Source organism: Anomaloglossus baeobatrachus, chromosome 4 (assembly GCF_048569485.1).
Source record: "Anomaloglossus baeobatrachus isolate aAnoBae1 chromosome 4, aAnoBae1.hap1, whole genome shotgun sequence".
Taxonomy (NCBI): Eukaryota; Metazoa; Chordata; class Amphibia; order Anura; family Aromobatidae; genus Anomaloglossus; species Anomaloglossus baeobatrachus.
This window is the reverse complement of record NC_134356.1, coordinates 676,904,623-677,048,801: the sequence shown is the minus strand read 5'-3', so window position 1 is coordinate 677,048,801 and position 144,179 is coordinate 676,904,623. Positions and strand designations below refer to the sequence as shown.

At 47.0% G+C, this 144,179-nt stretch overlaps 5 protein-coding genes and 5 non-coding genes across 11 annotated transcripts; 6 read left to right on the top strand and 4 right to left on the bottom strand.

Annotated features, from left to right (window-relative positions):
* Window positions 1–6,072: 6,072 nt before the first annotated feature.
* On the bottom strand, window positions 6,073–30,707 carry VAMP2 (vesicle associated membrane protein 2). Its single transcript, XM_075346692.1, has 5 exons — window positions 30,560–30,707; window positions 8,871–8,985; window positions 8,633–8,791; window positions 7,850–7,901; window positions 6,073–7,496 (listed from the first exon to the last, which is right to left on the bottom strand). Coding segments are annotated over exons 1-5 (345 nt in total). The 5' UTR covers window positions 30,562–30,707; the 3' UTR covers window positions 6,073–7,479.
* Window positions 30,708–47,372: 16,665 nt separating this feature from the next.
* AURKB (aurora kinase B) lies at window positions 47,373–58,387 on the bottom strand. 2 transcript variants are annotated; one of them, XM_075343200.1, is made up of 9 exons: window positions 58,266–58,387; window positions 57,335–57,371; window positions 57,172–57,241; window positions 57,007–57,061; window positions 53,700–53,897; window positions 53,435–53,573; window positions 48,401–48,549; window positions 48,143–48,317; window positions 47,373–48,072 (listed from the first exon to the last, which is right to left on the bottom strand). In XM_075343200.1, exons 1-9 carry the CDS (start codon window positions 58,325–58,327, stop codon window positions 47,896–47,898), a joined length of 1,062 nt encoding a protein of 353 aa, XP_075199315.1. In that variant the 5' UTR covers window positions 58,328–58,387; the 3' UTR covers window positions 47,373–47,895. The 2 variants fall into 2 exon arrangements, with proteins under 2 accessions (XP_075199315.1, XP_075199316.1); XM_075343201.1 differs by lacking the exon at window positions 58,266–58,387 and adding an exon at window positions 57,628–57,710.
* LOC142304872 (U8 small nucleolar RNA) lies at window positions 58,249–58,383 on the bottom strand. The gene has a single exon (XR_012753516.1). It is a non-coding gene; the product is annotated as a U8 small nucleolar RNA (small nucleolar RNA).
* Window positions 58,388–58,796: 409 nt separating the features above from the next.
* On the top strand, window positions 58,797–58,878 carry TRNAS-GCU (transfer RNA serine (anticodon GCU)). Its single transcript has one exon. It is a non-coding gene; the product is annotated as a tRNA-Ser (tRNA).
* Window positions 58,879–74,644: 15,766 nt separating this feature from the next.
* Window positions 74,645–74,716, top strand: TRNAP-CGG (transfer RNA proline (anticodon CGG)). Its single transcript has one exon. It is a non-coding gene; the product is annotated as a tRNA-Pro (tRNA).
* A 186-nt stretch (window positions 74,717–74,902) lies between these two features.
* On the top strand, window positions 74,903–74,974 carry TRNAW-CCA (transfer RNA tryptophan (anticodon CCA)). Its single transcript has one exon. It is a non-coding gene; the product is annotated as a tRNA-Trp (tRNA).
* A 6,213-nt stretch (window positions 74,975–81,187) lies between these two features.
* On the top strand, window positions 81,188–81,259 carry TRNAW-CCA (transfer RNA tryptophan (anticodon CCA)). The gene has a single exon. It is a non-coding gene; the product is annotated as a tRNA-Trp (tRNA).
* A 458-nt stretch (window positions 81,260–81,717) lies between these two features.
* On the top strand, window positions 81,718–87,555 carry SNAPC2 (small nuclear RNA activating complex polypeptide 2). Its single transcript, XM_075346689.1, has 6 exons — window positions 81,718–81,886; window positions 82,324–82,504; window positions 83,013–83,132; window positions 85,181–85,249; window positions 85,573–85,840; window positions 86,797–87,555. The coding sequence occupies exons 2-6, from the start codon at window positions 82,334–82,336 to the stop codon at window positions 87,036–87,038; spliced, it is 870 nt and encodes a 289-aa protein (XP_075202804.1). The 5' UTR covers window positions 81,718–81,886; window positions 82,324–82,333; the 3' UTR covers window positions 87,039–87,555.
* A 6,455-nt stretch (window positions 87,556–94,010) lies between these two features.
* LOC142304378 (uncharacterized) lies at window positions 94,011–116,304 on the top strand. Its single transcript, XM_075346688.1, has 7 exons — window positions 94,011–94,064; window positions 97,890–98,170; window positions 100,927–101,143; window positions 102,096–102,234; window positions 103,319–103,443; window positions 105,087–105,139; window positions 107,600–116,304. Exons 3-7 carry the CDS (start codon window positions 100,941–100,943, stop codon window positions 108,409–108,411), a joined length of 1,332 nt encoding a protein of 443 aa, XP_075202803.1. The 5' UTR covers window positions 94,011–94,064; window positions 97,890–98,170; window positions 100,927–100,940; the 3' UTR covers window positions 108,412–116,304.
* Window positions 116,305–116,643: 339 nt separating this feature from the next.
* On the bottom strand, window positions 116,644–121,228 carry LOC142302803 (homeobox protein siamois-like). Its single transcript, XM_075343914.1, has 3 exons — window positions 120,907–121,228; window positions 118,525–118,745; window positions 116,644–116,808 (listed from the first exon to the last, which is right to left on the bottom strand). Exons 1-3 carry the CDS (start codon window positions 121,226–121,228, stop codon window positions 116,644–116,646), a joined length of 708 nt encoding a protein of 235 aa, XP_075200029.1.
* Window positions 121,229–144,179: the final 22,951 nt, after the last annotated feature.

Here is a 144,179-nt window from a genome sequence, read left to right as displayed (position 1 = left end):
TGGGGGGTGCGCAGCATGGGGGATGGAGCACGATGGGGGGTGCACACCTCCCCCCACTGCACAACACCACACACACACTGGGAACCACAAACACCGCCCTACACAGACACCCAACACACAAACAGCGCGGCACACACAAATATACGCACATGCCGCAGAACACACATTGCACAAAACATACCTCCCCCAAAACACACACACAAACCGCGCAACACACACACACACACACAGCGCTCCACAAACAACGCAACACACAAACAACACCGCTCTCACCCCCCGCCACACCCAGACAACACCCAGAACATATACAGCGCCCTACACAAACACTTGGTAACTACACGCAGCAACATATATATAACAAAAATCATACATTAACTACACAATAAATTCTAGAATACCCGATGCGTAGAATCCGGCCACCTTCTAGTATATATATAATTGCCTTATTCTGTTTGTCTGTCTTGCTCCAAAACTGTGTCACAGTGACAGTGTCGTTAGCGTGACAACTGTCGGATTGGCCGCTGGGCTCGGCCTGGCCCCGCCTCCCCCACGGATTGCCGCTCGCCTCGGCCTGGCCCCGCCCCCCGCATGGATTAGCCGCCCGCTCCAGCGTACACCGGCTCCCGGTACACATGTGCAGGGAGCCGGCATACGCTAACACCTCGCTCGCTTGGTCCCGCCACCGGCACACGTTGGCACGCTCGGCCCCTGCGGAGATAACTTTGCGATGCTGGGATCGTGACGGAGCCGGTGTACGCTGGTAACCATGATACACATCGGGTAACTATAGGAAGCGCTCACCTTAGTTACCCGATGTGTATCATGGTTACCAGCATACACCGGCTCGCAGTACACATGTGCAGGGAGCCGGCATACGCTGACACCTCCCTCGCTCGCCCCCGCTACACGTTGGCACACTCGGCCCCGCCCCCGGCGGCCCCAGCATGGGGGATGGAGCATGATGGGGGGTGCGCAGCATGGAGGATGGATCACGATGGGGAGTGCGCAGCATGGGGGATGGAGCACGATGAGGGGTGCGCAGCATGGGGGATGGAGCACAATGAGGGGTGCGCAGCATGTGGGATGGAGCACAATGAGGGGTGCGCAGCATGGGGGATGGAGCACGATGGGGGTGCACACCTCCACCCAAAACACACACACACACACCACACACACACTGGGAACCACAAACACCACCCTACACAGACACCCACATGCTGCACACACACAACAGCCAACACACAAACACCGCGGCATACACAAATATACGCACATACCACGCAACACACACACTGCACAAAACATACCTCCCCCCAAAACACACACACACCCCACACCCACACAAACCGCGCAACACACACACACACGCACTCCACACCCACACAAACCGCGCACCACACACACACACAGAACGCTGCAGACAAACAGCGCTCCACAAACAACGCAACACACACACACAACACCGCTCTCACCCACCCCCACACCCAGACAACACCCAGAACATTTACAGCGCCCTACACAAACACTCAGCAACTACACACAACAACATCTATATATCTATATTAATATATATATATATATATATATAACACAAATCATACATCAGCTACACAATAAATTCTAATAAATTCTAGAATACCCGATGCGTTAAAATCGGGCCACCTTCATATATATATTAATATATATTAATATAATATATAGACCAAAGGTTTGGACACACCTTCTCATTCAAAGAGTTTTCTTTATTTTCATGTCTCTGAAAATTGTAGATTCACATTGAAGGAATCAAAACTATGAATTATCACATGTGGAATGAAAAACTTAAAGTGTGAAACTGAAAATATATCTTATATTCTAGGTTCTTAACAGTAGCCACCTTTTGCTTTGATTACAGCTTTGCACACTCTTGGCATTCTCTTGATGAGCCTCCAGAGGTAGTCACCAGAAATGGTCTTCACTTCACAGGTGTGCCCTGTCAGGTTTAATAAGTGGGATTTCTTGCCTTATAAATGGGGTTGGGACCATCAGTTGTGTTGTGCAGACGTCTGGTGGATACACAGCTGATAGTCCTGTTGAATAGACTGTTAGAATTTGTATTATGGCAAGAAAAAAAAGCAGCTAAGTAAAGAAGAACGAGTGGCCATCATTACTTTAAGAAATGAAGGTCAGTCAGTCCGAAAAATTGGGAAAACTTTGAAAGTGTCCCCAAGTGCAGTGGCAAAAACCAAACGCTACAAAGAAACAGGCTCACATGAGGCCCGCCCCAGGAAAGGAACACCAAGAGTCACCTCTGCTGCGGAGGATAAGTGTATCCGAGTCACCAGCCTCAGAAATCGCAGGTTAACAGCAGCTCAGATTAGAGACCAGGTCAATGCCACACAGAGTTTTAGCAGCAGACACATCTCTAGAACAACTGTTAAGAGGAGACTTTGTGCAGCAGCCTTCATGGTAAAATAGCTGCTAGGAAACCACTGCTAAGGACAGGCAACAAGCAGAAGAGACTTGTTTGGGATAAAGAACACAAGGAATGGACATTAGACCAGTGGAAATCTGTGCTTTGGTCTGATGAGTCCAAATGTGAGATCTTTGGATCCAACCACCATGTCTTTGTAGAAAAGGTGAACGGATGGGACTCTACATGCCTGGTTCCCACCGTGAAGCATGGAGGAGGAGGTGTGATGGTGTGGGGGTGCATTGCTGGTGACACTGTTGGGGATTTATTCAAAATTGAAGGCATACAGAACCAGCATGGCTACCACAGCATCTTGCAGCGGCATGCTATTCCATCCGGTTTGCGTTTAGTTGGACCATCATTTAATTTTCAACAGGACAATGACCCCAAACACACCTCCAGGCTGTGTAAGGGCTATTTGACTAAGAAGGAGAGTGATGGTGTGCTACACCAGATGACCTGGCCTCCACAGTCACCAGACCTGAACCCAATCGAGATGGTTTGGGGTGAGCTGGACCGCAGAGTGAAGGCAAAAGGGCCAACAAGTGCTAAGCATCTCTGGGAACTCCTTCAAGACTGTTGGAAGACCATTTCCGGTGACTACCTCTTGAAGCTCATCAAGAGAATGCCAAGAGTGTGCAAAGCAGTAATCAAAGCAAAAGGTGGCTACTTTGAAGAACCTAGAATATAAAGACATATTTTCAGTTGTTTTACACTTGTTTTGTTAAGTATTTCATTCCACACGTGTTAATTCATAGTAGTTTTGATGCCTTCAATGTGAATGTGAAACAATTTTCAGTCATGAAAATAAAGAAATTTTTTTTTGAATGAGAAGGTGTGTCCAAACCTTTGGTATGTGTATATATATATATATATATATATATATATATATATATATATATATATATATATATACATACATACATATATATATATATATACACACACATACATATATATACACACACACATACATATACACACACACACATATACACTATATAATATATATATATATATATATATATATATATATATATATATATACACACATACATACACATATATACATACATACACATATATACATACAGACACACACACACGTATTAGATATAGTGTGTGAATACAAATTGATTAAAAAAATGAAAAATTACATAACAAAAATTGGCAAAAAAAACTACTAAATAAATAAAATTAAAAAATTAATAAATGAAAAGAAAAATACAGTAAAAAAGGAAATACGGTAAGTGAACTACAAAAGATACCAGGGGGGGGTCAAAAACTGTTTATGTAAATGAAATGTATAGACTATACAATAACACAAAAGAACAAACTGCATTAGTGAAGCCTGTGAGACAATGCGGAGATGTGGGGGTGTCTGAGTCACCGTCAGCTGCGGGAGGTGACGATCCTCTACGTTGCGTGTAGGTCGCCCCGATGATGACATAAAACTGTTCGCAGCTCATTTTTCTCTGTTGCTTCCCGCACAGTCTGAGAAAAGCCTCCTGTGGCTGCAGCCGTATCAGTGACACGTAGAGGGATTCTCCGGCGCCCCTCACTGCAGCATCGGAGCAGTCTGCATCTTGTGGACGCGTCCTCATCAGTGACAGCTCAGGAGCGCGGCACCTACCAGCCGAGCACCACATCTGCCAATACCGCTCCCCTCCGGATGTGGGAGTACGACGCTCAGGATAGCCCTTTTAAAAGGCAGTCAGCAGATTTTTGCTATGTAATCTGGCAGCAGCAGGATTTAGGGGCAGAGACCCTGAATCCAACAATGTGACACTTAGTTGTGATAGAATCGCAGGGGTTTTTTTTGCTGCAGATCTAGCAGAGCTCGGCATGCTAAGCTGTGTATAACCCCACTCCCCCCACAAATTGGCAGCTCTCTGTGTACACTGTATATTGACAGAAAGCTGCTAATCAGTGCTGGGGGCAGCTCTCTGTGTACACAGTATATTGACAGAAAGCTGCTAATCAGTGCAGGGGAGGGCTTGGACTAGGCATCATGATACACCTAGTCCTGTGGTGATAATGTAATAATTGTATTAAAACCGCACAACACGGCCCAGTAAGTGACACATCTCTGGAATCCCTACCTCACGCTGCTCTCAGGTTACATAGCAAAAACCTGCCGACAGATTCCCTTTAAAATTGTTTTCCAGGTTGAAACGCAATCCCTCAGTAATTCACTCACATTCCGTTCCGAGTTCTCAGCTTCGGTCAGGTAACTCGAATGAACCAAAAACAACAACCTCATGTCTACCGTCACATGTGATGCTAGATCGGGGCTGTGCGCATGCGCGTGATCAGTTGAGTTTGTGCATGCGCAGAGGAAGTAAGAGCTACGCTGCAGACCAGACAGCGCATGCTTTATACTTTATTCCGGGCTCTCTGACCGGGGGCGTTATCGTGTTCGGTGTTGTCAATGCGGATGGAGAGAAAACATGAAGAGATGAGGCTCTAATCGCGACTCCGTCTCCACACTGCGCTGGACATAGCTCATTACTAAAATCCTACATCAGGTCTCCCTCCTCTAGTCCCTGCGGTAACACAGCCTTTTTGCCCCCCCAGGTCTTCGTTGTTTCTTCTCATTTTCAGTGAGGGAGGAATCCAAAAAAAAAACAAGTCTGTGCAGAGTGGACAGGAAAGCTCCTGTACAGCAGATACAGTTTCTCAAACTCTTCCTTTTACATAAAAACAGTTGTCTCCTAAAAAGAGTGTATTAGATTTCCGAAGAAATGTTGTTTTGGAGGTTGAGAGCCCTGCCAATCTCAAGAATGGAATTGAGTGGTGCTGAGCATGCGCCATCCCCAATCCGTAGGCGAGCACTCGCCATCCCCAATCCGTAGACCAGCACTCGCCATCCCCAATCCGTAGACCAGCACTCGCCATCCCCAATCCGTAGACCAGCACTCGCCATCCCCAATCCGTAGACCAGCACTCGCCATCCCCAATCCGTAGACCAGCACTCGCCATCCCCAATCCGTAGACCAGCACTCGCCATCCCCAATCCGTAGACCAGCACTCGCCATCCCCAATCCGTAGACCGGCACTCGCCATCCCCAATCCGTAGACCGGCACTCGCCATCCCCAATCCGTAGGCGAGCACTCGCCATCCCCAATCCGTAGGCGAGCACTCGCCATCACTAATCCGTAGACGAGCACTCGCCATCACTAATCCGTAGACCGGCACTCGCCATCCCCAATCCGTAGGCGAGCACTCGCCATCCCCAATCCGTAGGCGAGCACGCGCCATCCCCAATCCGTAGGCGAGCACGCGCCATCCCCAATCCGTAGGCGAGCACGCGCCATCCCCAATCCGTAGGCGAGCACGCGCCATCCCCAATCCGTAGGCGAGCACGCGCCATCCCCAATCCGTAGGCGAGCACGCGCCATCCCCAATCCGTAGGCGAGCACTCACCATCACCATTCTGTAGACCGGCACGCACCATCACCATTCCGTAGATCAGCACGCTCACTACTTCTCCATAAACACAGGGAACTTTGAGTTTTCGGGGGGAATCCCAACGGTCAGACCCTTGTGACCATCCCTATAATGATGACCCCCGTATCTACACACCCCACCCACCTTCAAATAATCAGTCAAGACTCCATTTGTTTTTGGTTAAACAACATTTATTTTAATATTTATGTTGTGGGTGTAGGAGGAGGGGAGGGGAAATTCAGAAGGTGGAGGGTAACAAGGAGAGAGGGGGAGATTTACCCTATTGCCCCTGGACACACTCGCCCCCTCCCTCCTAATGATACACAGGGCAACCAGGCACATGGGGAGGGTTGATGGGATAGGAGTTTGAGGGGCAGTCTCAGGTGGGTATGTGCCTCATTGCCCGGCTGGTTGCAGCTACATAATGGCCGTTCCCATGCAGGGTTTGGATGTCACGGGTGTAAGAAGGTGGGTCCTCGGGGTAAAGGGCGTCCTCTCTTGTTACGGTCATGGGGGGAGGGGGGGGGGGGGGAGTTGGGATTTGACACAGTTACCTTCATGGCATATCTGGCTTACGAGGGGCAGTCCAATTCAGGGATTATACCCCATCGGGTGGAGGGGTATCATGAAGCATCCCCTGCCGCCTCGCAGTGCCACTGTGGTAAGGGGTAAGGCTAGGAAGCTAACCTGCCCTCGCTATAATCTCCTGACCCTCTCCATCTCTCCACCGGCCGATTCTGCCCCCTGCAAGACAGAAAACAAGGGCACGGGAGGGGGAGCGTCGCCCCAATTCTTACACCGTATCCCTCCAGATCGGTGGAAGCAAAAAGGGGGTCTCCCCCTAAGTGCCGACAAGCCGCACGGTGGAGCCTTCTAAGAAATCCAAGGGCCAGGGGTCCAACACTTCAGGCTTTATCTATTGGCATACCGGGTGGGGGGGGGGGGGGAATCTGAGGATTCATATAATATATATATTTTTATTTTATTTTCTCATTTTATTTAATTACACACATACTGTACACACACACACGTAATTCTCCTCCATGAAATCCTCAAAACAAAACAAAAAGGGGGAAAAAAATAAATTAAAAAAAATAAATAATTAACCTTGAGAGGGCAGAGGTTGGGGGGGGGGGGGGGTATACAATGAGACCAGTTTAGGGGGGTAATTGCCCCTCCCTCCCCCCTCGGGGCCGGGCGGGGGTCAGTGTATAAACATCACAGACACACAGCGTCACGGGAAAACGAGGGAACAGAAAAACCTGCACACGGACAAATTAAATATATATATATATATGTATATGTGTGTGTATATATAAGTTAGGGGGGGAGGGGGATCTCCAGTCATCGGGTATTTACATGGGAGAGAGAGCGCGAGAAGGGACGGCTTCTACACAACATGTCCCCGCTTCCCTGTGTTCGGAGGTCAGGGGGGCGGGAGAGGCGGGAAAAAAAAAGTAGGGAATTATGTCGAGTTTTGTCTGGTCCCAGCTGGGGGGGGGTAGAGATGATGATAGATCCGGCGAAGGAGGGGAGAAAAATTAGACAGAGAGACGGGGGGAGAGATACGCGGTCCTTAGGTGCTGAAGTAAACTGGAAGCAAAAAAGAAAAAGAAAAAAGGGGGAGGGGTTGACAAAAAAAAGCAAAGAAAAAGGGGGAAGGGGTTGACAAAAAAGAAACAAAGAAAGGGGATAGGGGTGACAAATATGGCAGAGGAGAGACAGTAGGCAAGGCGGGTGGTGTTATAAGAAAAAGGCATGGAGTGGAGAAAGGTGGGACGAGGGTCCCAGGCGATGAAATGGAAAGGGGGAGGTAATGGGAAGAAGAGAGAGGAAAAAAAAAAAAAAAAAGAGAAAAAGAGGTTAGTACAGTCAGCCATGTATATATCTATATATATACAGCACAGAAGCGGGTATACACACGCCACAACACACCGGACACTCACCAATAATTATGATGAGGATGATAGCGCATATCACTCCCATAATGATCATCATCTGAGGGGAGAAGAACAAAAATGGTGAACGTTAGTAATAGCCAAAAACGACGAACCGTCAATGTGGAGACAAAATGGCAGTACAGTGGGTCATCCGGCACTCAACACCTACGGCTGGCCTAAACTCAATTCAGCACCATCTCAACCTCCATCAAAGGATTTGGCCCAATCTCAATCAGGCAGATCTGGGCAATCTCATGTTTGAGCGAATTGTCTCAATTTTCATCTGGTAGACCAGCTCAATCTGAAACTGGTGGATCATCCCAATCTGAACCCGATGGATTGGGGCAATCTCATTCCGGTGGAGGGGCACAATGTTAATTTGACAGAATCACCCAATTCTGGTAACGAGACATTAGATTTGTCTAATCTATCTAGTAGATCAACCCCATCTCAATCCAGCGGATTGGCCCATTCTCAAAACAGTGTGTAGGTAAAATCTACATCTGGTGGATCGCCCCCCCCCCCCCCCAAAAAAAAAAAACAAAACAATCCAAGTGTCATATCTTTAAAGCGTTTCGGACTAACAGCAAGGACCGATGGAAAATCCAGGTACCATGGTCTTCAGTTGTGGTGAAGGTGGCAGAAGTGGGCATCTAATGTCTAAGAGTTGAACCGAAATTAATCTCTCCACACATTCCCTTGAGCCCATCCTAATCTCTGCCGTAGATTTTGAGGCTATAGTGGTGGTGGCCATAGTTATGAAGGATTAGGGTAGACCTTTATACACACCTTGAGGTTCTTCCACCAGTACTTGCGCTTGAGTTTGGCCGCGCTGGTTTCAAACTGCGAGGCTCCGGCCTGCAGAGCGTCCGCGCGGTCATCCAACTCGGACAGCTTCTGATCTCGTTCCAAAACCTTGTCTACATTTACACGCATAATATCCACCACCTGTAAGGGGGAGAAAACGGACATTGAGCGCACGCTGTCTGTCTTATGGATGGCTGTATTAGATCTTGTACCTACTCACCTCATCGACCTGTGCCTGGGTTTGTTGGAGCCTCCTGTTGCTGGTAAGGTTGGGGGGAGCTGGGGGTGCTCCACCTTCACCGGGGGCAGCGGGGGGACCAGCAGCTGGGGCAGACCTATAAGAGAGAAACGTATGACTACCCCAGAGTACCATGTCCGGTGGGCCTAGCCCTTGAAAATGGCTGCCTCAGAAGATACAGAGTCAACTTTGGAGCCAATCATTAGTCATCAGTGGGGTGAGGTGGGCACCATTGGTGGCACGGAGGTTTGCCGCAGGATCAAAAATAGCCACAGGATTGAGCCTAAAAGGTATAAATAAAGCAGATCCAAATATACGTAATCTGGATTATCTCCCAACATTTACACACAGGGTTATATCTGTCCCGTAAATCCACCAGATGGAATTACTGTATATGGAGGGAACAGCAATGCCTGTCAGGGGCACATCGGAGGAGGACGACTGCCCCAACCTCAGTCCAATGGCGGCCAACAAGGATTTACATACAGGGTCTACACTGATAACATCCGAGTCTGTGTTACCGTAATTATAAAACGGGGATACAGAAGGAAACTACAAAAGAAGGAGGAGGAACCATAAACAACATGAAGAAAAGATGATGATGACAAACGAAAGGGAGGAAAGAAAAAAAAGGGGAGGAAAGAAAAAAAAAAGGGGAGGAAAGAAAAAAAAAAGGGGAGGAAAGAAAAAAAAAAGGGGAGGAAAGAAAAAAAAAAGGGGAGGAAAGAAAAAAAAAAGGGGAGGAAAGAAAAAAAAAGGGGAGGAAAGAAAAAAAAAGGGGAGGAAAGAAAAAAAAAGGGGAGGAAAGAAAAAAAAAGGGGAGGAAAGAAAAAAAAAGGGGAGGAAAGAAAAAAAAAGGGGAGGAAAGAAAAAAAAAGGGGAGGAAAGAAAAAAAAAGGGGAGGAAAGAAAAAAAAAGGGGAGGAAAGAAAAAAAGGGGAGGAATGAAAAGGAAGGAAAAGAAGAAATGAAAGGAATCAAGATGGAAATTACATCAATGATAAAGATGAAAACAATGGGGGAAAAAAAACAGCAAATGAGGAAAAAAAAAAATCAAGCTGAAAAAGAATAAAGAGAGACCACACAAAGGGGGAAAAAAGGATAAAATCAAAAAAGGAATTAAGAATAAAAATAAAATATATATGTTAGAGAAAAGAAAGACAAAAGAAAAAAAAAAAAAAAACTACAAAAAGATGAAGAAAGGAGAAGAGACTATAAAGATGGAAACAACATTAATGATGGAAGAAAAAAAAAAAAAAAAAAAGACAAAAGCCAACTTTCCTTGTTACAATGTGCGTCTCATAGTCCAAAAAAATCCAGTTATCATATAATGAATGCAGCTATGAACAGACGTATGATCTCTCCCTCCGGAGCCGCCTCACCCCTGTGATGTGAGAGGAGAACATCTAGAAATGGCACATTAAAATGTCTCCTCATGAATAAGAACAGAAATATCTGATTTCTATGTCCCTATGACAACACTTCCTGCACACACAGTGTATTACATCATCTGTACAGAAGCATCATTTATGATGAATATGAGAGAAGCGGTCAAACCAGAGCCATGTGATACTTACCGTGCCCATGATAACACTGACTGCGCTCCACAGCACAGAAGCAAGGGATGTTTAATGCTCCTCGCTCCGATGCTGCGGCTGTTTAGTGTTGTCATAGGGATTACAGTACACTTCTCTTTTTTTACGGCTTTTGAGGTGTAGACGCAGCTGGTTTATGGAGGAAACAATTCTTCATGGGAAAAAAGTATGCAAATTAGCTCCCAGAAGGAAGAAACTTATGTCATAATCGACCACTCAGACTCCTGACCTGTTTTTTTTTCCTTCTGGAGGAGAACTAATTTGCAGACTACTACAAATGACAGATTCTGATGCACACAAACCGGAAGTGTTGTCATGGGGACATGAGATAATAATCAATAGGGTAGTGAATAAAAATGGCTGGACTCCCAATTTACTCTCACATTGCTGCATGGTAAAATCAATTTGCCATTTAGGATCCCAGTAAAGCTGAGTGCCGACCTCCACTGGGACCATGATAAACCTTCTTGCGACAATAGATGACAATGACGCATAATTAGGATCATCTCGGCCACAATGAAGGCCGTCACGTCCTTGACTCCACGTATATTATGCGGAGTACATAAATGTCGGCGTGCGTCACTAAAGGGGGGGTGGGGGGGGGGAGCAAAAATATCCTTCATAGTGTAGGATCTGATTCATCTGACTGCAGAGCGGCAAGTGAAGCCATGACGTGAGGAGAAAAGGCAGGACAGCTCCCATACTGGGCTATCACAGCTGCCACCCAACTTTCCTAAACTCCTGAATGGCCTAGAAATACACTTGGCCATCACCCAGCTTTCCTAGAAGCTGACACTACTACTAGAAGGCTTCAGCCTCCGCTAGGCCCTGGCTGCTGTGTGCATTGATCTATTCTGCAGTCTGGAGCTCCCTCTGGTGGCGCAGTCCGTTATTGCGCCGCACAGATCTGAATCAGGAGGACGCGGCGGCAGAAAAAGGAAAATGTAATTTCTAATGAGTCAGGGAAAAAAAAAAAAAAAAAAAATGAACGGATTTGCTGCGTAATGAATAATTTGACTAAAAATTGTCCAGCGGCGGCAATAACGTAAGAGAGGCAGTGTTATAAATAGCAAGTGACGACTACCTGCCTCATTACACGGCCGGCACGGCGACTATCACCTCAGGATATCGGGCACAGTATAATAGCACAATACATTTCAGCTCTTACGTAATATACGGGACGGCGCAAAAGCCAAACGTCAAAAATGTCTCATTTATTTGGATTCTCAAACACTATGTGGTGTTACAAATCCTCAAAAATCTGATTACTAAGGCCACGGTGCGACACCCTCCTCTCCAGGCACCAGTCCGGCTTTAGAAATCTGATTACTAAGGCCACGGTGCGACACCCTCCTCTCCAGGCACCAGTCCGGCTTTAGAAATCTGATTACTAAGGCCACGGTGCGACACCCTCCTCTCCAGGCACCAGTCCGGCTTTAGAAATCTGATTACTAAGGCCACGGTGCGACACCCTCCTCTCCAGGCACCAGTCCGGCTTTAGAAATCTGATTACTAAGGCCACGGTGCGACACGCTCCTCTCCAGGCACCAGTCTGGCTTTAGAAATCTGATTACTAAGGCCACGGTGCGGCACGCTCCTCTCCAGGCACCAGTCCGGCTTTAGAAATCTGATTACTAAGGCCACGGTGCGACACCCTCCTCTCCAGGCACCAGTCCGGCTTTAGAAATCTGATTACTAAGGCCACGGTGCGACACCCTCCTCTCCAGGCACCAGTCCGGCTTTAGAAATCTGATTACTAAGGCCACGGTGCGACACCCTCCTCTCCAGGCACCAGTCCGGCTTTAGAAATCTGATTACTAAGGCCACGGTGCGACACGCTCCTCTCCAGGCACCAGTCTGGCTTTAGAAATCTGATTACTAAGGCCACGGTGCGACACCCTCCTCTCCAGGCACCAGTCCGGCTTTAGAAATCTGATTACTAAGGCCACGGTGCGACACCCTCCTCTCCAGGCAGTGTAGCAGCAGTCCGGCTTTAGAAATCTGATTACTAAGGACACGGTGAGACACGCTCCTCTTCTGGCAGTGTGGCACCAGTCTAGCTTTCAGGCATAAAAAATTTGGTCAGTTTGGGTAGGTTCTACCTACTAATATCTACGTCCCATTTAAGCAATGACGGTTGCTATGGATACTCTGCCTAACAATGGCATTGACAGATAACACATTCCTCGTGACCGGTCAGCCATGAGTTACCCAAGACAGCAGAAAATCGTTGCATTTACACTTAAGGATCGAAGGAGATGTAAACCCAACTTTTCACGATCCCTTTTGCCTTATTAATTAGATTTTTGTAACAGTACTTTTAAGTGGAGAAACCCTTCAAGATGTAGCCATGGAGGAAGCCCGCCTTGACTGGTTATTATTCGGCTCTATGATATCTCTCTAACAAATGAGCCTCTTAAAAGGGGACCTATTGTTTGCCACAAAAAAAGAAAAAAAAAATTATAATATAATATAATATAATATAATATAATATAATATAATATAATATAATATAATATATATATATATATATATATATTTTTTTTTTTTTACCTGGTATAAATGCCACTATTCCCCTGAACCCAGCTACATTTTATTTTTGTACTGTGCCTTTCTGTGACAGACAGTCCTGTGGTGTCTGGCTATAGAAGGCCTTAGTGTTTGGCTGCGCAGACTGCTCCCTGACGTTTTATCATTCCTGCTTAGTGTATATAGTATCTTATGTCTCTCCTCTGCTTGGGGTTTATCCCTTTTTCCCTTTAGGCCCCTGCAGAGTTCCTCACCCTTTCAGCTGTTTCCATCAGCACTTCCCTGTGTGTCCTTAAATAACCTCATTCCCTTCTGGTCTGTGCTGGTGATAGCGCTAACTGCATAGATCCCAAGTGCAAGCAGGCGACTTGCAATCAACTGGAGTAACTTTGTTGTGTGTTGCAGTCCCTCTCCCTGTATCTTCTTGGAAATAAGTTGTTTGTTATCCCCGTGTGTCCTTCAGCTGTTGGTGGGGTTGACGAAGAGCTCATCCCATCCGCTCCCTACCTAGGGCCTATTTCAGGGTCAGCTTAGGGCCGGGTATCCAGCTCGGTGCAAAGATGCAGAACCTATCTAGGGTGGTGAGGGAACCCAGGGCCCAGCGGTAGGCTTGGCCAGAGGTCACCATCTCCCCCTTCCCTAGACACAGGATCTACCTTCCCTTTCACTATGTACTTCCCTGTACCTAGGGTCACATGAAGAGAAGTATCTGCAGCAGATAGGAGGGCTGGTGCCTAGAGAACAAGCACTAATGTAGAGAAGTATCTACAGCACATAGGAGGGCTGGTGCCTAGAGAACAAGCACTAATGTAGAGAAGTATCTGCAGCACATAGGAGGGCTGGTGCCTAGAGAACAAGCACTAATGTAGAGAAGTATCTGCAGCAGATAGGAGGGCTGGTGCCTAGAGAACAAGCACTAATGTAGAGAAGTATCTGCAGCAGATAGGAGGGCAGGTGCCTAGAGAACAAGCAATAATGAAGAGAAGTATTTGCAGCATACAGAAGGGCTGGTGCCTAGAGAACAAGCACTAATGTAGAGAAGTATTTGCAGCAGATAGGAGGGCAGGTGCCTAGAGAACAAGCACTAATGTAGAGAAGTATCTGCAGCACATAGGAGGGCAGGTGCCTAGAGAACAAGCACTAATGAAGAGAAGTATTTTTTAGCATACAGAAGGGCTGGTGCCTAGAGAACAAGCACTAATGTAGAGAAGTATCTGCAGCAGATAGGAGGGCAGGTGCCTAGAGAACAAGCACTAATGTAGAGCAGTATCTGCAGCAGATAGGAGGGCAGGTGCCTAGAGAACAAGCACTAATGTAGAGCAGTATCTGCAGCAGATAGGAGGGCAGGTGCCTAGAGAACAAGCACTAATGTAGAGAAGTATCTGCAGCAGATAGGAGGGCTGGTGCCTAGAGAACAAGCACTAATGTAGAGCAGTATCTGCAGCAGATAGGAGGGCAGGTGCCTAGAGAACAAGCACTAATGTAGAGAAGTATCTGCAGCAGATAGGAGGGCAGGTGCCTAGAGAACAAGCACTAATGTAGAGAAGTATCTGCAGCAGATAGGAGGGCAGGTGCCTAGAGAACAAGCACTAATGTAGAGACGTATCTGCAGCAGATAGGAGGGCAGGTGCCTAGAGAACAAGCACTAATGTAGAGAAGTATCTGCAGCAGATAGGAGGGCTGGTGCCTAGAGAACAAGCACGAATCCTGAATGTTAGCTCTATCATTTGGAAAATTAGGTGACAACCTTATGGCGACCATTACACTTTTCATGGCGGCATAACTAGCTATTTCTGCTGTTTATGACACTGGGAAAGATGTGTGACAACCTCGCTGGGGTCTACATAGACAAAAAGCTGTAGTTTGTTTTCAGGAGATCAATTAAACATCTATTGCGCTGCTTTAGCCCATTATAGCTTCCAAAGAAAACATGGCTGCCAGCCAAGCAGGCTTCGGCCTTCATTGTACAATATGGACCACAGCCCTTTACATATGATCACAGCCCTCATTGAGGCGAGGACCCTATGAGGACATCCGGGCCTCTGCGGCCTTTACACATCCTCGGATTTCATGTCTTCAACTCACCAGACAGCGCGCACACTGGGGGCGGCCATTTTGTGAGCCATCAGCATCTTTGTATTGATTTGCTGATAATGACGGCAGATGTGGAACTGCGACTTATTAATGATCTTGAAGGGTCGGACGTGGCGTATTGACTGCTTGTATTCTCATTAATATTGGTCCAGCCCACACAAAATGGCCGCCAGTAGCCTCTCGTTGCTATGGTGATGGTGAACATGTCTGTTATCACTCAGCTTTCCACACAAAGAAAAACTGAATTAAGAAACATTTCTCGTTTTTTGTAAAATCTGGATGACAGCAAATATGGCCACCGGTATAGCCCAGCCCGAAGTCAGATATGGAGCTGTAATATACTGTATATATGTACATAGATGTAATAAGGACATGGCTGCTGGATCCCGTCTAACAGAGGATTACAGGACACGAACTTAGTGTTTCGCTGCAGTGTGTATTATACACACACAGCTCTGCTACATGTACATTACTCACACACACACAGCTCTGCTACATGTACATTACTCACACACACACAGCTCTGCTACATGTACATTACTCACACACACACACAGCTCTGCTACATGTACATTACTCACACACACACACAGCTCTGCTACATGTGCATTACTCACACACACAGCTCTGCTACATGTGCATTACTCACACACACAGCTCTGCTACATGTGCATTACTCACACACACAGCTCTGCTACATGTGCATTACTCACACACACAGCTCTGCTACATGTGCATTACTCACACACACAGCTCTGCTACATGTGCATTACTCACACACACAGCTCTGCTACATGTGCATTACTCACACACACAGCTCTGCTACATGTGCATTACTCACACACACAGCTCTGCTACATGTGCATTACTCACACACACAGCTCTGCTACATGTGCATTACTCACACACACAGCTCTGCTACATGTGCATTACTCACACACACAGCTCTGCTACATGTGCATTACTCACACACACAGCTCTGCTACATGTGCATTACTCACACACACAGCTCTGCTACATGTGCATTACTCACACACACAGCTCTGCTACATGTGCATTACTCACACACACAGCTCTGCTACATGTGCATTACTCACACACACAGCTCTGCTACATGTGCATTACTCACACACACAGCTCTGCTACATGTACATTACTCACACACACAGCTCTGCTACATGTACATTACTCACACAGCTCTGCTACATGTACATTACTCATACACACACAGCTCTGCTACATGTGCATTACTCACACACACAGCTCTGCTACATGTGCATTACTCACACACACAGCTCTGCTACATGTGCATTACTCACACACACAGCTCTGCTACATGTACATTGCTCACACACACAGCTCTGCTACATGTACATTACTCACACACAGCTCTGCTACATGTGCATTACTCACACACACAGCTCTGCTACATGTGCATTACTCACACACACAGCTCTGCTACATGTGCATTACTCACACACAGCTCTGCTACATGTACATTACTCACACACACAGCTCTGCTACATGTACATTACTCACACACACAGCTCTGCTACATGTACATTACTCACACACACAGCTCTGCTACATGTACATTACTCACACACACAGCTCTGCTACATGTACATTACTGACACACACAGCTCTGCTACATGTACATTACTGACACACACAGCTCTGCTACATGTACATTACTCACACGCACAGCTCTGCTACATGTGCATTACTCACACACACAGCTATGCTACATGTGCATTACTCACACACACAGCTCTGCTACATGTGCATTACTCACACACACAGCTCTGCTACATGTGCATTACTCACACACACAGCTCTGCTACATGTACATTACTCACACACACAGCTCTGCTACATGTACATTACTCACACACACAGCTCTGCTACATGTACATTACTCACACAGCTCTGCTACATGTACATTACTCACACAGCTCTGCTACATGTACATTACTCACACAGCTCTGCTACATGTACATTACTCACACAGCTCTGCTACATGTACATTACTCATACACACACAGCTCTGCTACATGTGCATTACTCACACACACAGCACTGCTACATGTGCATTACTCATACACACACAGCTCTGCTACATGTAAATTACTCATACACACACAGCTCTGCTACATGTACATTTACACTTGAGCCTAGGACACACGGTGAGTAAAACTGGACGAGTGGAATGCAATAAAAGATGGCATTCCCCTTGACCAATGTTACTTATCAGGCAGTTCCCATCTGAGATTTTTTTCTCAGGTGGAATCTCAAAGAGAACGCCATTGCCGCATTCACTCGCACCGATACAAGTCTATGGGTGTGAGTGAAACACTGCACTGCACTTGGGTGACATCCAAGTGCAGTGCAAAATACGCACAGGCTGACAATGCAGGAGATTTAGAGATCACTCTCTCCCTCTCCTCCGCAGCTGTGATCTGATCGCAGGATTGGATCACAGTATAATGACCCTCGTCACGCTCGCAGCAGAGCAGGAGCCGAGGGTCATTAGCAGAGTCGCTCGGGTGGCCCCAGCCTTATACACATACACTAGACATGACCACATCTTGCAGTTCTTGGGGGCTGAATGGCGGCTGCAGGATCTGAGCTGCTGAAGGATCTTCTACTCTAGATCAGTCACATGACCTGAAAGGTCCTTGAGGTATTGGGGTGTAAGGTCCCTCAGCTCCTGCAGCCTCCGTGCAGCTCCCGGCATCTTCCTCTCCTCCTCTGCCTCGATCACATATGTCAGTGAGCGGCAGAAGAAGAGGGCAGAACCTTTAAAGAACATGTCCTCCCTCTCTCCCATGATGCCACATACAGGGCGGGGGGGGGGGGGGGGGGGGGGAGGGAGGTGTGTAGCTCGTCACTCATCATCAACCTGAAAGCCCCCAATTCTCCCCGCATATCTATAACTGTGTGCCGTACTGTCCCTGTACGCCCCTACACAGCCCCCAATCCCCTCCGTCCAGCTGTATAATGGTGTCAGGCGGTGTCAATGGTGTGAAGAGGAGCCCTTTCTACAACTGTGACCGCGCTGACACTGATTCACTATTCATACCGATATGCAGCATTGTGGGAAAATGCCGCACAGTAAGAACCTTTCAGATATTAGAAGGGTTTATATTTTATCAATTAACAAAATGTAAAATAAATGAACAAAAAATAAAATATAAATCCCCTCAGTATTCGGTGGCCGCCCGTCGCCCCTGTCCTCAGTATTCAGTGACCGCCCATCACATTCATCACTTCTTGTCAATTGTGTGCAGTTTTTGAAGGCACTCGACAGTAGATTTTTCCAAACATCTTTGAGAACCGGCCCCAGATCTTCTTTGGGTATCACTAGTGCAGATCCTTCTGTCTCTTGATCCCATACAGATGGGATCATATGAGACCAGGCCTCTGCGGGGAGCCAGACCAGGCCTCTGCGGGGAGCCAGACCAGGCCTCTGCGGGGAGCCAGACCAGGCCTCTGCGGGGAGCCAGACCAGGCCTCTGCGGGGAGCCAGACCAGGCCTCTGCGGGGAGCCAGACCAGGCCTCTGCGGGGAGCCAGACCAGGCCTCTGCGGGGAGCCAGACCAGGCCTCTGCGGGGAGCCAGACCAGGCCTCTGCGGGGAGCCAGACCAGGCCTCTGCGGGGAGCCAGACCAGGCCTCTGCGGGGAGCCAGACCAGGCCTCTGCGGGGAGCCAGACCAGGCCTCTGCGGGGAGCCAGACCAGGCCTCTGCGGGGAGCCAGACCAGGCCTCTGCGGGGAGCCAGACCAGGCCTCTGCGGGGAGCCAGACCAGGCCTCTGCGGGGAGCCAGACCAGGCCTCTGCGGGGAGCCAGACCAGGCCTCTGCGGGGAGCCAGACCATCACCAGCAGGACTCCTTGATGAAAAAGTATGTCTGTGTTTCTCAGCATAGAGAACACCAAGAAATGGACAACTTTGAGAACGGTAGACAGAATGGTTGGCTAACAAAACAGTGCACAAGATGGAAGGCACATCATGCTTACTTGCTGCCGAAATCAGAAAATGTCCAGCAATGCCAGCAACTCAGAATGGACAGTGACCAGTGGAACCAGCTGCACCCATCTACTGTTCGAAGAAGTGTGGTCAGAAATGGTGGAGCTGAGGGCAAAAACCAGACCTTCGTACATGGAAGCAATAACAAGAGGCTCAACTATGAATGAAAACATAGGAATTGGGTGTAGAAAAATAACAGGACCAGCTAGACCATCTACTGTTTGGAGAAGTCTGGCCAGAAATGGTCTTCATGGAAGAACTGAGGGCATAAACCAGACCTACATGGAAGCAATGCCAAGAGACTCAACTATGAATGAAAACATAAGAATTGGGTGTAGAAATATCACAGGACCAGCTAGACCATCTACTGTTCGAGGAAATCTAGTCTTCATGGTAGTGAGACTTCAAGAAATGGTCTTCATGGTAGTGAGGGCAAAAAAAACAGACCTTCTACAAGGAAGCAAGGCCAAGAGACTCAACTATGACTGAAAACATAGGAATTGGGTGTAGAAAGAAGATAGGAGCTCTGGACTAATGAGTCAAAATGTGAAGGCAGCTTGTTCTTCGAAGAGTGGCCAAATATTGAGGGTCTACAGGAACACTGAAACCCGGTGAAGACTCCTGCAAGTTTGAGGCTGCACTTCAGCAAATGGAGTTAAAGATTTGGCCAGAATTAATGGTGTCCTCAATGCTGAGAAATGCAGGCAGATACTTATCTATCACGTTATACCATCAGAGAAGGGTCTGATTGGCTCCAAACTTATTCTGCAGACGGAAAGTAACACCAAAAATACAAACAATGTCGTCACTGTCATTAATAGCTAAGAGGAGTACTGGCGCCCCCCCCCCCCGTCTCAGAGCCCTGAACCGGCCCCAAGAGAGCCCTGAACCGGCCTCCCCCCCCCCCCCCCGCCTCAGAGCCCTGAACCGGCCCCAAGAGAGCCCCTGAACCGGCACCAAGAGAGCCCCTGAACCGGCCCCAAGAGAGCCCCTGAACCGGCCCCAAGAGAGCCCCTGAACCGGCCCCAAGAGAGCCCCTGAACCGGCCCCAAGAGAGCCCCTGAACCGGCCCCAAGAGAGCCCCTGAACCGGCCCCAAGAGAGCCCCTGAACCGGCCCCAAGAGAGCCCTGAACCGGCCCCCCCATCCGCCTCAGAGCCCTGAACCGGCCTCCCCCCCCCCATCCGCCTCAGAGCCCTGAACCGGCCCCCCCATCACATCCCGTCTGTCTGGAATCCCATGAAGACACAAAAAGATCGATGGTCAGATCGGTGGCACCAGACTCATACACAGAAGATCAGGGGTCAGTTCTCCAAGATGTTTGGAACAACCTTCAAAACCTGTGTGCAAGTGACCAAGAAAAACTGATGAAGGCGACCAAATAATGATTAATAATATAATTTACTTTTTTCTTTTATTCATTTTGTTAATTGATAAAAATAAAATTATTAATACTTCTATATTGGGAAGCTGTCCTAGTTTGCAGCATTTTTCCACAACTGTGATGTGCGTGTAACACTACTCACTGATCCTCAGTACTATATCCATCTCTCTCTCTCCATTCAAGTTGATACACATATATATATATATATATATATATATATATATATTATATAATTATTATTATATACATACACACATATATACACACACGTGCAGTGAGCTGGGATCAGTGTTTACGACACATCTATAGAGTGGTCTCCATATAAATAGGGGGCTGCAGGCGTAACACAGGACTCTTGTGCCGAATTAAGGACACAAATATGTCATTATCTATTTTTTTTATTACCTTTTTGTGTTTATTTTTATGCAATTATTTCCTAACACTAAACCTAACCCATCCCTAACGCCATCACTGTCCCAAACCCCCTGTCCTAACCTTAACCCTGCTCCAATCCCTAACACTAAGCTTAGTCCAAGGCATAGACCTCTTACCTTAGCCCTGACCCTACTCTTAAAGGGAATCTGTCACCTGCTTTTTGCTTCCCCATCTGAAAGCAGCATAATGTAGAGACAGAGACCCTGATTCCAGCGATGTGTCACTTATTGAACTGTTTGCTGTCATTTTGATAAAATCAATGTTTTCTCTGCAGCAGATCTAGAAGTTATACAGAGCTCATGAATATGCTGGACTACCTGCAGCCCGCCAAGTAGTCCTGTAATGATAATCTACTTCTGATTAAACAGTGACTTTATCAAAACTACACTAAACAGCCCAGTAAGTGACACATCACTGGAATCAGGATCTCTGTCTCTAGATCATGCTGCTCTCAGATTAGGTGGCAAAAACCTGGTGACAGATTCCCTTTAACTTTAATCCAAATGATAATCTTAAAGGGTGCTTTACACACTGCGACATTGAGCGCGATAGCACCTGCCCCCGTCGTTCGCACAACATTTGGTGATTGCTGCCGTAGCGAACATTATGGCTACGGCAGCGTAACACACACATACCTTTTCAGCGACGCCGCTGTGACCGCCGAACAATCCCTCCCTCAAGGGGGAGGTGCGTTCGGCGTCACAGTGACGTCACTAAGCGGCTGCCCAATAGCAGAGGAGGGGCGGAGATGAGCGTCCGGAACATGCCGCCCACCTCCTTTTTTCCGCATTGTCGGTGGACGCAGGTAAGGAGATGTTCGTCGATCCTGCGGTGTCACACACAGCGATGTGTGCTGCCACAGGAACGACGAACAACCAGCGGCATGCACCCCCACCGATATTATGAAAAGGAGCGACGGGTCAACGATCAACAATTTTCTGACGTTTTTGCGATCGTTGATCGTCGCTCCTTGGTGTCACACGCTGCAATGTCGCTAACGGTGCCGGATGTGCGTCACTAACGACGTGACTCCGACGATATATCGTTAGCTATGTTCCAGCGTGTAAAGCACCCTTAACCCTTACCTTAGCCCTGACCTTACTCTTAACCCTAACCATAGTCCTAATTCTAACCTCAGGCCAAGTCATAATCCTAACTCTTACCTTAGCTCTGACCTTACTCCCAACCTTAGGCCAAGTCATAATACTAACTCTTACCTTTACCATTAGGGGAGGTGCCTGGGCAACACCTTTACTTAGTCAGTGTCCTGCCTGTCTCATTAGTTGTCAGGTCGCTTTATTTCTGTGTCCATCACCCTCTACCTGCCTTCCCATACCTATCTGTCCCTGCCATGGCCACCATACCTGTCCGTACCCACCTGCCTGTCTGCCTCAGCTATCCCGCCTGTACCTGTGTCTACCCTGAGTCCGTCTCCTGCCCTGGAGGTCAGCTGCCACAGTCCCGGTAACTACCCTGGGCGTAGTACCTGGTGTCCGCCTCATGGTGGCCGCTTAGTTAAGCCCCCTCCCACTAAGGGGTAAGCCCAGGTCCCCCCTGTGGTCCAGTGGATCCACTAATCCCGTTCGCTGCCCCTACACCATCCAGTGGACATTAAATGCACTTTTTATAGATGAGTGACAACGGGCTGTAGTTGGGAGCATTGGACAGAAGCGTGCAAAGGTTTTAGGCAGGTGTGCAAAAAATGCTGCAAAGTAAGGACATTCCCAAAAATAGAAGTGACAATAGTTCATTTTTATCAATTAAGAAAATGTAAAGCGAAAGAAGAAACGAGAATTGTAAATCCCATCAGAATTTGGTGACCAACAATTATTTATCAAGGAACTCGGGAAGGTGGGGGGGGGGGTTGTTCCAAACTTCTTGAAGCCCTCGCCCCCGATCTTCTGAGTATGAGGCATGTGCGGATCCTCCTGTGTCTTGATTCCAGTTGGGATGATGAGAGATCCAGGCTCTGCGCGGGGGACGGCGCCGGCTCTGCGCGGGGGACGGCGCCGGCTCTGCGCGGGGGACGGCGCCGGCTCTGCGCGGGGGACGGCGCCGGCTCTGCGCGGGGGACGGCGCCGGCTCTGCGCGGGGGACGGCGCCGGCTCTGCGCGGGGGACGGCGCCGGCTCTGCGCGGGGGACGGCGCCGGCTCTGCGCGGGGGACGGCTCCTTCTTATTGATACGTCTCATCTGCTGCATTAAGTTTCCTGGGCTTACCACTGCATCAACGGTCCTCAACGTTCGCCATTTCTTGGTGTCCTCAATGCTGATAAATCCATGAAGATGCTTATCCGTCATGTAAAACCATCTTAGAGGCGTCTGTAGACCGACAATGCCAAACATCCAGCCAATGTGATTAAGAGTGAGGATTCCCGGAGGCGATGACCCGGCCCCTGCAGAGCCCGAATCTCACATCACAGAAGGATCCCCACAAGTGACATCCACAGATCTGGGGCCGGTTCTCCCAAGAAGTTTGGGACATCCTTCTGCTGAGTTCCTTCAAAAACTGTAAACAAGTGACAAGTACCTCGAAGAAGTGATGGCGGTCATCAAATACTGATGTGATTTACATTTCTCTTAATTGATTCTCTTTGCATTTTGTTCATTGATTAACAAACTATTAACACTTATAAAAAAAAAAATCCTTACTTCAAAGCATTTTTACACTACTGCCTGAAATATTTACACAGTATTGTATATAGATGTAACAGGGTAGCATAACAGAGGACCAAGGCTCCTAAACTGGCCCTCAGGCTAGGGTGGCCCTAGTTGTCGTTGATCCCAGAGATACATCTGATGGTGAGGATGTCTGGGCCGCCTTCCTACCCCTGCTCCTGACCAGCCCTGATTTAGTACCCCCCTCTCCCTACCTTGTGAGGGCGGGGGCCGGGACAGGAGCATGTAAACACCAACAGTGATAGACAAATAGGGAAAACCAAAACTCTATCACACAGCACACTCACACAAGAGTAATCAGACAAGTGATAAGGAGAAAAACTAAACAAAAGAAAAAAAAAAAAGAAGGGACGGTAATCCAAGCAACACGCCGTAAATCGCCAGACTGGAAAACAACAGCACACGGACTGGTGTACCAGAAAGCTATAGTCGGCGTAGGAAGACAAATTCCTCCATCTTAAAAAGGCATAACTGTGATAGATCTCCCGCAACATGCGATCAAAAAAAGATAACCAGCAGGCTAGCAGAAATGTAGCAGCGCAGAGACCGTGTAGCCGCCGAGCCCTGTTAAAGTGGATTGTAAGTGTATTGCGCTGTAGTAACTATGTATATGGTAATGTAAAGTGTAATCTGTTATGCGTTATTAATGTGTGGTAACCTGTATAAGGCAGATAAGCTTTAGGGTAGAACAGAAAATGTAATAGAAATAGCAGAGTGGAGAATGTTAAGTAGGATGTAGTGTAAGGTAAAATATAGGAATGTTATGTAGATAGATTGTTAGTAATAGATATAGCAGTATCAGATACTTTCTGGGTACAGAGGGAGCTGAGGAGGGGGGAGACGGCCAGGGGGTTGGTTATAGAGACAGGTATGTAGAGCAGAAGCGTCGGAGAACCCGATGGTATCCTCCAAGGGTCCGGAGCCTACGGCTCACCTCGAGACGGCCTTAGAGGAGTCCCAGGACTAAACAGATGTGCCCAAGAGAGAGTTCCTCGGGACAGGAGCCAAGTGACTAGAAGCCATCTGAGACAGTGAGAGGACTAAGCAAAGGCGTGGAGAGAAGATCAGGGGGAAGCAGAGGCATAGGCTGGACAGCTGGAGGACTAGGCCCCAGTCAGCGGGACAGGCCAGACGGAGTACCTCAGGAAACAGCAGCTAAGAGTGGCCATGTCTCTCAGGATGGTGGAAAAATGAATAAACTGTTTACATGTATTGTGCCAAGAGTTCACCAGTGTCCTGTGTCTATCTACTACATCCAAGATGGCGACCGGCTGCGGGATAATGAACGCTGCCCTGAAGAGTACATTAAGTGTCCAACACCCTGCCTGAAGCAGTCTGCAAGCACCGACAAAGCAGTGCGCAGACTTCATGGCCCGGCATCCGCACTTTCCTTCAGTTGGGTGCACTGTGTATAGATGGGGACATTAGGGCGTAGTCGGGTGCACTGTGTATAGATGGGGACATTAGGGCGTAGTCGGGTGCACTGTGTATAGATGGGCGACATTAGGCCATAGTCGGGCGCACTGTATATAGATGGGGACATTAGGCCGTAGTCGGGCGCACTGTATATAGATGGGGACATTAGGCCGTAGTCGGGCGCACTGTATATAGATGGGGACATTAGGCCATAGTCGGGTGCACTGTATATAGATGGGGACATTAGGCCGTAGTCGGGCGCACTGTATATAGATGGGGACATTAGGCCGTAGTCGGGCGCACTGTATATAGATGGGGACATTAGGCCGTAGTCGGGCGCACTGTATATAGATGGGGACATTAGGCCGTAGTCGGGTGCACTGTATATAGATGGGGACATTAGGCCGTAGTCGGGTGCACTGTATATAGATGGGGACATTAGGCCGTAGTCGGGTGCACTGTATATAGATGGGGACATTAGGCCGTAGTCGGGTGCACTGTGTATAGATGGGTGACATTAGGCCGTAGTCAGGCGCACTGTATATAGATGGGCGACATTAGGCCGTAGTCGGGCGCACTGTATATAGATGGGGACATTAGGCCGTAGTCGGGCGCACTGTATATAGATGGGGACATTAGGCCGTAGTCGGGCGCACTGTATATAGATGGGGACATTAGGCCGTAGTCGGGCGCACTGTATATAGATGGGGACATTAGGCCGTAGTCGGGCGCACTGTATATAGATGGGGACATTAGGCCATAGTCGGGCGCACTGTATATAGATGGGGACATTAGGCCGTAGTCGGGCGCACTGTATATAGATGGGGACATTAGGCCGTAGTCGGGCGCACTGTATATAGATGGGGACATTAGGCCGTAGTCGGGTGCACTGTATATAGATGGGGACATTAGGCCATAGTTGGGTGCACTGTATATAGATGGGGACATTAGGCCATAGTTGGGTGCACTGTATATAGATGGGGACATTAGGCTGTAGTCGGGCGCACTGTATATAGATGGGGACATTAGGCCGTAGTCGGGTGCACTGTATATAGATGGAGACATTAGTTTTTCAACACTTACCACCTCCTTCACCCACCTCTGCCCCCTCCGATCTCCCTCATCTCCGCAGGAGACTTTGCCGAACATTTCAAAATCAAGACCGACCAAATCAGAAGCACAACCCTCCATATAACAGACCACTGCCCGTCCTCAATCTTCCTCCCACCATCGGTGAAGGAGAGCTTACTCATCTTCTCTCCGAACCACACCTCCCCACTGGTGAACTTGACCCCATCCCACATCCTCCAAACCTCACCACCTCGCTCTTCCCGCCTGTAGCCCATCAGTTGAACTCATAATTAACTTATGGGACCTTCTATTCTTCACACATGCATGATGGGGCCATTATGCGGACATCCCACCTATCCTGAAGAAGTTATCCCTCAACCCGACCTTTACATCCAGCTATCGCCACATATCACTTCTCCAGTTCACCTCGAAACTGCTCGAGCAACACGTTCATGCCATTATGAGGACATGTATACCAGGATGGGGCCATTATGGGAACATGTATATCAGGATGGGGACATCTATATCCCGCGACCCGACCTTTACATCCAGCTATTGCCCCATATCACTGCTCTGGTTCACCTCCAGACTCCTCGAGCAGCAAGTCCATGTTGAACGTTCCTCCCACCCCTCATCTAAGTCACTCTGGCTTCAGTCCCCACCACTCAACCAAAACTGCCCTGACCAAAATTATTAATGACTGACTTACTGCCAAAGACAAGTTAATTCTCCACACTCCTCTTTCTAGACCTGTCCTCAGTCTTCGACAAAGTCGACCACTCCCTCATACTACAGATTTTTTTCTTTCCTCAAAATCAAAGACTTTGTCCTCTTCTGGATCTCCTCATACCTTTCTAATAGCACATTACCCACACAACCGCCGCCTCCTCCCACCCTCTCTCTGTTGGTGTCCCTCAAGGCTCCGTCCTGGGACCCTTACTCTTCTCCATCTATACCTTTGGCCTGGGACATCTCAAAGTCCCATTGCTTCCAGTACCACCTGTTCGTTGATGAACTCAGGTCTACCTCTCTGGTCCAGATGTCACCACTTTGCTGTCCAGAATCCCGGAGTATCTATCGGCCATATCCTCCTTCTCCTCTCGCTTTCTAAAGCTCAATGTGGACAAAACCAAACTCATCATCGTTCCTCCATTTCACCTAACACCCCTACCCAATCTATCACAATAAATTGCATCGGACCACCTCCTGCCACCTCCAACTCAAAATTTTTTTCTTTCCAAAACCTTGAATCTACTAAAATACAGATATATGCCCTCGTCATCTCCCACCTTGACTACTGCAATATCCTCCTCTGTGACTTTCCTGCTGTTGCAGCTCTCCGGTCTGTCCTTTAAGTCTGCTGCCCGATTACTCTTCTCACTACTCCACCACTTCTCCCCTCCAATATCCCTTCAATGGTTCCCAATTCCCCAGACTATTCAATTCAAAATGATAACACTGACCTACAAAGCCGTCCATAATCTGTCTCCTCCATATATCTCTGAACTAATCTTCCGATATTTTCTCACATGAAATCTACGGTCCTCCCAAGACCTCCTGCTCTTCTTCATATTCGTACGTTCCTTAACTAATCTCCTCCAAGACTTCTCTCGAGTATCCGCTGTCGTACGGTGCACCAACCTGTCCAATTATCCATCACATTCAGAACTTTCACATAGAACCTGAAAACCCATCTCTTCAAGCTACAGCCTGCCGTGACACTGCGGCCACCTCACCACCACCAGGAGCTGTCGCCTCACCATCACCATAGTTGGGTGACATTAGGCTGTAGTTGGGTGCAGTGTATACAGATGGTGATATTAGGCTGTAGTTGGGTGCAGTGTATACAGATGGTGATATTAGGCTGTAGTTGGGTGCAGTGTATACAGATGGTGATATTAGGCTGTAGTTGGGCGCACTGCAGAGACGTAACAATCGCGGTCACAGCGATCGCAACCACCGGCCCCTGGGTACAGGGGCCCACCAGCCCCAGTGCCTTTTTCAGCTGGATGTGAGCGGCCGCCGATTAAGGCTATGACGATTCACTGCCCCCTACGCCCATAATCCAAGCCATGGGGAGCAGAGAATATGCCAACACCCGGCAGCTGACTGTGCCGTAAAGTGGGCACGCCGTGCATGACAGTGACCTTGCGGCATACCATCATTGGAGAAGGACACCGGGGGAGCCAGGAGAAGGCGAGTATAATCGGTTATTTTGTTTACTGTGTGCGGCGACCGGAGGTATAATATGTACCAGGCTGGGGCCCGCTATGGGGATATATACACCACGATGGATCCATGATGGGGATATATACACCACGATGGATCCATGATGGGGATATATACACCACGATGGATCCATGATGGGGATATATACACCACGATGGATCCATGATGGGGATATATACACCACGATGGATCCATGATGGGGATATATACACCACGATGGATCCATGATGGGGATATATACACCACGATGGATCCATGATGGGGATATATACACCACGATGGATCCATGATGGGGATATATACACCACGATGGATCCATGATGGGGATATATACACCATGATGGGGATATATACACCACGATGGAGATATATACACCACGATGGATCCATGATGGGGATATATATACACCACGATGGATCCATGATGGTGATATATACACCACGATGGAGATATATACACCACGATGGATCCATGATGGGGATATATATACACCACGATGGATCCATGATGGTGATATATACACCACGATGGATCCATGATGGGGATATATATACCACGATGGATCCATGATGGGGATATATATACCACGATGGATCCATGATGGGGATATATATACCACGATGGATCCATGATGGGGATATATATACCACGATGGATCCATGATGGGGATATATATACCACGATGGATCCATAATGGCGATATATTCCAGGATATAGCTATGATGAGGTCATACACCCAGATGGGAGACATATTTACCAGGAAGTGGCCCAGGATGGGGGAAATTAGTACAGAACGGGGGTCAGTACCACACAATGAAGTGGGGAAGGGGGGGGGGGGTGGACGACGCATATATCTTTATAGGATTTAGAACACTACAACGGCCCATACATCTGACCAACATGTGGGGGGCCCAGGGTCAAACTCTGCACTGGGGCCCATCAGACAACAGTTACGCCTCAGGTGCACGCTGGATAGTCGGGTGCACTGTATATAGATGGTAATGTTAGTGCCAACCCGGTGTCTTTGCCTGTGTTGCACTGTCGGTCACATGTCCGTGTGTCACACAGGGTGCAGTGCACGTCCAGCGTTGTACATTGCAGTTACATCGCAGTGCGCGTCCAGTGCTGTACATCGCAGTGCAATAGCAGTGTGTGGCAGTGGCTGCTGTGGGCCTGCAGTGTCGTGCAGTGTTGCATATTATAGTGTGTGTCCAGTGTTGTAGATTGCATTGTGTGGCAGTGGCTGCTGTGGGCCTGCAGTGTCATGCAGTGTTGCATATTATAGTGTGTGTCCAGTGCTGTAGATTGCAGTGTGTGGCAGTGGCTGCTGTGGGCCTGCAGTGTCATGCAGTGTTGCATATTATAGTGTGTGTCCAGTGCTGTAGATTGCAGTGTGTGGCAGTGGCTGCTGTGGGCCTGCAGTGTCATGCAGTGTTGCCTATTCTAGTGTGTGGCAGTGCTGTAAATCGCAGTGTGGCAGTGTGTGCTGTGGGCCTGCAGTGTCGTGCAGTGTTGCATATTATAGTGTGTGGCAGTGCTGTAGATTGCAGTGTGTGGCAGTGTGCTGTGGGCCTGCAGTGTCGTGCAGTGTTGCATATTATAGTGTGTGGCAGTGCTGTAGATTGCAGTGTGTGGCAGTGTGCTGTGGGCCTGCAGTGTCATGCAGTGTTGCATATTATAGTGAGTGGCAGTGCTGTAGATTGCAGTGTGTGGCAGTGTGCTGTGGGCCTGCAGTGTCGTGCAGTGTTGCCTATTCTAGTGTGTGGCAGTGCTGTAGATTGCAGTGTGTGGCAGTGGCTGCTGTGGGCCTGCAGTGTCATGCAGTGTTGCCTATTCTAGTGTGTGGCAGTGAGCGCTGTGGGCCTGCAGTGTCGTGCAGTGATTGGGTGTCACGCGGCCCCCTGGCTGCTCTGGGTGTGGGTGACGGCAGCAGATTGCAGTGGGGTCGCACATCTTTGTGGCTGCAGTGTGCTGTGGCGTGTCCCGCCTGCATTGGCCGGCGCTGGGGGGATATATACAGTATTGCATATATACACGGCTGTGGATGCAGTGTGCGCTCTGCAGTGGGTGACACTCGGCAGATTGCGGTGGGTGCAGGGCACGGGTCTGGCTCCGCCAGTGTGTGGATGGATGCGGCAGCGCACACTGTGCGGGTGCGTGCGCCCCTGTATGCCGGGTGCGGGGCTCGGGGGGATGGGGAAGGACACTCACATCTTGCAGGTCGCTTGCTCTGGTGCTGCTGCAGTTCCTTCTTCACCAGCTTCTGACAAAAGATGGCTCTCAATGACGTCAGCAACATCCGGGGCTTTACAGAGGGGGAGGGGGCGGGGAGGGGATGACGGAGGGGGATGGGCGGAGGGCTGGCAGCCATAGATTATTCATACATACAGTGTATATGCCACATTATATCACTGCAGCCCGAACACCATTATACCCCGGGAGTGTGTATAATCCCCGGCACAAGGGGGACGATGTCAACACTGACCAGCCCCAATAATGCAGCCTGGAGTGTCAGCTCTGGGGCACAGCTATCCCATCTTCCCATCACTTGAAGGGTTAACTTTCCGCCATGATGGAACCGCGCCAAATACTAATAATATATAAAATATATCATTTATCACATTATACAGTGTATAGCAGCACTATATATTATCAGACACTGTATAGCGGTATTATCATATTACACAGTGTATAGCAGCACTATATATTATCAATCACTGTATAGCGGTATTATTTATCATATTACACAGTGTAGAGCAGCACTATATATTATCAATCACTGTATAGCGGTATTATTTATCACATACAGTGTATAGCAGCACTATATATTATCAATCACTGTATAGCGGTATTATTTATCACATTATACGGTGTATAGTATAGCAGCACTATATATTATCAATCACTGTATAGCAGTATTATTTATCACATTATACAGTGTATAGCAGCACTATATATTATCAATCACTGTATAGCGGTATTATTTATCACATTATATTATTATCATTATTATTATTTATTATTATAGCACCATTTATTCCATGGCGCTTTACAAGTGAAAGAGGGTATACGTACAACAATCATTAACAGTACAAAACAGACTGGTATAGGAGGAGAGAGGACCCTGCCCGCGAGGGCTCACAGTCTACAGGGAATGGGTGAGGGTACAATAGGTGAGGACAGAGCTGGTTGCGCAGTGGTCTACTGGACATTATATGGTGTATAGCAGCACCATATATTATCAAACACTGTATAGCGGTATTATTTATCACATTATACACTGTATAGCAGCACTATATATTATCAGACACTGTATAGCGGTATTATTTATCACATTATACAATGTATAGCAGCACTATATATTATCAAACACTGTATAGCGGTATTATTTATCACATTATACACTGTATAGCAGCACTATATATTATCAGACACTGTATAGTGGTATTATTTATCACATTATACAGTGTATAGCAGCACTATATATTATCAATCACTGTATAGCGGTATTATTTATCACATTATACAGTGTATAGCAGCACTATATATTATCAATCACTGTATAGCGGTATTATTTATCACATTATACAGTGTATAGCAGCACTATATATTATCACACACTGTATAGCGGTATTATTTATCACATTACACAGTGTATAGCAGCACTATAAATTATCAGACACTGTATAGCGGTATTATTTATCACATTACACAGTGTATAGCAGCACTATATATTATCAGACACTGTATAGCAGTATTAGTTATCACATTATACGGTGTATAGCAGCACTATATATTATCAGACACTGTATAGCAGTATTAGTTATCACATTATACGGTGTATAGTAGCACTATATATTATCAGACACTGTATAACGGTATTATTTATCACATTATACAGTGTATAGCAGCACTATATATTATCAGACACTGTATAGCAGTATTAGTTATCACATTATACGGTGTATAGCAGCACTATATATTATCAGACACTGTATAGCAGTATTAGTTATCACATTATACGGTGTATAGTAGCACTATATATTATCAGACACTGTATAACGGTATTATTTATCACATTATACGGTGTATAGCAGCACTATATATTATCAGACACTGTATAGCAGTATTAGTTATCACATTATACGGTGTATAGCAGCACTATATATTATCAGACACTGTATAGCAGTATTAGTTATCACATTATACGGTGTATAGCAGCACTATATATTATCAGACACTGTATAGCAGTATTAGTTATCACATTATACGGTGTATAGCAGCACTATATATTATCAGACACTGTATAGCAGTATTAGTTATCACATTATACGGTGTATAGTAGCACTATATATTATCAGACACTGTATAGCGGTATTATTTATCACATTATACAGTGTATAGCAGCACTATATATTATCAGACACTGTATAGCAGTATTATTTATATTATTCGACATTTTATAAAAGTAGTTATTTTATGATTAGAGTTTATATTGCAGTATTCTTTATTATATTATTGGACATTGTATAACAGTATTAGTTATGTTATACAGTGTACAGCAGTACTATAGCTTAACATACAGTACTGTATAGCAGTATTATTTACATTATTAGAGATTTTATACCAGTATTTATTTTATCATTAGACTTTACATAGCAGTATTATTTATTATATATTAGACATTATGTAACAGTATCAGTTACCATATTATACATTGTATAGTAGTACTATACATATTATCAAACACAGTGTATTATTTATGTCACATCAACATTGTATAGCAGTATTATTTATACTATTAAATATTCTATACCAATGTTATCTTTATTACCAGACACACACACACACACATTATATATATATATATATATATATATATATATATATATATATATATAGCAAAGTCCATAAACAGCTGACAACACAGCAAAGGAGAAGGATACAATTTTTTTTCCAAGGCATTGGATAAAAAATGGAGAAGTGTAAAGACATCAAGAAGTGGCTGAAATTTGACACAACCATGACATTACTTAGAATTGGACGTCCCTCAAAAATTGATGAAAAGACAAAGAAATTTGGTAGTTTGGCTACATTTGGTCGACAGCAACATTAAAGGAGCTGCAGGATTTTCTGGTAAGTGCTGGTGGTGTCCTGCATGTGAAAACAATCTGCCATATTCTTCATATGTTTGAGCTGTGGGGTCGGGTGGCAAAACAGAAGCCTTTTCTTATAAAGAAAAAAAACATACACGACCAGTTAGGTTTTGCCAAAACCTACATCGTCTAAGAAAAGCATGTGGGTAAAGGTGTTATTGTGACCAAGGGTGAACTTTTTCGCCACAATTCCAAAAGGTATGTTTGACATAAAACCAACACTGCAAATTACCAAAAGATCACCATTCCCACAGTGAGGCATGGTGGAGGCAGCATTATGCTTTGGCTATGGTTTTTGGCAGCTGGAACTGGGTCATTAGTCAATGGGTAGGGAATTATGAAAAGTTCCAAATATCAGTCAATTTTGGAAAAAGAAAAACTTGAGGAATTTCACCTTTCAGCATGACAGCAACCCTAAGTGACCTCCAAATCAACATAAGAAAGGTTTCACCTGAAAAAGTTCACATTTTTGTAATGTCCCAGCCAGAGCCCAGACCTGCATCAAATATAAAACCTGTGGGTGAACCGAAGAGGGCGCTGTACACACTAGATGCACCCACAGTCTGACAAATGTGGTACTATTACTTGCAATTACAGAGGTCAGATGTTTCCGGTAGATCTTGACCAGGTTTGCACACACTGCAGCAAGGATTTTGGCGACTCCTCCATACAGATCTTCCCCAGATCTTTCAGGTCACTCCTCCATACAGATCTTCTCCAGATCTTTCAGGTCACTCCTCCATACAGATCTTCTCCAGATCTTTTAGGTCACTCCTTCATACAGATCTCCAGATCTTTTAGGTCACTCCTTCATACAGATCGTCTCCAGATCTTTCAGGTCACTTCTCCAAACAGATTTTGTCCAGATATTTAAGGTCACTCCTCCATACAGATCTTCTCCAGATCTCTGAGGTCACTCCTCCATACAGATCTTCTCCAGATCTTTTAGGTCACTCCTTCGTATAGATCTTCTCCAGATCTTTCATATCACTCCTCCATACAGATCTTTTCCAGTTAATTCAGGTGACTCCTCTATACAGACCTTCTCCAGATCTTGCAGATCACTCCTCCATACAGATCTTCTCTAGATCATTCAGGTCCCTTCTCTATACAGATCTTCTCCTGGATATTTAGGTCACTTCTTCATCCAGATCTTCTCCAGATCTTTCAGGTCACTCCTCCATACAGATCTTCTCCAGATCTTTCAGGTCACTTCCTCCATACAGATCTTCTCTAGATCATTCAGGTCCCTTCTCTATACAGATCTTCTCCTGGATATTTAGGTCACTTCTTCATCCAGATCTTCTCCAGATGTTTCAGGTCACTCCTCCATACAGATCTTCTCCAGATCTTTCAGGTCACTCCTCCATAAGATCTTTTCCAAATCTTTCAGGTCACTCCTCTATACAAATCTTCTCCAGATCTTTCAGGTCACTCCTCCATACAGAACGTCTCCAGATCTTTCAGGTCACTTCTCTATACAGATCTTCTCCAGATCTTTCAGATCACTCCTCCATACAGAACGTCTCCAGATCTTTCAGGTCACTTCTCTATACAGATCTTCTCCAGATCTTTCAGGTCACTCCTCCATACAGATCTTCTCCAGATCGCTCAGGTTTCGGGGCTGTCACTGGGCAACATTGAGTTTCAGCTTCTTCAAAATTTACTATTGGGTTCAGGCCTGGAGACTGGCTAGGCCACTCCAGGACCTTGAAATGCTTCGTAAGGAGCCGCTCCTTAGTTGCCCTGGCTGTGTTTCGGGTCATTGTTATGCTGGAAGCCCCAACCATGACCCATCTACAATAATCTTACTGAGGGAAGAAGGTTGTTGGCCAAGATCTTGCGATATATGACCCCATCCAATCTCCTTTCAATACTCTGCAGTCATACTGTCCCCTTTACAGAAAAGCCCCCCAAAGTATGATGTTTCCAGCCCCATGCTTCACGGTTGGGAGGTGTTTTTGGGGTTGTACTCATCCTTCTTCATCCTCCTTCATCCTCCAAACACGGCGATGAGTTAATGCCAGAAGTTTTATTTTGGTCTCATCTGAATACATGACCCTCCTCCATACTTTGTCTGGATTATCCAGATGGTCATTGGCGAACTTGAAACGGGCCTGGACGTGTGCTGGCATGAGCAGGCGGGCGGACCTTACGTGCTCTGCAGGATTTTGATCCATGACGGCGTAGTGTGCTACTAACAGTAATCTTTGAGACTGTGGTCCCATCTCTCTTCAGGTCTTTGACCAGGTCCTCCCGTGTAGTTGTGCGCTGATTGCTGACCTTTCTCAGAATCATCTATATTGCCCTGTGGCTTCAGGCGCCACAGGGTATTGCACCTCACTTAAGGTGTACTACTCATGTCGGATACGGAGGAGGTCGTCACTGGTAACAACCACAACCACAACCAAAACGTAACACGGGGTTGTCACTGGGACCGGGCTGGGGTAGGTGCTGGGGTGGTCATCACGAGGTATGGGACCTCATGCCCACCAGTCAGGAACCCGGGAGGCAAGGCACCCACAGGGGAAGTGAGGAGTCATCCAACACACAATAGTCAGTCAACACTGGACAGTGTCCATGTGTGGTCACACTGAGGAGGAGCAGGAGACAACGAACAGTTTGGAGCCCGTGGTCTGGAGCCGGAGGCTCGACCCTGGCTCTTAGGAAAAGAAGGGGGATTCCAGGGTTCTCAGGGAGTGCAGCAGGCACCCGTGACCCGTTCCACGGCCCAGGTTCTGGGGTGGAGGGAGACCGTCGAAAGAAAACCAACTGAAGGGACCGCTGGTCACGACCTCTGAAGTATCCAGTATCGGCTGGAGCCCATCGCAGACGGGATCGGCACGTCCAGCGGCAGTTTGTGACCTGTGAGTAAAGGGGACCTTGAACTACACCGCTTGTATCGTCGTGTTACTGCCAGCGCCCTTACCATCGCGCCCCCAGCGCTAACAGCGTCTGAGAGACTACAACTACTACCACTGTCATCCTCCCTGGGGCATAGCTCTGCCCGTGGAGAGCTGTACCAACTTTGCTGCCCCAGATGAGAGAAGCGATACCGCAGCGGTGGCTAACCTTGGTGGCACACCATGGGTGGCGTCACAAACTACTTTCCCCATCATCCCCATCCCCAGCCTTTTCTTGACACCCAGATTCACGGAACCGGGCAAGGCCACTGCGGCGACCCAGCAGCAGAAGCACTGCAGCCCAGTGACGAGTAGCACTTGACCCCGTGGGCGCGTCACATCCTTACCCCACGAGGCAAGATCTTGGATGGAGCCTCAGACTGTGTAAGATTGACAGTCATCTTGTCTTTCTTCTGTTTTCTAATATTGTGCCAACAGTTGTTGCCTTCTCACCAAGCTGCTTGCCAATTGTTCTGTAACCCATCCTAGTTTTGTGCGTGCCTACAATTTTGTCTTTGGTGTCCTTAGAAAGCTCTTTAGTCTTGGCCAGGGTGGAGAGGTCGGGGTGTGATTGATTGAGTGCGTGCAGGAGTTATGTATAAATATGTGTCAAAGGCCCCTACACATCAGGGTGTATCACAATCTCACCATCACAGACGGAATTCTTTCCTGTAAGAGCAGTGGGACTGTGGAGTGCTCCTACACAGGATGTAGTGCTCTGAGTAACATTATGAGAAGGCCTAAAAAATAACCAGGTGTCCATCCTTTGTAGTTTGCTGGATTCATTGCAAAGGATTTATTCCCCTGCGAAAGAGACGGCTTACACAAAGCAGGTGGACTGAAAGTATCGGAGATGTGAGCGAAAGGCTGTAATGGGGGACGAAAGCAGTGACGGGTCAGCTGATAAAGAACATGTGGAGGGTGGCAGACAGGGGTGAAAGGAGGAGGGTGCAGCATGAGAGAAGCCTTTGGGGGATGTGAGTAAAGGGTGCTTTACACGCTGCGACAGCGCTAGCGATCTCATTAGCGATGTGACACGCCAGATCTGATGCGATCTGCCAAGATCGCACATGTGACCGGCGCTATAAAAACGTGTCACATCGCTAATGAGATCGCTAGCGATGTTGCAGCGTGTAAAGCACCCTTAAAGGCCACTTTACACGCTGCGATATCGTTACCGATATCGCTAGCGAGCGTACCCGCGCCCATTGTGCGACATGGGCAAAGGGGTGCGTCTTATAATGCGAATGGAGCTTACCAGGAGGTGGAGAATGGGCGCTGTGCTTGCGGCTGCGGCAGGGGCTGTGTTGACAGTGGTGGGGGGCTGTGTGAAGCAGGGTGGTGCAGCAGGTGTCCCAGATGCGCTGTCAAATAATGGCACATGCATAGATTGAGCTCTCGGCTCAAAACCTCATCTGCGCAAGCACCGCATATGGCCAATTGATCTTTCAGCAGCGGACTTAAGGAAAATTGCGCCCAGAGGTGGAGGGTACGCAGATGAGTTCTCGGCTTGTCATTGAGTCGAGAGCTCAATCTGCGCATGCGCCAACTCCTGGCGCCATTACATTGAAGCCCACATTCGCCGCACCACCCTGCTCCACACAGTCCCCACCACAGTGCCTGCAGCATTGCCCGCCTCCACCACCACCTTTGCCTCCTGTATCCCCCCCCCCCTCCTTTTTTTTCTCTCTAAATTTGGGGTGAGTCTTATAAAACGAAAAATACGGTAATTAAGGATGGGAAAGCGGCACAATGCTCAGAATAAGTGCGCACTCTGATGCTCGAGTGCGCACATTGAGCGGGTCAGACACTCAGATGAGCTCGAGTATAAGGGAAGTCAATGACTGACCAGTTCAGGTCTCAGCCCACATGCGGCCATTTTTTTTTTTTTGGGACACTACATGACTGCGAGTGTGTGTCACTGGGGAGCTGCTTACATCATTCAGTGAAGAAGGCCTATGCTTTGTGTTTGCTGTTTCATGAGGGACACATCCATGCACCCACGATACTTTGACCAGCAGCATGAGTACCCCGATATTCAACTGGAGTACGGAGCATGCTCACCCATCATTATTAGTAATCATCGTACTGCTCACCCATCACTAGTAATCACACTAATGTCTGTTCTCATCGCTCTGCAGTGGGATCTGGCCCGGGTGTCATTACTTCTCACACAGGAGTAGTCCAGAACAGGCAGGTTACTACTGTGTGAGATGTACTGACACCCCTGATCTCACTGGAGTAAGGTCAAAGGTCTTGAGCATGGCGGACATAAATGTGATCACTGACACACTCCGTAATCAGAAGAGCTGATAGAAGGGCTTATAATGTGACACAGCTAAACTCCGCGGCACTAATCACGCAGGAGGTCAGACCAGGGGGATCAGCTGTATCCTTACATCTCACACATGGACAACTCTGCTCTAAGCTACGATAGGTGTGTGTTCTTTCCGTTGAGTGTTGTCGCCCGCTTAAAATTGGTCAGCGTCATACAGGGAGAAGAAATACACGCCCCCAGTGAAACCTGTCTGTTAAAGGGAACCTGTCAGCAGAAATTTCCCCTAAAACCTAACAGATTCCCCCTCTGCAGCTCCTGGGCTGCATTCTAGAAAGGTCCCTGTTATTATTGTGCCCCCTTTCTGACCAAAAAGAAGGGAATTTTGTTTACTTACCGTAAATTCCTTTTCTTCTAGCTCCAATTGGGAGACCCAGACAATTGGGTGTATAGCTACTGCCTCCGGAGGCCACACAAAGCACTACACTCAAAAGTGTAAACCCCTCCCCTCTGCTATACACCCTCCCGTGCATCACGGGCTCCTCAGTTTTGGTGCAAAAGCAGGAAGGAGGAAACTTATAAATTGGTCTAAGGTAAATTCAATCCAAAGGATGTTCGGAGAACTGAAACCATGACCAAGAACAATTCAATCTGAACAACATGTGTACACAAAGAAATAACAGCCCGAAGGGAACAGGGGCGGTGCTGGGTCTCCCAATTGGAGCTAGAAGAAAAGGAATTTACGGTAAGTAAACAAAATTCCCTTCTTCTTTGTCGCTCCATTGGGAGACCCAGACAATTGGGACGTCCAAAAGCAGTCCCTGGGTGGGTAAAAGAATACCTCGGTAAAGGAGCCGTAAAACGGCTCCTTCCTACAGGTGGGCAACCGCCGCCTGAAGGACTCGCCTACCTAAGCTGGCATCTGCCGAGCGTAGGTATGCACTAGATAGTGCTCCGTGAAAGCGTGCAGACTCAACCAGGTAGTCGCCTGACACACCTGCTGAGCCGTAGCCTGGTGCAGCAACGCCCAGGACGCACCCACGGCTCTGGGAGAATGGGCCTTCAGCCTTGAAGGAACCGGAAGCCCAGCAGAACGGTAGGCTTCAAGAATAGGTTCCTTGATCCACCGAGCCAAGTTGACTTGGGAGCTTGCGACCCTTTACGCTGGCTAGCGACAAGGACAAAGAGCGCATCCGAGCGGCGCAGGGGCGCCGTACGAGAAATGTAGAGTCTGAGTGCTCTCACCAGACCTAACAAGTGCAAATCCTTTTCACGTTGGTGAAGCGGATGAGAACCAAAAGAAGGTAAGAAGATATCCTGATTGAGATGGACAGAGGATACCACCTTCGGGAGAAATTCCAGAACCGAACGCAGAACCAGCTTGTCCTGGTGAAACACCAGGAAGGGGGACTTTGCATGACAGCGCTGCTATGTCAGACATTCTGCGGAGTGATGTGACTGCCACTAGGAAGACCACCTTCTGCGAAAGGCGTGAGAGAGAATATCCCTCATTGGCTCGAAGGGTGGTTTCTGAAGAGCCGGTATCACCCTGTTCCGATCCCAGGGTTCTAGCCGACGCTTGTAAGGAGGGACTATGTGGCAAACCCCCTGCAGGAACGTGCGTACCTGAGGGAGTTTGGCTAGACGCTTTTGAAAAAAACACAGAAAGCGCCGAAACTTGTCCCTTAAGGGAACCGAGAGACAACCCCTTTTCCATTCCGGATTGAAGGAAGGACAGAAAGTGGGCAAGGCGAATGGCCAGAGAGTAAAACTCTGATCAGAGCACCAGGATAAGAAGATCTTCCACGTCCTGTGGTCGATCTTGGCGGACGTTGTTTCCTGGCCTGTCTCATAGTGGCAATGACCTCTTGAGATAACCCTGAAGACGCTAGGATCCAGGACTCAATGGCTACGCAGTCAGGTTGAGGGCCGCAGAATTCAGATTGGAAAAAACGGCCCTTGAGACAGCAAGTCTGGCCGGTCTGGTAGTGTCCACGGTTGGCCTACCGTGAGATGCCACAGATCCGGGTACCACGACCTCCTCGGCCAGTCTAGAGCGACGAGGATGGAGCGGTGGCAGTCGGATCTGATCCTGCGTAACACTCTGGGCAGCAGTGCCAGAGGAGGAATACGTGAGGCAGTGGAAACTGCGACCAATCCTGAACTAATGCGTCTGCCGCCAGAGCTCTGTGATCTTGAGAACGTGCCATGAATGCCGGGACCTTGTTGTTGTGCCGGGACGCCAATAGGTCGACGTCCGGCTTCCCCCAGCGGCAACAAATCTCTTGAAACACGTCCGGTCGAAGAGACCATTCCCCTGCGTCCATGCCCTGGCGACTGAGAAAGTCTGCTTCCCAGTTTTCTACGCCCGGGATGTGAACTGCGGAGATGGTGAAGGCTGTGGCTTCCCCCCACAGCAGAAACCGCCGGACTTGCTGGAAGGCTTGCCGACTGCTTGTGCCGCGTTGGTGGTTGATGTATGACACCGCCGTGGCGTTGTCCGACTGAATTCGGATCTGCCTGCCTTCCAGCCATGGCTGGAACGCTTTTAGGGCTAGAACACTGCCCTTATCTCCAGAACATTGATCTGGATGGAGGACTCTGTTGAGTCCATGTACCCTGAGCCCTGTGGCGGAGGAAGACTCCCTGACAGACTCCCGTCCGCAGTGACCACAGCCCAGGATGTGGGCAGGAAGGATTTTTCCTTCGACAAGAGTGGGAAGAAGCCACCACTGAAGGGAGGCCATGGCTGCCCGAGAAGGAGCAACGTTCTTGTCGAGGGACGTCGATTTGCTGTCCCATTTGCGGAGAAAGTCCCATTAAAGTGGGCGCAGATGAATCTGCGCAAACGGAGCTGCCTCTATTGCTGCCACCAACTTCTCTAGGAAGTGCATGAGGCGCCTCAAAGGGTGTGACTGGGCTCGAAGGAACGATTGCACCCCTGTCTGTAGTGAACGCTGTTTGTCCAGCGGAAGCTTCACTATCGCTGAGAGAGTATGAAACTCCATGCCGAGATATGTCAGTGATTGGGCCGGTGTCAATTTTGACTTTAGGAAAAATTGATGAACCACCCGAATCTCTGGAGAGTCTCTAGAGCAATGTTCAGGCTGTGTTGGGGTGCCACCCGAGAGGGGGCCTTGACCAGCAGATTGCCTGAGAGAGTAGGACCGTTACCACCATTGTCATGACCTTGGTGAAGGCCCGTAGGGCTGTCACCAGGCCGAAAGTTAGTGCCACGAACTGAAGGTGTTCGTTCCCAATGGCGAAGCGCAGGAAGCGCTGATATTCTGGTACAATCGGCACGTGGAGATAAGCATCCCTGATGTCGATTGATGCTAGGAAGCCTCCTTGGGCCATCAAAGGCGATGGCAAGCGGAGAGAATCCATCCGGAACCGTCAGGTTCTCTGTCCGTTGAGCAGTGTGAAGTCCAGAACGGGGCGGAGTGATCCGTCCTATCTGGTACCACGAACAAGCTGGAGTAAAAAGCCGCGACTACGTTCTTGAAGGGGAACGAGGATCGCAACTCCTCCTGCCTTCGGAGTGTTCACCGCCTGGAAACGTGCATCGGCTCGCTCGGGGGACGGAGATGCTGTGAAGCAACGAGTCGGAGGATGAGAACTGAGCTCTATCCTGTGACCGTAAGACAGAATGTCTCCTACATCAGTCTTGGACATGTGGGGACCACTCCCCTGACCTGGACCGCCATGCAGAAAAGGTTCTCTGTGCACGGCGGAGGGTGAAAATACCACCGCCTGAGACGTCAAAGACGCTAATTGCGGAGCACAGGATGACCGCATTGATCTGAGACAGAGCAGCTGAGATAGCCTGGAGTGCCCACCCCTGCAAAGGCCGGGGCAACGGACGCGCCTATGGCTTCATAGATGGATCCCATTAGGAGTTCTGTCTGTCCGTGGCATTCTTGAGCGTGGACCCGCCAGCCACTGCTACTACTGATCTAGCCGCCAGTCCAGAGACTGGAGGGCACCTTATGACACTGAGCCGAAACCTTAACAACGTCAGAGGGGAAGGGACAACGTGTGTTATAAGGCGTTCAGTAAAACGGTTGTCCGGGAAGGTGTGCTTCTGGACAGAATCTGTGAAGCCTTGAGAGCCACGTCCGGACAGAGTCCTGGGTTGCGAGCTCCGCCCCATCCTCTAGAGGGTCCTCAAGCTGACCCTTGAAGAAGTCGGGGAAGATTCCAAGCAAGGCTGCTTAGCCGGACTGGGACTGCGGTTCGTGCTGGAGTTTACCACGTAATAACTAGAGGCCACCCCAGGAACACGCTTCGTCGCAGACCGATAGAGGCCTGGGGCGATCCCGCAGTGCCCGGGCCTGTGTAAGGGGCCGGTCTGGACTGCAAACTCCTAGTCTCTTAGCCGACCATTTGTCCATAGCCTGAGACATGGATAGTGAAAATGACCCAGAGAGTTTCTCAGCAAAGCTGTAACTCTGTCCCTGCCGCCTGGACAGGGAACGCCGGCGAAGTTTTCATCATGCAAACTCTGTCGCTGTCATCTGTGCAGTGCCCGTAATATAGCCGCACAAGAGGTTAAAATAAGCCAGTGCCTTGGCACCCTTACTCTTTAAGAGCAGACAACAGCCTGTCGTCCGCAGAGTAATCAGTGAGGGTATACAGCCAAAAACAAATAATGCTGCCGAACAGTGAAATCATATACCATATAAATAAACACATATATATATATATATATATATATATATATATATATATATATATATATATAATATATATATATATAATATATATATATATATATATATATATATATATATATATATATATATATATATATATATATATATATATATATATATATATATATATATATATATATATATACACACACACTGCGGCACCAAGGGGGGACAACACCTGAAAAACTGGTGCCCCCCAGTGCTCAGTGAGGGGGAAGGAGGATACCAACGTATGCTCCAGCCCTCCCTGCCGACGTCCAGTCGGCCGTCCCGTCGTTACCCCTGACTGGCAGGCTCCAGAACGGGAGTATATGGCACTAGGCCGTAAGAGCCAGGAACTAAATTTAAAAACGCGGCCGGCAGACATGGCGCGGTCGGCGCGGTAGTCCCAGTCTCACAAACCAGTCAGCAACCGCTGCGGCATTTGTAACACAGATGCTGCATGCACTGTCCCTCAGGGGACACAGCGTACGTTATGATGCAGGGCTCTGTCTGCGGGAATCCGGTGGTCTATAGTGATCAGTGAGGGGGGGCGGAGGACAGCGAGGTGTGCTCCAGCCCTCACTGTCGGCAACATACCGACCATCCCGCCCTTCTCCCTGACTGGCAGGCTCAGGGGCGGGAGTTTAACACACTAGGCCGCAAAAGCCGGGAACTAAAGTAAAAACCGCGGCCGGCAAACAGGCACGTTCAGCGCGGTAGTCCCGGACAAAAAATGCACACCGCAGTCGCAGCTGCGTCTGAGGCCAAGGTGCTTCATGCACCGTCCCAACGGGGACACAGAGTACCTGTAGATGCAGGGCCATGTCCCTGACGATACTCCGTCTCCTGTCCGGCAGGGGCTGCGGATGTGGCTTGTAGCCACCAGATTCTCTGCCCCGGGTCTCCCTCAGCTGCAGCCAGAAGTTGCTGAAAAACATGGCTGACGGCGTTCTCTGAGGAGGAGGGAGGCGTGGGCGTAGTCACAAAAAAGTGCGGGAATCTGGTGCCCCAGCGTGGGTAGTGAGGGGGGCGGAGAACAGCTCAATGTACTACAGCCCTCACTGTCGGCGTCATACCGACCGTCCCGCCCTTTTCCCTGACTGGCAGGTCTGGGGGCGGGAGAATCCCATACTAGGCCGCAAAAGCCGGGGACTAAAGTTAAAATCGCGGCCGGCAGTGCACGGTCGGCGCGGTAGTCCCGGACCCATACGCACGCCACAGTCGCTGCAGCGTCTGGGCCCAAGGTGCTTTATGCGCCGTCCCAACGGGGACACAGAGGACCTGGAATATGCGGTACTAGGCCGCAGAAGCCGGGGACTAGAGTTATAAGCGCGGCCGGCAACAAGCGCGGTCAGCGCGGTAGTCCCGGCGCACTAACACGCCCAGTAGTGCTGCAGCGTGTATGACACAAGCGCTCCATGCGCCGTCCCCGAGGGGACACAGAGTACCTCACAGTAGCAGGGCCATGTCCCTGACGATATCCAGCTCCTGTCCAGCAGATTCCCCAGGGGCTGCGGAGGGAGCACGGTCCCAGTGTCTGGAGACCGATTATGGATCCCACTTCACCCAGAGCCCTGCAGGGATGGGGAAGGGAAACAGCATGTGGGCTCCTGCCTATGTACCCGCAATGGGTACCTCAACCTTAACAGCACCGCCGACCAGAGTGGGGTGAGAAGGGAGCATGCTGGGAGCCCTATATGGGCCCACTTTTCTTCCATCCGAAATAGTCAGCAGCTGCTGCTGACTAAGTTGTGGAGCTATGCGTGCATGTGTGCCTCCTTCGCACAAAGCATAAAAACTGAGGAGCCCGTGATGCACGGGAGGGTGTATAGCAGAGGGGAGGGGTTTACACTTTTGAGTGTAGTGCTTTGTGTGGCCTCCGGAGGCAGTAGCTATACACCCAATTGTCTGGGTCTCCCAATGGAGCGACAAAGAAAATGAGTTTATAAAGAGGTACCTTTTTGGCTTCGGATTCTATAAATGTGACACGGGGGCGGGCAGCCTGGCGTCCGTTATTCTGCCCCCTGGTCCTGTATGCCGCCCCCATCGCTGATTTCCATACTTTTGGACGCCGCCCACTGCTCCAGCCATCCCCGCACATGCCCAGTGCCAGTCTCACGGGATTGAGCAGTGTGACCGCTGGTGACGTGTGCGCAGACAAGTGATTATGGGCGGGACTGTGACTGTTATCAGCAAGTACCCGCCCATAATCTCGTGAGCGCGCAAACCTCTCCAGCGGTCACACTGTGCTCAGTGTAGATGATAGACTGTATGGGCTGCTTCCAGGGATGACGTCCCTTTGTCACGTGATAGTATTTTGAACACTCCCCTATCACGTGACAAAGGGACGTCATCCCTGGAAGCAGCCCATACAGTCTAGCATCTACCCTGAGCACAGTGTGACCGCTGGAGAGGTTTGTGCGCTCACGAGATTATGGGCGGGTACTTGCTAACAGTCACAGTCCCGCCCATAATCACTTGTCTGCGCACACGTCACCAGCGGTCACACTGCTCAGTCCCGTGAGACTGGCACTGGGCATGCGCGGGGATGGCTGGAGCAGTGGGCGGCATCCAAAAGTATGGAAATCAGCGATGGGGGCGGCATACAGGACCAGGGGGCAGAATAACGGCCATCAGGCTGCCCGCCCCCGTGTCACATTTATAGAATCCGAAGCCAAAAAGGTACCTCTTTATAAACTCATTTTTTTTGGTCAGAAAGGGGGCACAATAATAACAGGGACCTTTCTAGAATGCAGCCCAGGAGCTGCAGAGGGGGAATCTGTTAGGTTTTAGGGGAAATTTCTGCTGACAGGTTCCCTTTAACAAGTTGGGTGCCAAATAGAGTATTCGACTTTGCAGCCCCTTCTTCCTCGTCTGTCTAGTTCTCCACGAAAAATTTGGTTAAAAAAAAAAAAAAAAGTCCAAGAGTCTGAGGGCAAGATATGGGAATAGGCCACTAAAGAACATACGTTAGGATGGAAAGGAGGAGATCTACCGTATAGAATGGTGCAGCATGAGAGAAGCTTTGGAGGATGTGTCTTTGGTGAGGGGAAAACATGATGACGTCACGGATGGTTAGGGTTGTAAACAAGGAGAGATGAACGAACGTGTAGCCTATCCAAAACCAAGAGAGATCACAAGCCCGACCAGTCCCCCGCCTCAGCAATGATTGATGGCGTCACACTGACGTGTCACCGACTCCTCCGCTTGTTGAAGGTCAAGCAACACCGTTCACTATAGAACCCTGTACACATTAGATGAGCGCTAGCCAATCTGAAGATGTTGTAGGTCACATAGGAGTATGTGGAGCCTCGACCGGTAGAAGACATTAAAGCGCTCAGCCACCAGCAGAGGTCACACGCTGGACACCAGGACCAGAGCATCATGTAGGATCATAACGTTCAGGGTGCAGCCACCTCTACCGGTGCCGGCTGTATGACCACAGCCGGCACCATCAGCAGACACTAATCCCTAATGAAGCCGGAACGCTCTCTAACCCGACACTTAATACCCCTTTTAGGTTCGGAACTTATTCCCCACCCACGTGATGAGGGATAACTTCACGACTGTCAAGACCCCCACCAATCTCAGATGTGTGCACTGCTGCTCCATTCATTCTTGTGGGAGGACGGAAGAGGGCGTAGTTCACCCATGGGTAGGGGCTCACGTCTAAACTTGAGAATACCCTTTTAAAGATCTATAGCCATGTACTATTAGGTTTGTTAAGACCCCCCCTTCTATAACAATTGGGAGACCCCCGGCTGCTGAGATCGGAGATGCTGCTTGGTGCATCTACTGCTGCCTGGTCTCATCTTTTGTCTCCTATTATCCTACCTGTACAGATCACTTTACAGCAGCTGTAAAGAGTAGTTAAGCGCAAGGAATCCCACCTTTTCGCAGATTGCCCGTGTGCAATCACAACAGGACACTGGATTTTAGTTGGGGGGGGGGGGGGGGGGGGAACTTGGGTTCTTCACTAATAAAATACAATAGTTTTAAAAAATACAACTTTATTTACAGGGAAAAAAAAAAAAGACAAAACAATATAAAATGATGCAGAGAATGGACACTAAGAACCCCCCGGTATATAACACAGACTGTATAAATAGACCCCCAATAAGAACCAGACCTTTATATATTACATCATATTTACACCACACTCCGGCAGCACTACAACACTCAGCAAGCCCTCACACCCACAGACCGTCCGGACGGGTGCTCGCTGTCCAGCACCGGAAAACAAAGATGGAGGACGGCACCCGACACATAGGAGCTGGAGAGGAAAAAGGGTGAGGAAGCGCCCCAATAAGTCACAAACCCAGAATACATGGTAATGTCCTCTACTCCGACAACTGCGTAAGTGCTGAAGTCCACACACATTTTGCCACATGAGCGCTGAAGCCAATCAGTGGAACAGAACGGCGGTGTGGTATGCCTCCGGTGGATGTAGCAAGACATAGGAGGCCGGAGTGTAACAGTTGGGTCTCGCTCACCGGATGCTCGGAGGAGGGGTGCGTTACTTCGTCTGACCGGAGTTGTAGGCGGGAGGCAGAATACGCCGGGAGTTGGCCTTCACCCACGGGTGCTCCATGATGCCCTTGAGCGAGAGGCGCTGCGCAGGAACGTACCGCAGGAGTTTACTGATGAGATCCTTGGATCCATCAGACAGGAAGGATGGAAACTGGAGGTCGACCTAAAAAACAAGAGAATTGTGACCTCCACCTTCCTTCGTGAGCACAGGACAAGAGGACAGCTCCACATACCTTCACTATCCTGCGATGGGTCTCCGAGTGAGAGGGGCTCTCAAAAGGGGGCACACCCACGAGGAACTCGTAACACAGCACTCCCGCGCACCACAGGTCCACCTTCTCATCGTGGGTCCTCCCCTCGATCATTTCCGGGGGCAGGTAGTCCAGAGTCCCGCACATTGTCCGACGCCTGGTGACCACAGAATACATGCCATTACTACTGGTCCCCCAATGAGCGGCCCACCCATCACCAGTGCCCATCAGATAACATACTTGAGTGAGGGGGCGTGGACAGACCACCCGAAGTCTGCGATCTTCAGCTCCCCCTTGAATCCCATGAGCAGGTTCTCAGGCTTGATGTCCCGGTGAATAACCTTCCTCTCGTGGCAGTAATGGAGGGCGTCTGCCAGCTCCTCGATAAACTGCAGAGAACATGAGGAGAGCCATGCTGACCTTAATGATATACAATGGAGCGATATTAAGGGGTTTTTTAGGACTTAAAGGGGTTGTCCATTTCCAGGACAACCCCCTTCTGGTTTTCCATCGTAATTAAAATGGGATACAACCCCTTTAAAATCAATTTCAAATTAGTGGGGCCTGCCCCTGTGACTACATGGAATCTGTCAGTGCCTAGCATGGGTTAAGTTTCTTAAAATTCAGCCAGACCTGATCGCCTGTTTATGAACAGGCGATAAGCCCCTCATTGTTTCTACAAGACTCTTAGGAGTCTAGTGTTAGGCTGTGTCCACGGGAGAATGTAGCTGCGGATTTTTCTGCATCAAAATCCGCAGCTTTACCGCAAGCACCTTTTCAAAGGTGCGGATTTGCCGCGGATTTTTTTCTTTTTCCCAATTTTAAAGCCAAAATCCGGATGAAAATCCGCAACAATAATTGACATGTTGCAGATTTTTCCGGATCAAAATCCGCTGCGGAAAAATCCGCAGCGTGGGCACAGCATTTCCAAAATGCCATAGAAATGGCTGGGAAGTGCCTGAGCTGCAGATTTTCGGGAAATCCGTGGCTTTTCCGCGAAAAATCCGTTGCAAAATCCGCGCATTTTCCGCAGCGTGGGCACATAGCCTTAAAGTTCTTGTTGACTCATGTAATTGCCTTGTCCAGTGAAGGTCAGACACCCAGACCAATCAATTATGTGCACCTCCCATTGTATTACTATGTGTATTACTATATGTGATGTAACTTCGCTGTCTCTCCCTCGTCTCTGCCAGAGATCATTACTACTAGGGATATTTTGTATTTGGCTTGAATTCTAGCCAATAAGAGCCCAGTCTTAGCCACCAATCGTGAAGACCCCAATGGTCTGAATGGAGAGCTCAGGGGTATAAGAAGGAGGTCTGTTCATTGCCCGGGTAGACTCTTGCTACATGATACAAATCTAGGACCTGCGGATCTGATTGGCAAGCCATAGCTGAACCTGGATTATAACACTACATGGACTTCAGCATCGAATGCAAGGATTCGGCTGAGATATCAGAGACTACCTAAGGCTATGTGCACACGTTGCCTTTTTTTCAGCGCGGAAAAAAAAACACCGCACCCTCTGGCAAAGGGGAGAATTGTAAACCATGCTTTTTTGAGAAAAACGCATCGAAAACGCATGCGTTTTTCATGCAGTTTTCATGCGTTTTTCATGCGTTTTTTTAGGTGCGTTTTTTAAGACTTGTCAGTGTTAATAAAGTTGGTTGAACGCAGACCTTTGGGAAAAAAAACCCTGTGATGTCATTTCCTTCTCCACATTCTGTTTGGATAAATGGGAGGGCTTGGAATGGAAGGAGCACCATTTGAATTTTGGAAAAGTTGAAATAAACTTCGCGCACCAAGCCCCTTGGGTACCTATACGTCAGAAAACCCCCACAATTGACCCCATTTTGGAATCTGCACCCCTCAAGGATTTTATTCAGGAGTATATTAAGCATTTTGAATCCACAGCTACTTCCCCCCAAAATGTTGCTGTAGCAACAATATTCTCACTTTTAGGCCCGTTTCACACGTCAGTGAAAAACAGTGACGTTTTTCACTGGCTTGTAAAACACGCACATGTCCCTCCGTGTGCCGTGAATCACGGCACACGTGGGTTGTCTAAGTGCAATCCGGGCTCCGTTCTCCGTGGCCCGTGATTGCACTCAGTAATCATCTCACCTGCTCCCGCTCCCCATGGTGCTGATCGCTCCCACGGTGCAGCATCCGGCCGGCGCTGACCCCCGCAGCAGCTGCTTCCGGGTCGGCTGTGTCGCACATCATGAATATGCGCGACAATAATGAGCCGGCTCAGAAGCAGCAGGGAGGACGGGCTGCAGAGGACATCGCTGGACGCCGGGTGAGTTAAAATGGTTTTTATTTTAAATGCACGTTTTTTTCTGGCACGTGTTTCACGGATCACACCACTGCGTGGTCCGTGGAACATTAGTGATGCCAGAAAAAAATGGACATGTCTCCGTGCAGCAATCACGCACACGCTGCATGGAGACACGTGCAGTGACAAATCACTGACGTGTGAGCAGACCCATTCATTATAATGTGTCTGCGTATGTCAGCGATTCTGGTACGTTTAAAAAAAAAAAAAAAAAAAAAAAAAAAAGCACAAACGTCCCAGAATCACTGACGTGTGAAACAGGCCTAAGGCTATGTGGCCATGATCCAGCGACACGGCGTCTAGTACACAGTGCCAGCCTTCCTGCAGCTGCCCATGCCCACGATTTGGGTTCAGGCTGCTGTGGAGCTCTATGCTACCTGCAGAGAACACTCTCGTCTCCGCAGCATAAATTGACATGCTGAGGCTCGGGAAGCCACGCTACCGGTCAGTTTATGCTGTGGAGAAAAGAAGCACAGTGGGCATGGGATCTCCCAAAATCCTTCCACTGTGCTTCTACTGCACAACGCAGCGTAATGGACGCAGGGAAAACACTCAGCGCCCAAACCACTGCAAAACCTGATTGTGGGCACACAGCGTAAAAAGAGTCAATGGATGAAGGGATCTCAAATATATATAACGTCCCACCCCCGCCTGCATATTCTAAGCTGGCACCTTTAGTACCTTTCATGTGGCACTAAAGGGTGCCTAGCTTAGTATTTATAAAAAAAAAAAAAAAAAAAAAAAAAAAAAAAATGAAAAAAATGGCGTGGGGTCCCCCCTATTTTTGATAGCCAGTCAGGGTAAAGCAGACAGCTGTAGCCTGCAAACCACAGCTGGCAGCTTCATCTTGTCTGGTGATCAATTTGGAGGGCTCCCCAGGCGTTTTTTTTTTATTTATAAATAAAGTGTTAAAAAAAAATAAAAACAACGTGGGGTCCCCCCAAATTAGATCACCAGCCAAGGTGAAGCTGACAGCTGGGGTCTGGTATTCTCAGGGTGGGAAGAGCCATGGTTATTGGACTCTTCCCAGCCTAAAAATAGCAGGCCGCAGCCGCCCCAGAAGTGGCGCATCCATTAGATGCGCCAATCCTGGAATTCGCCCCAACTCATCCCGCGCCCTGGTGCGTTGGCAAACGGGGTAATAAATGGGGTTGATACCAGATGTGTAATGTCACCTGGCATCAAGCCCAGCAATTAGTGATGTCACGGCGTCTATCCGATACCAGACATAACTAATTGACAGTAAACAAAAGCAAAATAAAATGACAAAAAAATGTTTTATTAGAAAAAACACTCCCCAAATCATTCCCTTGTTCTCCAATAATAAAAAAAATTTGAAAAAAAATGGGTCCACAGAAATCCATTTGGACGTCCCACGTCGCCTCTGGACCTTCTAGAATATGGGGGCACGTTCAGGGAACGTATCCCCCATTTTCTAGGAGGGCAGACCCTCCATTTGAGGAGAGTGGGTGCCAAAAATCTGCACCCACTCTCCCCGGGTCACAGCTGCAGAGTGCCGAGCAGCCAGCACAGCTCTCTGAACACAGTGCTGGCTGTCAGCTGCTCTGCACATGTGACCGGCGTCTGCTGTGAAGGAGGAGGGGGCCGCGGGGGATCAGCGCTGCGACCGGACACGTAAGGGGGAATACCGGGGGAATAGGGGGAGACCTGGCAGGGCCTGGGGGGCATTTTTCTGTCACATGTCTCAAGGCACATGCGACAGAAATCATAGGCGCAGAGCGGCCGGTGCGCTACTGTGCGCGCGGCCATGTTGGATTTTCAGGAGGGGGGTCGGGGCGGGCACTTTGACGACACCGGGGGCTTCCCAGGACTTTGCCAGGAAGTGAGGTCAACAGGAAACCTCTTGACCTCACTTCCAGGTAAATGCGTGCGTTCTGGCATGCCGACAAAGGCCGCGGACCGCAACAAAAAAGCAGCTCACTGCGGTGTAGCTGCGTTCTGACCTCACATCATTGATTAAATGGGGGAGAGAACGCAGCCACACCGCACAAAAGAAGTGACATGCTGCTTTTCTTTCCGCACCGATTTTTGGCATCCAAAACGCTGCGTTTAGAAACGCAGCGTGTGCACTGATTTTTCGGCTTTCTCATACACTTTGCTGGGAAAGCTGAACGCATGCAATTTGCCACTGAAACGCTGCGGTTCTAAACGCAGCGTTTCCGCGGTAAAAAACGCAACGTGTGCACACAGCCTAAGGAAGGAATCCAGCTTGGGACAATCCAGTCACCTGACTACAGACTTTGCAGACCTCAGCCAGCTTCCTAAATCTGGCGTTATTCCATTCTCGGTGGGTGCCCGCTGAAAGCGGGGTGCTGCTAGATTGGAGTAAGTAGCCCTGGAAGTTCTGAGGCACGGACATTGTAATCCCTGCTGAGCAGCGGAAGGGGGAGACCCTGTTCCTGGTTACATTTGTGTGTTTTGCTGGTTATGTGCCGTTGTTTGGGGATCCAATGAAGTCTTAATATTGTGGTTCCCTCACCCTGTGTTGTCTGAGTAGTGTTCCGTCCACGGTAAAGGAGGCCGGCGTTCAGTTGGGATGAGCCCTGAGCCATGCTGTCTTTCTAAAGGCAGCCGGACCAGCAGACGAGAGCCCCCACCGCCCCCCCCCCTGCCCAGTGTCCTCCACAGGAGAGCCCCCACGACCCCCCCCAGTGTCCTCCACAGCCCCCTCCACCACTCATTGTGTAGTGGCAGATTTCAGTACTGCAGCTCGGCTCCTATTGAAGTAACGGATCTGAGCTGCAGTACCCAAGAATGGCCACTAGACTAGGTGGTTCACTTCTCGTCCAGCTGCTGTGGGAGCAATCAGGTGATGGACCCCCCTACCCAACATCGAAGCCCTTTCTTCGGAATTGGGCAACCCTGTGCTGGTGCGGAGCGGAGCGGTGAGGTTTTGGATATGGCGGGTAACTCACCGTGGCGCTCCTTTGCTCGTTGAAGCGGCCGTATTTCTGCAGCTCCTTGTACAGCTCCCCCCGGGGGGCGAATTCCAGCATCAGGTAGATGCGCTTCTTATCATGGAAGTAGTTGTACATGTGCAGGATGTTGGGGTGTCTGCGGAAGAAACCAGCCGAGAGAAGTCAGACGTGGCGGAGACTCATGCCCCAAACTTTGAGTAAGACTGTTCCACCCCTCCCTGCAGACCCCCGCCCCCCCGTATGATGGAGAGGGGCCACGTACCGGAGGTGGGACTGGATCTCGATCTCTCTCCGCAGCTGGTGCTCCACGCCTTCCTTCTCCAGCTGGGACTTGAACAGGACTTTCAGGGCCACGATGAACTTGCTCTGCTTGTCTCGGGCCAGGTACACGTTGCCGAATTTGCCTTTGCCCAGAGGACGCCCGATGTCAAAGTCCTCGATGGTGAATTTCTTCTTGGGGCTGGAAGGACAAGAACCGCAAGAAATCTCAGAAGAGGCGCGACCAGAACTGGGCCGGTCGTCGCAGTTATTTGATTGACAGATCATGGACCAGGCCATGGCACAGCGCTCCTCTCAGGGCAGACGCCGGCTGTATTACGCTGCTGGCATATGGAGCTAGCCCCAGCCTCTGCTGTCATCCGGGCGTTCCTAATTTCTGCGCCTATGGGATGTTTTTGAAAACAATTCGCTTGCCCCTTTTTATTCCGTAAACCCTCTCCTGTCACCAGCAGACGAGAGAGGAACGAGAGTGCACTGACACTGTGCGCCGGGCTCCGACAGTGCCAGTGCCTGCTGGGTAATGATACTCAACGGATTGCAACTCACTGGGCAGACACCGATGCCCCCCATTATTTACATATGTAATAACTGGTTGCCATGGTAACAGGAGCATCGCAATCACACGTTGGGGAGAAGGAGGGCAATAGGCAAAAAAAACCTTCCCCCCTTCTCCTTTCCCAACTTAGATGCCACGGTCACTACTGACAATGACATCTGAGGTGAAGCTGTCGCACTCAGATCAAGCCCTGGTGTCGGCTGTGTAACGCAGCTTGTACCCATGATGTCACCCTTTCCGCTGTGCCAATAAAGGGTTAGCGGGACACTCCGATAACTGCTTATTGCCTATGCACAGGAGAAAATCCCCACTATGTCAGTGCAGGTACAGCAATGTGCCAGGAGAGGGATCCCACACACCCCCCCCCCCCCTATCAGTGCAGGTACAGCAGTGTGCAAGGAGAGGGATCCCACACCCCCCCCCCCCCCTATCAGTGCAGGTACAGCAGTGTGCAAGGAGAGGGATCCCACACCCCCCCTCCCCCCCTATCAGTGCAGGTACAGCAGTGTGCAAGGAGAGGGATCCCACACCCCCCCTCCCCCACTATCAGTGCAGGTACAGCAATGTGCCAGGAGAGGGGTCCCACACCCCCCGCTATCAGTGCAGGTACAGCAATGTGCCAGGAGAGGGGACCCACGCCCCCCGCTATCAGTGCAGGTACAGCAATGTGCCAGGAGAGGGGTCCCACGCCCCCCCGCTATCAGTGCAGGTACAGCAATGTGCCAGGAGAGGGGTCCCATGCCCCCCCCGCTATCAATGCAGGTACAGCAATGTGCCAGGAGAGGGGTCCCATGCCCCCCCCGCTATCAATGCAGGTACAGCAATGTGCCAGGAGAGGGGTCCCACGCTATCAGTGCAGGTACAGCAATGTGCCAGGAGAGGGGTCCCGCACCCTCCGCTATCAGTGCAGGTACAGCAATGTGCCAGGAGAGGGGTCCCACGCCCCCCCGCTATCAGTGCAGGTACAGCAATGTGCCAGGAGAGGGGTCCCATGCCCCCCCCGCTATCAATGCAGGTACAGCAATGTGCCAGGAGAGGGGTCCCATGCCCCCCCCGCTATCAATGCAGGTACAGCAATGTGCCAGGAGAGGGGTCCCACGCCCCCCGCTATCAGTGCAGGTACAGCAATGTGCCAGGAGAGGGGTCCCACGCCCCCCGCTATCAGTGCAGGTACAGCAATGTGCCAGGAGAGGGGTCCCACGCCCCCCCGCTATCAGTGCAGGTACAGCAATGTGCCAGGAGAGGGGTCCCACGCCCCCCCGCTATCAGTGCAGGTACAGCAATGTGCCAGGAGGGGTCCCACGCCCCCCACTATCAGTGCAGGTACAGCAATGTGCCAGGAGGGGTCCCACGCCCCCCCGCTATCAGTGCAGGTACAGCAATGTGCCAGGAGAGGGGTCCCATGCCCCCCCCGCTATCAATGCAGGTACAGCAATGTGCCAGGAGAGGGGTCCCATGCCCCCCCCGCTATCAATGCAGGTACAGCAATGTGCCAGGAGAGGGGTCCCATGCCCCCCCCGCTATCAATGCAGGTACAGCAATGTGCCAGGAGAGGGGTCCCACGCTATCAGTGCAGGTACAGCAATGTGCCAGGAGAGGGGTCCCACGCCCCCCGCTATCAGTGCAGGTACAGCAATGTGCCAGGAGAGGGGTCCCACGCCCCCCGCTATCAATGCAGGTACAGCAATGTGCCAGGAGAGGGGTCCCACGCCCCCCGCTATCAATGCAGGTACAGCAATGTGCCAGGAGAGGGGTCCCACGCCCCCCGCTATCAATGCAGGTACAGCAATGTGCCAGGAGAGGGGTCCCGCGCCCCCCGCTATCAGTGCAGGTACAGCAATGTGCCAGGAGAGGGGTCCCACACCCCCCGCTATCAATGCAGGTACAGCAATGTGCCAGGAGAGGGGTCCCACGCCCCCCGCTATCAATGCAGGTACAGCAATGTGCCAGGAGAGGGGTCCCACGCCCCCCGCTATCAATGCAGGTACAGCAATGTGCCAGGAGAGGGGTCCCACGCCCCCCGCTATCAATGCAGGTACAGCAATGTGCCAGGAGAGGGGTCCCGCGCCCTCCGCTATCAGTGCAGGTACAGCAATGTGCCAGGAGAGGGGTCCCACGCCCCCCACTATCAATGCAGGTACAGCAATGTGCCAGGAGAGGGGACCCACACCCCCTGCTATCAATGCAGGTACAGCAATGTGCCAGGAGAGGGGTCCCACGCCCCCCGCTATCAATGCAGGTACAGCAATGTGCCAGGAGAGGGGTCCCACGCCCCCCGCTATCAATGCAGGTACAGCAATGTGCCAGGAGAGGGGTCCCACACCCCCTGCTATCAATGCAGGTACAGCAATGTGCCAGGAGAGGGGTTCCACGCCCCCCGCTATCAATGCAGGTACAGCAATGTGCCAGGAGAGGGGTCCCGCACCCCCCCGCTATCAATGCAGGTACAGCAATGTGCCAGGAGAGGGGTCCCACGCCCCCCGCTATCAGTGCAGGTACAGCAATGTGCCAGGAGAGGGGTCCCACGCCCCCCGCTATCAATGCAGGTACAGCAATGTGCCAGGAGAGGGGTCCCGCACCCCCCCGCTATCAGTGCAGGTACAGCAATGTGCCAGGAGAGGGGTCCCACGCCCCCCGCTATCAGTGCAGGTACAGCAATGTGCCAGGAGAGGGGTCCCACGCCCCCCGCTATCAGTGCAGCGGTGAGAAACAAGGAGCACCGTCCGCCACTTACCAGGCCATTGTCTTCTCCCCGTGACTGTCAGATGCTGCCACACGTCCGGCCGTCACTGCACAGGAGAAACAGCCGTTACTAACCCCGGAGACACCGCTGCAGCCTCATTACACTGTTGTAGAGCGGACACAGTGTAACGGAACCTCAGCTGTGAGCAGACCTCACCTGGCACACAGGAGCCGGGGTCCTTCCGCAGCACACGCAGAGGCCCAGACGCACTGGTCGGGGTGACAAACTGCGGAGAGAGGAAAACAAGGGGTTAATAGGAACGAAGGAACGATTGGGGGGGCAGGGGCAGATATAGGGGGCTCCGCACCCCCACACTCACCTTGGAGAAAGGGATCAGGTTCTCCTTATACGACATCCTGTCAACGAGAAAAAACGGTCAGAGAGAATAACCACAAATCCCAGCATGCCCAGCCAGCCATAGCGCCACAGAACAGCCCGCGGGAGGTCAGGGCATGCTGGGACATGTAGTTTTACAGCAGATGAAGACCACTGCCACAAAGGGAAAGTATAAACGGGGCACTAGAGGGGAATACCGCACAATCCAGGCCTCCCATCCCGCGCAGGCGCCATATTCTCCCCTAAGCCCCCGGAGGAGCCGCGCTCGCCGGTTACCTGCTCGGCTCTGCTCCTCTCGCAGACTGAACTCTCCCTCGCTCAATTCAAACCCAAAACCGCCACAACCGGTCACCTGACCAACCCTCCCTCCTCTGATTGGGCGGAAGAAAGATTCACGCGGATTGGTAGACGTCAATTTAAAAGCCAACGCTCGTCTACCCATTGGCCGTGCCGTCGAGAATTCTGATTAGCCTTGCCTGTTTTGTCGGAAGGAAGGTGAGTAATGATTGGTTAACGTATTCTCTTCCCTGATTGGTCGATGGGTTTTGTGACGCTACTGTTGTTATAGGGATGAGGGGAGGAGGGCGTGAGGAGGTGCCGACCGCCATTTTGTTACTGAATGAAATGGAGGTTATTAGTCGGGGGGAGGGGGAGTGAGTGTATGGAAAGTAAACACGACGTGACGGTGACGCAGTGCCGCAGCACAGTCACAACGATATACTGTGTGGAGATATGATAAACTACAGCTCCCAGCATGCATTGCGTGTTCAAAGGTTATATAACTTTATTATTAAAGTTAATACGCACAACACGTAGATAGTAGATACCACTAGTGGTTCAAAATTTTGCAACTTTAACAGCTTTTCTTTTAACACAAAATAATCGTCAGAGGATCGTCTCAGAATATCACGCACCCTGAGTTGTCAGTCAGGGCGGTGCGGGAGCTCGGAGTAATCACACACTCAGCCTCCTCCATTCATCATGTCTGTTTCTCCCGGAGGAGGAACAGGTAAGGATTAACCTCACTGACGATAAGGAGTAACGGGCCGAGCGGCGCCCACCCCGCGGCCTCACCCGGAGCACCTGAGGGCGAGCGGCGGCGCGGGCTCATTAATATGTATACTATGCTAATTAGGCGCAATCGTTACACCGACGCTTGGTGTATTAATCACAAAAAGCTGCGTATTAGTAATCATAAGGTTATCAGTCGGTGATGTGCGATCTCCCAGCATGCACTGCGTGCTCATTAGCATACCGAGCTCAAGTGATTGGCCAACTAAATACTCATTTAAATAAAGACGCCATCACAACATGGTCCTTGATAAAAAGGAAAATGGCGTCAGGCCTGTTTATTTCTGCTGCGTTAGGCCGCCATCTTGTCGTAGCCTCGGCTCCCCCTGGAAATGCCGCCACCAAGGATGGAGGAGCGTCACACCATATAAGGAGACGAGGTGGCCGAGTGGTTAAGGCGATGGACTGCTAATCCATTGTGCTCTGCACGCGTGGGTTCGAATCCCATCCTCGTCGGTATTATTATTGTTTCCTGTTATATTATTGTTGTTGTTATTATTTTTATTATAGTTTATTTCTTTTTTTTATTTATTTAATAAATTATTTTATTTATTGTTATCATTAAAGAGACAGGGACAGCATATCCCTTGTTATATTATTATTATTATTGTTATTGTTTATTTCTTTTTTTTATTTAATAACTTATTTTATTTATTGTTATTATTATTGTTATCATTAAAGGGACAGGGACCACATATCCCTTGTTATATTATTATTATTATTATTATTATTATTATTATTATTATATTTTTTTATTTTTTTTATAGTTTATTTCTTTTTATTTATTTAATAATTTATTTTATTTATTGTTATTATTATTGTTATCATTAAAGGGACAGGGACCGCATATCCCTTGTTATATTATTATTATTATTATTTATTTATAATCATTATTATTATTATTATTATAGTTTCTTTTTTTTATTTATTTAATAATTTATTTTATTTATTGTTATTATTATTATTATTATTATTATTGTTATCATTAAAGGGACAGGGACCGCATATCCCTTGTTATTATTTAATTATTATTATTATAGTTTATTTTTTTATTTAATTTATTTATTTTATTTACTTATTTTTTTTTAATCATTGCTTTTTTTTGGTAAATTTCGGAAAAAGTTTATTCATAAATTAAATAATGTAATGTGTGCGTCTGTTTGTGTTTTTTTTTATATCTTTTTACCTGAGGCGCTGCCGGCTATCATGTTTTTTTGCAAACATGGCCGCCCTAGAGCATAGGAGACTGCTGACGGCGCTGACCCGTTTTCATATACTGTGACCTGATCTCTGCCCCCCAGACTTGTCCAGTTCACGGCTGGGGGGGGGGGGGAGTAATCAGGTGCCATCTTAATGTAGCCCAGCGCTGTGCTCTGAGCTATGATTTCCCTCTGTAACTGTTGTCATCTGAGCAGAGCTCTGTAATGATGAGCGGGCACTGCCGTGCTCGGACAGGCTCAACTCATCAATGAGAAGATCTCCCGTAAACAGGCTGAAGTCCCCCTTTGACTTCCATTATACTGGACACATGAGTTCAGCGTGACTGACTGCTCGTTTTGAATACCGAGTACCTGAGCATGGTAGTGCTCGCTCATCACTAGTGCTCAGATCACAGTTATTTCCGGCAAGCGCACACCGACATGTTACTCACCTCTGTATGAAGTTGAAGCAGCTCGGTTGCCTGGACCTGGTGAGCGCTCGCTGACAATTACTGTGTTCTGAGCAATGCAATAACATGATGGCTCTGCTCAGATCACAGTACTGACATGATGGCTCTGCTCAGATCACAGTAATGACATGATGGCTCTGCTCAGATCAAGTAATGGCATGATGGCTCTGCTCAGATCACAGTAATGACATGATGGCTCTGCTCAGATCGCAGTACTGACATGATGGCTCAGCTCAGATCAAGTAATGGCATGATGGCTCTGCTCAGATCACAGCAATGACATGATGGCTCTGCTCAGATCACAGTACTGACATGATGGCTCAGCTCAGATCAAGTAATGGCATGATGGCTCTGCTCAGATCACAGCAATGACATGATGGCTTACTCACCTCTGTATGAAGTTGATGCAGCTCGGTTGCCTGGACCTGGTGAGCGCTCACTGACAATTACTGTATTCTGAGCAATGCAATAACATGATGGCTCTGCTCAGATCACAGTAATGACATGATGGCTCTGCTCAGATCACAGTAATGACATGATACCTCTGCTCAGATCACAGTAATGACATGATACCTCTGCTCAGATCACAGTACTGACATGATGGCTCTGCTCAGATCACAGTAATGACATGATACCTCTGCTCAGATCACAGTAATGACATGATACCTCTGCTCAGATCACAATACTGACATGATACCTCTGCTCAGATCACAGTACTGACATGATGGCTCTGCTCAGATCACAGTACTGACATGATGGCTCTGCTCAGATCACAGTAATGACATGATGGCTCTGCTCAGATCACAATACTGACATGATGGCTCTGCTCAGATCACAGTACTGACATGATGGCTCTGCTCAGATCACAGTACTGACATGATAGTTCTGCTCAGATCACAGTACTGACATGATAGTTCTGCTCAGATCACAGTACTGACATGATGGCTATGTTCAGATCACAGTACTGACATGATGGCTCAGCTCAGATCAAGTAATGGCATGATGGCTCTGCTCAGATCACAGCAATGACATGATGGCTCTGCTCAGACCACAGCAATGACATGATGGCTCTGCTCAGATCACAGTACTGACATGATGGCTCAGATCAAAGTAATGGCATGATGACTCTGCTCAGATCACAGCAATGACATGATGGCTCTGCTCAGATCACAGTAATTGTCCACTGAGCTGTGTCAGGGGGGGCAATCACAAGGCAGAGACCCTTAAGTTGTGGCAACCCATCTCTACACTGCTTGTCTCTGGCCTCTGCATTATAACAGCAGAGGCAAAAGGCTTTAAAAATAAATGTAGAAGGTACATAGATATGGGACAGAACCAGTCTTACTACGTAGCTAAAGCAACAGAACCAAGCTTATTATATATACAGCAATAGAACCAGGCTTACTACATAGATACAGGAACAAAACCAAGCTTACTACATAGCGACATCAACACAACCAGGTTTACTACATACATACAGCAACAGAACCAAGCACACTACAAGGATACAGGAACAGCTCCAAGCTTACTATAAAGTTACAGAAACAGCAAAAGAACCGAGTCTGCCATATACAATGCCTACAAGTAGTATTCAACCCCCTGCAGATTTAGCAGGTTTGATAAGATGCAGATAAGTTAGAGCCTGCAAACTTCAAACAAGAGCAGGATTTATTAACAGATGCATAAATCTTACAAACCAACAAGTTATGTTGCTCAGTTAAATTTTAATAAATTTTCAACATAAAAGTGTGGGTCAATTATTATTCAAGCCCTAGGTTTAATATTTTGTGGAATAACCCTTGTTTGCAATTACAGCTAATAATCGTCTTTTATAAGACCTGATCAGGCCGGCACAGGTCTCTGGAGTTATCTTGGGCCACTCCTCCATGCAGATCTTCTCCAAGTTATCTAGGTTCTTTGGGTGTCTCATGTGGACTTTAATCTTGAGCTCCTTCCACAAGTTTTCAATTGGGTTAAGGTCAGGAGACTGACTAGGCCACTGCAACACCTTGATTTTTTCCCTCTTGAACCAGGCCTTGGTTTTCTTGGCTGTGTGCTTTGGGTCGTTGTCTTGTTGGAAGATGAAATGACGACCCATCTTAAGATCCTTGATGGAGGAGCGGAGGTTCTTGGCCAAAATCTCCAGGTAGGCCGTGCTATCCATCTTCCCATGGATGCGGACCAGATGGCCAGGCCCCTTGGCTGAGAAACAGCCCCACAGCATGATGCTGCCACCACCATGCTTGACTGTAGGGATGGTATTCTTGGGGTCGTATGCAGTGCCATCCAGTCTCCAAACATCACGTGTGTGGTTGGCACCAAAGATCTTGATCTTGGTCTCAAGAGACCAGAGAACCTTGAACCAGTCTGTCTCAGAGTCCTCCAAGTGATCATGAGCAAACTGTAGACGAGCCTTGACATGACGTTTTGAAAGTAAAGGTACCTTACGGGCTCGTCTGGAACGGAGACCATTGCGGTGGAGTACGTTACTTATGGTATTGACTGTAATCAATGTCCCCACTGCCATGAGATCTTCCCGGAGCTCCTTCCTTGTTGTCCTTGGGTTAGCCTTGACTCTTCGGACAAGCCTGGCCTCGGCACGGGTGGAAACTTTCAAAGGCTGCCCAGGCCGTGGAAGGCTAACAGTAGTTCCATAAGCCTTCCACTTCCGGATGATGCTCCCAACAGTGGAGACAGGTAGGCCCAACTCCTTGGAAAGGGTTTTGTACCCCTTGCCAGCCTTGTGACCCTCCACGATCTTGTCTCTGATGGCCTTGGAATGCTCCTTTGTCTTTCCCATGTTGACCATGTATGAGTGCTGTTCACAAGTTTGGGGAGGGTCTTAATTAGTCAGAAAAGGCTGGAAAAAGAGATAATTAATCTAAACATGTGAAACTCATTGTTCTTTGTGCCTGAAATACTTCTTAATACTTTAGGGGAACCAAACAGAATTCTGGTGGATTGAGGGGTTGAATAATAAATGACCCTCTGAATAAACTTTTCTCAATTTAAAAAAAAAAGAAAGAAATAACATTCTTTTTTGCTGCATTTCACACTTCCAGGCTGATCTACAGACCAAATGTCACAATGCCAAGTTACTTCCAAATGTGTAAACCTGCTAAATCTGCAGGGGGTTGAATACTACTTGTAGGCACTGTAGATACAGCAACAGAACCAAACTTACTACATTTACTACATAGTTACAGAAACACAACCGAGTTTACTATATAGATACAGAAACAGGCTTACTAAATAGATACAACAACAGAACTGAGCTTACTATAAAGATACAGCAACAGAACCATGTTTATTACATAGATTCAGGAACAGAATCAGGCTTAATATATAGAGAAGGGAACAGAACTAAGTTACTACGTAGATATAGGAACAGAACCGAGATTACTACATAGATATAGGAACAGAACCGATCTAACTACATAGATATCGAAACAGAACCAAGCTTACCACAAAGATATAGGAACAGAACCGAGATTACTACATAGATATAGGAACAGAACCGATCTAACTACATAGATATCGAAACAGAACCAAGCTTACCACATAGATATAGGAACAGAACCGCGCTTACTACATATACGAACAGAACCAAGCTTACTACATAGATAAAGGAAAAGAACCGAGCTTACCACATAGATATAGGAACAGAACCGAGCTTACTACATAGATCTAGGAACAGAACCGAGCTTACCACATAGATATAGGAACAGAACCGAGCTTACTACATTGATATAGGAACAGAACTGTGCTAACTACATAGATATAGGAACAAAACCAAGCTTACCACATAGATATAGAAACAGAACCGAGCTTACTACATAGATATAGGAACAGAACCGAGCTAACTACATAGATATAGGAACAGAACCAAGCTTACCACATAGATATAGAAACAGAATCAAGCTTACCACATAGATATAGGAACAGAACCGAGATAACTACATAGATATAGGAACAGAACCAAGCTTACCACATAGATATAGTAACAGAACCGAGCTTACCACATAGATATAGGAACAGAACCGAGCTTACCACATAGATATAGGAACAGAACCGAGCTTACCACATAGATATAGGAACAGAACCGAGCTTACCACATAGATATAGGAACAGAACCGAGCTTACCACATAGATATAGGAACAGAACTGTGCTAACTACATAGATGTAGGAACAGAACCGAGCTTACTACATAGATATAGGAACAGAACCGTGCTAGCTACAAAGATATAGGAACAGAACCAAGCTTAGCACATAGATATAGGAACAGAACCGAGCTTACAACATATAGGAACAGAACCGAGCTTACCACATAGATATAGGAACAGAACCAAGCTAACTACATAGATATAGGAACAAAACCGAGCTTACTACATAGATAAAGGAACAGAACCGAGCTAACTATATAGATATAGGAACAGAACCGAGCTTACCACATAGATATAGGAACAAAACGAAACTAACTACATAGATAAAGGAACAGAACCGAGCTAACTATATAGATATAGGAACAGAACCGAGCTTACCACATAGATATAGGAACAGAACCAAGCTTACCATATAGATATAGGAACAGAACCAAGCTAACTATATAGATATAGGAACAGAACTGAGCTAACTATATAGATATAGGAACAGAACCGAGCTTACTACATAGATATAAGAACAGAACCAAGCTTACCACATAGATATAGGAACAGAACTGAGCTTACTACATAGATATAGGAACAGAACCAAGCTTACTGCATGGATATAGGAACAGAAGCGAGCTTACTACATAGATATAGGAACAGAACCGAGCTTACTACATAGATATAGGAACAGAACCGAGCTTACTACATAGATATAGGAACAGAACCGAGTTTACTACATAGATATAGGAACAGAACCGAGATTACTACAGAGATATAGGAACAGAACCGTGCTTACTACATAGATATAGGAACAGAACCGAGCTTACTACATAGATATAGGAACAGAACCGAGATTACTACATAGATATAGGAACAGAACCGAGATTACTACAGAGATATAGGAACAGAACCGTGCTTACTACATAGATATAGGAACAGAACCGAGCTTACTACATAGATATAGGAACAGAACCGAGATTACTACATAGATATAGGAACAGAACCGAGCTTACTACATAGATATAGGAACAAAACCGAGCTTACTACATAGATATAGGAACAGAACCGAGATTACTACAGAGATATAGGAACAGAACCGTGCTTACTACATAGATATAGGAACAGAACCGAGCTTACTACATAGATATAGGAACAGAACCGAGATTACTACATAGATATAGGAACAGAACCGAGATTACTACATAGATATAGGAACAGAACCAAGCTTACCACATAGATATAGGAACAGAACCGAGCTTACTACATAGATATAGGAACAGAACCGAGATTACTACATAGATATAGGAACAGAACCGAGATTACTACAGAGATATAGGAACAGAACCGTGCTTACTACATAGATATAGGAACAGAACCGAGCTTACTACATAGATATAGGAACAGAACCGAGATTACTACATAGATATAGGAACAGAACCGAGCTTACTACATAGATATAGGAAGAAAACCGAGCTTACTACATAGATATAGGAACAGAACCGAGATTACTACATAGATATAGGAACAGAACCGAGATTACTACAGAGATATAGGAACAGAACCGTGCTTACTACATAGATATAGGAACAGAACCGAGCTTACTACATAGATATAGGAACAGAACCGAGATTACTACATAGATATAGGAACAGAACCGAGATTACTACAGAGATATAGGAACAGAACCGTGCTTACTACATAGATATAGGAACAGAACCGAGCTTACTACATAGATATAGGAACAGAACCGAGATTACTACATAGATATAGGAACAGAACCGAGCTTACTACATAGATATAGGAACAAAACCGAGCTTACTACATAGATATAGGAACAGAACCGAGATTACTACAGAGATATAGGAACAGAACCGTGCTTACTACATAGATATAGGAACAGAACCGAGCTTACTACATAGATATAGGAACAGAACCGAGATTACTACATAGATATAGGAACAGAACCGAGATTACTACATAGATATAGGAACAGAACCAAGCTTACCACATAGATATAGGAACAGAACCGAGCTTACTACATAGATATAGGAACAGAACCGAGATTACTACATAGATATAGGAACAGAACCGAGATTACTACAGAGATATAGGAACAGAACCGAGCTTACTACAAATACATTGAGAACAGAACTGAGCGTAGTGCATAGAAAGTTGTGTTGAAAAGACTGAACTCAAGTTTTGTGCAGTGAGGACCTTCCACTCAAACCACTAAAAAAAATTTAGGGAGGAAACTTAATTTTCACCCTCAAAAAATATGTTTGGATTTAGTTTTGGGATTCTGTCAGGATTCAGCTGTTTTCACACTCTCTGCGCTCCTCATGTTACTGCTCCATGTATAATTTGCCTTCTTACACTCACGCGTCCCCCGCTTTCTCTTCTGTTTCTCTCATTACTTCAATTGAGAGAAGAGAAAGTGGGGGGCAGTGAGTGTAACAAGGCAAATTATACACAGAGCAGTAACATGAGGAGCCCAGAGAGTGGGAAAACAGCTGAATCCTGACAGTACATTACACAATGTCAGGAGTCAGAGGGAAATCCTACAAGTGTCTTGGACACCTTTTATAAAGGGAACTTCTCACGCCAAGAAATAGCATGTAAAGCCTGGAGAGCCGGCTTACTGCAAAAGAGTTGGCTACAGGGAGAAAATGAAGTTTTATTCTCCCTGCTGCCACTGGCTTCCTGTCATGAGGTCGGTGCAAGGAGCCGTTACAGTCTCCGCTCACTACAAAGTGCAGCACTGTGACATCTAAGGAGCCCAACCTCAGGCCGGCTTCACAGGAGCACCAACATGGCCACAACACATGCCCGCCCTTCTCCAAATGCCCAGAAGAGGCGGAGACATCAGACACACGGAGCAGACCCCGCCCACATTTACTGCAGTCATAAGGCGAGCTACCAGCACACTGAGGGCCGAGTCATCAGCAGCAAGAGGCCGCGCTGGAGTCAGACGCCCCAATTACCACCGAACCCCAATACCAGCCGGAAAAAAGGTTTTATTTTTTATTAAAATATTAATATTTTATATTTAGTCAGTGAAGAAAAAATATTTATCAGATGCACATTTATTATAAAATTATGGGGGCACTGTGGATGTCGCTGTTATTATGGGGACACTGTGGATGTCGCTGTTATTATGGGTGCACTGTGGATATCGCTGTTATTATGGGGGCACTGTGGATATCGCTGTTATTATGGGGCACTGTGGATGTCGCTGTTATTATGGGGGCACTGTGGATGTCGCTGTTATTATGGGGCACTGTGGATGTCGCTGTTATTATGGGGGCACTGTGGATGTCGCTGTTATTATGGGGACACTGTGGATGTCGCTGTTATTATGGGTGCACTGTGGATATCGCTGTTATTATGGGGCACTGTGGATATCGCTGTTATTATGGGGGGCACTGTGGATGTCGCTGTTATTATGGGGGCACTGTGGATGTCGCTGTTATTATGGGGGCACTGTGGATATCGCTGTTATTATGGGGCACTGTGGATGTCGCTGTTATTATGGGGGCACTGTGGATGTCGCTGTTATTATGGGGCACTGTGGATGTCGCTGTTATTATGGGGCACTGTGGATATCGCTGTTATTATGGGGGCACTGTGGATGTCGCTGTTATTATGGGGACACTGTGGATGTCGCTGTTATTATGGGTGCACTGTGGATATCGCTGTTATTATGGGGGCACTGTGGATATCGCTGTTATTATGGGGGCACTGTGGATATCGCTGTTATTATGGGGGCACTGTGGATATCGCTGTTATTATGGGGGCACTGTGGATGTCGCTGTTATTATGGGGGGCACTGTGGATATCGCTGTTATTATGGGGGCACTGTGGATATCGCTGTTATTATGGGGCACTGTGGATGTCGCTGTTATTATGGGGGCACTGTGGATGTCGCTGTTATTATGGGGCACTGTGGATGTCGCTGTTATTATGGGGGCACTGTGGATATCGCTGTTATTATGGGGGAACTGTGGATGTCGCTGTTATTATGGGGACACTGTGGATGTCGCTGTTATTATGGGTGCACTGTGGATATCGCTGTTATTATGGGGGCACTGTGGATATCGCTGTTATTATGGGGCACTGTGGATATCGCTGTTATTATGGGGCACAGTGGATGTCGCTGTTATTATGGGGGCACTGTGGATGTCGCTGTTATTATGGGGGCACTGTGGATGTCGCTGTTATTATGGGGGCACTGTGGATGTCGCTGTTATTATGGAGGCACTGTGGATGTCGCTGTTATTATGGGGGCGCTGTGGATATCGCTGTTATTATGGAGGCACTGTGGATGTCACTGTTATTATGGGGGCACTGTGGATATCGCTGTTATTATGGGGGCACTGTGGATGTCGCTGTTATTATGGGGGCACTGTGGATATCACTGTTATTGTGGGGGGCACTGTGGATGTCGCTGTTATTATGGGGGGCACTGTGGATATCGCTGTTATTATGGGGGGCACTGTGGATGTCGCTGTTATTATGGGGGCACTGTGGATATCGCTGTTATTATGGGGGTCACTGTGGATGTCGCTGTTATTATGGGGGTCACTGTGGATGTCGCTGTTATTATGGGGTCACTGTGGATGTCGCTGTTATTATGGGGGCACTGTGGATGTCGCTGTTATGGGGGCACTGTGGATGTCACTGTTATTATGGGGGGCACTGTGGATGTCGCTGTTATTATGGGGGGCACTGTGGATGTCGCTGTTATGGGGGCACTGTGGATGTCACTGTTATTATGGGGGGCACTGTGGATGTCGCTGTTATTATGGGGGCACTGTGGATATCGCTGTTATTATGGGGGCACTGTGGATGTCGCTGTTATTATGGGGGCACTGTGGATGTCGCTGTTATTATGGGGGCACTGTGGATGTCGCTGTTATTATGGGGGGCACTGTGGATGTCGCTGTTATTATGGGGGGCACTGTGGATGTCGCTGTTATTATGGGGGCACTGTGGATGTCGCTGTTATTATGGGGGGCACTGTGGATATCGCTGTTATTATGGGGCACTGTGGATGTCGCTGTTATTATGGGGGCACTGTGGATGTCGCTGTTATTATGGGGGCACTGTGGATATCGCTGTTATTATGGGGGCACTGTGGATGTCGCTGTTATTATGGGGGGCACTGTGGATATCGCTGTTATTATGGGGGCACTGTGGATATCGCTGTTATTATGGGGCACTGTGGATGTCGCTGTTATTATGGGGGCACTGTGGATGTCGCTGTTATTATGGGGGCACTGTGGATATCGCTGTTATTATGGGGCACTGTGGATGTCGCTGTTATTATGGGGGGCACTGTGGATGTCGCTGTTATGGGGGCACTGTGGATGTCACTGTTATTATGGAGGCACTGTGGATGTCACTGTTATTATGGAGGCACTGTGGATGTCGCTGTTATTATGGGGGCACTGTGGATGTCGCTGTTATTATGGGGGCACTGTGGATGTCGCTGTTATTATGGGGGCACTGTGGATGTCGCTGTTATTATGGGGGCACTGTGGATGTCGCTGTTATTATGGGGGGCACTGTGGATGTCGCTGTTATTATGGGGGCACTGTGGATGTCGCTGTTATTATGGGGGCACTGTGGATGTCGCTGTTATTATGGGGGCACTGTGGATGTCGCTGTTATTATGGGGGCACTGTGGATATTGCTGTTATTATGGGGGCACTGTGGATGTCGCTGTTATTATGGGGGCACTGTGGATATCGCTGTTATTATGGGGGCACTGTGGATGTCGCTGTTATTATGGGGGCACTGTGGATATCGCTGTTATTATGGGGGGCACTGTGGATGTCACTGTTATTATGGGGGCACTGTGGATATCGCTGTTATTATGAGGGCACTGTGGATATCACTGTTATTATGGGGGCACTGTGGATGTCGCTGTTATTATGGGGGCACTGTGGATATCGCTGTTATTATGGGGGCACTGTGGATGTCGCTGTTATTATGAGGGCACTGTGGATATCACTGTTATTATGGGGGCACTGTGGATGTCGCTGTTATTATGGGGGCACTGTGGATATCGCTGTTATTATGGGGGCACTGTGGATGTCGCTGTTATTATGAGGGCACTGTGGATATCACTGTTATTATGGGGGCACTGTGGATGTCGCTGTTATTATGGGGGCACTGTGGATGTCGCTGTTATTATGGGGGCACTGTGGATATCGCTGTTATTATGGGGGCACTGTGGATGTCGCTGTTATTATGGGGGCACTGTGGATATCGCTGTTATTATGGGGGGCACTGTGGATGTCACTGTTATTATGGGGGCACTGTGGATATCGCTGTTATTATGAGGGCACTGTGGATATCACTGTTATTATGGGGGCACTGTGGATGTCGCTGTTATTATGGGGGCACTGTGGATATCGCTGTTATTATGGGGGCACTGTGGATGTCGCTGTTATTATGAGGGCACTGTGGATATCGCTGTTATTATGGGGGCACTGTGGATATTGCTGTTATTATGGGGGCACTGTGGATGTCGCTGTTATTATGGGGGCACTGTGGATATCGCTGTTATTATGGGGGCACTGTGGATGTCGCTGTTATTATGGGGGCACTGTGGATATCACTGTTATTATGGGGGGCACTGTGGATGTCACTGTTATTATGGGGGCACTGTGGATATCGCTGTTATTATGAGGGCACTGTGGATATCACTGTTATTATGGGGGCACTGTGGATGTCGCTGTTATTATGGGGGCACTGTGGATATCGCTGTTATTATGGGGGCACTGTGGATGTCGCTGTTATTATGAGGGCACTGTGGATATCACTGTTATTATGGGGGCACTGTGGATATCGCTGTTATTATGGGGGGCACTGTGGATGTCACTGTTATTATGGGGGCACTGTGGATGTCGCTGTTATTATGGGGGCACTGTGGATATCGCTGTTATTATGGGGGCACTGTGGATGTCGCTGTTATTATGAGGGCACTGTGGATATCACTGTTATTATGGGGGCACTGTGGATATCGCTGTTATTATGGGGCACTGTGGATGTCGCTGTTATTATGGGGGCATTGTGGATATCGCTGTTATTATGGGGCACTGTGGATGTCGCTGTTATTATGGGGGGCACTGTGGATGTCGCTGTTATTATGGGGGCACTGTGGATATCGCTGTTATTATGGGGGGCACTGTGGATGTCGCTGTTATTATGGGGGCACTGTGGATGTCGCTGTTATTATGGGGGGCACTGTGGATGTCGCTGTTATTATGGGGGGCACTGTGGATATCGCTGTTATTATGGGGGCACTGTGGATGTCGCTGTTATTATGGGGGCACTGTGGATGTTGCTGTTATTATGGGGGCACTGTGGATGTCGCTGTTATTATGGGGGCACTGTGGATATCGCTGTTATTATGGGGGCACTGTGGATATCGCTGTTATTATGGGGGCACTGTGGATGTCGCTGTTATTATGGGGGCACTGTGGATATCGCTGTTATTATGGGGGCACTGTGGATATCGCTGTTATTATGGGGGCACTGTGGATGTCGCTGTTATTATGGGGGCACTGTGGATATCGCTGTTATTATGGGGGCACTGTGGATGTCGCTGTTATTATGGGGGCACTGTGGATGTCGCTGTTATTATGGGGGCACTGTGGATGTCGCTGTTATTATGGGGGCACTGTGGATATCGCTGTTATTATGGGGGCACTGTGGATGTCGCTGTTATTATGGGGGCACTGTGGATATCGCTGTTATTATGGGGGGCACTGTGGATGTCACTGTTATTATGGGGGCACTGTGGATATCGCTGTTATTATGGGGGCACTGTGGATGTCACTGTTATTATGGGAGCACTGTGGATGTTGCTGTTATTATGGGGGCACTGTGGATATCGCTGTTATTATGAGGGCACTGTGGATATCACTGTTATTATGGGGGCACTGTGGATGTCGCTGTTATTATGGGGGCACTGTGGATATCGCTGTTATTATGGGGGCACTGTGGATGTCGCTGTTATTATGAGGGCACTGTGGATATCACTGTTATTATGGGGGCACTGTGGATATTGCTGTTATTATGGGGGCACTGTGGATGTCGCTGTTATTATGGGGGCACTGTGGATATCGCTGTTATTATGGGGGCACTGTGGATGTCGCTGTTATTATGGGGGCACTGTGGATATCGCTGTTATTATGGGGGGCACTGTGGATGTCACTGTTATTATGGGGGCACTGTGGATATCGCTGTTATTATGAGGGCACTGTGGATATCACTGTTATTATGGGGGCACTGTGGATGTCGCTGTTATTATGGGGGCACTGTGGATATCGCTGTTATTATGGGGGCACTGTGGATGTCGCTGTTATTATGAGGGCACTGTGGATATCACTGTTATTATGGGGGCACTGTGGATGTCGCTGTTATTATGGGGGCACTGTGGATGTCGCTGTTATTATGGGGGCACTGTGGATGTCGCTGTTATTATGGGGGCACTGTGGATATCACTGTTATTATGGGGGCACTGTGGATGTCGCTGTTATTATGGGGGCACTGTGGATGTTGCTGTTATTATGGGGGCACTGTGGATGTTGCTGTTATTATGGGGGCACTGTGGATATCGCTGTTATTATGGGGGCACTGTGGATGTCGCTGTTATTATGGGGGCACTGTGGATATCACTGTTATTATGGGGGCACTGTGGATATCGCTGTTATTATGGGGGGCACTGTGGATGTCACTGTTATTATGGGGGCACTGTGGATGTCGCTGTTATTATGGGGGCACTGTGGATATCGCTGTTATTATGGGGGCACTGTGGATGTCGCTGTTATTATGAGGGCACTGTGGATATCACTGTTATTATGGGGGCACTGTGGATATCGCTGTTATTATGGGGCACTGTGGATATCGCTGTTATTATGGGGGCACTGTGGATGTCGCTGTTATTATGGGGGCACTGTGGATGTCGCTGTTATTATGGGGGCACTGTGGATGTCGCTGTTATTATGAGGGCACTGTGGATATCACTGTTATTATGGGGGCACTGTGGATATCGCTGTTATTATGGGGGGCACTGTGGATGTCACTGTTATTATGGGGGCACTGTGGATGTCGCTGTTATGGGGGCACTGTGGATATCACTGTTATTATGGGGGCACTGTGGATATCGCTGTTATTATGGGGCACTGTGGATATCGCTGTTATTATGGGGGCACTGTGGATGTCGCTGTTATTATGGGGGCACTGTGGATGTCGCTGTTATTATGGGGGCACTGTGGATGTCGCTGTTATTATTGGGGCACTGTGGATGTCGCTGTTATTATGGGGGCACTGTGGATGTCGCTGTTGTTATGGGGGCACTGTGGATGTCGCTGTTGTTATGGGGGCACTGTGGATGTCGCTGTTATTATGGGGGCACTGTGGATATCGCTGTTATTATGGGGGGCACTGTGGATATCGCTGTTATTATGGGGGCACTGTGGATGTCGCTGTTATTATGGGGGCACTGTGGATATCACTGTTATTATGGGGGCACTGTGGATGTCGCTGTTATTATGGGGGCACTGTGGATGTCGCTGTTATTATGGGGGCACTGTGGATATCACTGTTATTATGGGGGCACTGTGGATGTCGCTGTTATTATGGGGGCACTGTGGATATCGCTGTTATTATGGGGCACTGTGAATATCGCTGTTATTATGGGGGCACTGTGGATGTCGCTGTTATTATGGGGCACTGTGAATATCGCTGTTATTATGGGGGCACTGTGGATGTCGCTGTTATTATGGGGGCACTGTGGATATCACTGTTATTATGGGGGCACTGTGGATGTCGCTGTTATTATGGGGGCACTGTGGATATCGCTGTTATTATGGGGGGCACTGTGGATGTCACTGTTATTACATGTGGGGCTCACAGTCAGGCTGTCCACATCTCCCCACAGCGGCCTCTACAGGACAGTAGCGGTATTACACGGTGACCTGTCAGGGCTGGGATGAGGAGGGTCTCTGTGTGTTGCCCCCTGGATTGACTCGCTGATTAACCCTTTCAGATAGGAGTCACTGCTTAGCACCGTGTATCATGGGAGCTGGGTAGTGGGGTCTGTAGTGGAGGCTCTCACTGTAGGACCCCCTATAAGAGGTGGCTGGGTTCTGACCTCCAGGACAGAGCTCTCTCCGGGGGGCGCCGCATCCTGCACCCCGCGCCCCTCAGTATTGGGGACCATGGCGCTCCTGCGCACTGTGCAGACACGAGCCCTGAGCCAGGCGAGAGCAGCCGCACAGGCAGGGATCGGTGATCGGCTGCGCAGCCTGGGAATCTCCTGCACGAGCTGAGCGTTCTACGGCGGCGGTGACGTAGAGCTAAGAAGTCAGGTGACAGGACGGACAGTCACATGGCTCGTTGGTCTAGGGGTATGATTCTCGCTTCGGGTGCGAGAGGTCCCGGGTTCAAATCCCGGACGAGCCCTACTTTTTTTTTCTGGAAACCATTTTGCTTTGGAACCCGTGTGACTGCGGGTTATATTATTGCTCCTCGCTGCACAGTCTATATTAGAAGGATTTATAGTTTTTTTGGTTGGAAGAACAGGAGACAAAGCAGATAACATGGAGGGGAGCTGGTACTTCACACAGGCGGAGGGCTGTTACTGCAGAGGACCTCGTGGCGCAACGGTAGCGCGTCTGACTCCAGATCAGAAGGTTGCGTGTTCAAATCACGTCGGGGTCATAATATGTTTTTTTATTTTTTTATCATTTGTTTTTATTACTGTACTGTTTGTACTTTTTAGAATAATCTCATTCACTTGCAATTTTTTATTGGTTCTTCTTTCTCCTTTCCTTTAAAGGGGCATTCTCAAATTTAAAAGATAACTGTGAGTAACATCCCACAAAAAGCATCAGCCGGGCAGCAGCAATACAGTGACAGAGCCCCAGTCCAGCCGGGCAGCAGCAATACAGTGACAGAGCCCCAGTCCAGCCGGGCAGCAGCAATACAGTGACAGAGCCCCAGTCCGGCCGGGCAGCAGCAATACAGTGACAGAGCCCCAGTCCAGCCGGGCAGCAGCAATACAGTGACAGAGCCCCAGTCCAGCCGGGCAGCAGCAATACAGTGACAGAGCCCCAGTCCGGCCGGGCAGCAGCAATACAGTGACAGAGCCCCAGTCCGGCCGGGCAGCAGCAATACAGTGACAGAGCCCCAGTCCGGCCGGGCAGCAGCAATACAGTGACAGAGCCCCAGTCCAGCCGGGCAGCAGCAATACAGTGACAGAGCCCCAGTCCGGCCGGGCAGCAGCAATACAGTGAGAGAGCCCCAGTCCGGCCGGGCAGCAGCAATACAGTGACAGAGCCCCAGTCCAGCCGAGCAGCAGCAATACAGTGACAGAGCCCCAGTCCAGTCGGGCAGCAGCAATACAGTGACAGAGCACCAGTCCGGCCGGGCAGCAACAATACAGTGAAAGAGCCCCAGTGCGACCAGGCAGCAATACAGTGACAGAGCCCCAGTCCAGCCGGGCAGCAGCAATACAGTGCCAGAGCCCCAGTCCAGCCACGCAGCAGCAATACAGTGACAGAGCACCAGTCCGGCCGGGCAGCAGCAATACAGTGACAGAGCCCCAGTCCAGCCGGGCAGCAGCAATACAGTGACAGAGCCCCAGTCCGGCCGGGCAGCAGCAATACAGTGACAGAGCCCCAGTCCAGCCGTGCAGCAGCAATACACTGCCAGAGCCCCAGTCCGGCCGGGCAGCAGCAATACAGTGCCAGAGCCCCAGTCCGGCCGTGCAGCAGCAATACAGTGACAGAGCCCCAGTCCAGCCGTGCAGCAACAATACACTGCCAGAGCCCCAGTCCGGCCGGGCAGCAGCAATACAGTGCCAGAGTCCCAGTCCGGCCGGGCAGCAGCAATACAGTGCCAGAGGCCCAGTCCGGCCAGGCAGCAGCAATACAGTGCCAGAGCCCCAGTCCGGCCGGGCAGCAGCAATACAGTGCCAGAGCCCCAGTCCGGCCGGGCAGCAGCAATACAGTGACAGAGCCCCAGTCCGGCCGTGCAGCAGCAATACAGTGACAGAGCCCCAGTCCAGCCGTGCAGCAGCAATACAGTGCCAGAGGCCCAGTCCGGCCGGGCAGCAGCAATACAGTGCCAGAGTCCCAGTCCGGCCGGGCAGCAGCAATACAGTGCCAGAGGCCCAGTCCGGCCAGGCAGCAGCAATACAGTGCCAGAGCCCCAGTCCGGCCGGGCAGCAGCAATACAGTGCCAGAGGCCCAGTCCGGCCAGGCAGCAGCAATACAGTGACAGAACCCCAGTCCAGCCGGGCAACAGCAATACAGTGACAGAGCCCCAGTCCAGCCGGGCAGCAGCAATACAGTGACAGAACCCCAGTCCAGCCGGGCAGCAGCAATACAGTGACAGAACCCCAGTCCAGCCACGCAGCAGCAATACAGTGACAGAGCCCCAGTCCGGCCGGGCAGCAACAATACAGTGACAGATTCTCAGTCCGGCCGGGCAGCAACAATACAGTGACAGAGTCCCAGTCCAGCCAGGCAACAGCAATACAGTGCCAGAGCCCCAGTCCAGCCGGGCAGCAGCAATACAGTGACAGAGCCCCAGTCCAGCCAGGAAGCAGCAATACAGTGACAGAGTTCCAGTCCAGCCAGGCAGCAATACAGTGACAGAGCCCCAGTCCAGCCAGGCAGCAGCAATACAGTGACAGAGCCCCAGTCCGGCCGGGCAGCAGCAATACAGTGAAAGAGCCCCAGTCCGGCCGGGCAGCAGCAATACAGTGACAGAGCCCCAGTCCAGCCGTGCAGCAGCAATACAGTGCCAGAGCCCCAGTCCGGCCGGGCAGCAGCAATACAGTGACAGATTCTCAGTCCGGCCGGGCAGCAACAATACAGTGACAGAGTCCCAGTCCAGCCAGGCAACAGCAATACAGTGCCAGAGCCCCAGTCCAGCCGGGCAGCAGCAATACAGTGACAGAGCCCCAGTCCAGCCAGGAAGCAGCAATACAGTGACAGAGTCCCAGTCCAGCCAGGCAGCAATACAGTGACAGAGCCCCAGTCCAGCCAGGCAGCAGCAATACAGTGACAGAGCCCCAGTCCGGCCGGGCAGCAGCAATACAGTGACAGAGCCCCAGTCCGGCCGGGCAGCAGCAATACAGTGACAGAGCCCCAGTCCAGCCGTGCAGCAGCAATACAGTGCCAGAGCCCCAGTCCGGCCGGGCAGCAGCAATATAGTGCCAGAGCCCCAGTCCTGCCGGGCAGCAGCAATACAGTGCCAGAGTCCCAGTCCAGCCGGGCAGCAGCAATACAGTGACAGAGCCCCAGTCCGGCCGGGCAGCAGCAATACAGTGACAGAGCCCCAGTCCGGCCGTGCAGCAGCAATACAGTGACAGAGCCCCAGTCCGGCCGTGCAGCAGCAATACAGTGCCAGAGCCCCAGTCCGGCCGTGCAGCAGCAATACAGTGACAGAGCCCCAGTCCGGCCGTGCAGCAACAATACAGTGCCAGAGCCCCAGTCCGGCCGTGCAGCAGCAATACAGTGACAGAGCCCCAGTCCAGCCGTGCAGCAGCAATACACTGCCAGAGCCCCAGTCCGGCCGGGCAGCAGCAATACAGTGCCAGAGTCCCAGTCCGGCCGGGCAGCAGCAATACAGTGCCAGAGGCCCAGTCCGGCCAGGCAGCAGCAATACAGTGCCAGAGCCCCAGTCCGGCCGGGCAGCAGCAATACAGTGACAGAGCCCCAGTCCGGCCGTGCAGCAGCAATACAGTGACAGAGCCCCAGTCCAGCCGTGCAGCAGCAATACAGTGCCAGAGGCCCAGTCCGGCCGGGCAGCAGCAATACAGTGCCAGAGTCCCAGTCCGGCCGGGCAGCAGCAATACAGTGCCAGAGGCCCAGTCCGGCCAGGCAGCAGCAATACAGTGCCAGAGCCCCAGTCCGGCCGGGCAGCAGCAATACAGTGCCAGAGGCCCAATCCGGCCAGGCAGCAGCAATACAGTGACAGAACCCCAGTCCAGCCGGGCAGCAGCAATATAGTGCCAGAGCCCCAGTCCGGCCGGGCAGCAGCAATACAGTGACAGAGCCCCAGTCCGGCCGGGCAGCAGCAATACAGTGCCAGAGCCCCAGTCCGGCCGGGCAGCAGCAATACAGTGACAGAGCCCCAGTCCGGCCGGGCAGCAGCAATACAGTGCCAGAGTCCCAGTCCGGCCGGGCAGCAGCAATACAGTGACAGAGCCCCAGTCCGGCCGGGCAGCAGCAATACAGTGCCAGAGCCCCAGTCCGGCCAGGCAGCAGCAATACAGTGCCAGAGCCCCAGTCCGGCCGGGCAGCAGCAATACAGTGACAGAGCCCCAGTCCGGCCGGGCAGCAGCAATACAGTGCCAGAGCCCCAGTCCAACCAGCAGCAGCAATACAGTGACAGAGCCCCAGTCCGGCCGAGCAGCAGCAATACAGTGCCAGAGCCCCAGTCCGGCCGGGCAGCAGCAATATAGTGCCAGAGCCCCAGTCCGGCTGGGCAGCAGCAATACAGTGACAGAGCCCCAGTCCGGCCGGGCAGCAGCAATACAGTGACAGAGCCCCAGTCCGGCCGGGCAGCAGCAATACAGTGACAGAGCCCCAGTCCGGCCGGGCAGCAGCAATACAGTGACAGAGCCCCAGTCCGGCCGGGCAGCAGCAATACAGTGCCAGAGCCCCAGTCCGGCCGGGCAGCAGCAATACAGTGCCAGAGCCCCAGTCCGGCCGGGCAGCAGCAATACAGTGACAGAGCCCCAGTCCGGCCGGGCAGCAGCAATACAGTGACAGAGCCCCAGTCCGGCCGGGCAGCAGCAATACAGTGCCAGAGTCCTAGTCCGGCCGGGCAGCAGCAATACAGTGACAGAGCCCCAGTCCGGCCGGGCAGCAGCAATACAGTGCCAGAGCCCCAGTCCGGCTGGGCAGCAGCAATACAGTGCCAGAGCCCCAGTCCGGCCGGGCAGCAGCAATACAGTGACAGAGCCCCAGTCCGGCCGGGCAGCAGCAATACAGTGCCAGAGCCCCAGTCCAACCGGGCAGCAGCAATACAGTGACAGAGCCCCAGTCCTGCCGGGCAGCAGCAATACAGTGCCAGAGCCCCAGTCCAACCGGGCAGCAGCCATACGCAGCCAGAGTCCCAGTCCTGCCGGGCAGCAGCAATACAGTGACAGAGCCCAGTCCTGCTGTGTCTTCATAGTCATAGACGAAAAAATATCTACACCATCAGAGAAAAATAAGAAGAGCAGAAGCATAACATTATACCATGGAAACAAGAAATGTGTAAGCCAAAACAAAAAGGGAAGGCTTCATCAGGGGTCATCCTATCAGCAATACACAGGGGGACTCACCAGGGGCGAAACATGTGGGGACACACAAGGGGCGATATACTGTATGTGGGACTCACCTGGAGCGAAACATGGGGGACTCATGAGGGGTGATATATGTGGGACTCACCATGGGCGAAACATGTGGGGCTTATCAGGGGCATTACATGGGGGCACACACCATGGGCAAAACATGGGCGGCTCACCAGGGGTGATACATGGGGGGAATCACCTGGAGTGATACATGGGGGCACACTCCAGGGGGGAAACATTGGGGGACACTCCATGGGGGAAACATTGGGGGACACTCCATGGGGGAAACATTGGGGGACTTACCAGGGGCAATATATGTGGAGCTCACCAGGGGCGATATATGGTAGGAGTCACCAGAGGCCATATATATGTGGGGCTCACCAGGGGTGAAACATGAGGGGTGTTATATGTGGGGCTCACCAGGGGCGATACATGGGGGGCTCACCAGGGGCGATACATGGGGGGATCACCAGGGGCGGTACATGGGGGGATCACCAGGGGTGGTACATGGGGGGATCACCAGGGGTGGTACATGGGGGATCACCAGGGGCGATACATGGGGGGATCACCAGGGGCGATACATGGGGGGATCACCAGGGGTGGTACATGGGGGGATCACCAGGGGTGGTACATGGGGGGATCACCAGGGGCGATACATGGGGGGATCACCAGGTGCGATACATGAGGGACTCACCTAGGCGCCATATATATGTGGGGACTCATCGGGCCAATTTATGTACGGGGACTCATCATATATATGAGACTCATCAGGGGCGATATATGGGGGGACTCACCAGAGGGGAAACATTGGGGGACTCACCAGGGGCAATATATGTGGAGCTCACCAGGGGTGATATATGGGAGGAGTCACCAGAGGCCATATATATGTGGGGCTCACCAAGGGTGTTCTGTGTGGGGGTCACCAGGGGCGATATATATGTGGGACACACCAGGAGCAAAACATGGGGGGACTCACCAGGGGCGATTTACGGGTCACTCACCGAGGGTGATACATGTGGCTCTTACCAGGGACAATACATGGGGGTCTCACTATTCACTAGGGGCAAAATATGGGTGCACTCATCATACATCAGGGAGGGAGGCAGGGAGGGTGTGCTGCGCCTCCTCACAGTATGATGCCCCAAACATTCTCCCCACAACACATTCATGTCCCCCCCACACGATGCCTTACACAGTGCCCCCATATAACCTCCACATATCATGCCCTCAATGCACTTCCTCCACAGTATAATGTCTGCAGACCCCTCAGGCAATGATGCCCACAGCACCCCATACACAGTATGATGTCTCACAGTGCCCCTCCCCCACAGTATGAGTCCCCCACAGAGCTGGGGTCATCACTGTGCTGGAGGTGGGCATTGTGTATGGGATACTGGAGAGCACCATTGTACAGGGGGCACTGTGTAAGGCATGAGTGGGGGGCATGAATGTGTTGTGGGGAGAATCTTTGGGGCATCACACTGTGAGGAGACGCAGCACACCCTCCCTCCCTTTCTGCCGCTCTCCCTGATGTGTGGTGCCTCCCGATGCTGGATGCGCTGAGCTGACAGGACAGAACAGCTGACCTCGTGGCGCAACGGTAGCGCGTCTGACTCCAGATCAGAAGGTTGCGTGTTCAAATCACGTCGGGGTCAGAATTTTTATTTTTTTTTCCATTTTTTATTTTTTCTATTTTTTTTCTTTATTATTCACTGTGGGACATTTCTTGCGCCACCTCCAGTGACTGCTGAGGACATGCGCAGAGCTGTCACCTGCAGGTCGCAGGACTGTGGCCACGTGACACACTTGGCAGGGGCCTGATCCTCCAGCTCCTGCTGTAATAATACATAGGACGCCCGTGTGTCTTCAGGCCGTGCGGCACTACATGTCCCAGCACACGGAGAATAGGAGCACAGCAATCTGACCTTCCTCTTATGCCTGATACAGCCCTCCACTGCTCATCAGGTAGCGTGGCCGAGCGGTCTAAGGCGCTGGATTAAGGCTCCAGTCTCTTCGGGGGCGTGGGTTCGAATCCCACCGCTGCCAGAATTTTTTTTTTTTTTTCTTTTTATTTTTATATATTTTTTTTTTTTACTTCTTACATCAGTTTATTACATTTTTTATTTTCCTAGAAAGATTCCCTTTATTTTAGAGCAGGGAAGCGGAAATGAAATCCACTTCCGCCCTAACTCTTTCTGGCTTCTCTGCCCTTCTGTGACGTCATTGTACGGGACATCGGAAGGAACAAAGACCCGCGAGAAAAAGCGCATCTGGAGCTGGAGGTGAGCTGTGCTCGTGTGTACTGTGTATGTGTGTGCTGTGTATGCTGTGTGTGTGTGTGGTGTGGGGCGGGCAGGCATGCTGAGACTTGTAGTTCTGTTGTAGCAGTGTGCAGGAATGAGAAGTGACGCCTCTGGGTGATATCAGACTGTGTCTTCCATGGTCACCCAGCTTTCCCAGTATCTGCAGTCTGGAATGTCTCCACTGGGCACTTTGGGGATTGGGAAAGCTGGGTGACGACCCCTGGGTGATACTGTGGGCACCACGTTGGTTGTCAGCCGGCCTTTCTGGGTATAGCTGAGCCGAGCGCTGCTGATTATTGCTCGTAACCGTCTGCATGCTGCGGTCACCGTTTTGTTTGCGGCATGTAAGGGGGTTACCATGGTGACTGCAGGTTATAACGTCCTGTAATGTCATAAAGTGTCGTTATCCTCCGCAGGCCGGGCACAATGAAGCCCCCGATACGCAGACGCTCCGCGCCCCGCCGCTACCAGACCCCAGAGACCACCCAGCAGCTGGCATGGACCTCCCGGGAGAAGAAGGACCTGCTGAGGGTCCTGAAGGATCAGGTCAGCGAAAAAGTCCCACAGGTGGCCGTAGAGGGGCGAAGCGATGAGGAGGTGAGTGCAAAAAATGTGTGTGGGGGGGGGGCACAGAACGACACCCCCCCAGTGCAGACCCCTATGTATGCTCCCTATATTTCAGTACATTACAGTACAGTAAAATGGACGGCGTAAGGCAACACTGCGACTCGGCCCGCAAACAATGACTTGGGTTAGTGGGTGTGGCCTGATGCTAGCTCCTCCCTCTTGTGGGCTAAGATGGCACCTTGGAGACAGACTCTATAGATGAGACCATGATGAGGAAATTACTACGCCGGGTCGGGGATCGGTAGGTCCCGGATGTGCTTGCACCGAGGATCAGCAGGTCCTGGACGTGCCTGCATCGGGGATCAGCGGCTCCCGGACGTGACTGTGTCGGGGATCAGCAGGTCCTGGACGTGCCTGCATCGGGGATCAGCGGCTCCCGGAAGTGACTGTGTCGGGGATCAGCGGCTCCCAGAAGTGACTGCGTTGGGCCGGGGATAGGCAGGTCCCGGACGTGAGACACAATCTCCATATATTTCAGGTTTCGTCCTACTTTTCTTGGCTGCGCAGTCGAGCTGCTCGGGAGGCGATACAGACGGAGTACGGAAGGCTGGTTCGTCAGAAGAAGCTCCAAGGAATTCAGGATCCAGCGCCCATCGAGGTAAATGTACAAGGATGGAAGGAAAGGAATCACAGGCCCCGACCACTGTATCCAACCTCCCCTGAGGGACGCGCTGCACCCCTGAGTATGGATCTTTCCTTCTCTGAGTAATGGGTTTCAACCCCAAGTATTGCTCTTTACTCCTCTGAGAAATGGTCTCCATCTCTGAATTTGGCTCTTCTCTCTCCTGAGGGATGAGCTCCACCCCCAAATATGGATTTTCCCACCCCTGAATGATAGGCTCCAACCCCAAATTTGGCTTTTCCCCTCCCCTGAGGGATGGTCTCCACCCCTGAGTATGACTCTTCCCTCCCCTGAGGGATGGTCTCCACCCCTGAGTATGACTCTTCCCTCCCCTGAGGGATGGTCTCCACCCCTGAGTATGACTTGTCCCTCCCCTGAGGGATGGTCTCCACCCCTGAGTATGACTCTTCCCTACCCTGAGGGATGGACTCCACCCCTGAGTATGACTCTTCCCTACCCTGAGGGATGGTCTCCACCCCTGAGTATGACTCTTCCCTCCCCTGAGGGATGGTCTCCACCCCTGAGTATGACTCTTCCCTACCCTGAGGGACGGTCTCCACCCCTGAGTATGACTCTTCCCTACCCTGAGGGATGGACTCCACCCCTGAGTATGACTCTTCCCTCCCCTGAGGGATGGTCTCCACCCCTGAGTATGACTTGTCCCTCCCCTGAGGGATGGTCTCCACCCCTGAGTATGACTTGTCCCTCCCCTGAGGGATGGTCTCCACCCCTGAGTATGACTCTTCCCTACCCTGAGGGATGGACTCCACCCCTGAGTATGACTCTTCCCTACCCTGAGGGATGGTCTCCACCCCTGAGTATGACTCTTCCCTCCCCTGAGGGATGGTCTCCACCCCTGAGTATGACTCTTCCCTACCCTGAGGGACGGTCTCCACCCCTGAGTATGACTCTTCCCTACCCTGAGGGATGGACTCCACCCCTGAGTATGACTCTTCCCTCCCCTGAGGGATGGTCTCCACCCCTGAGTATGACTCTTCCCTACCCTGAGGGACGGTCTCCACCCCTGAGTATGACTCTTCCCTACCCTGAGGGATGGACTCCACCCCTGAGTATGACTCTTCCCTCCCCTGAGGGATGGACTCCACCCCTGAGTATGACTCTTCCCTACCCTGAGGGATGGTCTCCACCCCTGAGTATGACTCTTCCCTACCCTGAGGGATGGTCTCCACCCCTGAGTATGACTCTTCCCTACCCTGAGGGATGGTCTCCATCCAAGAGTGTGGATCTTCTCTCCCCTGAGGGATGTTCTCCACCCCCATGTAAGGGTAAGGGCTCTTCACTCCCCTGAGGATGGGCCCTTCCCTCACCCTTTTGGGGACCTTGTGGATATTGGGGCTCACCTAGGATCATGCAACTTTGAATTGTTTACTATTGTAAGAAATCTCTGCTGCCAGTTCCCCAGGGGCCGAACCCTCCACCTCCCGTTAACTACCAAATATTTTTTTTCACCTGACTTTGTTAGACCGTTGTCTGTGGAGCCCAGAGAAGATTGTTCAGACTGAGAGCAACTGTAACAAACCCTCAGCTGTTGAACACAAATTAGCAAAGTGACCGGTTCACTATTACGTTGCTTTTGATGAATGTGACCCGTTCCCAGCCCGTCATCTTTGTGGGTGTAAGGATCTGGGGAAGGAGAGGAGTTCGGTGCATACAGGGCAGGTGCTGGCTGTGTTATACAGCAGGCTCCAACCTCTGCAGTAATCATTGCTGGTTAACCCCTTTAAATGCCGCACAGTCTCGCGCAGCGGCATCTAAACGATGCGCTCCTGCTTCTTACCCGACGACGAGCTGCTGAAAATACTCCATGTTTGGTATCGCCGTAATCGCACCGACGCGGAGATTCACGAGGTCGCGTCATTTTTTGACATTGCCGAATTATTTTTATATTTTTTTTATTTTTTAATTGCATTTTTTTCACCCCAATTTCACCAAACTTGGATTTTTTTTTTACTATATATTTATATAATATATATATTTTTTTTTATTCTTATTTTCCCAAAAAGATGTGGACGGACTTGACTAGCCGAATTTGCAGCACAACAGAGGAAGCCATGACTGCAGCATTTTCACAAGTAAGATTTATTGCCTTTGCAAAAGTTTAGACGCCCCTTATCAAATGGCAGAAAACTACTGCGAGGGACACATCTTTACAGATGCTGATGGTCCATTTCTGTAAATTTCTCATTGTGGAACCGTTTATACATGAAATTTTGTTGTTGCAAAAATCTTGGCGCCCAATTAATTTGTGCTTTGTTACACTCCTTTGACGAAAGTCACCAGTTCCAGAGGTTTCATGACTTTAAAATATGTTTTGTAACACTGTTGTCATTTCAGACGAGGTGTGCAAACTTTTGCAAATAATTGCATATTATAGTCAAGTTTGTTTTCTATGTAGATGCTGACAGTTGCCTCAACAGAGCCCGAGACTCTCCAGCACTCCATCCCCTGTAAGGAGCCTCCAGCAGTGTCTGCTCACATGGGCGCACCTCATGGGCAAAACCTTCAGCACAAAGGATCCTCGGAGGTGGAGCTTAGCTCTTCGAGGGAGGAGTCAACTGCACATAAAGATTATGATGGCTGGAACAATTTAGACTTTGAGAATATTTATATATATCTGGCAAAAGCTGTGAGGGGAGAAGAGCTGCCGAAGCTGACGGAGTTTGGTATGTAGTCTCGGAGAAGATGGGGGGATTTGTGCAACATTTAGTTCAATGTTTCGGCTCCTCCCATAATTCCTTCTGGGTGTGTACATCTATAGATCAGTGATATACATGCTGCCATAGCCAGGACATTGGCCTTATGTGACAATGGGATTCTATGATGACTGGAGAAAGGAGGCTTTAGAGAAATGGAAGGAGCCAGAGGCCACCATGGGGCGGGGAGGAGCCGGAGGCAGACGCAGGGCGCGGAGGAGCCGGAGGCAGACGCAGGGCGCGGAGGAGCCGGAGGCAGACGCAGGGCGCGGAGGAGCCGGAGGCAGACGCAGGGCGCGGAGGAGCCGGAGGCAGACGCAGGGCGCGGAGGAGCCGGAGGCAGACGCAGGGCGCGGAGGAGCCGGAGGCAGACGCAGGGCGCGGAGGAGCCGGAGGCAGACGCAGGGCGCGGAGGAGCCGGAGGCAGACGCAGGGCGGGCAGGAGCCGGAGGCAGACGCAGGGCGGGCAGGAGCCGGAGGCAGACGCAGGGCGGGCAGGAGCCGGAGGCAGACGCAGGGCGGGCAGGAGCCGGAGGCAGACGCAGGGCGGGCACGAGCCGGAGGCAGACACAGAGGGGCAGGAGGAGCTATAGACGTACATGTGAGGGGGAGGAGCTATAGACGTACATGTGAGGGGGAGGAGCTAGAGGCGGACAGAGGGGGAGGAGCTAGAGGTACATGGGAGAGAGGAGCTAGAGGCGTACATAAGAGGGGGAGGAGCTAGAGGCGTACATAAGAGGGGGAGGAGCTAGATTCAAACACCCATTCTGCTGCTAGTTCTCATGAAATGACAGTTACAGTTAAGTTGTTTCCATCTATCTGCTCCGCTGATCGTTTCTTGCAGCTCTGGATGTGATTGGAGGGTTCTGCAGGATGGTGGGCGGGGCCTGTATAGTGGTCAGTGATTGGTGTCTGTGCTGTTTCAGAGTCGGCCGTCCTCCTCCGCCTCCTCCGCTGTATCCCGGACGAGTTCCTCCACCTGGACGCTCCTCAGATCGGCTCCTATCTGTACGACACTTACACGTTCCTGACCACACCGCTGAAATCCGAGGACACGGAGGACGCGGAGCCGCCAAGCGACGCTACGGAGCCGAACTGGAGGGAGCTGGGATTCTGCCCCCTCAACCCCCTCATGATGCCTCTGCAGCTGCTAAAGCAGAAAGACTGAAGACACTGTGCGGACCCCCAATATCAGTGTATAGTGTCTGTACGGCCCCTGACTGTGCAGACCCCCGCTATCTGTACACAGTGTCTGTACTGCCCCCTGTCTGTGGCGGGACCCCCGATATCTGTAGAGCGCTCTACCATCAGTCTCAGTGCAGCCATGCTGAGGGCCCAGTACAGATTTGATGTTATTTGTACACTGACGGTCCTGAGGAAGGGAGCAGGTGCTCCTGAAACGCGTAGACCTGGATGAAAATAAAGTGACATTGGTCTGACTATCTGAACTAGTGATCCTTTGGCGCGGCATCAAACACCACTTCTATTGTCTTCTGTTATCTGCCACTGGGTGGCTGCAGCCGTGGATCGATTATTCATGCTGATATAGTGGTTGTGACTTTCACAACCACGTCTGGTGAGTAACATTACTCCCCCCTCCCCTCCCTACATTTTGTTGGGTAAGACCCTATTGGCGCTTGTTTATCCACAGCTTTTTTATTCATTAAAGATTTTTGTGTTATTTATATTTTTTTGCTATGAAGAATACACAATTATTTTGAAAGTGGAAAATAATTTTTGTAGTTTTATTTACAACAGAGATTTGTGTAATCTCCTGGACTAGTGAGAGTCACCACCGAGGGCGCTGCGCTGTCACTGTGGGGACAAGTGTGTATGAATGGAGAATAAAATGCCCTGTGCCTAATACCGGATCAGAGCTGGGACCGGAGGTGCGAGGACTGACACCCCCCCCCCCCCCTCCCCAGTCGGACCCCCCACCCCCGTAACCTCTGCAGTGTGTGGTGTATGGTCTGAGCACTGACAGGCGGACCCCCCACCCCTGTAACCTCTGCAGTGTGTGGTGTATGGTCTGAGCACTGACAGGCGGACCCCCACCCCTGTAACCTCTGCAGTGTGTGGTGTATGGTCTGAGCACTGACAGGCGGACCCCCACCCCTGTAACCTCTGCAGTGTGCGGTGTATGGTCTGAGCACTGACAGGCGGACCCCCACCCCTGTAACCTCTGCAGTGTGTGGTGTATGGTCTGAGCACTGACAGGCGGTCCCCCCACCCCTGTAACCTCTGCAGTGTGTGGTGTATGGTCTGAGCACTGGCAGGCGGACCCCCCCACCCCTGTAACCTCTGCAGTGTGCGGTGTATGGTCTGAGCACTGACAGGCGGACCCCCCACCCCTGTAACCTCTGCAGTGTGCGGTGTATGGTCTCAGCACTGACAGGCGGACCCCCCACCCCTGTAACCTCTGCAGTGTGTGGTGTATGGTCTGAGCACTGACAGGCGGACCCCCACCCCTGTAACCTCTGCAGTGTGTGGTGTATGGTCTGAGCACTGGCAGGCGGACCACCCCCACCCCTGTAACCTCTGCAGTGTGCGGTGTATGGTCTGAGCACTGACAGGCGGACCCCCCACCCCTGTAACCTCTGCAGTGTGCGGTGTATGGTCTCAGCACTGACAGGCGGACCCCCACCCCTGTAACCTCTGCAGTGTGCGGTGTATGGTCTGAGCACTGACAGGCGGACCCCCCCCACCCCTGTAACCTCTGCAGTGTGTGGTGTATGGTCTGAGCACTGACAGGCGGACCCCCCACCCCTGTAACCTCTGCAGTGTGCGGTGTATGGTCTCAGCACTGACAGGCGGACCCCCCACCCCTGTAACCTCTGCAGTGTGCGGTGTATGGTCTCAGCACTGACAGGCAGACCTCCCACCCCTGTAACCTCTGGTCTATAAAGCTTCTGTATAGGAGGGCAGTCACATGGCCTCGGCCGGCGTCTCTCCTGATCTGAGCGCGGGAGCTGCATAGATATACTGGGGTCAGGAGAGCCGCCGCCGTGTGTTGTGATGTGATCCTCGTACATGGCCTCCTCAGGACTCGCTCTCACCACCGTATAAATGCAAACTGATTAACAAAGGTCTTCTACTCGGTCCGCAATTATACTATGGGGCATGAGAAAATCTGGCAGAACGGAGCCACGGTGTAGGAAACGATTGTCACAGATACATTACTATTCTATAACAGGGGGAACTAAATGGTTAATAGCTGCTGAGTAAAAAACCATATTGTACATGGATGACGAGAGAAATAAATGTCCCAGCGTTGTGGGATCCAAGAAGAGGGGCTGGTGTAGGGACCGCCACAGCTCGTCATGGATTGCAGGAGATGTGGGGTCCCACCCTATCCCGCCATACGCCACCGCAGCCCGCCCTACCCAACCGCAACCCACCGTAACCCACCCTACCTCATCCTACTCTGCCATATCCTGCCCTACCTCGTCGTATCCTGCCTTAGCCCACTGCACTCTGCCCAACCCCACTGTACCTTGCCATACTCCACTGTACCCCGGCCTACCCACAGTACCCCGATCTACTCTGCCACATCTCGCCCTACCCCATCGTACCCCACCCTACCTCATCCTACTCCTCCACATCCTGTCCTACCCCATCATACGCCACCGTACCCCGTTGTTTCCCATCCTCAACCACTGTACCTTGCCTTACCTCAAAGTACCCCGTCCTTCATCACATCCTGCCCTACCCTGTCCTATTCCACCACATCCCACCCTACCCCATCGTATCGTGCCTTACTGCACTGTACCCCACCTTATCTCACTGTACCCGCCTTAGCCCACTGCACCCCATCCTATTCTGCCGCATCCCGCCCTACCCACCATACCATGGCACACCCTGCTCTACTCCACCACATCCAGGTCTACCTCACCGTACCCCACCCCAGTCCGCCACATCCCGTCATACCCCATTGTATCCAGGCTTCGCCCATTTTTTCAGCTGATAGAAAATGGCGTGAAGACTCCAAAACTCACAAACTCTGAGTTGCACCGAGATTTAGCAACTTTTCAAAACTTTGTTTTACACCAGAGTTCTGGCATGTATTAGGACCATGGTCCTTTATAACACTGGCGGGAGGATTTATGTGCAGCCGATCACACGCTACCTGATGCCACTGTAGCGCCCCTGAACCCATCAGGGTGCTACAAGGATGCAGGGCCTACCCCTAGGGCCCTGGGAGACCAATGGCGGTAACACCAAAAACCCACATAATCCCAGTTTTCCCCAACAATCCCCCATACAATGGTGCAAAGCTAGAGTCAGACCAATGGATGACCGCCTAGAGGTGGAGCCACTTCAGTCCACAGACTGTGGAGAGTGGTCAGAGAAAGACAGTAGTAGGAGAGTTGTGAAGGTGGAGATGTGTTGACTCGGGTTGACGGTGACCTGGTACCCAGGAGAGTAGTTGCCGGTGGAGTAATCCCAGAACTACGCACCAACGGGGTGCAGGACCCTAGGACAGGAAAGAGCTTCAAGCCGACCTGTTAACACCTGCACAGCAAAGGGGGCCATCAAGGACTTTGCTGACCCTAAAGAATCCGAAGACTCAGTAGCAAAGAGAGAACCGGGGACAGGACCAGAGACTCCAACCCCACAGGGTTCACGCTACCGTCAGGCGGACAGAAGTGGACAAACCACAAAGGGGACCCCCAGTTGTTCTATGCCACAGAGACCCATTAACCAGAGACGGGTGCAGGGGAGGAAGGTACCAGAGAACCAGACTGGCAGTGGGACGAAGGGGACCTGGGGGTGAAACCAGCCGTCCTCGGGCAACCAGTCAACATCTACCAGCAGCGAGTAAAGACCAGTTGCACTATACCTTTGTGTGACCTTCTCCCGACACCCATCACATCACCCATCCTCTGGGGCCTTGGCCCGGCTTGTGGAGGGCTACCATCCAGCCTGCAATTACCACCAGCACCAGTAGTGACATTTTGCAGCGGCAGCTCCATCCGCATATATAGCCGCAACACCGCAAGTGGCGTCACGTATGAACACTAATCCCCTGTAAATGCACCCCCATTACAAAAAGGGCTCAGGACACGGAACCGGGCAACGGCCACCACAGTGACATTCCCAAGTTATACACCGCCCGGGACCGAGTACCCCATATCCGTGTGTGAGACACCACCACATGAGGAGAATCTGCTTGTATTTGTCAGCATGAGAGGGGCATAATGTGGGGTACACTCAGGTGGGCGAGGAGGGTTATAATGTGTGGGCGCACTGAGGCGAGGGGTATATCGTGCGGAGGCACTGGGGTGGAGAAGTGTAATGTGGGGTACACGGGGGGAGGGGTGTAGTGTGGGGTATACTGGGGTGGAGGGGTGTAATGGGTACACTGGGGGGAGGGGTGTAGTGTGGGGTACACTGGGGTGGAGGGGTGTAATGTGGGGTACACTGAGGTGGAGGGGTGTAGTGTGGGGTACACTGGGGTGGAGGGGTGTAATGTGGGGTACACGGGGGGAGGGGTGTAATGTGCGGGTACACTCGGGGGGAAGGGTGTAATGTGCGGGTATATTGGGGGGAGGGGTGTAGTGTGGGGTACACTCGGGGGGAGGGGTGTAATGTGCGGGTACACTCGGGGGGGAGGGGTGTAGTGTGGGGTACACTCGGGGGGAGGGGTGTAGTGTGGGGTACACTCGGGGGGAGGGGTGTAGTGTGGGGTAGACTGGGGGGAAGGGGTGTACTGTGGGGTACACTCGGGGTGAGGGGTGTAGTGTGGGGTACACTCGGGGGGAGGAGTGTAATGTGCGGGTACACTGGGGGGAGGGGTGTAGTGTGGTCTACACTCGAGGGGAGGGGTGTAGTGTGGGGTACACTCGGGGGGAGGGGTGTAGTGTGGTCTACACTCGGGGGGAGGGGTGTAGTGTGGGGTACACTCGGGGGGAGGGGTGTAGTGTGGTCTACACTCGGGGGAGGGGTATAGTGTGGGGTACACTGGGGGGGAGGGGTGTAGTGTGTGGTACACTGGGGGAGGGGTGTAGTGTGGGTTACACTGGGGTGGAGGGGTGTACTGTGTGGTACACTGGGGGGAGGGGTGTAGAGTGGGGTACACTGGGGGGAGGGGTGTACTGTGTGGTACACTGGGGGGAGGGGTGTACTGTGTGGTACACTGGGGGGAGGGGTGTAGTGTGGGGTACACTGGGGGGAGGGGTGTAGTGTGGGGTACACTGGGGTGGAGGGGTGTAATGTGGGGTACACTGGGGGAGGGGTATAGTGTGGGGTACACTGGGGGGGAGGGGTGTACTGTGTGGTACACTGGGGGGAGGGGTGTACTGTGTGGTACACTGGGGGGAGGGGTGTAGAGTGGGGTACACTGGGGGGAGGGGTGTACTGTGTGGTACACTGGGGGGAGGGGTGTAGAGTGGGGTACACTGGGGGGAGGGGTGTACTGTGTGGTACACTGGGGGGAGGGGTGTACTGTGTGGTACACTGGGGGGAGGGGTGTAGTGTGGGGTACACTGGGGGGAGGGGTGTAGTGTGGGGTACACTGGGGTGGAGGGGTGTAATGTGGGGTACACTGGGGGAGGGGTATAGTGTGGGGTACACTGGGGGGAGGGGTGTAGTGTGGGGTACACTCGGGGGATGGATATAGTGTGTGGTACACTGGGGGGAGGGGTGTACTGTGTGGTACACTGGGGGGAGGGGTGTAGTGTGGGGTACACTGGGGTGGAGGGGTGTAATGTGGGGTACACTGGGGGAGGGGTATAGTGTGGGGTACACTGGGGGGGAGGGGTGTAGAGTGGGTTACACTGGGGTGGAGGGGTGTACTGTGTGGTACACTGGGGGGAGGGGTGTACTGTGTGGTACACTGGGGGGAGGGGTGTAGAGTGGGGTACACTGGGGGGAGGGGTGTACTGTGTGGTACACTGGGGGGAGGGGTGTACTGTGTGGTACACTGGGGGGAGGGGTGTAGTGTGGGGTACACTGGGGGGAGGGGTGTAGTGTGGGGTACACTGGGGTGGAGGGGTGTAATGTGGGGTACACTGGGGGAGGGGTATAGTCTGGGGTACACTGGGGGGAGGGGTGTGGTGTGGGGTACACTCGGGGGATGGATATAGTGTGTGGTACACTGGGGGGAGGGGTGTACTGTGTGGTACACTGGGGGGAGGGGTGTAGTGTGGGGTACACTGGGGGGAGGGGTGTAGTGTGGGGTACACTGGGGTGGAGGGGTGTAATGTGGGGTACACTGGGGGAGGGGTATAGTGTGGGGTACACTGGGGGGGAGGGGTGTAGTGTGTGGTACACTGGGGGAGGGGTGTAGTGTGGGGTACACTGGGGGGAGGGGTGTACTGTGTGGTACACTGGGGGGGAGGGGTGTAATGTGGGGTACACTGGGGTGGAGGGGTGTACTGTGTGGTACACTGGGGGGAGGGGTGTAGAGTGGGGTACACTGGGGGGAGGGGTGTAGAGTGGGGTACACTGGGGGGAGGGGTGTACTGTGTGGTACACTGGGGGGAGGGGTGTACTGTGTGGTACACTGGGGGGAGGGGTGTAGTGTGGGGTACACTGGGGGGAGGGGTGTAGTGTGGGGTACACTGGGGTGGAGGGGTGTAATGTGGGGTACACTGGGGGAGGGGTATAGTGTGTGGTACACTGGGGGGAGGGGTGTACTGTGTGGTACACTGGGGGGAGGGGTGTAGTGTGGGGTACACTGGGGGGAGGGGTGTAGTGTGGGGTACACTGGGGTGGAGGGGTGTAATGTGGGGTACACTGGGGGAGGGGTATAGTGTGGGGTACACTGGGGGGGAGGGGTGTAGTGTGTGGTACACTGGGGGAGGGGTGTAGTGTGGGGTACACTGGGGGGAGGGGTGTACTGTGTGGTACACTGGGGGGGAGGGGTGTAGTGTGTGGTACACTGGGGGAGGGGTGTAGTGTGGGGTACACTGGGGGGAGGGGTGTAGTGTGGTCTACACTCGAGGGGAGGGGTGTAGTGTGGGGTACACTGGGGGGAGGGGTGTAGTGTGGGGTACACTCGGCTTGTACACACTTCTGTCCTGTGACACAGACTCTGCTAAACCCCTGGACTCGGACTTTGTCACTTCATCATAACTTTTTAACTTTCCGCTTTTCCCTCCTCTGGACTACACCTCCCAGGAGGCCTTGCGGCAGAGCACGTGACGCGCCGGCTGCTGTGCGGCTCCTCTGACTCCTCCGGCTCCGCTGCCCGGTAGGTGACGTCACTTTCCCGCAGCTCCCGGGCCCCTGCCCCATCCCCCACCTCCAGCCTGGTGTATCTCAGTCAGGCATAGTCAGTGCTGCGCCCCCTGCTGGTGCCCTGCTGCCACTGTGCCGATCCGGAGCCTAGGAAAGCTGAGTGGTTCCTGGCTTCCTCCGTGCACACAGGGTGTCCTGGCGGCGGCCATATGATGTTAGAGTGACAGACCCTCAGCTGTGAGGATATTGTGTCCCTCTCCAGCCTCTACATGTGCACAATATTCTCATTCACTGACAGCAGCAGAGATCCTGACCATGGAGGGAACGAAAAAACCACAGAGGCGACCGAGAGACCGCAAACACTACCACTGCACTACACACCTCACACACACCACACATCACTGATCCTGTGCTATACTCCAGAGCTGCACTCACTATTCTGCTGGTGCAGTCACTGTGTACATACATTACATTACTGATCCTGAGTTACATCCTGTATTATACTCCAGAGCTGCACTCACTATTCTGCTGGTGCAGTCACTGTGTACATACACTACATTACTGATCCTGAGTTACATCCTGTATTATACTCCAGAGCTGCACTCACTATTCTGCTGGTGCAGTCACTGTGTACATACATTACATTACTGATCCTGAGTTACATCCTGTATTATACTCCAGAGCTGCACTCACTATTCTGCTGGTGCAGTCACTGTGTACATACACTACATTACTGATCCTGAGTTACATCCTGTATTATACTCCAGAGCTGCACTCACTATTCTGCTGGTGCAGTCACTGTGTACATACACTACATTACTGATCCTGAGTTACATCCTGTATTATACTCCAGAGCTGCACTCACTATTCTGCTGGTGCAGTCACTGTGTACATACATTACATTACTGATCCTGAGTTACCTCCTGTATTATACTCCAGAGCTGCACTCACTATTCTGCTGGTGGAGTCACTGTGTACATACATTACATTACTGATCCTGAGTTACCTCCTGTATTATACTCCAGAGCTGCACTCACTATTCTGCTGGTGCAGTCACTGTGTACATACATTACATTACTGATCCTGAGTTACCTCCTGTATTATACTCCAGAGCTGCACTCACTATTCTGCTGGTGCAGTCACTGTGTACATACATTACATTACTGATCCTGAGTTACCTCCTGTATTATACTCCAGAGCTGCACTCACTATTCTGCTGGTGCAGTCACTGTGTACATACATTACATTACTGATCCTGAGTTACCTCCTGTATTATACTCCAGAGCTGCACTCACTATTCTGTTGGTGCAGTCACTGTGTACATACATTACTGATCCTGAGTTACCTCCTGTATTATACTCCAGAGCTGCACTCACTATTCTGCTGGTGGAGTCACTGTGTACATACATTACATTACTGATCCTGAGTTACCTCCTGTATTATACTCCAGAGCTGCACTCACTATTCTGCTGGTGCAGTCACTGTGCACATACATTACATTACTGATCCTGAGTTACCTCCTGAATTATACTCCAGAGCTGCACTCACTATTCTGCTGGTGCAGTCACTGTGTACATACATTACATTACTGATCCTGAGTTACCTCCTGTATTATACTCCAGAGCTGCACTCACTATTCTGCTGCTGCAGTCACTGTGCACATACATTACTGATCCCGAGTTACCTCCTGTATTATACTCCAGAGCTGCACTCACTATTCTGCTGGTGCAGTCACTGTGTACATACATTACTGATCCTGAGTTACCTCCTGTATTATCCTTCAGAGCTGCACTCACTATTCTGCTGGTGCAGTCACTGTGTACATACATTACATTACTGATCCTGAGTTACCTCCTGTATTATACTCCAGAGCTGCACTCACTATTCTGCTGGTGCAGTCACTGTGTACATACATTACATTACTGATCCTGAGTTACCTCCTGTATTATCCTTCAGAGCTGCACTCACTATTCTGCTGGTGCAGTCACTGTGTACATACATTACATTACTGATCCTGAGTTACCTCCTGTATTATCCTTCAGAGCTGCACTCACTATTCTGCTGGTGCAGTCACTATGTACATACATTACATTACTGATCCTGAGTTACCTCCTGTATTATCCTTCAGAGCTGCACTCACTATTCTGCTGGTGCAGTCACTGTGTACATACATTACATTACTGATCCTCAGTTACCTCCTGTATTATACTCCAGAGCTGCACTCACTATTCTGCTGCTGCAGTCACTGTGCACATACATTACATTACTGATCCTCAGTTACCTACTGTATTATACTCCAGAGCTGCACTCACTATTCTGCTGGTGCAGTCACTGTGTACATACATTACATTACTGATCCTGAGTTACCTCCTGTATTATACTCCAGAGCTGCACTCACTATTCTGCTGGTGCAGTCACTGTGTACATACATTACATTACTGATCCTGAGTTACCTCCTGTATTATACTCCAGAGCTGCACTCACTATTCTGTTGGTGCAGTCACTGTGTACATACATTACTGATCCTGAGTTACCTCCTGTATTATACTCCAGAGCTGCACTCACTATTCTGCTGGTGGAGTCACTGTGTACATACATTACATTACTGATCCTGAGTTACCTCCTGTATTATACTCCAGAGCTGCACTCACTATTCTGCTGGTGCAGTCACTGTGCACATACATTACATTACTGATCCTGAGTTACCTCCTGAATTATACTCCAGAGCTGCACTCACTATTCTGCTGGTGCAGTCACTGTGTACATACATTACATTACTGATCCTGAGTTACCTCCTGTATTATACTCCAGAGCTGCACTCACTATTCTGCTGCTGCAGTCACTGTGTACATACATTGCATTACTGATCCTGAGTTACCTCCTGTATTATGCTCCAGAGCTGCACTCACTATTCTGCTGGTGCAGTCACTGTGCACATACATTACATTACTGATCCCGAGTTACCTCCTGTATTATACTCCAGAGCTGCACTCACTATTCTGCTGGTGCAGTCACTGTGTACATACATTACTGATCCTGAGTTACCTCCTGTATTATCCTTCAGAGCTGCACTCACTATTCTGCTGGTGCAGTCACTGTGTACATACATTACATTACTGATCCTGAGTTACCTCCTGTATTATACTCCAGAGCTGCACTCACTATTCTGCTGGTGCAGTCACTGTGTACATACATTACATTACTGATCCTGAGTTACCTCCTGTATTATCCTTCAGAGCTGCACTCACTATTCTGCTGGTGCAGTCACTGTGTACATACATTGCATTACTGATCCTGAGTTACCTCCTGTATTATCCTTCAGAGCTGCACTCACTATTCTGCTGGTGCAGTCACTATGTACATACATTACATTACTGATCCTGAGTTACCTCCTGTATTATCTTTCAGAGCTGCACTCACTATTCTGCTGGTGCAGTCACTGTGTACATACATTACATTACTGATCCTCAGTTACCTCCTGTATTATACTCCAGAGCTGCACTCACTATTCTGCTGCTGCAGTCACTGTGCACATACATTACATTACTGATCCTCAGTTACCTACTGTATTATACTCCAGAGCTGCACTCACTATTCTGCTGGTGCAGTCACTGTGTACATACATTACATTACTGATCCTCAGTTACCTCCTGTATTATACTCCAGAGCTGCACTCACTATTCTGCTGGTGCAGTCACTGTGTACATACATTACATTACTGATCCTGAGTTACCTCCTGTATTATACTCCAGAGCTGCACTCACTATTCTGCTGGTGCAGTCACTGTGTACATATATTACATTACTGATCCTGAGTTACCTCCTGTATTATACTCCAGAGCTGCAAGAAATGCTGCAGATTCATTATGAGGATTCACATTGTAATACATGTGGTGACTGTTCCTGCAGAGCTGCGGTCATTAAGACTGAATAACAACATTATTAACCAATCAGTCCCAAAAATACACGAGATTTTAGGAGCCCAACAGCAAAAGAGCGGAAATCCCACCTCTGCACTCTGTAAGGAAGAAGTGAGAAATAGAGCGAACAACACTCAATAAGTTACCGCAGGCGCAAAGGTCAACGTCTCCAGAATCACGAGTGCTGCAGCTCACACAGCGTAAGTATATACTGCGGGGAGACTGTATATATACCAGGAAAACACTGCACTGCTAATACTGTGGGGACAGTATTATATCAGTTATATTCTTGTACATAGGGGGCAGTATTATAGTAGCTATATTCTTGTACATAGGGGCAGTATTATAGTAGTTATATTCTTGTACATAGGAGCAGTATTATAGCAGTTATATTCTTGTACATAGGGGCAGTATTATAGTAGTTATATTCTTGTACATAGGGGCAGTATTATAGTAGTTATATTCTTGTACATAGGGGCAGTATTATAGTAGTTATATTCTTGTACATAGGAGCAGTATTATAGTAGTTATATTCTTGTACATAGGGGCAGTATTATAGTAGTTATATTCTTGTACATAGGGGCAGTATTATAGTAGTTATATTCTTGTACATAGGGGCAGTATTATAGTAGTTATATTCTTGTACATAGGGGCAGTATTATAGTAGATATATTCTTGTACATAGGAGCAGTATTATAGTAGTTATATTCTTGTACATAGGGAGCAGTATTATAGTAGATATATTCTTGTACATAGGAGCAGTATTATAGTAGTTATATTCTTGTACATAGGGGCAGTATTATAGTAGTTATATTCTTGTACATAGGGGCAGTATTATAGTAGTTATATTCTTGTACATAGGGGCAGTATTATAGTAGTTATATTCTTGTACATAGGGGCAGTATTATAGTAGTTATATTCTTGTACATAGGGGCAGTATTATAGTAGTTATATTCTTGTACATAGGGGCAGTATTATAGTAGTTATATTCTTGTACATAGGGGCAGTATTATAGTAGTTATATTCTTGTACATAGGGGCAGTATTATAGTAGTTATATTCTTGTACATAGGGGCAGTATTATAGTAGTTATATTCTTGTACATAGGGGCAGTATTATAGTAGTTATATTCTTGTACATAGGAGCAGTATTATAGTAGTTATATTCTTGTACATAGGAGCAGTATTATAGTATTTATATTCTTGTACATAGGGGCAGTATTATAGTAGTTATATTCTTGTACATAGGGGCAGTATTATAGTAGTTATATTCTTGTACATAGGGGCAGTATTATAGTAGTTATATTCTTGTACATAGGAGCAGTATTATAGTAGTTATATTCTTGTACATAGGAGCAGTATTATAGTAGTTATATTCTTCTACATAGGGGCAGTATTATAGTAGTTATATTCTTGTACATAGGAGCAGTATTATAGTAGTTATATTCTTGTACATAGGAGCAGTATTATAGTAGTTATATTCTTGTATATAGGGAGCAGTATTATAGTAGTTATATTCTTGTACATAGGGGCAGTATTATAGTAGTTATATTCTTGTACATAGGGGCAGTATTATAGTAGTTATATTCTTGTACATAGGGGCAGTATTATAGTAGTTATATTCTTGTACATAGGGGCAGTATTATAGTAGTTATATTCTTGTACATAGGGGCAGTATTATAGTAGTTATATTCTTGTACATAGGGGGCAGTATTATAGTAGTTATATTCTTGTATATAGGGGCAGTATTATAGTAGTTATATTCTTGTACATAGGAGCAGTATTATAGTAGTTATATTCTTGCATATAGGGGCAGTATTATAGTAGTTATATTCTTGTACATAGGGGCAGTATTATAGTAGTTATATTCTTGTACATAGGGGGCAGTATTATAGTAGTTATATTCTTGTACATAGGGGCAGTATTATAGTAGTTATATTCTTGTACATAGGGGCAGTATTATAGTAGTTATATTCTTGTACATAGGGGCAGTATTATAGTAGTTATATTCTTGTACATAGGGGCAGTATTATAGTAGTTATATTCTTGTACATAGGGGCAGTATTATAGTAGTTATATTCTTGTACATGGGGGCAGTATTATAGTAGTTATATTCTTGTACATAGGGGCAGTATTATAGTAGTTATATTCTTGTACATAGGGGGCAGTATTATAGTAGTTATATTCTTGTATATAGGGGCAGTATTATAGTAGTTATATTCTTGTACATAGGGGCAGTATTATAGTAGTTATATTCTTGTACATAGGGGGCAGTATTATAGTAGTTATATTCTTGTACATAGGGGCAGTATTATAGTAGTTATATTCTTGTACATAGGGGCAGTATTATAGTAGTTATATTCTTGTACATAGGGGCAGTATTATAGTAGTTATATTCTTGTACATAGGGGGCAGTATTATAGTAGTTATATTCTTGTATATAGGGGCAGTGTTATAGTAGTTATATTCTTGTACATAGGGGGCAGTATTATAGTAGTTATATTCTTGTACATAGGGGCAGTATTATAGTAGTTATATTCTTGTACATAGGGGCAGTATTATAGTAGTTATATTCTTGTACATAGGGGGCAGTATTATAGTAGTTATATTCTTGTATATAGGGGCAGTGTTATAGTAGTTATATTCTTGTACATAGGGGCAGTATTATAGTAGTTATATTCTTGTACATAGGGGCAGTATTATAGTAGTTATATTCTTGTACATAGGGGCAGTATTATAGTAGTTATATTCTTGTACATAGGGGCAGTATTATAGTAGTTATATTCTTGTACATAGGGGGCAGTATTATAGTAGTTATATTCTTGTATATAGGGGCAGTGTTATAGTAGTTATATTCTTGTACATAGGGGCAGTATTATAGTAGTTATATTCTTGCATATAGGGGCAGTATTATAGTAGTCTTCTTATTTAGTTACCCCTTGTGTTTGTGTTTTGCAGCATTTTATGTCACTATGGCCTCCGGCAGGCTTCGTGTGGCAGTGATTGGGGCTGGATCTGCTGGGCTTTGCAGTGCGCGTCATATTCTTTCAAGACCCTTAACATTTGAGCCTCCCGTGGTGTATGAGACGACGGGCCAAGTGGGGGGAACTTGGGTTTACATAGAAGCCCCAGGAGATGGGCCCCATACACATTCCAGTATGTACAGGGATCTGAAGTAAGTCCTATGTAATAGTAGCTCGCAGTTTACCTTCCATTGTCCTTGGTATAGGACTGAGAGACGTGAGACCTTTCTTCCATTTTCCGCGTCCGTCGGTCTTTCGTGTCTTTCTGATGTTCTCTGGTCGTACGGGTCGTTTTATTTCTGGGATTTTCTTTGCTTTATATCTTTATCCTGAAATCCAATCTGAATGTATTATGGCTTTCCACCTTATTTGTATTTGGTCATCAGATGTTTGTTAGGATTTATCATTCTTTTTTTTTTTTTTTCTTTTTTCTTAAAGGGATTTTCCACTAAATTTTTTGTTGTTGTTTTAAAAAGCTTATCTAGTTTAAAAAAATGAAAAATAGAAAAAAATATATATATTAACCTTTATGGGTTTCCTAAAGCTTTGATTCTGATGTTTATGTGATCCTCCGTGGTCCTTACTTCCTGGTCCCATACTTGTATACAGGAAATAGCTCGACCAATCACTGTTTGCAGAGGAGTCCCGCCTCTTCCTGTAATTGGCTGATTTAGCGGTAACTGCTACATCCTGGTCCCATACTTGTGGACAAGAAATAGCTTGGCCAATCACTGTTTGCAGAGGAGTCCCGCCTCTTCCTGTAGTTAGCTGATTTAGCTGTAACTGCTACTTCCCGGTCCCATACTTGTGGACAAGAAATAGCTTGGCCAATCACTGTTTGCAGAGGAGTCCCACCTCTTCCTGTAATTGGCTAATTTAGCTGTAACTGCTACTTCCTGGTCCCATACTTGTAGACAAGAAATAGCTCGGCCAATCACTGTTTGCAGAGGAGTCCCGCCTCTTCCTGTAATTGGCTGATTGAGCTCTAACTGCTACTTCCTGTGTGGTAAACGAGGACCAGGAGGAAGGGACCATCGATGGTCCTGTAGGTATCGGCTGACGCTTATTATGTGTGTATATATTTTCAATCCCTCGCTACCGTAGGACAAATCTTCCCAAAGAGATCATGGAATTCCCGGACTTTCCCTTTGATCGCTCCCTGCCGTCCTTCATCCATCACTCAGAAGTGCTGAAATACCTGGAGGCATACACCGATAACTTTTGCATCCGACCCCACATCAAGGTGAGACCGGGCCGGGAGCAGAACCTCCGTCGTAGGTCTGGACGTGTAGACATAGCGTGACATGGGGGTATCTTTATTATTCAAAAGACCACCTTACAAGCAAGGCATCATGGGAATCATTATGCAAATTAACTCTTAAACTTTCTTAATTCGAGAAACTGGGCACCTGTCACAGAGAGATTTTCGCAAACTTTGTTGATAGTCATGGCAGCCCCGGGTTCTGTTCAGACTACAGATTCTGCCACTCCCCTGGAGAGCTCCTCTGGTGTCTGCCATCTACCCAGGCAGATTTGAGCGCCAACCTGCTGAGTGCTAATTCAGAGATAGGCCAGCAGGGGTTAATCTCTGCTAGTCTGCTTGTTAGTCTCCTTTGATCACATGTTGTAGGGGAGCCAATCACAGCTGCTCCCCTCCTATATATGCTGGCTGCATCCTTCCACCTATGCCGGCTATAGCTTATCTTAGTCTGGATCACGACAGCTCCCCAGACTAACTATCTGGATATATCTTTTCATATGTGAGGCCATATGGCACATTTTGAATAAAATTATTTTCTAGTAAGGCTGCCCCAAAGAGATTTGTGGTGACGTGGCGGGGGAGCTCAAGAAATTGCAATTTTTTTGCCAAAAATCTCAAATTTTAAAATAGTACAGTTTGGAATTTTTATCTTATAATACATGCCATTTTTGAGTTGAGCTGGCTTTTTTATGCTATGTGGTGTGTTACCTGTTTATGTGTGCGGTTCTGGAATTAACCCTTGTTGCCTTTTTGTTGCTACCCTCCTGCTCTTGTTTTTCTCCTTAGTCTTTCTTTGACTATTAAGCAGGGTGTCAGAGTGTTGATTTTCCCTTGTCTGTCCTTATGTGTTTTCCATCTTGCTCCTGCCCCGATTTTCCCTTTGGAGAGAGGGGGGTATTAGAGTAGTGTTTCTCAGGAGTATAGAAAGGCACGGGACTCTGGCGTCTCCACCATTAGGAGTAATCTGGAGGTGAGGAATGGCTTAGCTTGTTTCTGTAGAGAGAAATAATGTAAAGCTTTTATGATCAGTTATAGACACTCGCCCCCATCCTCTTGCATTTTGCAGTTTAACACTCGGGTCGTGTCCGTCTACCCTGTGATTGGAGGCCATGAGGTTTCCTGGCGGGTGATTGCCAGAAATCAAGAAGAAGAAAAGTTGGAAAAATTTGATGCGGTCATGGTCTGTGTGGGGTGAGTGCCGCGCCCGTCATCTCAGTCCAAAAACTCCTCTCTGCTTTTTCTAAATCACTCTGAATTTCCTTCTTCTACAACTTTAGTCACTAGTTACCAGTACTGAGCACCTGAGCATGGTAGTGCCCGCTCATCACTAGTTACCAGTACTGAGCACTCGAGCATGGTAGTGCCCGCTCATCACTAGTTACCAGTACTGAGCACCCGAGCATGGTAGTGCCCGCTCATCACTAGTTACCAGTACTGAGCACCTGAGCATGGTAGTGCCCGCTCATCACTAGTTACCAGTACTGAGCACCCGAGCATGGTAGTGCCCGCTCATCACTAGTTACCAGTACTGAGCACCTGAGCACTGTAGTGCCCGCTCATCACTAGTTACCAGTACTGAGCACCTGAGCATGGTAGTGCCCGCTCATCACTAGTTATCAGTACTGAGCACCTGAGCATGGTAGTGCCCGCTCATCACTAGTTACCAGTACTGAGCACCTGAGCATGGTAGTGCCCGCTCATCACTAGTTACCAGTACTGAGCACCCGAGCATGGTAGTGCACGCTCATCACTAGTTACCAGTACTGAGCACCCGAGCATGGTAGTGCCCGCTCATCACTAGTTACCAGTACTGAGCACCTGAGCATGGTAGTGCCCGCTCATCACTAGTTACCAGTACTGAGCACCCGAGCATGGTAGTGCCCGCTCATCACTAGTTACCAGTACTGAGCACCTGAGCATGGTAGTGCCCGCTCATCACTAGTTACCAGTACTGAGCACCTGAGCATGGTAGTGCCCGCTCATCACTAGTTATCAGTACTGAGCACCTGAGCATGGTAGTGCCCGCTCATCACTAGTTACCAGTACTGAGCACCTGAGCATGGTAGTGCCCGCTCATCACTAGTTACCAGTACTGAGCACCCGAGCATGGTAGTGCCCACTCATCACTAGTTACCAGTACTGAGCACCCGAGCATGGTAGTGCCCGCTCATCACTAGTTACCAGTACTGAGCACCCGAGCATGGTAGTGCCCGCTCATCACTAGTTACCAGTACTGAGCACCTGAGCATGGTAGTGCCCACTCATCACTAGTTACCAGTACTGAGCACCTGAGCATGGTAGTGCCCGCTCATCACTAGTTATCAGTACTGAGCACCCGAGCATGGTAGTGCCCACTCATCACTAGTTACCAGTACTGAGCACCTGAGCATGGTAGTGCCCGCTCATCACTAGTTATCAGTACTGAGCACCCGAGCATGGTAGTGCCCGCTCATCACTAGTTACCAGTACTGAGCACCGAGCATGGTAGTGCCCGCTCATCACTAGTTACCAGTACTGAGCACCCGAGCATGGTAGTGCCCGCTCATCACTAGTTACCAGTACTGAGCACCCGAGCATGGTAGTGCCCGCTCATCACTAGTTACCAGTACTGAGCACCTGAGCATGGTAGTGCCCGCTCATCACATACCCCGTGAGGTTCAGCTGATTTTCCTCAGTTGGGGTTGGTCTCCGGGGAAATACTATAGTTCATCAGTAGAAGTTCTGCCATGTTTGTCCCACTTGAGCTCCTCTTTATATTCTTGATCTCATATCTGTGCGTTTTCTCTCTAATTTCTGAGGCCGCCGTGTGTGACGTTGTGTCTCTTTCTCTACAGACATTACTCTCATCCCTACGTCCCTGAGATCGAAGGACTACGGGACTTTCAAGGTGAGAAATAGAGAAGAAGAAGTAAGGAAACCTTTCTCCATGAGAGTGTTCCTTGATAGGAATATCCTGACCCTTGATTGACTGTATGGAGTCTCCCATGGCTTCTTAGTTCTTCTCATGCTACCCTTCCATTTCTAAATTCCTGTAGCCACCACTAGAGGGAGCTCACTGCTTATCATTAGTAAACCCTTTACGATATCCGCCGCACATGAAGCCGGTGTATGGAGCAGGGTCGCGGCTGTGTGTTACAATTAAGACTGGCCGCTAACGGTCGTGGGAGGAGCAGAGTTCGTCCCGCGATTGTTAACCAGTTAAATCCCGCTGTCAACCTATGACCTATATAGCACAATTGATCAGATGATCGCGGATTATAGTCACCTAAGGGGACTATTAAAAACAGTAAAAAGTTTAAACAAAAAAAAGTTTTAAAAAAATATAACAGTTCAAATCATTTAAACACTGTAAAGAAAAAAATTCAAAAATCCCAAAATTGAATTTTTTTTGTAACTGCAATACTACAAATAAATGGTGTAAAGAGCAATCAAAACGTCATATATATCCCCAATAGGTATCACTAAAAACGATGCCTCACCCCTCAGAAAATAAACCATCGGCTCTGTTGATTTGGAAAATTAAAACGTTACGGGTGTTGGACAATGGCGATTCAGCCCCGGAATTTATTTTTGCAAATTTCTCATTTTTTTTTTTTTTTTACTACTAAAATAATTTAAAAACTGGACGTTTGGTATCGCTGTGATCGTACTGATGAGGAGAATGATGATGAGAAGTAATTTTTACCACAAAAAGGACACTGTAATAGCAATTCCCCCAAAAAATGTCAGAATTCGGGGGGAGGGGGGGGGGTTTCACAATTTCTCTATTTTTGTTATGTTTTTTCATTTTTTAGTGCCCCATATAGTCAAATTAATGGCGTCATTCAAAAGTACATCTCGTCCAACAAAAAACAAGCCATCATACGGCTATATTGAAAGAAAAATAAAAAAGTTACGGCTCTGGGAAGAAGGGGAGGAAAAAACAAAAACTGGCCACATGGTAAAAAGGTTAATCCAGTATGCACTCAGCTCTTTAACTCCCTCTAGTGGTAGCTACTGGTAGAGAGAATGTTATAATAATTCTTTTTACACGGGATTTGGACTCTGTATAGGAAAAATGAAGCTCCAAACAGTAAATATATATATATATATATATATATATATATATAAAATATATAAAGCTGAATGTGTGTATGTATGTGTGTGTGTATGTCCGGGATTGGCATCTGCACTGTCGCAGCTACAGCCACAAAATTTTGCACACTCACACTTCTGGACCCCGAGAGCGTCATAGGCTATGTTTTGAGGGGAAATTTTAACCCCGCGCTTTACAGTTATTCACCAAAAAACCTGCCTCCTTTAAAGCGAATGGAGCTGGGAGCCACAGTGCAGCCAGAACTTCAGAAGAATGCGCAGCCACGCCCTTATATGGAATGTTGGCGTGTCACAATGCAGTCAGGGAAAGAGACAGACACAGACAGGGGAAGAGGCAGACACAAAGAGACAGACACAGACAAAGAGACAGACTGACAGGGAAAGAGACAGACAGGGAAAGAGAGAGACAGGTTAAGAGACAGACACAGACAGGTAAAGAGACAGACACAGACAAAGAGACAGACACAGGGAAACAGACAGGGTAAGAGACAGACAAAGACAGGTAAAGAAACAGACAAAGAGACAGACAAAGGGAAAGAGACAGACAAAGGGAAAGAGACAGACACAGGGAAAGAGACAGACAAAGTGAAAGAGACAGACAAAGGGAAAGAGACAGACAGGGAAAGAGACAGACAGGGAAAGAGACAGACAGGGAAAGAGACAGACATACAGGGAAAGAGACAGACATACAGGGAAAGAGACAGACATACAGGGAAAGAGATAGATAGACAGACAGGGAAAGAGATAGATAGACAGACAGGGAAAGAGATAGATAGACAGACAGGGAAAGAGATAGATAGACAGACAGGGAAAGAGATTGAGACAGACAGGGAAAGAGATAGATAGACAGACAGGGAAAGAGATAGATAGACAGACAGGGAAAGAGATAGATAGACAGACAGGGAAAGAGATTGAGACAGACAGAGAAAGAGACAGTCAGAGACAGACAGGGAAGGAGACAGGCAGGCAGACAAAGAGATAGCGAGAGAGACAGAGAGATATATACAGAGGGGGAGACAGACATAGAATGGGAGAGAAACAGAGAGACAGTTACTATCCCGGGCGTTAATATATTCTATTTATACATTCTATCCCGGGAATGTTAATACGTTCTATCTTGTTAACAACAGTTATTAAACCGGGCGAAGCCGGGTAGTACAGCTAGTGTATATATATATATATAAAACAACATAAACATTGTAATGTAAGACGGGAGTTACACTGAGTGGATATTTTTTTGTTTTGTTTGCAGGCCAAGTGTTACACAGCCATTTCTACCGCTATCCGGAGGGCTTCTCTTCACGTTCCGTAGTCCTTTTGGGCTGCGGACCTTCAGGTGTAGACATCGCCATGGAGCTTTCTCCACATGTCGAGCAGGTCTTTTTGAGCCATCGCGGCCCTCCCCTAACGTGGACCCCACCGGAAAATGTCTCAATGGTGCCTCCAGTGGTCAGTGCTGCTCCTAATGCCCTAGTATGTGAGGATGGAAGGAAGATCCAGGCAGATACTTTGATTTTCTGCACTGGTTACACGTACCACTACCCGTTCTTTGCGTCTGAGACAAGACATAGCAATGTCTTCGACTGGGGATTTTTGGAGGATGAAGATGTAGAAAATCCAGATCTAGGGAAGGGTCACCTACCGCCACTATATAAATGCCTTATCCATGCCCGATACCCCACCCTGGGCTTCATTGGGGCCTGTAAAATTGTGGTCCCATTCCCTCTTGTTCACTGCCAGGCCCAATTTTTCCTGTTAGCGCTGGAGGGTAAATGCCCGTTGCCCCCTCCAGAGCAGATGCTTTCTGAGTCCCGCCAAGAGCTAATAAAGCACCGAGCTTCGGGGTTACCGCTCAAGTATCTGTACCGCCTTGGACAGAACCAGTGGGAATATAACCAGTGGCTGGCGGACACCGCAGGCCTTGAGCCTCTGGCCCCGGTGCTGAGAAAGTTGTATGAGGCGACTCGCAATTTCCGAGGAGCTGACCCTCTAGTGTATCGAAAAATCAACTTCAAGATCCTGAATAGAGAAGAGTTTGAGATAAAGAAAGAGGCCGAGGTGTAGACCCAGTAGGAAATGACCATCTTCAATCAACCGTTCACCGTCCATAGGATCAAGCCAATATGGCAGCTACGGGACACCGGGGGACAAGGCCTGGCTGTAGGCCTGAGCCTTCTCAATGGTTGGCGTAGCCCTACACAAGACAATAGCTCTTCATAGGAAACATGCCAGTCCTGTGGATGGTACAAAGGCCAAATGTGAGGTACAGCCTCTAGGAACGCCCTCGAAGAAACTAACAAAATTCTGACTGCCAGCTGGTGACACTAGAGGGAGCTCAATGAACAAAAATGTATACAGCTCCTAATATTAGTGGGGTGCAGTGTGGCCTGTAATAGTGGGTACACTGTTCTGTTATAGTGGGTATGTTCTGTAAGAGTGGGGTATGGTATGTCTAATAGTGGGGTACATCATGTTTTGAAGTAGTCAGGTATGATACGTTCTGTAAAGGGGTACACTGTTCTGTAATAGTTGGGTACGGCATGTTTTGTAATAGTGGGTCACATGTACGGTATGTTCTGTATTACTGGGGTACACTGTATTCAGTAATAATGGGGCAAGGTTTGTTCTGTAATAGTGGGGTATAATATATTTAATTGGGTGCAATATATCCAATTGTAGGATACGGTATGTTCTTTAATCATGGGGTACTCTATTCTGTAATAATGGGGTACATCATATTTTAGAATAGTGGGGTACAGTATGTTCTCTAACAGTGGGGTACACTTTTCTGTAATTGTGGGGTATGTTATGTTCTGTAATAGCGGTATTGCACAGAGGGTCTGGGGCCCATAGGGGTATGAGAGAGAGTTTCCTTGTACAGCGAGGATAGAGTTGTGAGAAATGTTACCCGACTGGGGAAGATTAGTGAAAGACAGGTTTGCCTAGCATGGAAAGTGGGAGCTCTAAGGCTCGCCTAGCGTGGAAACCGAGATTACTATGACTTGCTTAGAAGGGAGACTCGGATTACTAAGGCTTGCCTAGAAGAGAGACTCAGGTTACTAAGGCTTGCCTAGAAGAGAGACTCAGATTACTAAGGCTTGCCTAGAAGAGAGACTCAGATTACTAAGGCTTGCCTAGAAGAGAGACTCAGATTACTAAGGCTTGCCTAGAAGAGAGACTCAGATTACTAAGGCTTGCCTAGAAGAGAGACTCAGATTACTGAGGCTTGCCTAGAACTGAGACTGAGATTACTAAGGCTTGCCTAGAAGAGAGACTCAGATTACTAAGGCTTGCCTAGAAGGGAGACTGAGATTACTAAGGCTTGCCTAGAAGAGAGACTCAGATTACTAACGCTTGCCTAGAAGAGAGACTCAGATTACCAAGGCTTGCCTAGAAGGGAGACTCAGATTACTAAGGCTTGCCTAGAAGAGAGGCTCAGATTACTAAGGCTTGCCTAGAAGAGAGGCCCAGATTACTAAGGCTTGCCTAGAAGAGAGACTCAGATTACTAAGGCTTGCCTAGAAGAGAGACTCAGATTACTAAGGCTTGCCTAGAAGGGAGATTCAGATTACTAAGGCTTGCCTAGAAGAGAGACTCAGATTACTAAGGATTGCCTAGAAGAGAGACTCAGATTACTAAGGCTTGCCTAGAAGAGAGACTCAGATTACTAAGGATTGCCTAGAAGGGAGACTCAGATTACTAAGGCTTGCCTAGAAGGGAGATTCAGATTACTAAGGCTTGCCTAGAAGGAAGACTCAGATTACTAAGGCTTGCCTAGAAGGGAGACTGAGATTACTAAGGCTTGCCTAGAAGAGAGACTCCGATTACTAAGGCTTGCCTAGAAGGGAGATTCAGATTACTAAGGCTTGCCTAGAAGGGAGACTCAGATTACTAAGGCTTGCCTAGAAGGGAGATTCAGATTACTAAGGCTTGCCTAGAAGGAAGACTCAGATTACTAAGGCTTGCCTAGAAGGGAGACTGAGATTACTAAGGCTTGCCTAGAAGAGAGACTCCGATTACTAAGGCTTGCCTAGAAGGGAGATTCAGATTACTAAGGCTTGCCTAGAAGGAAGACTCAGATTACTAAGGCTTGCCTAGAAGGGAGACTCAGATTACTAAGGCTTGCCTAGAAGGGAGACTCGGATTACTAAGGCTTGCCTAGAAAAGAGACTCAGATTACTAAGGTTTGCCTAGAAGAGATACTCAGATTACTAAGGCTTGCCTAGAAGGGAGACTCGGATTACTAAGGCTTGCCTAGAAGGGAGACTGAGAAAACTAGGCCTTACTTAGCAGCGTTACTGAGAGTAGCTGTTAGAACAATAGCGATTGTGCCATAGCACTTTTCAACATGGTGTCCTTAAAAATAAAAGTATCATTATAATTCCACATGAGTGAAATATCTCTTATGATGTGCCTTCAATAAATAACTGCCTTCCACACACAGTGTCCTTCTCCATATTTTGCCTCTCCATAATATCCCCACACTCTGCCCCTCTCCATAATATTCCCAAATACTGCCTCTCTCCATAATATCCCCCCACACTGCCCTTCTCTATAATTTTTCCCTCACTGCCCCTCTCCATAATGTCCTCCCCACACTGCACCTCTCCATAATATTTCTCCCAGTGTCCCTCACCGTAATATCCTCCAAATTGCCCTTCACCATAATTTCTCCCCACACTGCCCATCTCCGTAATTTTTTTCCACACTGCACCTCTCAGTAACATCCCCCCAAACTGCACCTCTCCATAATATCCCCCATATTGCCACTCTCCATAATATCCTCCCACTCAGCCTCTCTCCATAATATTCCCTCACACTACCCCTCTCCATAATATTCCCCCACTCAGCCCTACATCGTAATAATCTCCTACACTGCCCCTTTCCATAATATCCCCCCACACTACACCTGTTTTTAGCTATTTGCCTGAGTGCCTACATTTTTTTTCTTTTTTTGTATCCCCCACACTGCCCCTTCCCATAATATCCCCTCACACTGCTCTCCTCCATAATTTTCTTCCACACTGCCCCTCTCCATAATCTTCCCCCACTCTATACCTCGCCATACTATCTCCCCTCACTGGCTTTATCCATAATATTCTCCTCACACTGCCCTTCTCCATAATTTTTTTTCCCCCCACACTAAACCTCTCAGTAATATCCCCTCAAACTAAACCTCTCTATATTATTTCCCCTAGTGCCCCTCTTCAGAATATCCTCCACATTGACCCTCTCCAAAATATCCCTCCACACTGCCCCTCTCCATAATATCCCCTCGCTCAGCCCCTCACCATAACATTCTCCCACACTGCCCCTTTCCATAATATCCCCGCACACAGCCCTTCTCTATAGTATCCCCCACGGCATCTCTCCATATTCCCACTTCACACTGCCCTTCTTCATAATATTCCCCACACTGCCCCTCTTCATATTATTCCACACTGCCCTTTTTCATAATTTTTCCCCATATATAAGATTGCGTCCTCTAGCACAATTGTCACCCAGTTTTCTTCAAGACACAAAACATATGCTGAATATATATTAACACGTATCAAATGGGAAGAAACATTCAGCTGGTTAACTTGTGACATCCAAAGTTTATACACATCAATAACACATGAATTAGCGCTACATGCTGTAAAGACCCAACTTTTTAAATATAGTAATTATTCTATGGCATTACAAAACTATATTGTAGAAGTTACACATTTCTTATTGAAAAATAATTTCTTTACTTTTTTGTGAGAATTTTATATACAAACACACGGCTGCTCAATGGGCGCTAGATTGTCACCATCCCTTGCCAACATTTTTATGTCCTGGTGGGAAGAAGAATATCTTTTCTCTGAATTAAATCCATTTTCCTCAGATTTTTTTTATATTTAAGGTATATTGATGATGTAATAATTATATGGAACGGTACTAAAAGGAACATCGAAAAATTCATTTTTTTACATTAATAAGGCTGTTTTCACACTGCGTTTTTTTAACATGCGTCCTGAACGTTTTTATAACGCAAAAACGGATCCAGTGCAAATGCGGTTTCATTTCAATGCATTTGCAATGGACTCGCGTTAACATGCGTTCACATGCGTTTGCGTGCGTTATAGTGAGGATCTAGCGACTTGCAGTTTTTTAACTTTTTTCAAAAACGCTACTTGTAGCGTTTTTGAGCTGTGTCCAAATACTGCAAATTGCTGGATCCTGACTATACTGCACGCAAACGCAGGTGAACGCTGGCATGCTGATAGGCAGGATCCTGCTTGGCCAGAAAACAGCCTGGCGTGATCACAGTCTCTCTCCCCTCTCCTCTCTTCTCCCCTCATCTCTCCTCTCTTTGCCTCTCTCCTCTCTCCTCTCTTTGCCTCTCTCCTCTCTTCTCTGCTCTCTTCTCTCTGCTCTCTCCTCTCTTCTCCTTTCTCCTCTCTTCTCTCTTCTCTTTCCTCTCTTCTCTCTGCTCTCTCCTCTCTTCTCCCTGATCTCTCCTCTCTTCTCTCTTCTCCTCTCTCCTCTTTACTATCTTCTGTCTCCTCTCTTCTCCTCTCTCCTCTTCTCTCTCCTCTCTTCTCCTCTCCTCTCTCCTCCTCTCCTCTCTTCTCCTCTCCTCTCTTCTCTCTTCTCTTTCTTCTCTTCTCCCTGATCTCTCCTCTCTCCTCTCCTTTCTCCTCTTTGCTCTCTCCTCCTCTCCTCTCTTCTCTCCTCTCTTCTCCTCTCTTCTCTTCTCCTCTCTTCTCCTCTCTTCTCTCTCATCCTCTCTCCTCCTCCTCTCTCCTCCTCTCTCCCCCTCTCTCCCCCTCTCTCCCCCTCTCTCCCCCTCTCTCCTCCTCTCTCCTTCTCTCTTCTCCTCTCTCCTCTCTTTTGCCCCCAGCTGTGTCTGAATTTCCAGTCTGTCACGTTCAGTTCCCCTCACTCCCGATCACATGACTCCAATGCCTGCCCATAAACTTCCAGTGACAGGATCCTGTAAAGTAACACATGCGGTTGCATGCATTTCTCTTTGCAAAAACAGGATCCGCTTTTGCAGCAAAAAAAGTTCATGACGCGTGTTAAAAAAACGTAGTGTGAAAGCCGCCTAACAATCCCTGCAATTCGTTCTTTACATACCAGTATAATATTCAAGAAATTCCATTTTTGGACGTCAACCTACAATCTAATTCACACACAAAACAGTTGAATGCGATATCTACAGAAAACCGACGGCAGGAAATTCATTGCTGTTCGCAACCAGTTGCCGCCTAACACATGTAATAGACAAGATTCCTACAGGAGAATCTGTAAGAGCACAAAGGTGTTGAACCTCTCAAAATACATACGAGAAACAATGTGGAATAATCGAGAATTGTTTCAGAAAACGAGGATATTCAGATAAGGTTCTAGATAGAGCAAAATAGACAATAACAATAGAGAACACTGCCTGAAACCCAAAAATAGAATGACCCACATTATTCCAGCTGATGAATCACCAGTGGTCTTTTCCACTAAATTCAGTAGCGACTATTATCAAATAGTTAAAATTATAAAAAAAAATCTTTCCAATAATATTTATTGATGAAGATTTAAAAAAGATCTTGAAAAATGGAGTAAAATTCGTATCAAAGAGAAACAACACCATTCCCCAAGTGATCATACCAACAGAAGGACTAATATGGAAAATACATCTAATTGGTTGCCAACCACAGGTTCTTACCGATGCCGCCAGAAAAATTGTGGACTTTGTAAAGTTATGTTAAACACCACTAAAACCATATCTACAGTATCAAAAAATAAATACAAGATCCGGTCACTGATTAATTGTGGTTCAACCAATGTAGTTTACGCTATAACTTTTACAACATGTCAAATCCAATATGTTGGAAGTACTTCACGTACTTTAAGAAGAAGGATATCAGAACATGTGTATGATATTAACAATACCACCAGTCGCAGCCTTTTAGGCGCGTGCAAACATTTTTTGTACCTACATGCAGGTAGTGTTGAAACATTAAGGGTTAACGTGGTGGAGAAAGTTAGTGATACCTAAAGGAGGTGGCAATATAGCAGAAGTATTACAACGCCGAGAGGCTAAATGGATATTTATGCTTGAAACAAAAATGCCGAAAGGAATGAATGTGAGAAATTAACTTTTAAATATATTATAAATTATCGGCTTGATTTGTTCTATCCCCGCCTTTAGGTCACGTGACTTTCTGAGGTCGGTTTTGTTTACCTCATTTCCTGTCTGTCTTTCCTAATCTGAATTTGTTTAGTATTGCGGTATAGTTCTAGATTAAGGACTCTATCAGTCCGAAACGCGTCATATGCCGTTATGCCCACACAGAAATAATTTTTTAACTTTTGTTTAATAAGTGGATACATTTTAAAGAAAAAAATTTCGGGAACTTGATGCTGGATTTTTCTTTCTCATGCCCTTCTCTAAAGTATCCCCCACAGCATCTCTCCATAATATTCCCACTCCACATTGCCCTTCTTCATAATATCCCCCACACTGCCCCTCTTCATATTATCCCACACTGCTCTTCTTCAGAATTTTTCCCCTACACTACCCTTTTCCATAATATCCCCACACTGCACCTTTCCATAATATTCTACCAGTGCCACTCTCCATAATATCCCCATACTCATCCCCTCTCAATTATATCCCCCCACACTGCAGTTCTCCATAGTATTCTCCCAGTCACTTTCTCCATAGTATCCTCCATAGTATCCTCCTGACCCTATCCATAATATCCCCCCTACACTGCCCTCCTCCATAATTTTTCCCCCACACTGCCCTTCTCCATAATCTTCCCCCACACTGCCCTTCTCCATAATCTTCCCCCACACTACACCTCTCCATAATATTGCTGCCGGTGCCCTCTCCATAATATACCCCCACACTGCCCTTCTCCATTATTTTCCCCCCACACTACACCTCTCAGTAATATCTCCCTCAAACTGCACCTTTCCATATTATTCCCCCTAGTACCGCTCTCCATAATATCCCACATGCTTCCCCTCTCCATAATATCCCTCCACACTGCCCCTCTCCATAATATCCCCCCACTGCACCTTTCCATAATATTCCATCAGTGCCACTCTCCATAATGTCCCCCCACTCAGCCCCTCATCATATTCACCCACACTGCCCCTCTTCATAAAATCCCCCCACACTTCCCTTTTCCATAATATATCCCCCATAGCACCTCTCCATAATATTCCCCCCACATTGCCCCTCTCCATAATATCCCCCACACTGCCCCTCTCCATAATATCCCCCACACTGCACCTTGCCATATCCTCCCACTCTGCCCTTCTCCATAATTTTTCTCCCATACTGCCCCTCTTCATATCCCTCACACTGCAGCTTTCCATAATATTCCCCAAGTGCCTTTCTCCTTAGTATCCCCCACACTGCCCTTCTTCCTAATATCCGCCGATTCAGCCCCTCAACATAATATCCCAACACAGCACCTCTCTATAATATTCGCCCACTCTGCTCCTTATCTCATAATTATGCCATCACGGATCTATTACATTCCCTCGCAGTAACAGCCCCCCCCCCTCACCTCTACAGTATATAATCTGTTATTCAGTCTTTAGCTTATACATAGAGAGAGTGCTTACCCTTGCCTGACATGTCCGGTGCATCCACAGTACCTCCGTGGTGACGGCAGCGTGTAATGACCTCATGACGCTGCTGCTTATCGGTGCAGGGAACTGATGAGTGCTCTTGCCAGCGTTGAAGTGTTCAAATGTATTCACGACAAGTAACTTGTTTTATTTTTATATTTTTAAATAAATAGTACACTTGAAAATAAGAAATGATGTAATATATCTTATCAGAGAAATCTGCTAAAATCTGTATTCTGCTTTAGTGCCTGTATTGCGGATTGTATTATCACAACCCATTTTTGTAATAATAATAGTTTATATAAAAATGTGTAAAATAGTAATAATTTATATAAAAACAATAATAAACAAAGACATTTATCACTATTTTTCCCTCTTATTATTATTATTATTATTATTGCCAATACCTTTAATTAACAATAAATTGAAATGATTTGTCCAGGCTACAAATTCAATTTAATCAATTTTTTTTTTATTATTATTATTATTTTAAATATTAACTTGAAATTATACAACAGGAATTAAAAGCACTCAATATTCCACCAAGTGTTGAATAAAAAAGGAAATGAAATACAAAAGTATAAGGGGCGTTGTAACACCAAATCAAAGTTCTGTTGTACTGCTAGAAAGTTCTGGTTCTTGGGATATTCTTCAGGCTGGGTACCCATTATTCTGGCCTGTCGGTGCTTAGGGTCCTTTCGGGTAGATGGTGCAGTTATTCTTGCAGGGTTCGGAGTGCTGAGACACCTCACATGCTACGGGCGACGTTCCTCCAACATGTACAGCGCCTCCTGCTTCCTGGGATGTGGATGGTTTACTAGGGTATCTTGCCCTTCGGTTTTGAAACCAAACCTGTAAAACAAGTACATATACATTATTAGAAAAATATTTTTTTACAACATTTTCTTTTCTTTTCTTGCAAGATTGCTTAGCTTAAACTGGATGAAAAGTTTTCTGGCTTTCAAAAAGAGGTACATGACTTTCAGGTTTTATACAAGTAGAATGTGATCCCCTTTCTTTTATCCTAACTTTTCCTAACTAACATTTCCCTAATATACTTCAGCTGTCTACTTAAAAAAGCTTAGTATTTTGGAAAATGTAAGAACATTTTATGCATAAAGTGATTAAAGATGTATTCCACTACTAATATAGTCCCCTTTCTTTTATCCTAACTTTTCCTAACATTTCCCTAATATACTTCAGCTGTCTACTTAAAAAAAACTTAGTATTTTGGAAAATGTAAGAACATTTTATGCATAAAGTGATTATAGACGTATTCCACTACTAATATGGTCCCCTTTCTTTTATCCTAACTTTTCCTAACTAACATTTCCCTAATATGCCTCTGCTATCTGCTCGGCTCCTGTAATCTGATCTCTAAGAGGCTTGTAAATATCTTTATTGTTGTTATAGCCTTGATCCTTATGGCTGCAGACTGGAATCAGATTAACTGAGCAGGGTACATCACTTGTGAGAGATGAGAGGAGAGTGAAGTGTGATCTGCTGTCACTCACAGAGAGGCAGCCCCACTCCCACCAGTGACGTTCCCTGCTCAGTTGGTCCAATTCCGGTCTGCAGCCGGAATAATCAAAGCTACAAAAGCAATAAATGTATTTACAAGCCTTTTTAGAGATCAGCTTACAGAAGTGAAGTAGATAGCAGAAGTATATTAGGAAAGTGTTAGTTAGGAAGAGTTAGGATAAAAGAAAGCGGATCACATTAGTACAGAAAAACGTCTTTAATCACTTTATGCATAAAAAGTTCTTAAATTTTCCAAAATACGAAGCTCTTTTAATTCCTTACCATTTTCAACATCTCTGCTTGCTGCCAGTGAATGAGATCACTCATGTTCATATTCATAGGCAATAAACCTGCACATAACTAGCCCGGTTCTCAGATGAGAATTGGATATAGCTGTACACAGATTAGACAATCGTCTGTGAGATCAAAAGTCTGAAACATTGGAGCAAACTACTAGAGACATCTGATGTGTCTCGGTCACAGAGCATTGTATGCACGAGATGCAATTGTATCCACTACTCCTTACAGAGCAGGACTAATGTGCAGGTTTTTCATTCAAAATCTTAAATAATTTAAACATAAAGTATATTAAAAAGTTGTGGAACCTTTTATTCTTTATTTTAACCTAAAATGGACAACCCCTTTAAGCACCATATTGGCGCTTTATTTTGGTGAAAAAGGACTGCAATACCTGACATGGCCTATGTACAAGAGTGGCGCTATTTCCAGAGAAGAATTCAACCCCCCCCTTTTTTTTCTTTTTTTAATCCTGAGCAATCTTTCACTATACTGAAATTTGCCGTTTGTTATATTTAATTTTTAAGCTTACCAATGTATTTACAGCTATGCTAAATTCTAAAATCACATTTTAAGGGGTTGTCCACGATTATATAGTCACAGCTGCACTTTTCTGTGTCTATTGCAGCCCAGCTCCTTCAGAGTGTATGGGACTGAGCTTCAATACAAGACATGACCTGTGGACAACTGTAATGCTATTTATGGAAAGAAGCAATTGTAAGTAATTCTGGCAAAAAAACTAATGATTACCTGAATTCTGGGTTCGGGAATCCCGGTGATCTTGGCGAAACAGCATCTGCTCACATAATTGGGGTATGGATTGAAATCAAACTGATTCTGTAGGAAGATGGTTTGCTGCTTGTTGTAGAGAGTCCTCTTCCTACTCTTCTGACCCGATGTTGAGGGGGCTTGATCTTCCTTCTCGTCTTTTGATCTCTTTAGTATGTCCATCTCCTCTACCGATAACATTCCTGAAAAGAGACAAGGAGTAGAAGACATTAATGAAGGACCGTAACATGAAAAACCTGGGCTGAAGACCCAACTTATTGGAGAAGACAATTGTGGCCAGAAGCAATGGTAAATCTGACTGTACGGTAGTGGGCAACTCAGTCTGGAAGAGTAGAATGTTGGTCAAAGAGCAACATCATTGAAGACAATCACAGAAATCATAAACACGTTATTGAGAAGCCTGGAGACCTCAACTAGAGACAGGACATTCGGGGAAACATTGGTCATGTGGTTTCTCCAGAATCAAAATTAACTTGACAACACTTAGGATGGTCATACATATTAGTGCAAAGTCATCTGAACTAGAAAATTTAGGCAGGACCAACCAACACTTGAGAAAAGAAGGATTAGGCATGTTCAATTTCATCATGCCCAATTCTTCTTTTGTCAAAGCTGATTTCAATAAATTAAGGGAAGAGCTTAATTGTGTAGATTGGGACAATGTCATGGTAAATGAGGATACCGAACATAAATAGGGCAAGTTTAAGGATATACTGCTAGAGTCCTGTAAAAAAAACATGCCTTTTGGTAATAAAATGTCCAGGAACAAAAAGAAACCATTATGGATAAATAAGGTTGTACAAAATATAATAAAAACAAAGGGCATTCAAAATCTTGAAAGCTTAGAATACAGAAATAGCATTTCAGAAGTATAAAGACCTCAATTAGAAATAAATGTAAAAAAAGAAATCAAGCAAGCAAAATTAGCTACTGAAACAAAAATTGCCAAATGCATTAAAATAAACCCCAATTTTTTAAAAAATACATCAATTCAAAAGGTAAAAAAAGGATGGTATTGGCCCCATAAAGGATTATAACAGGATAATTATAGCGGACAAAGAAAAGGCTGATATTTTAAACAGGCACTTGTCATCTGTGTTCATCAAGGAACTGATTGTTCCAGGGATCATTCAACAAGGTAAAACTCAAATTCCCCCCTGACATAACTAATTTCACACAAGAAGACAGACGTATTCCTGCGTCTGAGTAAATTAAACATTGACAAATATATTGAGGGAATTGAGCTCAGTAATTTACAGACCACTGTATCTCTACTTAGACTTTCTTGTAACAGTCTTTGCTGATGACACCAAACTATGTAGGATATTAAAAACTGACCCTGATAGTACACTATTACAAAATAATCTGGATAAAATATCGAAATGGGCAGATACTTGGCAAATGAGGTTTAATGTTGATAAATGTAAAGTAATGCACCTAGGACGGAGTAATGCTATAGCTGCGTATACATTTAATGGAAGTAAACTCAGGACTACAGAACAGGAGAAGGACCAGGGGATTCTGGTTACAAGTAAGCTGAGCAGCAGTACTCAATGTCCGGCAGCAGCTGCAAAAGTGATCAATATTTCAGGGTGTATAAAAAATTAGATCCCGTGATCCCAACGTATTGTTACCCTTCTATAAGTCACTTGTAAATCTGGAATATGGGATCCAGTTTTGGGCTCCACATTTTAAAAAGGATATTTAGAAGTTAGAGTCAGTTTAAAGTCGGCAACCAGATTATTACAAGTTATGGAGGCCGCCCGTATGATGAGAGGTGGAAAAGTTGGATTTGTTTAGCTTAGAAAAAAGACGTCTCAGAGGAGATCTTATTTATATGTGGAAATACATGTGTGGTCAATAGGAAAGGGTTCTTTACAGTTAGAGCAGCCAGACTGTGAAATGCCGACCACAAGAGGTAGTAATGGCAGACACTATAACAGCTTTTATATCGGGGCTGGATGATTTCCTCAGTACACACAACATTGTTGGTTATAAATGATTTAGGGACAAAATGTATAATTGGTGGAGGAAGGTTGAACTAGATGGACTGAGGGCTTTTTTTAGCCTATGTAACTATAATAAGTTGTTACCAGAGGTGCTTGACAACTACATAGAACACAGGTATGGATGTGTATGGATGTTGGGAGGAAGAGTGGCCAAACATATAATAGTTTGGTGGAAAGTTTTTGAAAATGTGAGCATCCTTAGTCATAACCCCCATCTTGGTATCCATGATGAATATACCTCAACTAACAGATCTAATAGTCAATGCTGGTGACTAATACAAATAACACATTGGGGCTACTAGGAAAAGCGATAAAATTACAAGAATACACTTACTTTTAATTCCATTTGTTGGTTGATTGGTTGGCTGCTCATCCTGGCAAGTGGTGGGTGGTGTAGACTGGTCTTTCCCGATGTTGAATGGTTTGGTTATCGGAAGTTCCTGTGGGATCCCAAGGATGGAATAAAGCTCAACCAGAGTGTCTTGAAGCTGTTTTGGATTAAGAGGCTTCTGGACATCCATGTTTAAGGGAATTTGAGAAAATGTGTCTGAGCCATTGATGTTCTTGCCCTTGAGTGGATGGGATAAATCCGGGTAGTCATCCTGTAGAGAGAGCGCGTTGTTGAGGACTTGATCCAGCTCTGGGTCCTTCTCCATGTCTGCTGCTCTGTGGCCTCTCAGATGAGATTTGAGTTTCTTCTGGACTTGACATTCCTTTTATAGTCACATGACAGTTGGAGAAGCCAAAAATGTATTTGGTGTACAATGGAAAAATAACTTTGATCTGACTTAAGAGATGATAAGACCTTCAGGCCTTGATCCTACCTTGACATATCTACCCAGTTCACACCTCAGTATTTGGCCCAAAAGGGTTGTAGAACCAACATGAATAAGAAGGTGTTAAAGGTATCCATGAAAAATGTACTTCAAATGAAACAGATCAACACTTCAAAGCCTTCTGAAAGAAGACAATGAATTAATATGCTAAAATGTCAGTTTGATACTTCCCTCATCATTAAAGTGGAAGTTTCAGTGCAAAGAGTTGTACCATATAAAAACAACTTAAAAACTATAAAATGAAAAAGAGAATTAAAAAAAACTAAATATGGCAAAATAAATTCTAAATAACCAAAGATTTACAAAATGAAAATTTAAGAATCTAAAATAGAAAATAAAATAATATGAAAAGTAAAACAAATCTAAATATATATATAAAACAATAAAAACAAAGAAAACTCAAATGAATATAAAAAAAATCTTTAAAAGTAGAATAAAAATTGACAAAATGAGAATGAAAATTAAAAAATCTAAATTTAAGAAAACAAGATAAAATTAAAACTATCAAAAGAATGCAAAAATTAAAATGTAAAAACTTAAAAAAATAAAGATATACAAATAAAAAGTAAAATATAAAAATCTAAATATAAGAAAACAAAAGATAAAATTAAAACAATCAAAATAATGCAAAAATGAAAATGTAAAAACTTAAAAAAATAAAGTAAAGCTATACAAATAAAAAGTAATAAAAAAAGTAAAATCCTAAAATCTAAATATAAGAGAACAAAAGATAAAATTAAAACTATCAAAAGAGTGGGAAAATTAAAATGTAAAAACCTAAAGAATAAAATAAAGATATAGAAATGAATAGTAATAAAAAAATAAAAGTAAAATCCAAATATAAGAAAACAAAAGATAGTTTTATTTTATCAAAATAATGTGAAAATTAAAATAAAAACTCAAAAAATAAAATAAAGATATACAAATAAAAAGTAATAAAAAAAATCAAAATAAAGCGGGGTTTACACGCTGCGATCTCACTAGCGATATCGCTAGCAAGTGTAAGCGCCCCTGTCGTTTGTGTGTCACGGGCAAATCGCATCCCGTGGCGCACAATATCGTTAGTCCCCGTCACACATACTTACCTTCCCTGCGACGTCGCTGTGGCCGGTGAACCGCCTCCTTTCTAAGGGAGCGGTTCGTGCGGCGTCACAGTGACGTCACACAGCAGGCGGCCAATAGAAGGGAGGGGTTGAGAGCAGCTGAAGGAAAAACACGCCCACCTCGTTGCCGGAGGACGCAGGTACAGTGTTGTTCGTCGTTCCTGGGGTGTCACATGTAGCAATGTGTGCTGCCTCAGGAATGACGAACAACCTGCGTGCAAAAGCAGCAACGATAATCGAGATTAGAACGACCGGACAACGATCAACGATAAGGTGAGTATTTCTGATCATTAGCGGTCGTTCATACATTTCACACGCAACGATGTTGCTAACAAGGCCGGATGTGTGTCACGAATTCCGTGACCCCAACGACATCTCGTTAGTGATATCGCTGCTTGTAAACCCCGCTTAAAACCCAAAAATCTAAATATAAGAAAAGATAAAATTAATACTACAAAAAATAGAAAAATTAAAAGGTAAACATTTTCATAAAAAAAACCAGAATAAAGACATAATATATAAATAAAATATCAAATAAAAAGTAATAAAAAAGTAAAAATAAAATATAAATATAATAAAATGAATGTAAAAAGAAATCAAAATCATTAAATAAAAGAAATAACAAAATAGAAAAAATAAAAAGCAAAAAATAATGTCACAAAAAGAAATGAAAAATAAGAAAAGGTAAATTTTATAGATAAAATATTTTTTCTTTGACTTTATTAAGCTTCAGAGACAGAACATCACTTTGTGTTTGATGTGATTTGTTATTTATAAGAATGACTTGGAAAAGAGTAACTTTATAATTGAGACTCCTATGGCTGGACTAGCTACTATAGACACCTGAAAAAACTAAAAAAGAAATAAATATATATATAAAACACGAAGGACCACTTAAAAATGTTATGTAAAAAATAATAAAAATGCAAAAAAACCCGAATTATATTTGAGACTCCTATGGCTGGACTAGCTACTATAGACACCTGAAAAAAAACTAAAAAGAAATAAATATATATAAAACACAAAGGACCACTTAAAAATGTTATGTAAAAAATAATGAAAATGCAAAAAACCCCCAAAAAAAACAGAATAAAATATACATAAGGAAAAACACATTGTACTCACCTAAACACTTGACGTCGTCTTCTGATCGTTCCAGAGTATTATATGGTTGAATGAGTGAGGAAAAAAGGCAAACTCATAAGTTATTTTAGTGGTAAAATAATTAAAAAGAAATATAAAAAATGTATTAAAAAAAGCACCACCGATATGTTTTAAGAAACAAAAAATACAAAAGTTGTATTCTGCTGAGCGTACACTGTAAAGGGAACACCTAGACGTCACAGAGCTAACCCGACACTGTGGTCCCTTCAGGCTCAGCATTGGAGGGCTTCATAGGAGAGCGTCGTTGTGACTATATGCTGCAATGGAGAAGTCAAAGGGTCAAATACCCAGATGGGCATAAAAGGTAAAATGCAAAATACAAAATATTGTTTTTAAAAATACATTAAAAATGGTTTGAACCAGTTGGGATATAGTTACTTGTGTCCTGTGATGTCCCATGCCTCCTAACTTAGGTGTGTTGCTTTATTCTGCTTTTGATGTGCACATCTTATTGATGGCATGGGATTACCATGGAAAGCCTGGCATTGCCACCTGTAGATACCTTACCCAGTGGAGTAACTTCAGTGTGTACAATTCTAATGGCTATTACAGTACATGAAAGGCCCCCTGGTGAGTAATGAAGTCTTCAATACACAATGTAGGTACATTAAAGAGTCGAGAGGCCCGGGCAGGTACATAGTCAGCAGGTGGCACTCTAATGACCTTTCAGAACCTTCTGTAGTCTAATACATCAAAGGGAAGGAACCCATTGATATTTAGAATTAACTTGTCTCCATCCAACAACCAAAATGTCTGACCAGAGTCATCTATAAAAGTCTATCATGTATCTATCTAATAGAGGAATTGATAGCAAGTTAGTGAAGACAAAGTTTGTGATAAATATGGCAAGATAGTTTGTAGGTCATCAAGGCCACATGCAGTAGGTGACTTGTGGTGGAAGATTGAGAGAGGAGATCGGAGTAGAGATAACGTGATCCTAAAGTGTTGACCAAGACACAGAACTTGAGACAATGCTGAGGCTAGAAACCTGCCTTCAAACTGAGATGGGACTTTAGTGACAAAACCTTAAGCCTAAACGATAACGGGTCAGAACATACTACTACGTGAGCAAAGTTAGCCTTCCCAGGCAGAGTCTTCCCAAGCATCTGAGAGTGCAATGTTCCACTCTGACACTACTGGGTAACCCCTTACCCCTTGCTATATGAGGAGGGGAGACACAGATTCTGAAGCGTCTGGGAGCGCACGGCTCTACTCTGGCAACAGTGGCAAAAACCCTTACCCTCTCTTCAAAGTGAACAGATGTGGAGCCGCAGAAATGGAAGTGACTGTCACAAATTGGACTATAGCTTTAAGGCCCCGTCACACGCAGCGATATCGCTAGCGATATCGCTAGCAATATCGCTAGCGAGCGTACCCACCCCCGTCGTTTGTGCGGCACAGGCAAATCGCTGCCCATGGTGCACAAAATCGGTAGGAGCCGTCACACGGACTGCCTTGCGACGTCGCTGTTGCCGGCGAACTGCCTCCTTTCTAAGGGGGCGGTTTGAGCGGCGTCACAGCGGCATCACCAAGCGGCCACCCAATAGAAGCGGAGGGGTGGAGATGAGCGGCCGTAACATCCCACCCACCTCCTTCCTTCCTCATTGCCGGTGGCCGCAGGTAAGCTGTAGTTCGTCATTCCCGAGGTGTCACACATAGCGATGTGTGCTGCCACGGGAACGACGAACAACCTGCGTCCTCAACAATCAACGATTTTATGAAAATGAACTACGTGTCAACGATGGACGATTTGGTGAGTATTTTCCATAGTTAACGGCCGCTCGTTGGTGTCACACGCAACGACGTGACATCAGTAATCAGTTTATATTACATTTACAGTATATTAGTATAGTTCTTTTACAAATATGTTATTTAGTCTAAAGTCCAATTTGGTTTGGACCATTCTGTGATGTGCAGAGTACAAAGAAACTGTATCAACAGAAATTCCCCATTGTCAAGGTTCTGCTGAAGCCTCTAATTTACATGATAAATCTACAACCACAGTTTCTTTATTATTCTACACTATGGGGGTGCCAACTTTCAGAAGTGTTTAGGGAAGATCAAGGGAGGAGACATCAAGAGAAGGTCCACTTTATTGTCCAGGACCATCTTTGATCTCCTCTATATAAACCTTGGGTGAGAATTCCATTTAATCGTTTTACTCATTGAAGCAGCATGGACTCCGATAAGCACCTCTACCCAACACTTCTTCCAAAGGAATATCTGATATTGTCTTCTACTTCAATCAATGCCATCAAACTATTTCCTGGTTTCTTCTATCCCTTGGAAACCTAATAAGATTTACAAAGTTCTCTTATCCTGAAATAAACTTTTCTGAAATGTACGATCTGCTAAGGAATACAAATCTAGAATAAGTCAACGAAGACTATAAAGATGCCATCATCATCATCATCATCAACCTTCTACAATGTATCTAAAGATGGATTTCCTTTCACATCGAAATGTAAGTCAACGTTGATCATTTCTAATGTCAACCAAGTTGTCCTGTCTGACATGTTTAAGAAAAGCAAACATTTTTAAAATTTAAATTTTTAAAAATATTTTTGCATGTTTTTTCCAATTTGTTAAAAAAATTCAATTTGTAAAAATTAATACATTTATATATTATTCCTTGAATATAATTTAAAGTTTTTTTATTTCAATTTTACAATATTGTAACTTTACAATATGAACTTTTTGAGAAAATCAAAAAGGTTTTTTTTTAAATTATATTGGTATACTGTTTTTTGTAATAAAAACAAATCTAAACATTGATCATTTTATGTACTGGCTCAAAATGGAAACTTTTTTTAAATTTAATTTAACAATATTGTAATTTTACAATATTACATTTGTGAAAAAAGGAAAAAGTTAAAAGGGTGTATTTTTTAAGCATCTTTTGTATGTTTTTTTCTAAAATGTAAATAATTTTAAAAACATAAATCATTTTATTAGTTTCTAAATATCATTTAGATTTTTTTTGTATTTTAAATGTACAATATTGTAAATTTACAATATTTTATTTTATTGAGAACAGTACAAAGTTGTATTTTCTATTCATATTTTATATGTTTTTACAAAACATGAAAAATACATTTGTAAAAATGAATAACTTTATCATTTGATTCTTGAATATAATTTAGACTGTTCTTTATATTTAATTTTTGTATTTTAATTGTACAATATTCCATTTTGTAAGAAAAGCAGAAGGTTACAAATCTGTATTCTTTTTTTCACAGCTTTTGTATTGTTTTCCAAAATGTAAAAAGTAATTCAATTTGTAATAGTAAAGTCTCTTGATTCTTAAATATATTTAATCAATTTTTGCAATTTAAATTTTAGCTGTTTTGTATTTTAATTTTACAAAATTACTTTTTTTGAAAAAAGATGTAAGAAAATAATACAACTTTATGCCATCATCAAAATAGTAAGTTTGTAAAATTAAAATATGTAAATAGTTTGAATTAAAATACAAAAAGGTATAAATTAAATTAAAGAATCAATAGACAAAATGATTAATTTGATTTCATTTTGTAAAAAAACTGAGATAAAAGATGTAAGAAAAAATACAAATTTATGCCACTATCTTTATTTTCCCCAAAATAATATAAAATGAAAATTTGTGAAAATTTTGTCTATTGATTCTTGAATATAAATTAGGCTTTTTGTTGTATTTTAATTTTGCAATATTCCTTCTCATGTTGTGTCTCCAGGAAAATTCCATATAAATAAAATTAGTGTCATAAAAAATCCAGGACAGAAAAGAAAGATAAAAGATGTAGAAGGCAGATAAGCTACAACAATGAACAGATCGCGTTCCTTAGTTGGGTAGAGATGTCTATCCAGATTTTGTCGAATTGGCCAACAAACAAGACCCTTAGAGCCGAGAATACAAATATTCAACAAATATAAATTAAATATTAATATTGTTAAATAATAATAAATATGATAACAACAGTAATAAAAGTTTTTATTATGTTGAATATCTTCCAACATAATGAAAAATAAAGAACATAGAATTATTTTTTTTCTTCCTCATCTCTTTGCCTTAATGGAAACCAGTTGTAAAAAGTGCCTCTCTGGAGGACCCATCTTGTCTTATATTACACAGACAATCTATTGATGTGAATAGATGCTGTGTAATTTTTCATTTTCCCACTGGTTGCGCTAGTGGGTTCTACCTACCTGCCTGGGTCTCTTGGGCCCAGCGCCATTCTTCACTGGCACAGAGCAGTAACAGACTGCTCTTGCCGGCAATTCTTCTGCTTCTGCTGATGTTACTTCAACAGAGTGGGTGGCTTCCATTTGCTCTGCACTGTAGATGAGACAGGACAGACAACGTCATGCAGATTGACAGCCGTCTCCCCCAGTTAGGCAACGGAGAGCTGTCAATCAGCATGTCAGCTCTCCCACCACGTCTACAGAGCAGAGTGGAAAATATGTCTCCGCTCTGTTGATGAGGCCATTGTGTCACAGGCAAATCAGTAGTTGACCATTCTGTGCCGTCGAGGAACGGCGCCGGGCACAACAGGCAGGTAGGTAGCAACTACCTGCCTCTTTGTGCTTAGGCTTTTTATTTTAAAGTCCCGGATATACCCTTTAAATGCAGCTGACAATGTCTGACAGTAGTCCAGGGGATGCGCCATTCCACTCGCCCATTGGACCCTGCATGATGGAATTGCCTAGTTCTATTGGGTCGCAAATGCAGCCAGGGGACTGTTGATGGCTTCTACGACTTCCATGATGGTGTTTAGGGACTCAGGCAATACTCAGGTATTAGAGATACTATTTTTGAAGCTAAATCCATGTTTGAAATTGTATTTATGAGGCTTCATGGACCAGACAAATCCCCTTTAAGAACATCTTCTCATCTTATCGTTAACAACTATTTCCAAGGCCTCTAAGCCTAAAAGATTTCCTACATTTTCAGAGATATCAAGAATGGAGCTAAATTTTGTTTAGACATAAACAAGGTCTGTCCTACTGATGCCTGAATTAGGTTAAGTTTATTTCATTAAGGGAAGGTCTTTGATCCTTGATATTCTGTGGTCTCATCCATTTACGTAGGCAAGGTCATTAATCCCCCATTGGTGGCTGAGGTGTGAAACATGGAGCTAGAGGCAAGGATCAAAGAAATAGGTGACACCCTTCAAAACAAAAGGAGTGGCTTCTCTTTAGTAATGGACATACCCCTTTAGAGTAGCTCTGGGTGAGTTATATAGCCACTGTCATGATAAAGGGCACTAGTGCAAATACATAAGCATTGTGATATACATGATCAAAAGTGCAAAAAGAAAAAGGATAAAGTGTACATCACATCATGGTTCAATGCATTTCACCTACCCATAAAGGGTCATCAGGGGGTTTTGAGTATTTCTGTTTCAGACTCCACACAAGACGTGGTGGTGCCATAAAGATGGTGGCATATAAACGCATGCCAAGTGCAGGTATATATGCAGTACTACTTATACGATTGAGTATAGTAAAAAGTCAATTCCCATGCTCGAAAAATGGGATTCAAGTGCAAACGCATTTGGTGCCAGAAGATAAAATGGCGTTGAAAAGAGGCAGATGAGATGTGGGAGCGAACGGCTTGGTGATCACAAACGCGCAGGTGCTCTCATGCCACCAAATCAGCCTAAACATAGGCTAATGTTACATGACGTTGGTGTGCCCTCGCAGTTAATCATATGAGCCATGCTTATACTTCTCCTACAGATAAAAGATGATGCTCCATATTGCTATTGTGCATGCATATAGTACCGATGGCACTGCAGAACTGCTCCACTTCTTTTTATACTGTATAATATAGCCATTATTGATGAGTGAGCACTACCATGCTCAGGTACTCACTTGGAAAGGCTCATCTCAAGTGCCAAATATAATGGAAGTCAGTGGGGAACATGAACATGTTTCCAGAAGATCGTCCGGAAAAATGCTTAAGTTCTCCATTGACCTCCATTATATTCGGGACAGGAGGCAAGCCCATCCGAGTATGTTTTAATAAATAGATCTTGGAATAATAATTATTTCCACAATTGGATGTGTTTAAAAAAGTTCCTGTGCTGTGCTGAAATAATCTTATATATATGTCCCTGCTACATGTAATGGCTGTGTCTGATCAGTCCATAGCTTTTGAACAATATCAAGTACTAGCTGTAGTGCCCGGCGTTGCCCGGGATAGTAACTGTCTCTGTCTCTCTCCTAGTCTCTGTCTGTCTGTCTCTCTCTCTTTCCCTGTCTGTCTCTGTGTGTCTATCTGTGTCTATCTCTCTGTCTGTCCCTGTATCAGTCTCTCTGTCTCTATCTCTGTGTCTGTTTGTGTGTGTATGTTTGTCTGTCTCTGTTTGTCTCTTTCTCTCTATCTGTGTCTGTCTGTCTCTCTCTCTTTCCCTATCGGTCTCTTTCCCTGTCTGTCTCTTTCTCCGTCTGTCTCTTTCCCATATGTCTCTTTCCCCGTCTCTTTTCCTGTCTCTCTGTCTCTTTCCCCGTTTGTCTCTTTCCCCATCTGTCTCTTTCTCCGTCTGTCTCTTTCCCATATGTCTCTTTCCCCGTATCTTTTCCTGTCTCTCTGTCTCTTTCCCTGTCTGCCTGTCTGTCTGTCTCTTTCCCCGTCTGTCTCTTTACCCATCTGTCTCTTTGTCCACATGTCCACACCCATTTGGATACAAATAATTTAGGCCATATCTTTGGAATAAAGAAGAATATAAGATAAATAACACCAGATTTAGAAGAACAGCGGCATTTACAGGTCTTTTTTAACAAATCGTGCACAACCCCTTTACGTGGAGCAAAATAGGTGGAAGGACACATCATTACACACAACTCAAAGGTAATCTAATATAGAAACCTGAGTGTATGTATGTGTGTGTTTATGTATGTCTGCTAAAGGAATCTGTACCGTCACATTTAAAATGACGAAATTTTGCACAGACGCCTGATTTGACTCAGGGAACGTCATAGACTATGTTTTGACAGGAAAATTTAACTCCACGCTTTACAGTTACTCTCCAAAAAAACTGCCTCCTTTAAGGTTAATGGAGCTGGGAGCTACAGGTCATTAATAGGAGACCTGATTGGTTGCAATAGGAATGAAGGATATTCCTAGTATAAGAAGCTTATGTGTAATATGATGTCGGTGGAGAGACAGAGAGAGACAGAGCGAGTCAGAGAGATAGAGAGACAGACAGGGAAAGAGACAGACAGAGGCAGTCAGACACACACAGACAGGCACAGACAGACATAGGCACAGACAAATAGACAGAGACAGGAAAACAGGGAAAGAGACAGAGAGGGAAAGAGACAGACACAGACAGGCAAAGAAAAAACTCATGCTGGTTTAGCATCATTGCTGTGTGAATGTGGTGTTCACTCTGCGGATACGCATGCATTATATGCATGAACATTTGAACCTGTACTATTGCATATATAATATACCCATTGGGTGGACAAGATTTACCTATTGTGTCCTTTACTTTAATACATTATGTATTCTTTATACCCATATATGGAGGTTTTGTGACCTTATATAGAGGTTCTGTACTTTGTCTGTGATTCATGCGTTGTCTGCATTAGTGACCTACACAGTTACATCTGACCACTTGCACGTAGCCCAGTGGAGTTATTTTCTCCATCCATTGTATTATCTGAATGTGTGATTTCCACAACTCTTTGATTCTCTGCACTTTGCACTCCTGACTGTTTTTAATTGTCTTTCTCTTACATATATGTTTAATAAAGAATTTTGATGACTTTACAAACGTGGATATATGGCTCCATTTTTTGTATAGGTAAACATGTATAGGGGAACCTTTCCCAGTAAACCTTATGGTTTAATGAAGTCTAGTCCCTGGTTTACATCTCTGAACTCAGGAACTGACTATGATCACTGTAAGACATGTATCTTAAGGAAAGAGACAGACAGGGAAAGAGACAGAGACAGGGAAAGAGACAAACAGGGAAAGACAGACAGGGAAAGAGACAAACAGGGAAAGAGACAGACAAAGGGAGACAGGGATAGAGACAGACAGAGATAGGGAAAGAGACAGACTGAGTGAGACAAAGGCAGACAGGAAAATAGACAGACAGAGTGAGACAAACAAAGGCAGACAGGGAAAGAGACAGACAGTTAAAGAGACAGATGGGGGGGAGACAGACAGGGAAAGAAACAGACAAGGAAAGAGACAGACAGAGGCAGACAATGAAAGAGGCAGACAGGGAAAGAGACAAACAGACAAAGACAGACAGACAGACACACAGAAACAAACAGACAGAGACAGACAGACACAGAGACAGACAGACAGACACAGATAGAGTTAGAGAGACTGATACAGAGACAGACAGACAGAGAGATAGACAGACACACAAACAGAGACAGACAAGGACAGAGACAGACAGAGAGACAGACAGACAAAGAGATACAGAGACAGAAAGAATGAGACAGAGAGACAGACAGAGACAGGGAGAGAGACAGTTACTATCCTGAGCAACGCCTGGTACTACAGCTAGTTAATATAATAAAACTGGAATTATAATACTAGTTTTATTATATTAGTACAAAGCTACTATATTTTTGTAAATAATTTCACTGACATTATAATACATTTCACTATTTAAGGTTTTTTTGTAATTGGACTTTTGGCCAGGTTAACCTATGTTTTTCTAAATTTTATAACTATCATAGAAAAATTGGGGGCTCTATCTTTTTATCTACACCATATCTACATCTGTAGACTGTGAGCCCTCGTGGGCAGGTCCTCTCTCCTCCTGTAGACTGTGAGCCCTCGCGGGCAGGGTCCTCTCTCCTCCTGTAGACTGTGAGCCCTCGCAGGCAGGGTCCTCTCTCCTCCTGTAGACTGTGAGCCCTCGTGGGCAGGGTCCTCTCTCCTCCTGTAGACTGTGAGCCCTCGTGGGCAGGGTCCTCTCTCCTCCTGTAGACTGTGAGCCCTTGCGGGCAGGGTCCTCTCTCCTCCTGTATCATTCTGTGCCTTGTATTGTTCATGATTGTTGTCCTTTTTGTTTTTGTGTACCCTTTTCACTTGTAAAGTGCCATGGAATAAGTGGCGATGTAATAATAAATAATAATAAATAAAATAATACCTTAAAACTTATCAGAGTCCCATAAAGACAAAGCAGCTGTTTACTAACATTTAATCTAGGAAATAATATAAAATATTTTAAAATAGAAGAAAAGCATAATAAAGCAATAACACTGTAAAATGAAAAAAAAAAACAATATCAGATGATTCTAAGGAAAACGTATATGCACAATTATTTTAAAATTCTTGATTAAATAATTGTCATATAACACCCATTTTAAAAGAAAAAATAAAGTTTAAGAGCAAACCCAAAATCTTAAAGGGAACCTGTCACCAGATTTTGGTCTTCTAAACTAAAAGTAGCATCTTAAGCAGCGCCTGTGCTGCATTCCATGAGGGAGCACATTACCCCCCTGTCCCCCTCCCTCCAATAGCCCCCAAAAATAGCTTTATAAAATCTCTCGCCTGGTATGTAAATTGTCCAGTCCGGTCCGATGGGCGTCCTAATCTGCGCCTCTTGTCCCTCCTTTCGTCCTCCTCCTGTGCTTATTGATATGGATAATGCCTTGGACGCCATCCACATAAGCGGACAAAATCTTGCGCGTGTGCAGACATATTCCCAGCTTGCACAGGCGCACTTCGCTCTGCCCTATTGTGGACAGAGACAAAAACATAGGTGCGCCTGCGCAAACCAGTGAGTTCTCTGAACAGGCGCAAGATTTTGCCCGGTGACGTGGGTTACGTCACCCGCTTCATCCACATCGCCGGGCAAAATCTTGCACCTGCGCAGAGAACTCACTGGTTCGCGCAGGCGCACCTATGTTTTCGGCTCTGCCCATAATAGGGCAGAGCGAAATGAATCTGTGCAAGACAGAAATTTGGAGATTTTTCCCACCTATGTGGATGGCATCTGAGTCGCTATCCACGTCAATCAGCACAGGAGAAGGGCAAAAGGAGGGACAGGAGGCGCAGATTAGGACGCCCATGGGACCGGACAATTTACATACAGGGCGGGAGATTTTATAAGGGTATTTTTGGGGTCTACAAGGGGCGTCAGGAGGTAACGTGCACTTTCATGGAATGCAGCACAGGTGCTGTTTAAGGTGCTAGTTTTAGTTTAGAAGGCCAAAATATGATGACAGGTTCCCTTGAAAAAAATCTAAATCTAAAAAGTGCATCCAGCCCTTTAGATTAATTAAAATGATCTGACCATTGAATATGCAAAAAAGGGACACCTCATTTGTAATAGTCCTTTTTCTTTAGGTTCCGTGGAGGAGGTCGCATCATTAATGGTATTATTTATACTGTGGTTCATATTGTGACATCTTTGTAAGATAAAATTTGGCTCACGTGTAGATTGTTCTAGAACACGAGCGATGAAAAGATTCTGGAGATTCCTTTACTGAACAATCATCAGTGGGAGGGTAGACATTACTAGAGATGTTTATGGCTCTGCGGGGGAGGGGAAAATGCTGGCTAATCCTTTTTTAGAGAGGATCCCTTTTCCTTTTTTATGTGCATAGACAAAGGAACGTCTTTGATCCCAGTAGCAACTGTGGAGTCACTTTACATAATAAAAGTCAAGTCCCTATTGGGAAGAATGGAGATGCACATATGGAATGAAAGGATCAAAGCCACCGGTGTGATCCCCAATATTACAAAGACTTCAAAAGGAAATAGCTGTTGATCAAAAGAATCTGAAGTGACCGGTCATGGATACTGAACTACAGAACTTAGAATTGTATTCTCCCTAAAAAAGGATTAGCCAGCATTTCCCCCTCCCCTGCAGAGCCGTAAACATCTCTAGTAATTTCTACCCTCCCACTGATGATTGTTCAGTAAAGGAATCTCCAGAATCTTTTCATCGCTCGTGTTCTAGAACAATCTACATGTGAGCCAAATTTTATCTTATACAGATGTCAGAATATGAACCACAGTATAAATAATACCATTAATGATGCGACCTCCTCCACGGAACCTAAAGAAAAAGGACTATTAAAAATAAGGTGTCCCCTGTTTTGCATATTCAATGGTCAGATCATTTTAATTAATCTAAAGGGCTGGATGCACTTTTTAGATTTAGAATTTTTTTAAGGGGAACCCTGTCATCATATTTTGACCTTCTAAACTAAATCTAGCACCTTAAACAGCACCTGTGCTGCATTCCATGAAAGTGCACGTTACCTCCTGACGCCCCTTGTAGACCCCAAAAATACTCTTAGAAAATCTCCCGCCCTGTATGTAAATTGTCCGGTCCCATGGGCATCCTAATCTGCGCCTCCTCTCCCTCCTTGTGCCCTTCTGTGCTCATTGACGTGGATGATGCCTCGGATGCCATCCACGTAGGTGGGAAAAATCTCCATACTTCTGTCTTGCACAGATGCATTTCACTCTGCCCTATTGTGGGCAGAGCCGAAAACATAAGTGTGCCTGCGCAAACCAGCGAGTTCTCTACGCAGGTGCAAGATTTTGCCCTGCGATGTGGATGAAGCGGGTGTCACCGGGCACAATCTCGCACCTGTGTAGAGAACTCACTGGTTTGCGCAGGCACACCTATGTTTTTGGCTGTGTACACAATAGAGTGGAGTGAAGTGCGCCTTCGCGAGCTGGGAATATGTCTGCACAGGCGCAAGATTTTGTCCGCTTATGTGGATGGCGTCCAAGGCATTATCCATGTCAATAAGCACAGGAAGAGGACGAAAGGAGGTACAGGAGGTGCAGATTAGGACGCCCATCGGACCCGACCGGACAATTTACATACCAGGCGAGAGATTTTATAAAGCTATTTTTGGGGGCTATGGGAGTGGGGGAGGGGGTAACGTGCTCCTTTATAGAGTGCAGCACAGGCGCTGCTTAAGGTGCTAGTTTTAGTTTAGAAGCCAAAATCTGGTGACAGGTTCCCTTTAAGATTTTGGGTTTGTTCTTAAACTTTATTTTATCTTTTAAAATGTGTGTTATATGACAATTATTTAACCAAGTAATTTATAAGAATAGTGCATATATGTTTTCCTTAGAATCATCTGCTGTTTTTTTTCATTTTATAGTGTTATTGCTTTTTTTTATGCTTTTCTTCTATTTTAGAATATTTTATATTATTTCCTAGATTAAATATTAGTAAACAGCTGCTCCGTCTTTATGGGACTCTGATAAGTTTTAAGGTATTATTTTATTTATTATTATTTATTATTATAGCGCCATTTATTCCATGGCGCTTTACAAGTGAAAGAGGGTATACGTACAACAATCCTGAGCAATACAAGGCACAGACTGGTACAGGAGGAGAGAGGACCCTGCCCACGAGGGCTCACAGTCTACAGGAGGAGAGAGGACCCTGCCCACGAGGGCTCACAGTCTACAGGAGGAGAGAGGACCCTGCCCGCGAGGGCTCACAGTCTACAGGAGGAGAGAGGACCCTGCCCGCGAGGGCTCACAGTCTACAGGAGGAGAGAGGACCCTGCCCGCGAGGGCTCACAGTCTACAGGAGGAGAGAGGACCCTGCCCGCGAGGGCTCACAGTCTACAGGAGGAGAGAGGACCCTGCCCGCGAGGGCTCACAGTCTACAGGAGGAGAGAGGACCCTGCCCACGAAGGCTCACAGTCTACAGGAGGAGATAGGACCCTGCCCCCGAGGGCTCACAGTCTACAGGGAATGGGTGATGGTACAATAGGTGAGGACAGAGCTGGTTGCGCAGTGGTGTACTAGACTGAGGGTTATTGTAGACTGTAGGCTTGTTGGAAGAGGTGGGTCTTCAGGTTCCTCTTGAAGCTTTTCACGGTAGGAGTCTGATATGCTGGGGTAGAGCGTTCCAGAGTATGGGGGAGGCACGGGAGAAATCTTGTACACGATTGTGGGAAGAGGAGATAAGAGAAGAGTAAAGAAGGAGATCTTGTGAGGATCTGATGTTGCGTGCGGGTAGGTACCGGAAGACTAGGTCACAGATGTAAGGAGGAGACAGGTTGTGGATGGCTTTGTATGTCATGGTTAATGTTTTGAACTGGAGTCTTTGGGCAATGGGAAGCCAGTGAAGTGATTGGCAGAGAGGAGAGGTGAGGGAATAGCGAAGGGAGAGGTAGATTAAGCGAGCCGCAGAGTTTAGGATAGATTGGAGGGGTGCAAAGTGTTGGAAGGGAGGCCAGAGAGCTGGAGATTGCAGTAGTCGGGAGATGATGAGGGCATGTACTAATGATTTTGCTGATTCTTGGATAAGGAAAGCACGGATCCAGGAGATATTTTTGAGTTGTAGTCTGCATGAGGTGAAGAGGGCTTGGATGTGTGGCTTGAAGGATAGAGCAGAGTCAAGAGTTACTCCAAGGCAACGAGCTTGTGAGACTGGGGAGAGTGAGCAGCCATCAACTTTGATGGAAAGGCTTGGTGGAGAAGTTGATTGAAGAGGAGGAAAGACAATGAACTCTGTTTTGTCCATGTTAAGCTTTAGGAAAGGTATGGTATATTGATTTTAAAAAATGCAATTTAATAGTGATGAGGGAATTGATTTGAGGACAATGGAGATCACCTTGATGATTACAAAAATTTGGAGTCTTCCGAATCTGAGTTTTTAAGTTTTGTGCAAATCCAATAAGCTGTCCAGCATGTTACTGATTTGTACAGGCTGAAAAAGAGGCAAAAAGCTTTTAAAAAAAAATGATATTCATCTAACCGTTCATCTGTCCCACCACTGCAGCCACCTGACCAGTCCTACGTTTGGTTCCCTGCAGCCTCTTCCTCACTTTTCCACTGCAGAAATGTCCTCTACCACCATTATTAAACTGTTCTAGGGCTTCAGAGCCCAGTAGGCCATTGGCGTCGCGCCAAGATAATCTCTCGCAATGACTGGTGTTGTGATGTTAGTGGTCTACTTGCACCAGACTGAAGATGGATGAAGAGGATGTAGTGAAGAGCTGCAGAGGTGACATGATGGGGGATGTGGCTGCCGGAGAGGTGAATATTATTTTTTGTGACCTTACATTTATTTTTCTCTAGTATCTGGGAAGACCACGGAATGTAATAAGACACAATCAATTCCCATTTCTTGGCCAAATTCTAGGGAACTGTCAAATTCGAACCAGTTTGATCTCAACCCGTGTCCAGATTTTGTGCATAGACGTCGTATCTCTCAGATCATAGGAACCCAGGATACAGGTAACAATAAATGCTGTTATGTAAAAATCAGAAAAAACGATTCAACTAAATTTGTGTCAAATTCTTAGGAATCCACTATACAGTTAGGTCCAGAAATATTTGGACAGTGACACAAGTTTTGTTATTTTAGCTGTTTACAAAAACATGTTCAGAAATACAATTATATATATAATATGGGCTGAAAGTGCACACTCCCAGCTGCAATATGAGAGTTTTCACATCCAAATCGGAGAAAGGGTTTAGGAATCATAGCTCTGTAATGCATAGCCTCCTCTTTTTCAAGGGACCAAAAGTAATTGGACAAGGGACTCTAAGGGCTGCAATTAACTCTGAAGGCGTCTCCCTCGTTAACCTGTAATCAATGAAGTAGTTAAAAGGTCTGGGGTTGATTACAGGTGTGTGGTTTTGCATTTGGAAGCTGTTGCTGTGACCAGACAACATGCGGTCTAAGGAACTCTCAATTGAGGTGAAGCAGAACATCCTGAGGCTGAAAAAAAGAAAAAATCCATCAGAGAGATAGCAGACATGCTTGGAGTAGCAAAATCAACAGTCGGGTACATTCTGCGACAAAAGGAATTGACTGGTGAGCTTGGGAACTCAAAAAGGCTTGGGCGTCCACGGATGACAACAGTGGTGGATGATCGCCGCATACTTTCTTTGGTGAAGAAGAACCCGTTCACAACATCAACTGAAGTCCAGAACACTCTCAGTGAAGTAGGTGTATCTGTCTCTAAGTCAACAGTAAAGAGAAGACTCCATGAAAGTAAATACAAAGGGTTCACATCTAGATGCAAACCATTCATCAATTCCAAAAATAGACAGGCCAGAGTTAAATTTGCTGAAAAACACCTCATGAAGCCAGCTCAGTTCTGGAAAAGTATTCTATGGACAGATGAGACAAAGATCAACCTGTACCAGAATGATGGGAAGAAAAAAGTTTGGAGAAGAAAGAGAACATGATCCAAGGCACACCACATCCTCTGTAAAACATGGTGGAGGCAACGTGATGGCATGGGCATGCATGGCTTTCAATGGCACTGGGTCACTTGTGTTTATTGATGACATAACAGCAGACAAGAGTAGCCGGATGAATTCTGAAGTGTACCGGGATATACTTTCAGCCCAGATTCAGCCAAATGCCGCAAAGTTGATCGGACGGCGTTTCATAGTACAGATGGACAATGACCCCAAGCATACAGCCAAAGCTACCCAGGAGTTCATGAGTGCAAAAAAGTGGAACATTCTGCAATGGCCAAGTCAATCACCAGATCTTAACCCAATTGAGCATGCATTTCACTTGCTCAAATCCAGACTTAAGACGGAAAGACCCACAAACAAGCAAGACCTGAAGGCTGCGGCTGTAAAGGCCTGGCAAAGCATTAAGAAGGAGGAAACCCAGCGTTTGGTGATGTCCATGGGTTCCAGACTTAAGGCAGTGATTGCCTCCAAAGGATTAGCAACAAAATATTGAAAATAAAAATATTTTGTTTGGGTTTGGTTTATTTGTCCAATTACTTTTGACCTCCTAAAATGTGGAGTGTTTGTAAAGAAATGTGACAATTCCTACAATTTCTATCAGATATTTTTGTTCAAACCTTCAAATTAAATGTTACAATCTGCACTTGAATTCTGTTGTAGAGATTTCATTTCAAATCCAATGTGGTGGCATGCAGAGCCCAACTCGCGAAAATTGTGTCACTGTCCAAATATTTCTGGACCTAACTGTAAATCTGGAAAACTCAATTTACGCGATTCTCGCTGCCTTTCTACAAAGTACAGAAGATTGGCTCATCCAGAGGAATATCAAATGACCTCTTATGACTTCCCCATAAATCCTTGCAACTATCACATCACGTGGTACACCACATCCAATCAGAAGGGACTTCAGTAGCCTGTATAAAAGCTGAGGCAGGGAATCCAGCAGCCATTTTCAAGTGAATCTGGATAGCGAGAGGATGTCACAGCTCACAGCATAGCCATAGAACTATGGAGAGAAAGCCATAAAAAATGTAATAACAGTATTGCAGATAGTGCGTGACAGCGCAGCAGGGAGGAATTCTTACCATCAGTTTACCATTAAGCATGTAGGATGAGCACACTTAGACATTTCTTGAAATGCGTTGCATATTTTATAATATTTTTTATTATTATTAATAATAATAATAAAAAATAATATAATAATACAATAGAAATATAATACTCCTAACAATAATATCAATAATATTAATAATGATAATAATTATATTAGTGTTATTATTATTATTATTATTATTATTATTATTATTATTAACAATAATAATAATTATTATTATTATAATATTATATAATATTTTTTATTACTAATATTATTCCTGTTATTAGTAAAAGTGGGACTTTTTTATAGTAGTAATAATAAATAATACATTACTACACCTTTTTCTATTTATTATTATTTTTATTATTATTACTGATTTTATGTTAATATTACTGTAAAACAATATTCATATTGTACATTATTTAGTATTATTATTTGTTTATTTTTTACAATAATTATTAATATATCTAACATTTATTTTTGCCATAGGAAAGTATGATGCCGGCTCAGGAGCTGATCCTGCTCCATACAAAGCAGATGCTGGCTGTGTTACATAGCCGCCATCTGCTTGTATTTTCAGTGACCATTTAACCCTTTCACGCCATGGCCATTTTCCGTTCGCGTTTCCCCTCCCCTTCTTCCCAGAGACTTAACGTTTCAATTTTTCCATCAATAAAGCATTACGCGGGCTTGTTTTTTTTTGCGGGACGAGCAGTACTTTTGAATGACGCCATTCATTTTACCATTTATTGTACTGAAAAATTGAAAAAGAAACACCAAGTGCAGTGAAATAAAAAAAAGTGCAATTCCACAACTGTTTATTGGAGTTTTTTGTTTACCATTTTCACTATATAGTAGTACTCCCCTGGTTTTCCAGTGGAGTACCAGTATGTAGATACCAAACATGCATACATTTTTATTAAGGAGTGAAAAAAATGTGATAATTTATAACAATTTTTTTTTGTTTTTATCCCCAAATTTCGAGACCCGTAGTGTTTTTATTTTTCAGGATATGGGGCTGTGTGAGGGTATTTTTTGTGCCCTTAACTGACATTTTTACTGATACTTTTTTGGGGTAGATATGATGTTTTAATTGCCTCTTTTTGTAATTTTTTGCAATGTTGTGGCAGCCTAAAAAACATAATTCTGGCGGTTTTAATTTTTTTTTCCATTACGCTGTTTACTGGTTGTTTAATTTATTTTCTAGTTTGATATGTTTGATATTTCTGAATGCTGCTATATCAAATGTTTTTTTTATTATTATTTTATTTTCAATGGGGCAAAAGGCCGGTGATTTTAACTTTGTTTACTTTTGATTACATTTTTTATTGTATTTGCTTGTCCCCTTATAGCAGGGGTGGGCAATTAATTTTTCAGTGGGGCTGCATGAGAAATTGGGACGGTTTTAGAGGGCCGGACTACTATAATTAACTCAGTTCTACCCAATATACTACATCACTACACCCCCATATACTACACCTGTAATAAACTACACCACTACACCCCCCCATACTACACCTGGAATATATATCACTACACCCCCATATACTACACCTGTAATAAAGCTACATCACTACACCCCATGTACTACAGCATTATATACTACACCACTATATACACAACACCATATACTACACCTGTAAAACTACACCACTACAGCCCCAGTATTAGTCACCAGAGATTCCTGCGTTCCGCTGCCTGCACTGTGCGGAGCTGCAGGATCTCTCCCTACCCGTCACGCAGCAGCGCAGCTCCCCTGCACCGGCTGAAGATGGGCGGGCCGGTGACACAGTAGGCGGGCCAGATGTGGCCCGCGGGCTGCCCCTTTCCCAGGTCTGCCTTAGAGGAATTGAAGGTGCAATCGTCTGATCACCTGTGCTATACACAACAGTGCATCAGCACTGCACTGTATGGCAGAAATTATGATCTCCTATGAACGCCAGCTCACAGCCAGCATTCACAGGAGGATCATAATGACAGGCATGGGGTTCATCAGTAGACCTCTTGCTATCATGACAACCCATCGGCGACCCACCATCATGTCTCAGGAGCGCTTATGAGACGTGCCCTCCACTGTTAGACATTGATATATATATATTTTTACATTTTTCTCTCAGAATTTTTCTGGTTTGGTTACAAAACAAGAATTGGTAGATTCCTAGAAAATAAGAAGGTTGAGTCCATGTCCAGCAAGGTGAAGACTCTAAAAGAAATATAATTGACTCTAACTGGAATGTGGCATCTCCTTCTGATTTATCTATTGCAGTTTTCTGTTATTTTCACTTTATATTTGAACTTCTTTAACAATATAATAAATCTCTTTTTTTTATTCTATCTTTTGATGTGTATTTTTAAATACCCTAAAAATTTCCAATTTTTGCTAATATATGGGACATTTTAAGTCTGAAATAAAGTTTGTTGTTTTTCTTCTTCAGGTCTCATTGAACAAAATGAGTTCACCTAAAGTGAGTTCAGTGAGTTCACCTGAGGTCAGGTTACCTGTGGTCACAGGTGGGGAACTGTGTGAACCTCTAGCTGTGACCGCAAATAAACTCAGTGACATCACCGCTCACAGTTGTGGCTCAATCAGTGTCTGCCTAAAAGCCTGCCTGGGGGAGTCTCATACAACCTACCCATTACTCTTAATGGCAGCTGTGAGCTATCATTAACCCTTTATATTACTCCAATTGTCATTGCACCAGGGCAATTGGGATGAGCAGGGTAAAAAGCCAGGATTGTCACATCTAAGGCTCTTTCAACACCTCAGTTTTTTGCCATCAGTCACAATCCGTTGGCTCAACGGAAACATCGCAGATTGTGGATAAACTGATGTGATGGATCCGTCGAAAAAACAGATCCATCGCATCAGTGTTTTTACACCCCACCTTAGCACGCTCAGTTAAATAAAATGGATCCATCACCGGATTCCGTCATTTGACAGATGACGACAAATCCGGCACCCATAGGCTTCCATTCTACCAATCGATGGACGGTGACGGATCCGTCGCTGTACATTTTTTGGACGTACACAAAAAAACGTTACCGTGGATGTCGTCTCCGTCCAACGGACAAACAGTTTTTGACGAATCCGTCAAACGACGAATGAAACAGAAGGCCATCTGTCGCAATCCGTCGCTAATACAAGTCAATGAGAAAAAAACAGATCCAGCGGCATCAGTCGCTGGTTCCATTTTTTTCAAAATTCGACGGATTGTGACTGATGGCAAAAAACTGATGTGTGAAAGGGGCCTAATGAATGCAACAATTTTGGGCGGCTACAGGCTGCTATTTATAGACTGGGGTATAGCCCAATAACCATCGGCCTCCCCAGCCTGAGATTACCAGCGCCCAAGCTGTTGGTTTTATTTTGGCTGGGTATCAAAATTGGGGGAATTGCATGCTTGATGGGGCCCAAAGAGCTGTGTCAGGTGGGAAGTACAGTTTGAGGAGTCATGTAAAGTATATATGTCGCGGGCGGAGGAGGGGACGCTGCGCTCTCCCACTGCTCGGGTCCGGCTGCTGCGGCTGCTCGGTGGTGGCTCGAGCGGTGGGCCGGATCCCGGGGACTTGAGCGGCGTTCCTCGCCCGTGAAAAAGGGGGAATTGATTGTGGGGATTTGATATTGTCCGTGACGCCACCCACGGTTGTGGTGACATTGGTGACACCACCGCTGCTCTGGACGGGGATCCCGGGAGCGATGACAGGGATCAGCCTGGATGTTAGTTCTCCCCTCCGTGGGTAGGGGGTTGGTAGTCCCGGGGCCCGGTGATGGGGTAGGGATGGATTGCAGGCGAGTTACGGGGCCTGGCGAGGTGCAGGGTCGCGGGGGCAGCGCTGAGCCGCACGGCACGGTGTACTTACTCAGCCAATGATGTACACAGAGTCTCCGGTAAAACAAACGGTGTATGGACGGGTCCCACAGACGGCTGCGGTGTTTCTCCTCCCGGCAGGTTGATGGTGATTGCCTTTCCCTGCACCTGTGTAGTGTAAACGGTTCCAATGGGTTCCCACCGGTAACCCGCTCCCCAGCTTGGATATGGGCTGGAGGAGCCCCTTTTGCCCGCAGGCTCTGGCCCTGGGAACTTTAGCCTTGGCGGTGACTGTGTTTCACTCTCTCGGTTGGACGGTTGCCTTCTGTCGGGACTTGGCTGCTGGGAAACCCAGGAGGTTCCCTTCGCTAACAAATTTGGCAAATTCACGGCGACTCCTAGCCTTGCCGGGGTCCGTAAGCCCCTGCCAGATGGTGCTGGCTT

What these genes read in the sequence shown, in the direction of transcription:
- VAMP2 (XM_075346692.1), bottom strand. An exon ending in CCCAGGCACAGGTCGATGAG is followed by an intron (nt 8,792 to 8,870) that starts GTGAGTAGGTAC and finishes TCCCCCTTACAG; the next exon opens with GTGGTGGATATTATGCGTGT. An exon ending in ACTGGTGGAAGAACCTCAAG is followed by an intron (nt 7,902 to 8,632) that starts GTGTGTATAAAG and finishes TTCTCCCCTCAG; the next exon opens with ATGATGATCATTATGGGAGT.
- AURKB (XM_075343200.1), bottom strand. Translation starts at nt 58,327, where the DNA reads ATGGAGGAGGCTGAGTGTGTGATTACTCCGAGCTCCCGCACCGCCCTG. An exon ending in GCCCTGACTGACAACTCAGG is followed by an intron (nt 57,372 to 58,265) that starts GTGCGTGATATT and finishes TCTCGTTGACAG; the next exon opens with GATGTCGTATAAGGAGAACC. An exon ending in GAGATCCAGTCCCACCTCCG is followed by an intron (nt 53,574 to 53,699) that starts GTACGTGGCCCC and finishes TTTCTTCCGCAG; the next exon opens with ACACCCCAACATCCTGCACA.
- SNAPC2 (XM_075346689.1), top strand. Translation starts at nt 82,334, where the DNA reads ATGAAGCCCCCGATACGCAGACGCTCCGCGCCCCGCCGCTACCAGACC. An exon ending in AGGATCCAGCGCCCATCGAG is followed by an intron (nt 83,133 to 85,180) that starts GTAAATGTACAA and finishes TTTCCCAAAAAG; the next exon opens with ATGTGGACGGACTTGACTAG. An exon ending in GCCGAAGCTGACGGAGTTTG is followed by an intron (nt 85,841 to 86,796) that starts GTATGTAGTCTC and finishes GTGCTGTTTCAG; the next exon opens with AGTCGGCCGTCCTCCTCCGC.
- LOC142304378 (XM_075346688.1), top strand. Translation starts at nt 100,941, where the DNA reads ATGGCCTCCGGCAGGCTTCGTGTGGCAGTGATTGGGGCTGGATCTGCT. An exon ending in AGTATGTACAGGGATCTGAA is followed by an intron (nt 101,144 to 102,095) that starts GTAAGTCCTATG and finishes TCGCTACCGTAG; the next exon opens with GACAAATCTTCCCAAAGAGA. An exon ending in GCGGTCATGGTCTGTGTGGG is followed by an intron (nt 103,444 to 105,086) that starts GTGAGTGCCGCG and finishes CTTTCTCTACAG; the next exon opens with ACATTACTCTCATCCCTACG.
- LOC142302803 (XM_075343914.1), bottom strand. Translation starts at nt 121,228, where the DNA reads ATGGAGAAGGACCCAGAGCTGGATCAAGTCCTCAACAACGCGCTCTCT. An exon ending in ACCAACAAATGGAATTAAAA is followed by an intron (nt 118,746 to 120,906) that starts GTAAGTGTATTC and finishes GTCTCTTTTCAG; the next exon opens with GAATGTTATCGGTAGAGGAG. An exon ending in TTCCCGAACCCAGAATTCAG is followed by an intron (nt 116,809 to 118,524) that starts GTAATCATTAGT and finishes CTTGTTTTACAG; the next exon opens with GTTTGGTTTCAAAACCGAAG.